The 144,179-nt window shown below is 41.0% G+C and overlaps 3 protein-coding genes across 26 annotated transcripts in view; all 3 read right to left on the bottom strand.

Annotated features, from left to right (window-relative positions):
- CASP8 (caspase 8) overlaps positions 1 to 5,925 on the bottom strand; it is a 50,230-nt gene extending 44,305 nt beyond the window's left edge. The window contains exon 1 of the mRNA XM_036857015.1: positions 5,844 to 5,925. The gene's annotated coding sequence lies outside the window, so the exon portion shown is untranslated. The remainder of the gene's footprint in view (positions 1 to 5,843) is intronic.
- A 22,766-nt stretch (positions 5,926 to 28,691) lies between these two features.
- CASP10 (caspase 10) lies at positions 28,692 to 54,327 on the bottom strand. Of its 5 annotated transcripts, none has more exons than XM_036857597.1 (10): positions 54,177 to 54,327; positions 52,533 to 52,886; positions 51,094 to 51,187; positions 45,684 to 45,819; positions 41,906 to 42,015; positions 35,977 to 36,013; positions 34,106 to 34,182; positions 33,163 to 33,271; positions 31,809 to 32,301; positions 28,692 to 29,577 (listed from the first exon to the last, which is right to left on the bottom strand). In XM_036857597.1, exons 2-10 carry the CDS (start codon positions 52,877 to 52,879, stop codon positions 29,424 to 29,426), a joined length of 1,557 nt encoding a protein of 518 aa, XP_036713492.1. In that variant the 5' UTR covers positions 52,880 to 52,886; positions 54,177 to 54,327; the 3' UTR covers positions 28,692 to 29,423. The 5 variants fall into 5 exon arrangements, with proteins under 5 accessions (XP_036713492.1, XP_036713489.1, XP_036713490.1 ...); XM_036857594.1 differs by lacking the exon at positions 54,177 to 54,327 and adding an exon at positions 42,787 to 42,804 and having other exon boundaries at positions 29,409 to 29,577; positions 35,977 to 36,016; positions 52,533 to 52,882; XM_036857595.1 differs by lacking the exon at positions 54,177 to 54,327 and adding an exon at positions 42,787 to 42,804 and having other exon boundaries at positions 29,409 to 29,577; positions 52,533 to 52,882.
- Positions 54,269 to 116,930, bottom strand: CFLAR (CASP8 and FADD like apoptosis regulator). Of its 20 annotated transcripts, none has more exons than XM_036857579.1 (12): positions 115,971 to 116,218; positions 101,653 to 102,064; positions 99,428 to 99,533; positions 97,723 to 97,858; positions 96,772 to 96,857; positions 93,766 to 93,823; positions 90,722 to 90,771; positions 89,955 to 90,036; positions 74,114 to 74,624; positions 72,011 to 72,091; positions 67,265 to 67,326; positions 65,634 to 66,352 (listed from the first exon to the last, which is right to left on the bottom strand). In XM_036857579.1, exons 2-12 carry the CDS (start codon positions 102,012 to 102,014, stop codon positions 66,333 to 66,335), a joined length of 1,554 nt encoding a protein of 517 aa, XP_036713474.1. In that variant the 5' UTR covers positions 102,015 to 102,064; positions 115,971 to 116,218; the 3' UTR covers positions 65,634 to 66,332. The 20 variants fall into 20 exon arrangements, with proteins under 20 accessions (XP_036713476.1, XP_036713474.1, XP_036713477.1 ...); XM_036857573.1 differs by lacking the exon at positions 65,634 to 66,352 and adding an exon at positions 116,231 to 116,895 and having other exon boundaries at positions 67,168 to 67,326; positions 115,971 to 116,033; XM_036857577.1 differs by lacking the exons at positions 65,634 to 66,352; positions 115,971 to 116,218 and adding exons at positions 107,597 to 107,649; positions 116,231 to 116,895 and having other exon boundaries at positions 67,168 to 67,326.
- Positions 116,931 to 144,179: the final 27,249 nt, after the last annotated feature.

Here is a 144,179-nt window from a genome sequence, read left to right as displayed (position 1 = left end):
GAAAGGAAATAGCCACCCAAGTCCAGGAAGTGCAGAGAGTCCCATACAGGATAAACCCAAGGAGAAACACGCCGAGACACATAGTAATCAAACTGGCAAAAATTAAAGACAAAGAAAAATTATTGAAAGCAACAAGGGAAAAATGACAAATAACATAAAAGGGAACTCCCATAAGGTTAACGGCTGATTCCTCGGCAGAAACTCTACAAGCTAGAAGGGAGTGGCATGACATATTTAAAGTGATGAAAGGGAAGAACTTACAACCAAGATTACTCTATCCAGCAAGGAACTCATTCAGATTCATTGGAGAAATCAAAAGCTTTACAGACAAACAAAAGGTAAGAGAATTCAGCACCACCAAACTAGCTCTACAACAAATGCTAAAGGAACTTCTCTAAGTGGGAAACACAAGAGAAGAAAAGCACCTACAAAATCAAACCCAAAACAATTAAGAAAATGGTAATAGGAACATACATATTGATAATTACCTTAAATGTGAATGGATTAAATGCTCCAACCAAAACACACAGGCTTACTGAATGGATACAAAAACAAGACCCATATATATGCTGTCTACAAGAGACCCACTTCAGACCTAGGGACACATAAACACTGAAAGTGTGGGGATGGAAAAACATATTCCATGCAAATGGAAATCAAAAGGAAGCTGGAGTAGCAGTACTCATATCAGATAAAATTGACTTAAAAATAAAGAATGTTACAAGAGACAAGGAAGGACACTACATAATGATCAATGGATCAATCCAGGAAGAAGATATAACCATTATAAATATATATACACCCAACATAGGAGCACCTCAATACATAAGGCAACTGCTAATAGCTATAAAAGAGGAAATCGACAGTAATACAATAATAGTGGGGGACTTTAACACCTCACTTACAACAATGGACAGGTCATCCAAACAGAAAATTAATAAGGAAACATAAGCTTTAAATGAGACAATAGACCAGATAGATTTAATTGATATTTATAGGACATTCCATCCAGAAACAGCAGATTATACTTTCTTCTCAAGTGCGCATGGAACATTCTCCAGGATAGATCACATCTTCGGTCACAAATCAAGCCTCAGTAAATTTAAGAAAATTGAAATCATATCATGCATCTTTTCTGACCACAACGCTATGAGATTAGAACTCAATTACAGGGAAAAAAACGTAAAAAACACAAACACATGGAGGCTAAACAATACATTACTAAATAACCAAGAGATCACTGAAGAAATCAAAGACGAAATCAAAGACGAAATCAAAAAATACCTAGAGACAAATGACAATGAAAACACGAAGATCCAAAACCTATGGGATGCAGCAAAAGCATTTCTAAGAGGGAAGTTTATAGCAATACAATCATACCTCAAGAAACAACAAACATCTCAAATAAACAATCTAACCTTACACCTAAAGGAACTAGAGAAAGAAGAACAAACAAAACCCAAAGTTAGCAGAAGGAAAGAAATCATAAAGATCAGAGCAGAAATAAATGAAATAGAAACAAAGAAAACAATAGCAAAGATCAATAAAACTAAAAACTGGTTCTTTGAGAAGATAAACAAAATTGATAAACCATTAGCCAGACTCATCAAGAAAAAGAGGGAGAGAACTCACATCAATAAAATTAGAAATGAAAAAGGAGAAGGTAAAACGGACACCGCAGAAATACAAAGCATCATAAGAGACTACTACAAGCAACTCTATGTCAATAAAATGGACAACCTGGAAGAAATGGACAAATTCTTAGAAAGGTATAACCTTCCAACACTGAACCAGGAAGAAATAGAAAATATGAACAGACCAATCACCAGTAATGAAATTGAAACTGTGATTTAAAATCTTCCAACAAACAAAAGTCCAGGACCAGATAGCTTCACAGGTGAATTCTATAAAATATTTAGAGAAGAGCTAACACCCATCCTTCTCAAACTCTTCCAAAAAATTGCAGAGAAAGGAACACTCCCAAACTCATTCTATGAGGCCACATCACCCTGATGCCAAAATCAAAGATACTACAAAAAAACCAAAAAATTACAGACCAATATCACTGATGAATATAAATGCAAAAATCCTCAACAAAATACTAGCAAACAGAATCCAACAACACATTTAAAGGATCATATACCATGATCAAGTGGGATTTATCACAGGGATGCAAGAATTCTTCAATATATGCAAATCAATCAATGTGATACACCATATTAACAAATTGAAGAAGAAAAACCATATGGTCATCTCAATAGATGCAGAAAAAGCTTTTGACAAAATTTAACACCCATTTATGATAAAAACTCTCCAGAAAGTGGGCATAGAGGGAACTTCCCTCAACATAATAAAGGCCATATATGAATAACCCACAGCAAACATCATTCTCAATGATGAAAAACTGAAAGCATTTCCTCTAAGATCAGGAAAAAAACAAGGATGTCCACTCTCACCACTATTATTCAAAATAGTTTTGGGAGTCCTAGCCATGGCAATCAGAGAAGAAAAAGAAATGAAAGGAATACAGATTGGAAAAGAAGAAGTAAAACTGTCACTGCAGATGACATGATACTATACATAGAGAATCCTAAAGATGCCATCAGAGAACTACTAGAGCTAATCAATGAATCTGGTAAAGTTGCAGGATACAAAATTAATGCACAGAAATCTCTTGCATTCCTATACACTAATGATGAAAAATCTGAAAGAGAAATTAAGGAAACACTCCCATTTACCATTGCAACAAAAAGAATAAAATACCTAGGAATAAACCTACCTAGGGAGACAAAAGACCTGTATGCAGAAAACTATAAGACACTGATGAAAGAAATTAAAGATGAGACAAACAGATGGAGAGATATACTATGTTTTTGGATTGGAAGGATCAATACTGTGAAAATGACTATACTACCCAAAGCAATCTACAGATTCAATGCAATCCCTATCAAATTACCAATGGCATTTTTTACAGAACTAGAACAAAAAAATCTTAAAATTTGTATACAGACACAAAAGATCCTGAATAGCCAAAGCGGTCTTAAGGGAAAAAAACGGAGCTGGAGGAATCAGACTCCCTGACTTCAGACTATACTACAAAGCTACAGTAATCAAGACAATATGGTACTGGCACAAAAACAGAAATACAGATCAATGGAACAGGATAGAAAGCCCAGAGATAAACCCACACACCTATGGTCAACTAATCTATAACAAAGGAGGCAAGGATATACAAAGGAGAAAAGAAAGTCTCTTCAATAAGTGGTGCTGGGAAAACTGGACAGCTACATGTAAAAGAATGAAATTAGAACACTCCCTAACACCATACACAAAAATAAACTCAAAATGGATTAGAGACCTAAATGTAAGACCAGACACTATAAAACTCTTACAGGAAAGCATAGGAAGAACAGTCTCTGACATAAATCACAGCAAGATCTTTTTTGATCCACCTCCTAGAGTAATGGAAGTAAAACCAAAAATAAACAAATGGGACCTAATGAAACTTAAAAGCTTTTGCACAGCAAAGGAAACCACAAACCAGACGAAAAGACAACCCTCAGAATGGGAGAAAATATTTGCAAACGAATCAATGGACAAAGGATTAATCTCCAAAATATATAAACAGCTCATGCAGCTCAATATTAAAAAACAAAAACAAAAAAACCCAATCCAAAAATGGGCAGAAGACCTAAACAGACATTTCTCCAGAGAAAACATACAGATGGCCAAGAAGCACCTGAAAAGCTGCTCAACATCACTAATTATTAGAGAAATGCAAATCAAAACTACAATGAGGTATCACCTCACACTAGTTAGAATGGGCATCATCAGAAAATCTACAAACAACAAATGCTGGAGAGGGTGTGGAGAAAAGGGAACCCTCTTGCACTGTTGGTGGGAATGTAAATTGATACAGCCACTATGGAGAACAGTATGGAGGTTCCTTAAAAAAACTAAAAATAGAATTACCATATGATCCAGCAATCTGACTACTGGGCATACACCCAGAGAAAACCATAATTCAAAAAGACACATGCACCCCAATGTTCATTGCAGCACTATTTACAATAGCCAGGACATGGAAGCAACATAAATTCCCATCGATAGACGAATGGATAAAGAAGTTGTGGTACATATATACAATGGAATATTACTCAGCCATAAAAAGGAACGAAATTGGGTCAATTGTAGAGACGTGGATGGATCTAGAGACTGTCATACAGAGTGAAGTAAGTCAGAAAGAGAAAAACAAATATCCTATCTTAACTCATATATATGGCACCTAGAAAAATGGTACAGATGAACCGGTTTGCAGGGCAGAAATTGAGACACAGATGTAGAGAACAAACGTATGGACACCAAGGGGGGGAAGTGGTGGGGGAGGGTGGTGATGGTGGGATGAACTGGGAGATTGGGATTGACATGTATACACTAATATGTATAAAATGGATAACTAATAAGAACCTGCTGTATAAAAAAATAAATAAAATAAAATTCAAAAATTTAAAATGTAATAATAGAGGAAAAGGTGTGGAGAGAGGAAGGATGGTGGGGAGGCATATGGGAACTCTGTACTTTCTGCTCAGTTTTTCCAGTTTTTCTAAAGCTATTCTAAAAAATAAAGTCTATTACTTTAAAAAAAGTCTCACTCATATAAGATCACTGATTAATAGATAAAGATGCCACTGCAATGAAGTGAAGAAAGAATGGTGTTTATATAAATAATGACAGATCAGTTGGATAGCCATATAAAAATGAATCTTTATCTCCTACCTACAGAAAATTCAAATCTAGAGGATCATAAATCTAAATATGAAAAGCAAAGCAACAATGCTTTTATAACAAACCCTAAGAGAATGTCTTCATGATGGACTCTTAAATAGGACACCAAAAGTGCTAACCATAAGGGGAAAAAAAGGGTCAGCTGGACTGTTTCAGAATTAAGAGTTTCTGTTCAGAAGAGGATGCCATTAAGAGAGTAAAAAGGCAAGCAGGGAGCAGGAGAAGAAGTTATGATACGGAGCAATCTCTAAGATGTGCTGGTTAGTAAGAAGGGGTATTGCAGAACAGCATGACTAGAATGATAAACAGATGCACACAGGGCCACCGCTAGACATCATAATGGTGCCTCCTCTGCGTCCCAGCCCCTTCGATACTGTGGACCAACACCTCCAAAATGGAAATCCTTCAAATGATTTTCTGAAGGAAAATTTGCATCTTGTTTTGAAATGAGTATTAACTGAAAGACACACTCAGGCAGAAAACCTAAACTGATGATTTTGCCACTTGGGATCGTCCGTCACGGGCCACTTCTGTCAGCCGCGTCCCCACCAGATCTGGTTGGATATTCATTCAGCAGACAAGCTGGTTACACACCAGAGTCCCTTACGCAGGACCTTCATACAACTCGGCAACTTCCCCATGATTTTCTTGCCCTACATTTCCTATTATATTGTTCTGGATATTTTTCTTTGTCTTGTTAATTATTTAAGCAGTGGAAAAAGAGAGAATTAATCACCATGACTAAGGAAGTAGGGTGTCTGGAACTCAAAAATTGAGGCTGTTATTCATTAACTGGTTGGGCCAAGGAGAATTATAAGAAATCCTGCAACCCCTGGGGCAAAGCAGAGCTGAGGAGAAAGACAGAGTCAGGATAAAGGATCTCCAACCCCAAATGGGCTCTTGGTTGATTTCAGGAGAAAGTTGTAATACATACACATATATATGTATGTATGTATATTCAATTAAAAGAAAGTATCACCTGGGTGTCCCTGGGGCCACCAGCCTAGACCGCTCCAGAAACAAATCCGTTCCTTCCTAAAATGCCAGATAAATCTTACCAGAAGGCCAATACAGGTGCTTCTTTCTGGGATGTGTTCTTGCCAAGAAACGCCTCAAAAATATAATGAAAGTAAAATGAAGAACATATTGCTAGTGTTCCTGTGAACATAACTGCTGGAATTTCCACAGGCAGAACAGACACAGCAAATGAGCGTGAGAGGGTGGGGAGGCGAGCAGGAAATGAGACACGCCCTCTTCCATGTCTTGGCTTCATGACCGGTCATGCAGAGGAGAGGAGAGAGAACATGCCAGGGAAGTGAGGTACACAAACTGGAGTCTGGGCTGGTCAATTTAGGTCTCAGTCCAATTTCTACATTCCAAAAGGAGGGAGTTAGGCTAGATAACCTCTAAGAACACTTTCAGTTCAAACACTTAATGAGTGCATTTAATATGTCCTTTTTTTCATTCAGGGACTCAACTGTTTTTCTTCTAGGACTCTAGTAAGTTAAGACATTCATTCATTTAAATATATATAGAGAGAGAGCATATATATATATATATATGCCTATATGTATGTTTATATGTCTATATACACACACACACACAGAGGCGGGGGGAGAGAGAGAGACCCTATTTTGAGCCAGATACTGTTCTGGCATAAAGCAGTGAAAGAAACAGAAAAAGTTCTAGCCCTCATGATGTGATTCAGTTTGAATTTTTTCTTATATTAAAATGACGGGGGTGATGAGCAATAGGCACATGAAAAGATGCTCAACATTACTAATTATTAGAGAAATGCAAATCAAAACTATAACGAGGTACCACCTCACACCAGTCAGAATGACCATCATCAAAAAATCTACAAACAATAAATGCTGAAGAGGGTGTGGAGAAAAAGGAACCCTCCTACACTGTTGGTGGGAATGTAAATTGGTACAGACACTACGGAGAATAGTATGGCGATTCCTTAAAAAACTAAAAATAGAGCTACCATATGATCCAGCAATCCCACTCCTGGGCATATATCTGGAGAAAAACATGGTTCAAAAGGATACATGCACCCCAGTGTTCATTGCAGCACTATTTACAATAGCCAAGACATGGAAGCAACCTAAATGTCTGTTGACAGAAGAATGAATGAAGATATGGTACATATTTTCAATGGAATATTACTCAGCCATTTAAAAGAATGAAATAATGCCATTTGCAGCAACATGGATGGACCTGGAGATTATCATACTAATTGAGGTAAGTCAGAGAGAGAAAGACAAATAATATCATATGATATCGCTTATATGCGGAATCTTAAAAAAAAATGATACAAATGAACTTATTTACAAAACAGAAACAGACTCACAGACTTAGAAAACAAACATGGTTGGGCTTCCCTGGTGGCACAGTGGTTAAGAATCCGCCTGCCAATGCAGGGGACACAGGTTCAAGCCCTGGTCTGGGAAGATCCCACATGCCTCGGAGCAACTAAGCCTGTGCTCCACAACTACTGAGCCTGCACTCTACAGCCTGCGAGCCACAACTACTGAAACCCATGCACCTAGAGCCCGTGCTCCTCAACAAGAGAAGGCACCACAATGAGAAGCCCATGTACCACAATGAAGAAGAGTAGCCCACACTCGCCACAACTAGAGAAAGCCCATGTGCAGCAATGAAAACCCAACTCAGCCAAAAATAAATAAATAAAATAAATAAATTTATAAAAATTTTTAAAAAAGCAAACATGGTTACCAAAGGGAAAAGTCGGGGGGAGAGATAAATCGGGAGTTTAAGATTGACATATACACACTACTATATTTAAAACAGATAACCAACAAGGACCTACTGTATAGCACAGGGAACTCTGCTCAATATTCTGTAGCAACCTAAATGGGAAAAGAATTTGAAAAAGAATAGATACATGTACATGTATAACTAAATCACTTTGCTGCACACTTGAAACTAACACAACATTGTAAATCAACTATACTCCAATATAAAATAAAAATTAAAAAATAAAAATGAAATTTTTTAAATGAGGGGAGAACTTTTAGTCCTGAGACACAATGTCACAGATTCACTTTTTACCATTCCTCCCCTCTAAGTACAACTAAATACCCTGAAAATAATTCCACAATCACACAAGGGCTCTCAGGGGTGCCAAGAAGAAGCAGACTGGGGAGGGATCTGAAGATTTGAGGAAAGACACCCTGTTTTGTCCCCTTGGCTTTCTTTTCATCTCTCATATATGCCAGACTGAGAACTAGAGAGGTCTACAACTAGAGCTGCCAAAAAACAAAGATTAAAAAGAACAAAATAAAAGAAAACAACAAGAAAAGAAAAGCCTGCTCTCTCTCTCTAGCAGGACTGGGAAGAGAGTGGCCAAGCAGAAAGCTAGCGGGGGAACAGCCCTTGATTCAAGTACAGGGAGGTGTCAGCGATGAATCCCCCACTCAACATTTGGGGCAGCTGCTGCGTCAGCAGGACCAGCCTGGGACTCATGCTTCACTCCAAACCCAGAGCTGTGGCAGGATAGCCTGGTGGTCCCTTGGGTCTATACTGAGGAACTGTGGACAGTTGACGATGAGATTGTTAACCAGACTCAGAATTCTAGGTTTGTTGATGCTTCTCCTGCTAGCTATTAAATGCAAGTAAAGCTCCTCATGAGGTCCAGTTCTTAACTAACAAATCCCCAGGCACAGAAAAAAGTGGCTACCACCAAAGAGCATCACAGAAAGATCAACAGACAGTGTGAGGCAAAAATGGTCTCCTGGACAATCGGACAAGGGCCTTCCCCCAAGAGGTCTCTGAGTCCAGTTACTCAATGAGTAGGTCTCAGAAGAGGAAATTGATGGGCTCCCCACCAAGGAACTCATGCAGGTACCAGGCCATGGGGGGTTTGACCGGCGGCTCGCTGGGTCTGCACAGTGACTGATTTTTGGCTAATGCAGGTGCTATTCTTTTCACCCCTCCTGATGAACTAGAGATAAATCAGAGAGCCCCAGACACTTTTACCCAGACCTCTCAGCTTTCAAAAGTAAACAGGACTGGGGGTTAGGCTGAGGTCTCTCTGTCCCCAGTGGGGACTAGAGGCCAGATGCTGAAGTTAGATTTCAATGGTGGGGGAAGTATTGCACTTCTTGGGCCTTTCTAGATATTGATGCACCAGTGACTGTGGTCTTCCAACCCCTGACACCAAGATGAGCACCGAACAGACAATGTGCTCTGGTTTGGGGGCTGAGGCCACCTCCCTTACCAGGACCTTTGCCCAAACCTGACTATGCATAGATCCCTTCAAGTCCCTGTAAACCTCCCTTATTATGGCCCCCACCACTGAATGTGCTCATGGTATTGATGATTTGTCTATGTGGACCCCCAATCACCTTCACCCTCTACCTCTGATGGGAACTGCTGCAGTTAGGGTCATCTTACTGGGGCACGTGGAAGACCTTGAACCTGCCTGACTACAAGTGCTTAGTGCTATTGTACCCCCAAAACAGTATCAGCTGCCTAGGGAAGAAAAGGAAATAACTGCCCTCGCTGCTGAGACCAAGGAAGCCCAAGTGCTGTGTGAGACTCTATTCAGCAGTCCTGTCTGCCTTGTGCACAAAACTTCGGGTGCCTGGAAACTTACCATTGATTACAGGGGGCTCAACGCTGTGCTGCTGTCCTTGTGCTGGTGGTACCTGACACTGAGACTATCACAGATGCTATTGCCCAAGCTGAGGGAACTTGATATGTGACAGTTCACATTGCAAATGCCTTTTTCAGCATCCTTCTCACTCGATCATCAGGATCGGTTTTCTTCTATGTGGAATGGGTTACAACATACCTTTAACATCCTTCCACAAGGCAACCTAAGTTCCTGAGCTATCTGCCATCAGGTGGATCCTTACTGTGGAAAAGCTCTGCTCCTGGAGGCTGTTAACGCCTCCTCCTGGTGGGCTCAGACCAGGGCACAACCCAGCAAGGACTGGACCCTCTGTTGGCCCACATGCAGCAACACAACTAGGCTATGAACACAGACACATCACAGAGTCCTAATACCTAACTGAAATCCCTGACCATAATCTGGGAAGGGGCGTGGCTTCTCATTTCAGAGGAGACAATTGCCAAGCTTTTGGTCCCCTCTGCCCCCCACAGATAGAAAGAAGGCCCAGTGACTGGTGGGACTATTCAGCTACTCACTCGCTCACATTCCCCCTGTGGGATCTTGACAGCACCCACCTATCAGTTTAACAGAAAGCTCACTACGTGTGAGTGAGACTTCCGACAAACAGGATGTCCTGGAAACCCTCCAATGGCCCACCCAGGCCGTCCTTCCCCTGGGCCACACAGAACCACATCTGCCATTTGAGTTACAAGTCTCAGCAATCTCCCTGTTTGTAAATTGGAGCCTATGGCAGAAGGACAGTGCCACAGGTCATAGGTGCCTGTTGGGCTTTTGGACACATAAGCTCCTGGAGTCAGCTGGAATGTACACACCCTTTGAGGGACAACTGTTGGCCTGTTATTGGGCATTGGTGGATACTAAGTGTATGATCCATGGCCATGAAGTAATCTTGAGACCAGAAATCCCAGTCATGTTGTGGGGCTGAGCAGAGGCCTCAGATTCCAGGGTGGGAGTGACTCAAGATCATCCATAGTAAAATAGAGATACAGGAGTGGGCAGGCAGGAGACATACTGGAATGGACAAACCTTGCCCAGCTGGGCTCTCACAACTCCTTGAAAATGTCTCAAGACTGCCCCTCTGCCTACCAGGCATCTTGCTGAAGGAGCCATCACCTCCACCAGCCCAATGGGGGTCCGGGTATAAAGACCACTTGGACCGCCCAGGGGCTTGGTTCATGATGGCTCCTCCTGGTTAACTTCTACCTGGCTGGCATGTGATGCACCTGCCATCCAAATGTTCACCGAACTCGGGAGGATAACGGATGAACACAGTGAGAACTTCAACAAAGAGATAGGATGTGTAAGAAAGTACTAAATGGAAGTTATAACTGAACTGGAAAATACACTAGAGGGGTTCAACAGCAGGCTGGGTGAGGTAGGAGAATGAATCAGTGAGCTGGAAGACAAAGCAATGGAACTCACTCAGAGCAGCAAAACAAAAAAGGAATTTTATAAAGTAAGGATACCTTTGGAAATTCCCTGGCGGTCCAGTGGTTAGGACTCCGCGCCCTCAATGCCAAGGGCTCGGGCTTGATCCCTGGTTGGGGAACTGAGATCCCACAAGCCACAAAGCGCAGCCAAAAAAAAAAAAAAAAACCTTTTAGGACTGTTGGAACAACATCAAGCAGAATAACATTCATGTTGTATGGGTCCCAGAAGGAGAAGAGAGAAAGAAAAGGCCAGAATCAAAATAAAAATTCTGCACAGCAAAGGAAACCATCATCAAAATGAAAAGGCAACCTGCTGAATAGGAGAAGATATCTGCAAATCTTATGTCTGATAAGGAGGTAATATCAATACTATATAAAGAACTCATACAACTCAACAACAACAGCAAAACAACCCTATTGAAGAATGGGCAGAGGCTCTAGATAGACATTTTTCCGAAGACATACAGATGGCAAACAGACACAAGAAAAGATGTTCAACATCACTAATTATTAGAGAAATGCAAATCAAAACCACAATGAGATAGCTCTTCACAACTGTCAGAATGCCTCTGATCAAAAAGACAAGAAATAACAAATGTTGGAGAGGATGTGGAGAAAAGGGAATCTTTGTACACCATTGGTGGGACTGTAGCTTGGTGCAGCCACTATGGAAAAGAGTATGGAGATGTCTCAAAAGGTTAAGAATAGAACTACCATATGACCCAGCTAATCCACTTCTGGGTATTTATCCAAAGAACAAGAAAACACTAATTTAAAAAGATGTATACACCCATATGTTCATTGTGGCTTTATTTACAATACCCAAGGTATGGAAGCAACCTATCATCAATGGATGAATAAAGAAAATGGAATACTACCCAGCCATATAAAAAAAATGAAATCCTGCCTTTTGCAACAAAATGCATGGACCTTGAAGGTATTATGCTAAGTGAAATAAGTCATACAGAGAAAGACAAATACCATGTGATTTCACTCATAGGTGGAATCTAAAACAAGCAAAAAACCAAAAACAAATAAACAAACAAAATGAAACAAAAACAAACTCATAGATACAGTGAACTGATTAGTGGTTACCAGAAGGGAGGGGGGTCAGGGGGTGGGGGAAATAGATGAAAGGGGTCAACTATAGGGGGATGGATGGCAACTAGACTTGTGGTGGTGGTCACTTTGTAGTGTATACAGTTGTCGAATTATAACGCTGTATGCCTGAAACTTACTTTTTAAAAAAAGTAGTGAAACCCTTGGTTTGGAAAAGTAAAAAGGAAGTAAAAAAAAAACTGTCTAAAAACGAAAATGATCTAAGCTGTACATTTATAATTCTTGTGCATTCCTCAGTATTTGTATAATATTTCAATTAAAAGTTTTCATTAAAAAAAATACGACATTTCTGGTCTCCTGATTTTCTGTTTTTCCTCCTAGACCTTGCTGGATGTTTTCATAAAGATAGAGAAAACGATCCTACCGGAGAAAAGAAACTGAGACACATTGAAAAGACTCCAAATGGTTAGGAATCTGATGAAGAGAGTCAAAGACTATGAAGATTTAAGTGGAGGGTAGAAATAACTGACACTTTTTCAGCTCAATTTATTCTTTCATTGAAAAAATCATGTCACACCATTCTTCTTCTTTGTTTGTTTTGTATTGCTTCTGTATTTTTTCCAAATTCTATTTCATTTATTATAATGTTATTTAAGTATATATAAACATAAAGCTACATATAAATGCTTTACGCTTATAGCTCTTGTACATGGATATAAGCAAAAAAAGTTTATGGATCAGACACAAGTAAAACTATAAAACTACATATAAATTATAAAAATTATATACATTATTTAAATAATTATATAAATAATTACATTAAACAAAGATGGACTAAAATTCTAATTTTAAGAAAAGACTTATGGGACTGGATTTTGTAAAACAAAACAAAACAAAAACAAACAGACAAACAAAAAAACAAAACTGACAATACACTGCTTACAACAGACAGTTCAAGTGTAAAGACACTGAACACTGAAAATATCACGATGGTATTATACTAACATCAAACAAGTAGACACAAAGCAAAAGTGATCAGAACTAAAATGAGAAGTAGACAATCCACAGTCATAGTATGTGATATTTATGCACCTCTCTCAGTTACTGACAAGACAGAGAGGAAAAGCAGTAGAGCTATAGGAGATTCAAATAACACGATGATCTTGACCTATGCACCTCTCCCAGTAACTGACAAGACAGAGAGGAAAAGAAGTAGAGCTATAGGAGTTTCAAATAACACAATGATCTTGACCTATGTGACAAAGTTGATTAATTAAGAGATGGAAGTATAAGCATGCTAGATGTAAATGTAGAATTATACCAGAAGAAACAGCTTTAGATGTCTCAGGTGGTACCATGGGGAAAAGAACCAGCAAAGTGGGGACTTTGGGATCTCCCACTGGTAAACAAATGCCTCCTTGGCTACCAGCCACTTCTTTGCACTCAACTAGATCAGCCAGACTTCCTGTCAGTTGTTGGCAGCCTGTTCTGTTCCCACACTTCACAGCCTCCCAGACTGAAAAAGAACATGTGCAGTGAGACTCAGATACAAAAGAACTCCTTGGGACTTCCCTGGCAGCCCAGTGGTTAAGACTCCGTGCTTCCACTGCAGAGGGCATGGGTTTGACCCTTGGTAGGGTGAACTAAGATTCCCACGTGCTGTGCAGTGCGGCCAAAAAATATAAAATAAGAACTCCTTGATATTAGCCTAAAATCACTGATCTCTAACCAAGGCTCATTCCAGAACTTTCCCCTAAAGATTCTGGGCTTCCACAGCTGAATCATCAGCTGGGCCATTTAGGTGCTTCCTCTCAGAGCAGCCTGGCTTCATCAGGAATGGCAGGCACCAAGTTGCCCACTTCAGTCATTCCTGAATGACTTCAACAATTTTTTTCATATTCCTCATTTACTCGTTCTTTTATTTATCTAATTTTTAACTGGTTCCCTTTCTTTACTTAAATAAAAATTGACAAATAAATGTTATTAAAAAAGGAAATTGGGGGACTTCCCTGGCAGTCCAGTGGTTGAGACTCCACACTCCCAATGCAGGGGGCACGGGTTCGATCCCTGGTCAGGGAAGTAAGATCCCGCATGCCAAGTGGCGTGGCCTAAATAAATAAATCTAAAAAAAAAAAAAAAAGAAAGAAATTTTACGTCACTACCATAAATGGAAAAACATTACATTTGCTACAGAAAATGAGCTGTAAAAATAAATAAAATGAAAATGTAACACTGTTTACTAAGCTCTAGCTAGATACTATTGCCTACTCTCTCCTTGGTCAAAAAGGGAAAGGAGCATATTTTGAGACATAATAGATATATTGGCTGTGACAGTGGATTTTTTTCCTGATGATGTAAGAGAGTTATAAAGAGGATAACTTTTCACTGTGCCATCCACTGGTGTTTAACGCATAATGACTATGCACCACCCAGTATCATTGGTGGTCCCTCTTCTGTTGTTGGGTCCCACGCTGCAGGGGACCTGTTCCTACAAGAACTTGGCTAAACGCCACCCTCCACCATGCATACACAGCAGGCTGGTAACTAGAGTGGACTAATAACCACTCTAGTTACTAGTGGGTGGGTGGATTCCAGTCGGCACCGACTCTAGTCAGTGCCTCCATGTCTGGACTGAGCACAGCAGCGGCGTCCACCACTTCTCATCCCCCATTTCTCATCCCCCACAGTTTCCTCTGGAAATTCCAGGCTCATGTCAACGCTCCCAAAGTTCAAGTGGCCAGCTGCGCGCATTCTGCCCAGGCCCAACCCCACACAGCCTGAACATGGACTTATCAAGATATAATGGGCATGCCCAGGGGCTGCTCCTAGAAGGAAGGAGGGGGGATGGTGCATTGAAAGCCAATGTCAGCACCTCCGGCCTGGCTCTTCCTCTACTGACAACTTGATCTGCAACCCTCAGTCTCTGGGGAAGGATCTAAAGTTGCTATGTCAGCCACCAGGGTCAGCCTTCCAGAAGCAGGCAGTTGGGGAAAGAAGCCTAGTCTTTTACTATGCATATAGAAAGCAGCTGGGTGAGCTTGGACTCTGGAATCAGGCAGAGCTGCCTTCAGCTCTGCCTGTCGCCGAGGATCTGGACACCTTCCTTTGCTCCCCTGAGTCTTGGTCTTTTCACGTGGGAAATAGAGATAAAAAATGACTACCTGATAAGGTTGCCCTGGGGAGTCGTGCTTACGGATGTTCTCTTACAAGAGCTCCATAAATGCTAATTCCCTCAGGCAGCCACAGTCACCTACGCTCTGAAGCTCTTGGGGTCGGGAGGGCAGGCAGGAAGCTCAGCACGGATAACCAGTCACAGATCACACCAGACACAATGGGAACCAGAAACCAGCGCTCACGGTGACTCAACCTCTCCCCATCCTTCGCTCGGGTCACTGCCACCCCCTCCCTCCCACGCTGCCTGCAGTTCTGCTGGTTTACTTGTTTCTTACTGCCTGGCCCCGAGAGTTGTCATTTATCAATTATTTACTTGATAATTGATTTTATCAACTTTACTTTCAAAGTTACTCCTTTGAAAAATACAACATCCCCCCCCCCAGAAAAAGCCCTCCCACAGATACAAAAACAAAATAAAAAGCAGTAGTTTATCACTGTACTTATTTATTTACTTAAAGCACCGATAAAAACGTGAAAACCAGGAATTCCCTGGCGGTCCAGTGGTTAGGACACCGTGCTTTCACTGCAGGGGCCGGGTTCAATCCCTGGTGGGGGAATTGAGATCCCACAAGCCATGCACGTGGCCAAAAAAAAAAGTGAAAACCTCTCCTATGGCCTCTTCGATGCCACCTTGAGAGGTCACCACTGTTAACATCTTGATTCTTTCAGTCTCTTTTCTATGTTTGTAAAGCCATCATGACTCTTTCTCTGCTACTTGCTAGCTGTGTGACCTTGGGCAAATTATTTAACAGCTCGGTGCTTCAGTTTCCTCATTCATAGAGTAGAGATATTAACAACTCCTGCATTTGAGGGTGATTATGAAAATCAAATACTTGCAAAATATTTAGAACAGTTCCTGGCATGCTGAGTAAACACATAATAAGTGTGAACAAACATTATTATAGCATCTATGCACATACCATAGATGCTATACCGTTATATATGCCATATATACCATTTCGTTTACAGAATCAGGGTCAGTATACCATGCCAGAGTCAATCAATGTATCGCCTCTCAGCTCAAATCTACTCTTCTTAGTCTGGCGTGGTGACACTGTAGCTACACCGTGTAAAATATCTCTTTTGCCAGCTGGCACACTCTTAGGCTTTGTAGGCAGAGGGCACTGGAGGACCAGGGTGAGCGAGAGCGGAGGGAGAGGTTTCTCTTCCTGGTAAGGGCTGCTCCTCATGGGGCCCGCTGCTGAGAACTGTATCAGGTCCCAGTGGGCAGCGCCCCGCTCACCAGCCCCACTTGCCGACTGCAGACGAGCTCTGGCCCGTCATCCCCCTCGGGAACTTCTCTATCGTCTGTGGGCTCAGCCACATCTTCAACCAGTTCTTTTTTTTTTTTTTTGCCCCTCAGCTTGCAGGATCTTTGTCCCCCCACCAGGGATCAAACCCATGCCCCCTACAGTGGAAGCATGGAGTCTTAACCACTGGACTGCCAGGGAAGTCCCTTCTTTTACCAGTTCTGATTCCCAACCTTGGGGTCTTGGGGAGAAGTCTTCCAAATTTCTTCCTTCCTTGGGTACTCGCCCTCAGCTCTGGAGATATTTTACCTTGAGCAGTTAACCTTCCTTAACTGGTTAATCATTCTTCCAATTAAATTTTCCCTTTCAAATTAAATTACAGATGTGGTTTCCATCTCTGACTGGACTCTAATATATATATATATATATAATATATATACTATATATATATAATATATATATAATATATATATAGTATATATATTATATATGTATAATATATATATTGTATATATATTCAGTCAGGGGTTATACTACATATTATAGCTTCCTTTCTTTTTACTTATCAAGATATAATGGGCATCATTCCAGGTCTGTACATATAATCCTAATTCATTCTTTTAATTCATGCCTAGTATATCATCATATACTTGTAAAATTTACTTAGCCATTGCTCTGTGTAAGGAATAGTTTTCAGTTTAGGTAGTTTGTGGGTAGTTTCCAATTTGGGCTGTTATACAGGGTGCTGTACTGAACATGTGTTTTTGTGAACATGACTGTTTCTGGGAAAATTCCTGGAAGAGGAATGAATTGCTCTGTCCTAGAATTGTACAATTAAATTTTTGAAAGATATGGTGAAATTGCTTTCCCTAAAAGGCTGCACCAATTTATATTTCCAACACATAAAAGTGCCCATTTCCTTACACCCTTTCCAATCTTTTTTTTTCTTTAACTTTTATTAATCTGAGGGGTAGTATCTCATTGTTTTAGTTCGTTTTGTGCAATTACTAGGAAGATTGAACTTTTCAAAACTTTATTGTTCATTTTTATTTCTTCTATGAAATACTTGTTCATATCCTTTATTCATTTTGCAGTTGAACTTTTTTTTTCATGATAATGATACAGGTGAATTTTTAATAATGAAAAAGAAAATACTGCCAAAATATCTCATTGATAAATCAAATCTGTAGATAGAATTTTAACTTAAACATAAAACTATTACTTTGGCTGTAGCTAATTTAGAACTTGTGATCATGGAGAAAGATGTTAACAAAAGTATACTTCTGCTTGGTAAATCTTTCTTATCACAACCACATATATTGGCAGGATCCCAGCCTTTAATCACATGCGGTTGAACTTTTTGTCACTTTCTTTCTGATTCATAGAAATTCCTCCTCAGTTCATTCCTAAAAGTATGTTTAGTTTTACAAATTTTATTAGAGACCTTCATCCTTAGTTACTTACATAGCAAATATTTTCTCCTCATTTATTGCATGTCTTTTTTTTTATTGTGGTAAAATATATGTAACATAAAATTTACCATTTAAACCATTTTTAAATGTACAGTTCAGTGGCTTTAAGTACATTAACACTTGTGTAACCTTGCACTGTCCATCTCCAAATTTTTTCATCTTCCCAAACTTCATTGCCCATCTTTTTTTTTTTTTTTTTTGGACAAAACTATTTTTTATTGGAGTATAGCTGCTTTACAATGTTGTATTAGTTTCTGCTGTACAAGGAAGTGAATCAGCTGTATGTATACATATATCCCCTCCCTCTTGGAACTCCCTCCCATCCTGCCCATCTAGGTCATCACAGAGCACCAAGCTGAGCTCCCTGTGCTATACAGCAGGTTCCCACTAGCTATCTGTTTTACACATGGTAGTGTATTTATGTCAAATCTAATCTCCCAATTCATCCCACCATCCCCTTTCCCCCGTGTCCACACTTCCGTTCTCTACATCTGCATCCCTATTCCTGCCCCGGAAATAGGTTCGTCTGTACTATTTTTCTAGATTCCACATACATGTGTTAATATACGATATTTATTTTTCCCTTTCTGACTTGCTTCACTTTGTATGACAGACTCTAGATCCATCCATATCTCTACAAATGACCCAATTTCATTCCTTTTTATAGCTGAGTAATATTCCATTGTACATATGTACCACATCTTTATCCATTCATCTGTCAGTGGACATTTGGGTTGCTTCCATGACCTGGCTATTGTAAACAGTGCTGCAATGAACACTGGAGGGGGGATCTTTTATTGACACACCTCCTTTTGGGAGGTCTGAGGTCTTCTGCCAGCGTTCAGTAGGTGTTCTATAGGAGTTGTTCCACATGTAGATGTATTTCTGATGTATTTGTGGGGAGAAAGGTGATCTCCGCGTCTTAATCTTCCGCCATCTTGAAGCTTCTCCCATTGCCCATCTTTTAATGCAATCTTTGTGTCTTTGATTATAAGAAGTTTTGTATTTTTATGAAGTCAAATGTATCAATCTTTTCGTTTATGATTTCTGGCTTTTATGTCTTGCTTAGTGAAACTTTCTCTGATTTTTTATTTCCTATATTTCTTTTAATACCTTTATACTTTTGTTTAACATTTATGTCCTTGGAATTTTTGTGTATGTGTGCATGGTCTGAGGTAGGCATTTAATTTTGTTTCCTTGCAGGAGGAGAGCCAGTTGTCCTAAGACCATTTTTTAAATTTACCCATTCTTTTTTGATTACTTTGTTATTTCACTTTTGCCCCATCCACCCCCAAAAATATGTGTAAATATATATATATATTCCTTTCTTTTCTCCCCAGTCAGATTATAATTTCCTAGAGGGCAGGGACATTTCTTGCATCCATAGATCTTCTAACTGCCTGATACATGGCAGAGCTTAGTACATGTTGGATGGTGGTGTGGCTGATAGGGAAGCTGAATGAGAACTAGCCCATTTTAAGTACGGCAAAGCATCAGGTGTCAGAACTCAGAACTAGGAATAAATAAGAGCTGTTTCCCCAATTTTCATGAATGGATGTGTTTGTGGTTTATGTTAATTCTGGCTTATCCCTTTGTGCAAAGCACTGCCTTAGGTTGGAGAATAGGAAACAAAGGATAAATAAGATCTGATTTCTGCCCTTATGAAATTTGCAATCCCTATAGGGGGCTAATTAAATCATAAACAGGATGGAATAGTCACAGTAAAAAAAAAAAGATACATATACCCCAATGTTCATTGCAGCACTGTTTACAATAGCCAAGACGTGGAAGCAACCTAAATGTCCAGTGTCAGAAGAATGGATAAAGAAGATGTGGTACATATATACAAGAATATTACTCAGCCATTAAAAAGAATGCAATAACGCCATTTGCAGCAACATGGATGGACTTAGAAACTGTCATACTGAGTGAAGTAAGTCAGACAGAGAAAGAGAAATATTGTGTGATATCACTTATATGCGGAATCCAAAAAATGACACAAATAAACCTATTTACAAAACAGAAACAGACTCACAGACTTAGAGAATGAACTTATGGTTACCAGGGGGGAAGGGTGGGGGGGAGGGATAGTCAGGGAGTTTGGGATCAACATGCACACACTGCTGTATTTAAAATGAATAACCAACAAGGACCTACTGTGTAGCACAGGGAACTCTGCTCAACATTCTGTAACAACCTAAATGGGAAAAGAATTTGAAAAAGAATAGATACATGTATATGTATAACTGAATCACTTTGCTGTATACCTGAAACCAACACATTGTCAATCAACTATACTCTAATATAAAATAAAAAGTTTAAAAAAAGTCTTGTTCGCCCTTTCAAAGAAAAAAAAGATCAGAGCGACCTATATGTTCTAATATAGAACAGCCTCTGAGATATGTTCAACTAGAAAACCAAGGTGCAAAGAGTCTGCTAACATTTGGGAAGCAAGGAAATGAAGGAAGGACACAGACACATGCTTCTATAAGACTAAAACGTCTCTGAAAGAATATTCAAAATATTGGAAACAGTAATTACCTCTGTGGAAGGAACTGGGGGCTTGGGGGACAGGGGTCAGTGTGAAGTTTACTTTTTCCTGTGTATCTTTCTGTAGTGTTTAAATTGTTTCCTACTTGTCTGCATCATATTTTCCAAATGAAGAAAATAGGAATTTCTAAAAGATGTTTATGGTGAAAGGAAAGAGATGAGCACATATACACATGTAACAAAAGTAGGAATAATAAGATAGAGTGTAGAGGGGTGATACGTTGAGAATTCTAAACTCTATGGCTCCAAAATAGAACAGTGGGGCTTGCTGCAAGGGGTCAGGCTGTCATCTTGCTTCAGGGCACGGTGGCTCTCAGGTACCGTGGGCTCTGGACGGGACTATTAAATGCTGACCTGCCTGTGCTCAGAGTGTCTGCTGTCAGAGCCAGGGTGGAGCTGGGAGGGGAGGTTGTTGAGATCTGAGAGCCTGTTCAGTGCCCTCACATGTGTTCTCTTCCAGCCGCTGAATTATTTTCAATGTCTTTCCCAGAAACTATAAGTTCCTACTGAACACAAAGAGCAAAAAGGGGGAAATGGATTTATTACCCGCAGGGATCTTGGACCTAAGGAGGCAGTGCCGGAGTCTGAGGAGGAGTTGAATCAGCCTAACTCTTCTACCAGACAGCTGTGCTTCCAATTACTGGCAGAATGAATCATGTTTCTTGTAAGTAATAGAACTGCCCGTTTCATTCTATCTTTAACCTGGGCGAAGTCCATTTCTCACAGGCCTGAAACTGTGGATTATATTGGCTTGTCCTAGACATTTCATGGTGATAACTCCAGTGGAGAGGTCAGACTCCCATCTCCAGGAACTGAGATGGGGTGCAAATTACCCTATGTAGGCTTCTGTCCCTCAGGGAATATTTTCACAAGAGCAGTGTGGTGAAGACAGGAAGGTCAGGATTGTGGACTTGGAGCTCAACTAAATAGAGTTCAAGTCTGGTCCTTCCCACTTTCTAGCAGTGTGACCTTGTTCATTGCTTAGCATCTCTGAGCCTTGATTTTCTTATCTGTAAAATGGGAACAGTAACACCTCTCTGTCACTCTCACCGAGTCGTCATTTTCAGCCTCAGCAAGTGGCTAGACCCAAGGGCTGGAGTTACTAATTTGGCAGCACAAGGAACCTCTAGCCAAAACCAACTCACTGTCTCCTGGCATGGTGGCCAGAGCTGGGGTGTGAGTGGGGAAGGGCATGAGTGGTGAAGGGGTGGGGGTGGTGAAGAGTCTCTCAAGTGGTGAAATAAGCAGCAATGTAGGGTGATCAGATGTAGTACTGAGCTTCCTCCTTTTTTTTTTATTTTTATAAATTTATTTATTTATTTTTGTCTGCATTCTGTCCTCGTTGCTGCACACGGGCTTTCTCTAGTTGTGGTGAGCGGGGGCTACTCCTCGTTGTGGTGCGCAGGCTTCTCATTGCAGTGGCTTCTCTTGTTGCAGAGCACAGGCTCTAGGTGCACGGGCTTCAGTAGTTGTGGCATGCGGGCTCAGTAGTTGTGGCTCACGGGCTCTAGAGCACAGGCTCAGTAGTTGTGATGCACGGGCTTAGCTGCTCCACGGCATGTGGGATCTTCCCCGACCAGGGCTCAAACCCGTGTCCCCTGCATTGGCAGGCGGATTCTTAACCACTGCTCCACCACGGAAGCCCCGTGGGCTTTCTCTAGTTGCAGCAAGTTGGGGGGCTACACTTCGTTGTGGTGCACGGGCTTCTCATTGTGGTGGCTTCTCTTGTTGTGGAGCACGGGCTCTAGGGAGAGCGGCCTACAGTAGTTGTAGCACACGGGCTCAGTAGTTGTGGCTCGCGGGCTCTAGAGTGCAGGCTCAGTAGTTGTGGAGCACGGGCTTAGTTGCTCCGCGGCATGTGGGATCTTCCCAGACCAGGGATCGAACCTATGGCCCCTGCATTGGCAGGTGGATTCTTAACCACTGCGCCACCAGGGAAGTCCCAAGGAGAACAGTTTATTGGCTATTTGTATTCGTGCATATGATTTATAGGCCTCAGATTTTACTGTTTCCCAGGCCATGCAAATATTTGACAGACCTGAGGATGGGAAGACACAATGACGTGGGGTCAAGAAGAACACAGGGGGTGCTGTCAGTGATCCTCACAAATCTCCTCCCACCTTCTGAAATCCCCCTGTGCCCCCCACCCTGCCTCTCCCCACCCCTACCCCCAGCAGCTTGCCAGCTGGGAGGCTCCCCCACCTTGGGCAGCTCTTAGCCAAGGATGGGGGTGCTGAGGGAAGAAGAAAGCCTGGCTCCCTGGCCTCTGGTAGAGGGGCTCCAAGGAAGAATTATTTTTAATTAATTAATTAAATTGTTTGTTTTTATTTTTGTCTGTGTTGGGTCGTCCTTGCTGCGCGTGGGCTTTCTCTAGTTGTGGCGAGCGGGGGCTACTCTTCGTTGCGGTGCGCGGGCTTCTCATTGCAGTGGCTTTCCTCTTGTTGTGGCACGCGGGCTCTAGAGCACAGGCTCAGTAGTTGTGGCGCACGGGCTTAGTTTCTCCGTGGCGTGTGGGATCTTCCCGGACCAGGGCTCGAACCCGTGTCCCCTGCATTGGCAGGCGGATTCTTAACCACTGCACCACCAGGGAAGCCCCTCCATGGATGATTTTGCTGTAGAGCGCTCTGACCGGGCCAGGCTGAGATAGCACTGGCACGGCCTCAGCCTTGACTGTCTCCTGCCTTTCCCTGTCCTGCTTCCAGCTCCCTGCTGGCTTCTCCCCAGAGCACTCCTGAACAAATCACTGGCACAAGGACCTCCTCTCAGAGTTTGCTTCTGAGGATCTGATGGAAGATAGGCTTTGGAGGGTTTCAGTTTTGTTTTGTTTTCTGTTTTGAAGGAAGGAGAAATTACAGCATGTTTTGTATGCTGAGGGGGATGACATGGGAGAGAGGGGAAGGATAGCAGAGCAGAAAGGAGATAGAGGGAGGGCTGTGGAGGTGACACCTTTTTTTTTGGGGGGGGGGGTTAGCCATTAAGTTCAAGCCTGTTTTTTTTATGTATGTCTTTAAATCTCTCTTTTATTTATTTATTTATTTATTTATTTATTTCTGGCTGTGTTCGGTCTTCGTTTCTGTGCGAGGGCTTTCTCTAGTTGTGGCGAGCGGGGGCCACTCTTCATCGCGGTGCGCGGGCCTCTCACTGTCACGGCCTCTCTTGTTGCGGAGCACAAGCTCCCGACGCGCAGGCTCAGTAGTTGTGGCTCACGGGCCCAGTTGCTCCGCGGCATGTGGGATCTTCCCAGACCGGGCTCGAACCCGTGTCCCCTGCATTAGCAGGCAGATTCGCAACCACTGCGCCACCAGGGAAGCCCCAGGTGACACCTTTGAGTAAGCAGGATGGCATGTTTCCTGCACAAGGCACTGACTCTTGGGAGTAACACGGGCAGCTCACCCATCGTTGATGGGAGAGAAACCAGCGAATGAGGGTTAAGGAGCCTGTGGGCGGGGAGACTTGGTGATGGGAGGTGGAAGTCTCTTCTGATCACTTTGCTTAGAGAAATGAGTGAGACAGACCATCAAATGAAAGTGAGGGCCCTGGAGGATAATAGAGGTCTGAGCAGACAAAAGAAGGTTTAAAATAGTCTGAGAAAGCAAAAGGGTGACAGAACTAGGGAAATGTCACACGACTTCCAGGAAACACTGAACACCTATTTGAGGTTTGTGGTCATCGGCTTTAAGTGAGACCAGTCTGCAACACTGTGGTTTTACACCAGCCATAACCAAGAATTCCAGTACAAACGTGGAGTAAGCAGACATATACGATTAACCAGTTTGGATTCTAGGACTGAAGGAAAGGCAAGGGTGTTGAGGGTTGGTGCAAGAGAGTGAGTTTAATGATGACACACGGACTCTAGTTGGGTAAAGAGGGAGTAAGGGAGTGAGGGGTGATGTTGACATTGGAAAGATGGCAGATAGTGTCAGTGGACTGACTAGAGGCCCCCGTGGCTCTGAAGACAGCTAAAGGGAGGGTCCTAGAGGAAGTGAGATGGAATTGTAGGAGGTGGTTGTCAGAGAGGGGCACACTTGAAGTTGAGACTTGGGTGGAAGTACAGATATTGGTAATGACAAAGTGTACTGGATTCGTGACTGAGCGGACATGGAGGTTAGGCTCACTTAAAGGGGGTGGGGAAGATCAGGGACAAATGCAGAGTGAAATAATGGGAAAGTGTATGCCAAATTAGAATTATAAGTGAATGAACTCTTCTTCTTTGTGTGTTCTTGTATTTCCCCAATATTCCACAATGAACATATATCACTATATAAGCAGAAAAAAATCATTAAGTAAAACCAAAGACACTACTCAGAGGTAAAAAGGAAAAAAATGTCTTTATTTATTGGTAAGGCAATTACTACTATTTACAAGTACTCAGTCCACAAAACTCATAAAGTTATTCCCATTCTAGAATTGTACCAGTATTTCCAGGCATCTTACAGCATCATTTTAAATAAGACCAAATGAGAGATGTGAGTTTCACAGTGTATAATATATACTTTGTTTCAAGAAATTCTTATTTTAAAATGCACATATATTTTTCTTTGTTGTATTTGCATTTGCACTAAGAAACCCTGAAATTATCTATGGGATGAGGAGGACAGAGGACCGGGCAGGCAATGCACAGAAATGGGGGCAAGACTTTTCTTGAACACCCTTTCATATTTTCTTATCTTTGAACAATGTAAAGATAGCACCTATTCAAAAATAAATTTAAACAGTAAAATTTAATATAATCTAAAAATTTTAATAGAAAAACCCTCTTTTAAATTTTCATACATGCAAAAGTTATGTCAAATACAATGTCTGTATTGCCAAATGGGTCTTTCTTTAAACAGGAAATTCCCTTATTGCTTTTTTAAAAGGGTTCTACTTTCAGAAATTTAGTTTCTGTTTAAAGATACAAATATGTCACTATATTCTTACCACATCTTTAAGAGCAAACTGCAGACTTTTGACAAGACTCAGACCCTACCAGAAAAAAGTTAAAAAAAAACTTGTCACATACAATATATACCTCACCAGACCATAGTTACCCTTGCTTGGTATGTCTCCAGAGTTTAGAATGAGAACCCATGGTTCTAAGTACGTTCTAAGGGGGTAGGTTCAAGTCCAACAGAGAAAAAGATAATTAAAGCTGTCTGCAGGTGAAACCAGATGGCAGGATTGCAAAGCAAGAGATACACAGGATTGCAAATCCTCCACTAACAGCTGTGAGACTTTGGTAAGTTTAACACTCTGAAAGCTGGACCACAGGGTCTCTCAAATCCATGACTCTGTGTGTGGTGTGAGTTCCCTCTGCTGGAAGAGTTAAGGGGAGGGATGGTGAAGTAGAGTCTATAGGGTTGAGAGGATGGATTGGAGCAGGTTTCAAACAGATTAATCACTGACACTTGACAATAAACCTGAGAATCCCCAGCCACGGACCCTAATCTATGCTACATTTAAAAGTGCAATGTAAAGTTCATCACTTTCTGTGGGCACCCGGATGTGAGCACAGAAGTTATGTGGTGGTACTCAAATACGAGGTGGTCATACGGAAGAGAAGGGCACTTGTATTAATTTTTAAAGATTATCCCCAAAAGGAATGACAACATTTAAAAATGACAACATTTAAAAATGAAGGGCACTTGTATTAATTTTTAAAGATTACCCCCAAAAGGAATGACAACATTTAAAAATGACAACATTTAAAAATGAAGGGCACTTGTATTAATTTTTAAAGATTACCCCCAAAAGGAATGACAACATTTAAAAATGACAACATTTAAAAATGAAGGGCACTTGTATTAATTTTTAAAGATTACCCCCAAAAGGAATGACAACATTTAAAAATGACAACATTTAAAAATGAAGGGCACTTGTATTAATTTTTAAAGATTACCCCCAAAAGGAATGACAACATTTAAAAAATGACAACATTTAAAAATGAAGGGCACTTGTATTAATTTTTAAAGATTACCCCCAAAAGGAATGACAACATTTAAAAATGAAGGTGGAGGACTCTCAGACCCTGAAGATAAATCCACAAAAACCTAAGGGCCCAAGAATTTCAGGTTGAGAACTTGACTAGGTCACTCAGAAAGTATCCGACCTGGAAAATTCTGTTAATCAGATATGGCACACAAGTCGTCTATAAAATGAGGTAAATGTCTAATTTGGTTCACCTCAGCAGAGACTTGATCACTGATCTTTGGCTGCTATTCAGCCTCATTCACTGTTGTGTTAAACTGATCAGTGTCTGGTCTGATTGGTCAGTAACCACAATGTACTAGTTGCGTATATGTTTAAATTACCTGAGTATTGGGGGAATAATTATATTGCTAAGGGAAATGCCACGATATCAAACCTGCCCACCACCATGGTGAGTCCCTGAAGCAGACGCCAGTAGGATGCTGTAGTGACTAATAGTCCTAATAATGCTAAACATCGGTAGTATCATTATTAAATAACTAACATTTGCATAATACTCTATCAAAAGTTTTCATGTCTTTCATTTTGTTTGGTAGAAGCCAAACTTTTGAGCGATAAAAGAGAAAAGAAAAGAAAAAATTAACTACAGCTCTTGTAGGTTGAGCAAAACTAGGCAAAATATACAGAAACCTTATTCCATCTGCCATTTTTATCATAAATGTCTGGAAAGACAACGGCTGTAGGCACTGCCAAATGGTTGTGATCAATCACTTCCTTTTGTCTCTGGACTCTAAATTCACACACACACACACACACACACACACACACACACACATGCAGACAAGTGTGTATATGCTCCATTTAGGAAAAATGAGCCAAGAACGATTGCACTCCTGTTGTCTGTATAGACCCATGACTCACAGGCATAAATGTCTAGTGATTCCTCACGTGCTTGCTGGAGGCCTCTGTAAAGAAAGTTCATGGAAAGTTTCCTGATTCTAGAGTTTAACCCTGCACATGCACTAAGTTCCAGTGAAACAGAAATATAAAATAGGCCACAGGCCCAGGACTTCAACATCAAGCCCCACATATTTCTGATGCGGGAGAATTCATCACCTGTGTTGCCCAGCTGGACTCAGAGCCAAGAGCTGGCCTCGTTGTTCCTCAGTCAGAGAATATCAGCAGGTGTTGCTACTGTTAAGTTGAAGATAAAAGTCAGCAGGAATTAGATGCAAAGGAACTCAAACCCTGCTACTTCCATTAAGGTTACTACCAGAATACTGCTACCATGGGCCTTATATGCACCATGCCACAATTAGATTTAAACCTTAATCCTCCCAACAGATAATACTTCTCTGCTATATAGATAAGGCTCAAAAAACTAGCTTGATTTAGTGTCTCAGAGCAAGGGAATCACAGCATACAACAGAAACCCAAGGCTTCTCTCTCCAGACCCTTTGCTCTTTCCTTTGTACCAAATCATGCTTCAACTAGCAAGGGACAGTTAAAGGGCCAAAAGCCGCGTATATCCAATTGGACAAAGACTGTACCCACCAGCTGTTAGCTTTGACTTGTATGAACAATGATTTTGGAAGATCATCCTGACATATATATGAGATTTGTTTCCTTGGTCAACCTACATTCAAACCCATGTAATTACTAGCTACATTATAACAAGGTTCTTATGAATATTTCTCATTGCAAATTTGCCAGACATTAATTTGACTTTCATAAAAATAATTATAAAATCAAGCATCACTGAGTTATCTTTTCTTCATTCCCTGACATCTTTCATGAGCACCTACATATCCAAGAAATGTTCATAAAGTCCTGTTATGACCCATGACATTCCAGTTCAGTTAAGTGGGAAATAAAATCCTGTAAACAATAGCTGGCTGGACGTTGTAGCAAATCACTCTGTCTCCTTGGGCTTCAGTTTCTTCATCTATAAATGAAGTCATTAACCACAGGACTTTCAATCTCCCTCCTTCCAGGAACTAACATTTAATTCCTTCCAAGAATTAAAAATTCCTCTTGAAATTTACCAAAAAAAAGTTCAGTACATAGGAGTGTTCACAACCTTAATTTTTAAAGTATCAAGGCTTCCATACAGAGCCACCCCCTCCAGAAGTCATAGCCAGACACTGCCTGGCTAGAGAGAGAAACAAGCCCTGTGAACACCTTCAGTCCCTGAGGCCGCCTCTCTCCTCATCACTTTGGGTCAGAGGAGCAGAGCGTGTTAGAGCAAAGGCAGGGCCTGTTGACTACAGTCAGCTGCCAACCCTGAGGACTCTGACCGAGACAGATGCTGTGTGCAGATTGAGTCCTGATTCAAGCCTCACCTGAAGCCAGTCTCCGCGTTCACGTGTTTTCAGGTGAAAGAAGCAACCCATTTTCTTTTTTGCTTTAGTTGGTGTGAGGTGGGTGCTCTGTCAGCGACGTCTGAAAGGTCCTGACCAACATGGAATTTAATACAAGGTTGTAAAGTCTGTGCTCCCAGAGCAGCTGAATGTGTCTGTCTTCACGCTGAGCTGTCATCTTCCGAGAGCCAACCCTGTTCCCGGCCCAGGAGAAACATTGCCTGCTTCTAGAAACACCTTCCTTACACTAAAGCAGGAAATGGGTGTGGCATAGATCAAATTTTAGGGGAGAACAGGGAGAGGGTCATTGAACCATGATCTCATCATCATCCAGTGTCCAAAACAAGACCATGCAGAGGGGATACAGAATTATAACAAGGGGTGAGCATATATAGAAGGGAAATCTAAGCTCAGTCAAGGCCACGAACAGTGGTTCTGAGCTAAAAGGAACCTTAAAATATACCCGGTCCCACCTTTTACTTCACAGATGCACAAACCGAGGCTAATCACTTTTTTCTCTGGGTGCCCAACTAAATTCAAGGCTACAGTCCAAGGCTCCAATAAAGAAAGTTTTCTACCATTTAGACTTATCCAAAAAAAACTACAACAAAAAAACACAGATTTTGTTGTGTCAGAAAATAGGGTATGTTCTTCTACTAGAATGACAGATTGAAGACAGCTCACGACCTGTCACTGATTTCTATGACGGGTGGGAGGTTGGAAGCGATGCCCAAAGGGTCCTTTCAAGTTTAAGCGTCGATCAAAACTTTCTACTATAGTAAAAGTTCTTCCTGTGGCACAGGGAATACTACTTTTTTACGTAGTGTGAAAGCAGGCTGCGGCATCTGTTTTTTTTTTCCGCGTTTGTCCGCTTGTCGACTCACATCATCGTTGACAGCGGTGAGAATGGATAAGATATCTTCCTGTCTGCAGGCAGAAAAGAAAATATATTTTCAACCAGGAGATAGAAATCACATACCAGGTCTTAGAAAACAGATTCTAAAATATGTGGCTTCTTCCCAGTCTAGCATGCCAAGATTCTAACTGGAAGTTTGCCAAATATAAAGAAACATTTTTTCTGAAATTAAAAAAGAAATGCTAAATTATATAAAATTTTTCAATTCTACAGTCAGTATTTAAGAACATCATAATAATCACACCTTGCATTTTAATGCACTTAGTCCACAAAGACATTTTGCATATAATTATTTTTCTGTGTTCTTCCTTCAAGCTGGTAGGTAGGTAGGTAGATAGATAGGTAGATAGATAGATAGATAGAATAGGAGGTGATAGATATATATAGAGAGAGAGCCTACTATTAATAATACCCTCTCTATTCTAGGTTTTGGGAGGGATAAAGGGCAAATATGACACAATTCCTGAACTTAAACACTTAGAATACAGACATGAAACATGTACCAAGGATAGCACAGAGACAAACTCCATAATACAAGGCAGAATGTGATCAACACCGCATGAAAAGTAGGTCAAAGTTCCCCTGCAAATTCTGAGGAGAAGACAGTGCCTCTGGCTGGGAGAAGAAGAGAAGACTCCATAGAGGAGGCAGCATTTGATCCAGGGCTTATGTACATTTACCAGAATGTTCTGGGGGTGGGCAATACATATCACTGGAAGCAAAGCATAGGCTCTGGAGACAGAACTCAAGTTTGAATCATGCCTTCATGACTGGTTCTCAGCACCTGCATCCTGCATCACACTAGCTGTTCTCTCTTTCCCCAGATCTCCCTGTGGCTGACTCATCATTCAGTCTTGAAATATCGCCTCTACCAGGAAGCCTTCTCAAGTAGCTCCCTGCTCCACACTCTATATCATTATCCTGTTTTGCTTTTCATAGCAGGTATTACTTCCCAAAATTATCTCACTAATTCAAATATTCATTTACTTACATTTTTATTATCTGTCTTCCTGTCACTGAGCGGTAAGTCCCATGGAGAAGAGATTTTGTCTCTCTTGTTCACAACGATACCCCGAGCCCCCAGCTCAGTACCCAGTACAGTAGGCACGTAGCAGGCCCTTGATAAATAGTGCATTTTCCCTGATGCCATAGGAATTGGTCTTTGATGGAGAGGTTGGTAAAGAAGGAAAAGCTAAGGTGACTCAAGGCTCCCATCCTGGTTCCCAATCCTGAATTCCCAGAATTGGAACCATTCCTAGAAATGGGGATTCAGGAGTAGGAGCCCCTGGAGAGGGCTAAGAAGATGAATTCAGGACTGTGCATATTGAATGTGAGGTCCAAAGGCAACAGAGAGGTGGGATGTCTGGCAGGCTGTGAGAAATTCATAGGACTGACCCAAAGAATGAAGTTGACTCAACCTGGCATTCACTGGTCCAGCAAATACTTATCAACCTCAACAATGTATCAGGTACTGTGTCGGATGCTGAGGATATAAGGTTAAATGAAACATCTCTGCCTTTCAGAAACTCAGAGATGGCAATTTGGGAGATGTTTTCATGGAGTTGCCAGTGGCCTCCAGGTATAGCTAAAGCTGCCAAAAGGGGCTATAGAGAGAGAGCAAAGAAGAGGGGCTGGGGCAGAACCTTGGTGAAGGCCCATTTCCATTGTACCAGGTAAACAGCATGTGACAGAGACAGAAGGAAAGTTGTCAGAGCAGTGGCAGGAAACCAAGGGTATTATAATGCCAAAGGCAGCACATGGGCATTCAGTAAATATAAGTGATTGATAATAAATAAATGAAGGAACAAATAAAAGCCTCCCTGCCTATACTGATGCTGTTCCCTCTCCCCAGAATGTCTTTCCCCCTGATTATTCACCTAACATCTATTTGGCATCTCTAGAAGCTTCCCCTGATCCTCCAAATCTGGGTGAGGTACTAGTTCTATATGTTCCCATAATGCTTTACAATGTATATTTACCATAGGGAATGATCTTCCCCATATACTTGTCTGTCTTTCCAGATTGTGAGCAACTTGAGGACAGGGACTGTGTCTTTTTTTCAATTCTGTATCTTCCTTTCCAGTTACGTGCCAGTGCTCAATACAGGTGTGTTGGATGGGTGGATGGATGGATGAATGGACGCATGGATGGATGCATGGGTGGGTGGATCGATGGATGAACAGGTAGGTGGATAGATGAATGAATGAACAGGTAGGTGAATGGAACAACTCAAAACTCTCACCTTGGGACCAAGTCCTTCAGATGATTATACAGAGATTGGATATACCAGCTACCTTCCTCCATGTGCCGAAAGGACACGTAGCCGGGGACAGTGGCCAGGCCAAGAAGGAAATCCGCCTCAACGGGAACACTGTCCTGAAGGGAAGGGGGCACGTGCTCGGGATTTACTGCATCTGCTTCAATGGATACGGAAGGTTGTATTTCTTCACCTTGACAGGCCTGGATGAAAAAGAGTTTGGGTTTGTGAGCCAGAGCAGGACACTGCTGAGCTGTGAAGTGAGACATGATCTGCCGGATGGGAATGAGCTCCCCATCAGAAGAGTAGACAGCTCCAAATTTCCCATGGGTCAGAACACAGAACACAAAGCAGTCTCCATCAGCATGGCCTGGATGAGTCTGAAATTGCTGCAGAACCTCCTCTAGGTGGCCTTTAGTCACATTGACATAAATATGCACGCTGAACCCAAGCCACTGAAACACACGCTTCAGGCACTCTGTGAAAAAGGAGAGAAAGGGGAAATAGGGAAATGGAGGGAAACAAAACGAAAACGAAGGGGTGAAACAATGCTAGTAGTTATAAAAATCTGCATAGCAAATAGGCTGAAGCTTTGGACGTTTTTTCTACTTTCATAACAATAAAATTTTACAATTAACCTGCCTTTTTATAGTAGCCACAGTGCTATCACAATGACCCTGTGAGTCAGCAGAGGCCAGAATTTTATCCTATTTCACAGAGGAGGAAGCTGAGGCCCCGTGAATCTCCCACACGATCACAAACCTGGTTAGTGGTGGAGGCACAACTCTAACCAGGTTGTCTCATCTGACCCAGGTGCTCTCTCCCAACCAGAGTCGTAAATGGTCAGGGACTCTGGTCACTCCTTAAGCAGGTTGGTGACCCCAGGAGCTATGGTCTGAAAGTCTGTGTTCCCTCTCAACCCCCAAGGTGAGGGTATTAGGAAGCGGAGCCTTTGGGAGGTGCTTAGGTCATGAGGGTGGAGCCCATTAAGAAGACCCCAAAGGGCAATCTTGCCCTGGCCGCTGAGTAAGGTCACAGAGAGAAGACGGCCATCTGGGAAGTGGGCTCTCACCAGATACCGAAATGCCAGAGCCTTGATCTTGGACTTCCCAGTCTCCAGAACTGTGAGAAATAAATGTTTGCTGTTTAAAAGGCATCTAATGGTATTAGACGCCATCGGATGGACTAAGACCCCAGGAATGTACAGGAAGCTTAGAAACATTTCTGATATCATCCTTATATTTACATGGAAGATAAAAACTACAGAAAGAAAATGTGAAAATAAAAAGTGATTTTAAGATTTCTAACTTGCATTTCATGCGCTTCCAGACTCTCTTACCAGCATCTTTATTGGTCCCTGGTCTTTCTGACAGTGAGGTAAAACTGTGGTTATTGACAACAACACAAAGCCCTCTGTGCTTCCGATCCATCCTGTACACAGCTGTCTCCTTGAAAGAAGAAGAGACAGGAACCACTTATTAGGGAATCCTCATTTTAAAGGTTTAATGTTTCTAACCAGCCACTGCATTTATCAGTACCAAAGGCAGAGAGTTCTCAAGACCCTGGTCCTGATCTGGAATTAACGATTAATTCCAAGGTAGAATGCCAGGAATTCCTCATTAAAATTCAAACTCCACCTGTCTTGACTGCAGAATGTGAATTCGCAGTGTTAAATAATAAAATATGTATTTTTAACTTTGGCAAACCCAGGGTTTATGCAAAAGCATCTTTCTTGTTGGATTAGCAAAGTGAAGAAGGCATAGGTAAGGATCTAACAAGACAACAAAAATATAAAATGGTAATTTGTTTTTTAAAATGGTAGGATTCTGGAGTGATCTGATTCCTCCAAAAACAGAGAAATCTCTTTTGTAGAGATTACAGTGTGAATTTTAAAACATGTGCAATTGTTTTTGAAGATTATTGTAAATAGCATTTGATTACAAATTAGCTGAGTTGGCTTCAGCAGGGCCTCTCTGTGGCTAAAATGATCTCCTGAAAACATGGTACAGCTTTGACCCAAGCAGAAAAGAAGCGGCTTCAGTCGATGAAAAAGAAATTCCCCCTCTGCATATTTCAAAGGATATGCATGACTGAAAGGGCGATAACATCACCTCCATAGCCAAAGGTCAACACACTTCTGATTATTACAGAAAAAGGTGGAAAGAACAGAGACAATCACACAGAGACAGGAAGAAGAACCAAGATAGAAACAAAAATCTGAGCCCACAGGGTCATTAAGGGCTGGACCCTAGTTGGAGAAGACCTGAGGAAACAGTGCAAACCTTTGTGCTGGTTTCAGAAGTTAGAGTGTCAACAGATGCTCCCAACATCTCCACGGAGACCGGGGTTGCTCTGTCACCTAGAAAGACAAGTACTCAGACTCTTCAAATATCTTCCCCCAAACACTTAGATTTCCTTACAGAGGATGGGTTGGAATCAGCTCAAGTGTTTCTGGTTAAAAGTTTGCTTGGGTTGAGTCAACATTTATCTGTCACTGGATAGAGAGAGGCTGGGCAGACACCAAAAAGAAAGAGGGGGCAGGGGGGGGGGGGTGGAAAAGGCCCAGCGACCCAATTTGGGCAGAGCAAAAATCACCACAGCCCTGGGATCAATTTAGTCATGGCTTTGGCATTGGCTGCGGACTGCACTGCTTTGAAGTGCACCTGCAAACTCCCTGGTTCCTCCGGATAAGAATCCTTCGTAGAGAGAGGAAGCCAAAGATGAGTTGTCAGATGACAGTAAAGGGAAAATGTGACTTGAAGCTTTTCTTCTCCCACACACGCCTGGCAAGTTTTCAGTAGAATCCGGAAGCTCTGCCCTCGTCTGTGAGGCCTGAGTTAGCTATTAACCATGGTTAAGGGTCAGTCCTGGGCACTCAGCTCAGGCTGAGCAAGTCCAGGATCCTCCAGACCAGAGAACCTACCAAATGGGACCCCCGCTGCAGTCCTCCTGCGCACCTGTAAATTCCCCCTCAACGTGGGAGAAGGTAACTCTCCAGCAAAGACAGGTCTCAACTTTGAAACGGCAGAACTGCAGCACGGAAGGAAACGTGCTTGTTTTTCAGAGAAGTGAAACCATTGCCTGAGCTCTTGTAGCTGCAAGGGGTTAGAACCAGGTCCTCAGAGGGTGTGCTCTGGAATCAGACCGTCAGTTTCAAATCCCAGCTGCACCCCATTCTAGCTGCGTGACGTTCAGCAAAGCACCAGACCTCTTGGGTCTCAGTTTCCTCATCATTAAGTGGGAATAACAGTGGTACCTACCTCCAGGTGACTGGATTATTAAAGGAGATAAGTCCTAGAAAGCTCTTAGAACAGTGGCTGGCACATGACAAGAGCTCAGTAACAATAATTCTCATCCACATCATATCATGCAGCCTCCCAGATAGGCAGAAAGACAAAAGTCCCTAGGAAAGTGGGATGTACTGGACTCTGAAGTTTACATTTCCAGGAAAAAAAGAAATGAGGCATGGACACATCACAGAGAGAACACCAGAACCCTGATTGTTTGTAAGCAGTTTAGCCCAGTGGTTTTTCAAGGTCATGGTTTCTGGGCAAGGATTCAGAGCATTAAACACACTGTTGCCAAGTCCCTCCCTCTGACCGCCTCTTTCCCTCTGAAAAATACAAGCAGCATCTGGAGCCAATACTATTCTACAGAGTCAACGTTCTGTTCCTGATGATGCTGCTGGCAGAGGACTTCTGCCCACCAAGGGCTCCGTCCCTCCCCACAGAGGGTGACCTCATTCTGAAGGGTGGAGGGAGACCACCACTGCATTCCCCAGATGCTGGTAGGCTAGGCTTTCCAAGCAGAAACCACCCAGCCCTCGCCATCCGCCCCCATGGAAAAGCCTGGTATAATCCACGCATTCAGTGGCTTGCCCTGAATTAGAATAAAAACTGAATCCTCCACTCATTTGTAAGCCTTCTCCCAAGTCACCCCAAATTGCTTGGTATGTATCAAATATATCTATTACTGCCGTACTGATCCAAGTTATAAAAAGTGTATTAGAGGGAATTCCCTGGCCGTCCAGTGGTTAGGACTCGGCACTTTCACTGCGGGGGAACCCAGATTCAATCCCTGGTCAGGGAACTAAGATCCTGCAAGCCACGCAGCGCGGCAAAAAAAAAAAAAAAAGTGTATTAGAAACACCTACCATTTCTCTGTGCATGCTCATCTTGCCAGGACACCTCCTGCCGAGGCAAGAGGAAATTCATGAATTGCAGGAAATTCACACACTTAGGGTAAGGGCTGAAAATCTAGGCTTGATTCAGAGAAGAAAAAATACCTGATCCCCAGCCATAGAAAAAGTCACTAGCAGGTAACAAGAAAAGAGCAGAGCAAACAGGAAGGTTCACAAAGACACAGCCGCAAAAGTATATGACACATACCCAAAGATACTTATTCACTGCAGCATTATTTGGAATAACTGAAGACTGGAAATAACCCTAATGTTGACCAACAGGGAGTGGTCGAAAGAACGACCGGTTCGTCACACAGTGTGTTAGAAGGCGGAAGACCATCTCCCCAGGAGATACTGTGACATGAAAGAAGTAATGTGGAGATTGGTATTTAGTGGGCTTCCTCTTGTATAATAAAGGAGAGATACGAGTGGGTTTTTTTTCAATGGGATAAATCAAAAAACTAATAAAAATGGTAATCTATGGGGGGAGGAAAAGCAGGGCAGCGATGCAATGCAGACTTCTCTGAGTGTACTCAATAGTTTTTCCTTTTAGTTTTATAAAATTAAATACAAAATTGAAGCACAGTTTAGGGCCTTTGTGTTTTCTGCATCCACTCCACTCCCACCACCCCCAGCCCTTAGCCTGCAGCTGAAAGCCCCAGAGGGGACGTGGCCACGATGTTTTGGGGAAGGACTGACTCTGCCACTGGCTGTGTGGTGGGAAGTACCAGGACATCTGTTTGGCGTGACAGGCAAGTCACCCCCAAGTCACCGGGGGCGCCTCCCTCGTGGAGCCCACCAGGCTTCTGGCTGCAGGAGGGTGATTTCTCTTCGAGCCAGACCGGAGCTGCACTGCCTCACTCCCTAGCTGCCTGTGAGAAATGCGAGTCGTTTCTAAGGGGTGTGGCTCAGCCGTAATCTCTGAAGTGCGGCTGTTCCCGGCTCTGAGGGAACAAAGGCAAAGAAGTTTAGTTTCACTTTCCAGAAGACTTCCTGCCTTTCTTTTTGCGAGAACATTTCCCTTTCTTCTGCACCAGAGTCCTCCTCAACAGCATCCAAGGGCCAGGCAGGCTGTTTTCTGGGTTTGCACAGTTGGTTTTGAAAGCAGCTGAGTGAATTTTCTGGAATTAAGGGCATCACAGATACAGCAGTGGGCTCAGCCCAGGCATCTCCAGGCCCCAGGTTTCTTTGGTTTGTCTCTTCCCTTGTGCTGTTAAAATCAGCCAGAGAAAGGACTAGGAATAAGCTTTAGGGTCTGTCTGGCTCTCTTTGTCTGAGAATGTTGCATCCCCTGTTGATACCTCCCAAGTAGCTGTGTCAGAGAGGAATGAATGAATGACCCATTGCCTGGCCACACTTGGTATTCTTTCCAGTGTTTTCCAGATGCGTCCAGTAAGGCCTTAAAAAGCAGCTGTTGTTATGTCTCCTCGTTAGAGGGCATGCATGTCTTTAAGAAAAGGCTAGGACACACTAAGAAATATTGATTTGGTTTTTAAACAAATTAGGGGATGCTGCTTGAAATACAGTTTTGTTTTGTTTTGTTTTGTTTTACAACCTAACTGTCCATCGACAGATGAATGGACAAAAAAATGGAGTATATATTTGTACAAAGGAATATCATTCAGCCCCAAGAAAGACGGAAATCCTGCCATTTGCAAAAACGTGGATGAACCTGGCGGATGTTAGGCCAAGTGAAATAATCCAGACACAGAAAGAAAAAAATGTATCATCTCACTTACATGTGGAATCTAAACTAGTTGAACTCACAGGGTAGAATGGGGTTGTCAGAGGTTTGGTGGGGTGGAGCGGTGCAGGTGAAAAAGTGGAGAGATATTGGTCAAAGTGTACAAAGCTTAGCTATACGGGATGAATAAGTTCTGGAGATCTAATGTACAACATGGTGACTGTAGTTAACAGTGTATTGTACACTTGACACTTGTTAAGAGGGTGGATCTTTTTTTTTTTTAACATCTTTATTGGAGTGAAATACAGTTTTGATAAAAGAAATTTTCACATATTGAGGAACAGGGAAGTCATCCTGGCTTATACATGAGTTAACTTGAATTTTATGCTAACTAAAACAGCCTGTTTGTGGCCTATCAAGCATACACTGTACATCTGCTTTAATTATTAAAGAAAAGGGTGCACTGACCAGAAGTAAAAAATGTCCATAGTTAAAAAGATTAAACGCCTCCCTTCCTGGGGCACCAACGCTGGTCCTCCTTTGATGATAAGACCGTACCGACTTAGGTGCCAAGGCCATACCGACTCGCTGTGTACGTGCTGATCTGTTTTTGGTTTTCTTTTTGAAATCTTCAAGGAACGTTTCCCTGACTTTTTTGATGTTCTTTGCTCTGACAAGACATAAAACTGCTGAAAACCATGCTTCTCTGGAACAGTTCCTCAGAGTTATCTGAGAAACTGTCTTCCAGGCTATAGTCCTCAGTTTGGATCAAATAAAACCCTTTTCTATTCCTGTTATAGACTGTTTATTGATTTTTTTTTAATAGTTTCTTCTCATTAAATGCAATTGTTGGCAGTACTCTTTTATATAAGAAAACCTTTCAGGTACATATGAAACATGAGATAATTTACCAAGTTTTAGTTTATCTGTCACTTCACGGAGAGAGACTGGTGGCCTAGATAACTTTTAAGACACCTTCCAACCCTGAGAGTCTATGTGCATGGGTGTAATGTGAGGTGCTGCCCTCCAAAGCCTCCTGCACTCGCAGCACCACCACGGCTATTCTCCATCTTCATCTGGCCATGACCAGAATCACCCAACAGCAACAAAACAGCAGCACTTCAGAGGTTAAGGCTGAGCCACACGCCTTAGAAACTACTCAGGTTCTAGGAGGCAAAGGGGAAAGTCCTGTGTGCGTGTGTGCGTGCGCGTGTGTGTGCGCCCACGTGTGTTTTCCACTTGCAAATCAGTCTCTGAGCACAAAACCAGGTAAAAATGTGGGTGAGGGACGGAATTAAGCTGAGTAGGCAAAACAACTTTTGAGGGAGAAAAGAAGGCTCCTGCTTATAGTAAAATGCTGAGGAGTAACACAAATGTGGAGAGAATACTGGAGTTTGAAAATCATTGCTTTTCAATCATGCAAGAATCATCAATGGATGCTCAATCTAAGGTGACATTTTAATTCATTTCAAGGGAAAAAATAGTAACTACATAAAATTAACTATATAGTGAAGAAATCAGACAACATCTGGACCAAATAATCAAAATTTAAATCATGAATAGGGAGCCAATGAACACCACATGCCTGCAGATGGGATGCCCTGAGAAAGATATGGTATCATTGATGTAATATTCTGGCCAGAATAGATAGCTTGAATCTAATCATGAGGTAACACCACACACACACACACACACACACACACACACACACGCACGCATGCACACACACAAAGAGGAAAATTCTATTTTTTTAATAAAAGGTGGTGGTGGTGGTGACTATATTCTTCAAAAGTGTCCATGTCATAAAAGAGGAAGAAAGTTGTGGAAATGAAAAGATTTAAGGAGACTAAAGAGACATGACAACTAAATACAATATATGATCCTAGACTGAATTATGTACTGGAGGGAAAAAAGCTATAAAACCTGTAAAAGATATTATTGGGTTAATAGATAAAATTGAAATATGGACAACTGACTTGGTGAAACTACTGTATAATTTAATTTAACTGTACTATAATCTGTAAAACAATATCCTTATTATTATGAAATATACACTGAAGTATTTAGGGGTAAAGAGCCATGATGTATGCAAGTTACTCTTAAAAAGTTCAGAAAAAATTATGTGTGTGCGTATACAAATAGATAAAGAGAGAGCACACAAATGACAAAGCAAATGGGACAAAAGTCACGACAGGTAGGTGAATCTGGGTAAACAAATTTTGTATTATTCACATTTTTTTCAACTTTTCTATAAGATTAAACATACTTCCAAATTTTTAAATAATAATTATAACTGTAAAAATATGACAGCATGAAAACAGTAAAGAAGCTATGAAAGAATTTTTTAAGAATTAAAAAATGAAACTTCCAGGGTGGGAGGGAGATGCAAGAGGGAGGGTATATGGAGATATATGTATACATATAGCTGATTCACTTTGTTGTACAGCAGAAACTAGCACAACATTGTAAAGCAATTATACTCCAATAAAGATGTTTAAAAAAATAAAAATAAATAAAAATAAAAAACTTCCAAAACAACCCAATTAAAAAATGGGCAAAGGACTTGAATAAACATTTCTTCAAAGAAGATATACAAATAGCCAACAAGCACATGAAAAGATCAACATCACTAATCATTAGGGAAATGCAAGTCAAAACTACAATGAAATACCACCTCACACCCATTAGGTTGGCTACTATCAAAAACCAAGAAAATAACAAGTGTTAGCAAGGGTGTGGAGAACCCTTGTGCCTTGTTTGTGAAAATGCAAAATGATGCAGCTGCTATGGAAAACAGTATGGTGGTTTCTCAAAAAATGAAATATAGGGAATTCCCTGGCAGTCCAGTGGTTAGGACTTAGCACTTTCACTGCCCAGGCCCAGGTTCAAACCCTGGTCGGGGAACTAAGATCCCTCAAGCTCCGAGGCACTGCCAAAAAAAAAAAAAGAAAAAAGAAAAGAAATATAGAATGATACATGATCCAGCAATTCCACTTCTGGGTATACCCCAAAAGAATTGAAAGCAGAGTCTCAAAGAGATATTTGTACACCCATGTTCATAAGCAGTATTATTCACAATAGCCAAAAGATAGAAGTCATTCAAATGTCCATCCATGGATGAATGGATAAACAAGATGTGGTATATACACACAATGGAATATTACTGAGCCTTAAAAATGAAGAAAATTCTGACATGGATGAACCTTGAGGACATTATGCTAAGTGAAATAAGCCAGTCACAAAAAGACAAATACTGTATGATTCCACTTATATGAGGCACCCAGAAGAGTCAAATTCATAGAGACAGGAAGTAAAATGGTGTCTGCCAGGGGCTGGTGGGAGGGGGAATGGGGAGTTAGTGTTTAACGGATATAGTTTCAGTTTTCAAGATGAAATGAGCTCTGGAAATTGTTTATACAACAATGTGACTGTACTTAACAATATTAAACTGTACACTTAAAAATGGCAAACATGGTACATTTTATGTTATTTGTATTTTACAACAACTTAAAAAAAATTTTTTGTATGGTTAAGATGGTAAATTTTATGTTATGTGTATTTTACCACAATTACAAAACAAAACCAAAAACAAAAAATTCCAGGGACAACGTAACTTCATCGATGCTGACAGATGTCAGCAAAATAGAACTGCCAAGCAAGATGGGAATAAACATAAATCCCAGGGAAGAATGTCATGTGTCTTCCAAGGACCATGATGATGTTGTGAAGAATGGATTGCAAATTCTCCCAATGTTTCCCCCTCTACCTACCCTACCTTTGCTGGGTACTACAGGAACCCAGTTCTTGCCCTCTGGGACCCAGTGCAAAGTAAAACTGTGAGGCCCCTTGTTCACACATTATCAAGAATTTCAAAATAATGACAGCTGAGCGTTCAAAAAGTATGGGCCCTGTGCAATTGTACAGGCTGTATGCCCATGAAGCCAGCCGTGATCGAATCCCACAGATAAGAACAAAACCATTTCAAAGCAACCCAGTGGTGTACTGGAGTCAGCTCTAACCAGCTAGTGAGAGCCAATCATTAGATTTTCAGAAATTCTGCAATACAGTTAATATCAAGTTGGTAACTTGAAATCAGCCATGGTAGGAATATTTACACCAAATGCTACAAATCATTCTCTCTCTCTCTCTCTCTCTCTCTCTCTCTCATTTGCAGTGAAGCTGGTGGTTACACATTTACCAACACACCAATGAACCTACCGGCAAGGCTCCAAGCAATTGGTTAATGTCCGAGTGGGAAAATAGTTCTTTCTCTCCTTGATGCAATGACTCAGTTTCCTTGGTTACAGGAGGTGCCCCTGCCTGGGAGGCTGGGAAGAGAATCAGATAGAAAAACAAAAAAATCACCTCTGACTAGTGGCAATCCGAAATAACCCATCATCATAAGAAATTATGTTATAGGGACCTGTAGATTTGTAGTGGCATTTGCTTAAAGAGGCCTACATGTATATACCCAGAAAAAATGTGAATTTATAAATTATTTTTATCATTATATTTTCATTCCTTGTATTATGATATTTGGTTCCTTACTATTTCTATTACTTTTGTAATTTAATTAGTTCCTTAAAATTACTATATACTTTACTAAATACCATTTCAGAACTTATGGTGCTCAATGTGTCAGGTAACTGCCAAATAAAGATTACAAAAGCACTACCTCAAGAAATAAAACCAGAACTCAGACTGTACTAGCAAATAAAGATTACAAAGGCATTACCTCAAGAAATAAAACCAGAACTCAGACTGTAATAGCAAAAAGAAAACGAAAGAAAGAAGCAAAAGAAGGTAGGAAGGGAAGGAAAGGAAAAGAAAAACCATTTAAAAGTGTTGATTAAATACATATGTTATATACAAAAAATATGTCTCTATGGAACCATTAAAAAAAATAAGCTATATCTGTGTTATATACATGGGAAAATGCCAGATATATTAGGTGGGAAAAAGCAAGTTACGGAATATGATTAGCATGATCTTAGCTAAATATGAATTATAGGTATCTATCTATCCATACATGCATACACACATGCACTTATCTCTATATAGAAGAAAAGCTACAAAAATATACTCCAAACCGGGGTTACCTCTGGGGAATGGACTAGCTGTGGAAGAAAAAGAAGAGAGAGACTTTACCTCCTACACTCTGTATTGTTGTCATTATTTGAATTTCTATTTAATTTTATTATAATTATTATACATTATTTTTAATAATGAATTTAAAATATTAAAACAAACACCAAGGCTCAGGAAAACTCAGAAAGATATCCAGGTGGTCCTTAAACAGAGCTTGTGTCCTAATCAGATACAGTGGGCTTAGTCTTTCCACTCACCTCACTTACAGAAGCCTAAAATCTGCATACCTACTATCTTTTCAGTCCTTTAGTCCTTCATCCTAAATGGCAGAATTAAGCCCAAACTCTCAGAGGACTGTAGAAAGTCAATATTAAAATACTGAGACCTATGATATAATAATAAATATCCATGTGGTCTCTGCCCCTTTTCCTGGCACACAGTTCCTAAAACCCTACACTCTCTTAAGTGATTAAGTGTCTTTTTGTATGCTAATGACATGACTGGTGGTTGGGGACATCCTGATAGCCTCAGGATGGGGGCTGGTTGCCAGGGGACCCAATCAAATGATCAGAGGGTTGGAACTTTCAGCTTTACTCCCAGAACTCTGGAAAGGGGACAGGGGCTAGAGGTTGAATTAATTACAATGGCCAATGATTTAATCAATCATGCCTACGTAACAAAGCCTCCATTAAAAACCCTAACTGAGGGACTTCCCTGGAGGTCCAGTGGTTAAGACTCTGCACTTCCACTGCAGGGGGGGCGTGGGTTCCATCCCTGGTCAGGGAATTGGGATCCCGCTGCCGTGCAGTGTGGCCAAAAAAAAAAAAAAACACCCTAACTGAGGGGGTTCAGAGAGCTTCTGGGTTGGAGAACAAGTGGAGGTGTTGGGAGAGTGATCCACCTGGAGGGGGCATGGAACTTCCATGCTCCTTCCCCCACGCCTTGCCCTATGCATCTCTTCCACTTGGCTGTTCCTGAGTTGTATACTTTTGTAATAAATCAGTAACCTAGTAAGTAAACTATTTTCCTAAGTTCTGTGAACAGTTCTAGCAAATTATCAAACCTGAGGAAGGGGTCATGGGAACCCCTGGTTTGCAACCAAGTTGAACAGAAGCTGTGGGTAATCTGGGGACCCACGACCTGAGATTGGTGACTGAAGTGGTGGGGGGAGTCTTGGGGGACTGAACCTTTAACCTGTGGGATATGCGAAAACTGATGAGTGTCAGAACTGAATTAAAACACAGGACACCCAGTTGGTGTCTGCAGAGTTGGAGAATCGCTTGGTGTGGAAAAACTCACACCCCTGGGGTCAGAAGTGTTCCAGAATGTTGTTGTGAGTATTAGTAAAGGAAAACAAGTTTTTTCTTTCAACATCCGAAAAATGATCATACAGCATGTAGATTATAGAAAAGAAAAATCAAAATTAGAATTCTTTTGACAGGGAACTATATTCAATATCTTGTAATAACCTATAATTGAAAAGAATCTGAAAAGAATGTGCGTGTGTGTGTAACTGAATCACTTTGTTGTACACCTGAAACTAATACAATATTGTAAATCAAAAAAAAAAGAATTCTTCTGATAATAAAGCTCAGTCCTCAAGACTCACTGAGGCAAATGTAAACATTTACTGCATAGAAACTAGAGAGCCTTCTCCAGAGTCCAAATAGTCAAATAATCTGGCCACCTGCCCTATGTTTACTCTGTGTGGAGTACTGCATTACAGGAAAACGATGATGTGATCAGAAAAAAAAAAAAAATCTCAGCATTCAGAGTTCAAGTGAGGATTTCAAATATACTTTCAATATCAACTCCCTGTTTTTATTTCTCACTTGATGACTTGACGGTTAGAAGAGCTGTTTTTATTCTTCATAATTTTTACTTAAAGTATACATTAAATTATCCATTGATTTGGTTGTTGTTTGAGATTTTATCAAATTAACAACAGTACGTTTTGTTCCTTGACTCATTTTGTGTTAATACAATTCTTAGAGAGAAGTTTCCTTTTGGCTAGTTTTGTTTTCAACCAGATAAATTTGCACACTATCTTGAGTCTCTGAACTAAAATATGGGTGTGGCATACAAGCTTCATGAATACAATACTTTTAGCTTTTGTTTAATAGTGGAGAAATGGACTCAATAAACCACAAATATTCAGCATATTGACACATGGTAAGGCAGCCAAATTTGATTTCTGCCCTATGCAGCTACTTCTATGTAATACCACGGCAATACTACCATTACAAGCCTGATTAAAAACAAAAGAGAAAGAAAGAATATTCTTCTCTGATAGTACTTTATGAGAATATGAAAGTTTTCATGACTTTCCCCTCTAACAAAAGTATTCATAGGAATGTGTATTGAATGCTTACTCTATACCAGACATGCATTTTATAGGAATTACCTCATTCAATCCTCAAAAAAATTATGAAGTAGGTACTACAATTAGCCCCACTTTAAAGATGGGAAAAGTGAGACATAGAACAGCTGAGGAAAGGGCCACTGCACCATTAATAAGTGGAGTGCTGGCAATCTGACTCCATGGATCCCACTCTTAATTCCTGTGCCATCCTGCCTCCTTCTTTTTGATGTTATTTCATTCAAAACAATTTCTTTTACAATCACTTCCATGTAAGAATCAGACGAAGACATTTGTCTAAAACCACTTTCCCTCACTAGAATATAAGCTCCAAGAAGGTAGAAGCTTTGCCCTATACCTTGCTGTAGCTCCAACTTCTAAAACTGTGCCTAGTACAAAGTATGCATTCAATAAACATGTGTTGAATGAACAAATGGGGAGATTTCAAAAGAATATTATCAGAGTGATAAGTAAACATCATACATTGCCAATTGGTTTAAGAATTCCCATGGTCTGATTCGAGCAAGCAAGCAAGCATAAGCTAGTTACCTTTCTCTCTTTTATATTTGTCTATCTTTCTCATAAGATTAGGTACAATTTTTTTGCAGAGATCCTCCAGTAATGTCAGATTATCTTCATCTATTTTATCTTGTTTCTCCAGATATGCCAGGAAACTTAGAGAGGTCTGCAAGAGAATCAATGGAGTCACATTTACTTGCCTACTGATTACCCATTGCAGTAATAAATTAGGTGGAGAGTCCATGCAGGAAGACTTCAATAGTAGGGGGGAAGAGGCATTATAGATATTGAAAATCTCTATACAATCTATATTAATACCAGATACCAAACACACATCACTCACTAACTACTCAAAAACAATCCGATGAGCAGATGCTATTATATCCCCATTTTAAAGATGAAATAACTGAGGCACAGAGAGGTTCAGTAAGTCGTCCAAGGTCACAGAGCCAATAAGTGGCAGAGCTGGTATTTGAGTCCTGGCAGCCTGATGCCAAAGTCTGTCTCATTAACCATTGAGCAATACTGCCTCTAACTCTCAGCTGTAAATGATATAAAAGATTAGGGCAGCAGCAAAACAGGGGTACCAAAGAAAAGAGAAGAAAATGTTTTGGAAGAATTTTATATTTGGTATTTTAAAAGAAAAAAATATCTTAAGCACTCCTGGGAAAAATTGCAAATTGGTTAGTATTATTTTAATATTGAATTACATATGAGGTGGAAGGCACCATAATCTTTTCAGTGATAAGGACTTCTCAACCAATGTATTAATCTGGTTATGAAAATATATATATGAATAAAATTGTGTTAGAGCCCACAGAAAAGAATAACTAATCAGAGGGACTTCCCTGGAGGTCCAGTGGTTAAGACCCCCATGCTTCCACTGCAGGGGGCACGGGTTCGATCCCTGTTCGAGGAACTAAGATCCCACATGCTGCGCAGAGCGGCCAAAAAATAAATAAATAAAATAACTAATCAGAAAGTGAACAGCTAAACACTCGCTAACTGCATACATAAGCATCAGCAGGATGGGAACAGGGGGCCGGGGAGTCTCCAGACATGCTGGCCAGTTGAAAAGTCAGGAATGTTGAGGAGGAGGCCTGAGTACAAACTCCGAGTGAAAGCTAGGCCACAGCTGGAACAGCAGGCTGGTATCAGGCCATGAAGGAACACCGAGGGGTTTGGGCAAGTATCCCATGGATGAAGGGGTTCCAGCAGGAATTTTTAAGGAGAACAGTGACATGAACAGGTTTGTTTTTAAATAGAAGTCTTGGGGATAGGTTGGAGGAGGAAGTGGGCTAGAGAGAAAATATCAGCAGGAAGATTAAATGCTCCGGTGAAGAGATCAACACTGCCTGGTCTAAAGCTAGTGGTGGAAACGCAGAGGAGGCTCTGGATTTGAGTGACTTTTCTGAGGTATCATTTGGTGAGCTGGGAGGTCAATTGGAGTGGGTGAAGAAAGGAAGGAAGAGTCGAAGACGACTTCAAATGGTGATGCCCCTCGTTTCTGCACGACTCACCTGCTCCACAGAGCAGGCGCCACACAAGCTGCACGTGGGAGGTGATAACGTGAATCGCATCTCGAAGGATCACCACGCCTTCACATCCGACATGCCAAAGGGCCTTCCAAGCAAAGAAAATCAGGTAGGGAAAATGAGAAACTAAAAATCTGGTTGTGCAGGCTCGTGGTAGTTTCGGCAAGAATAGTTTCGTGGGAGGGAAGGAGGCTGAAGCCATCTTGGAATGCGTTGGAGTGTGACTGAGAGTCGTGTCAGTGGAGAGAGAGCGTGTGTGGACTATTCTTTCAAGAAGTCTGGCGGTAGGACTTCCCTGGTGGCGCAGTGGTTAAGAATCCGCCTGCCAACGCAGGGGACACGGGTTCGAGCCCTGGTCCGGGAAGATCCCACATGCCGCGGAGCAGCTAAGCCCGTGCATCACAACTACTGAGCCTGCGCTCTAGAGCCTGCGAGCCACAACTACTGAGCCCACATGCCATAACTACTGAAGCCCACGCGCCTAGAGCCCGTGCTCCGCAACAAAAGAAGCCACCGCAATGAGAAGCCCACGCACTGCAACGAAGACTAGCCCCCGCTCACCACAACCAGAGAAAGCCTGCGCAGCAACGAGGGTCCAACGCAGCCATAAATTAATTAATTAATTAATTAATTAATTTAATTAAATAAATAAAATAAAGACAAGTAAATAAAATTTAAAAAAAAAAGTCTGGCAGTAAAGGGAAAGAAGATAGAGCAGTAACAGAAGGATGAAAAAGGGTTAATGGAAGAGTGTGTGTGTGTGTGTGAGTGTGTGTATGTGCACGAAATGTGTGTTTTCAAACAAGGTACTCAAAATGCCAACAGCCAAGGGAAAGGCCAGAGTTACAAAGTCTTAACTGAGTTCTGTCCTAATCTGATCAAAAAAGAGATTATAAATTTTCAAGACATTCCAGAGACACATAGGAGAACCAAAAAGGCAAAGAAATGTGTGTGTCCTCATCTGCAGCGCCAGCACACCAACAACCTGCCCAGGAAATAAAGTAGGAGGGAGGAGGGGGTAAAGGAAGATTCATCCAGAGCTGATCAGCTGGGCAAAGGGGTCAGAGGGAATCCCCGAACAAGGTTCTACAGTCGGTTTATGTGCAAATGAGCTCCCGCTGAAGCTCAAAACAGAAACTCCTATCTTGACTTCATCCTACCAGGAGGAAGAAAAGGGGATAAAACATGCTTCCAGAAGCAATGATGGAAATCCATTATACTTTGTACAAAGTGTATTAGATGTTGAGTAAATGACACCCTCCATACACACACACACACACACACACACACACACAACACACACACACGAACACCCACAATATAAATGGAGTCTGCACATTAGTTTAAGAACACCACCCTGGCAAATATTAGCAGAAATTCTGAAACTCTCTTGCTCGGCATCTTTGTTAAAAAGATAGGTTTGGGTGTGGTTTCCTTTACATCTAACGTTCTATGTTGATTGCTACATTGAGAACGGATATCCTGACAGTTGTTTGGGTCACTCAGGATGTGTGAAGGCAGCTAAGTTTGCTCTAAGTTTGTGTGAAAGCTGTCAAAGAGGAAACCTAGAACACCCTGCAAAGGTCGTTTCTGTTCATCCAGAGAGACCACGTGAATTCACAATTCTTCCTTTTTTTGGCTGAGAGGTATTCAGGCCCTCCTCCACTGGCTGGTAAAGAATTTATTTCTGTGATAAAGTCTTTTGCAATTGCAATTGCAGATAATGCAGTCCCATTAAGCCCTGGTATGGAAACACATCTGGGTTGCTTAGAGTTTGTCCTTTACGCACTTGAGAAGGCTGGCCTTATCACAAAGCCCAATAGAGATCAACCTGGATTATCAGGTGTGTAACTCAGCCTCAATTCTGGCGTGAATAGTTAGATCTCCTTCAGAATACAGTGAGATCATTTGGAATCCAAGAAGGAAGTGCAGTTTTCATGAACTTGTCCAGGAAATTCCACAGTTTTATGCCACAGCTAAACACAGTAACTTCTAATTTACCGTTGTACGGAGAAAAGCATAAAATCATTTGGCTACTTGGGCACGGGCCTTTGATGACTTAAAAGCTAACTTAGCAGGAGGGAGAAATGTTTGGAATGATCCTGAACAATGAAAATGTTTCTGAAGCCACAGATGCCTTTAAGCAGAGGTCTAGGACCTGTGGAAAGGCCCAGAGGAAGAAATACATTCCCCAGCTTTTCTTAGTGGGAAATCATTGCTCAGTGTTGAGCATATCAAATGCCCTTCTCATCCTCCACCTCATTGTGGGGAGTAAGGACTTCTGTGCATGACAATAGGTGTAACAATAGAAAGTGGTCTCTTTTTATTTATAAACCCAGAGACTGGAAAAATTATGAGAGGATGCCCAAAGCTGGGAGATAATTTTATCCGAATATCCTGGAGGGTTTTTCAAACTACAAGAATCTCTTCTGATGTTGAGAAATTCTACATTTAAAGCAAAATGTTGTCATTTGAGTACGTACCCACTTTGCACCAACATAAACTCGAGATTGCATCATCCCATTCATTCATGCTTTCACTCAGAGCACCATTTTGTAATTCTGCATTGTTTTGGGGCTATAATGATAAGTAAGACTCAGTCCCCATTCCCAAGGGTCCCACAGCCAATCCTTATGATAAAGGAGCCTGGAGAGAGAACCAATGGAAAGACGCAAGAGGCTAAAATCCCTGAGGGCTCTGAAAAGGAGAAAAAAAGGACTCAAAGATTGCAACCAAAACAGAAAATTAACCTGCAGGTTAATTAACCTACAGGTCTGACACCAGGAAACATGTTTAATGAATTATTAAACATGGTCCTCATAAGACCTACCACATGTAAAACAGCTTCCTACTCCCCAGTGATTTTTCTTTCAAAAAGAATTTATTTGTCAATAATATCAGTTAGTCTGGGGAGAATGTGATATGGGAGGGCTACACATGTAGGCTCTTTGCATTGGTGATGTGCTCATCTGTAAGTTGGACAGGGGATCCATGGCTGTTCACTTAGTTCTACATTTATAACTTCCATACATGTTACATGCCTTCTTTGGTGTTATCAAACATTATATAACTTAAAACCTAATAAAGATAGCAGTCGAATAACAAAATTAATGTTATAGGGTAAAATTTGAAAATTGGCCCCTTCCCAAATTAACTAACTTGCTTGTCACAAGCTGTTATGAGAATCAAAAGAAAAAATATAAAGTTTTGAGGCCTGGAAGAGAGATGTGCAGCTACTTTCCTGCCCTTAATTGTGACCAATCTAGCAAGAATATCAGCCGACAGCATTATGTTAATATTAAAAACATTACTGTTAGTTCCAAGCACTTGTATAGCCCTTTAGAAAGCACATCCTCAAACATCTGTCTCATTTGATTTTCACAAAACCCTACATGGGAGACACTGCAACGTCCACTGAAAAGGACACGGCTCCCTCAAAAACCTCAGCTAATGGAGGTGAGGAACAACTAATTCCCACTCTGCCATTAGCTACCACCTCCTCATTTCTTTGTGGCGCCCTGCACATTTCTATATCATAAAACACAGTGGATGCCAATAGCAATCATTTACTGCATGGTTAGTATGTGCAAAATACAGGCCCCAGCTAATAGTTTATGTACATTATTTCATCTAATCCTCTTAACAGTCCTGGAAGGAAGTAGTATAATTGTCTATAATATGACACATTAGAAAATAGAGGCTCAGAAACATTCAATCACTTGCCCCACATCCAGGAGTTAGTCTAGGACTAGACTCCAGGCCCATCAAAAGGCAATGTTACTAACCCTTGTCTGATACTGTCTCCTGCAAAAAAAATGAGCCCTCCTGAAATCCCTTTCTAGCGTCTTCCCAAACACTGACTACGGCAATGTTCACAAAGACCCCATCCTATAGGGCCCACTCACCATCTGGACTTTTGGAATCGACTCCCTCAGAAGGAAGATCATGCTCTTTAAGTTCTCTGAGCTGATGTCTTCTGACAGTTCGTAGAGCAGGTTTCTAAGACACACACCCAAGAGACAAATTAAAGCCTCGCACTTGCAGAGGATGGGCAGGAAATTGAGTGCTTTTATCGTATGTTATCTCTCATTTGAACGACCACAACCCTGTGAGTAAACAATTATTAATCCCATTTTATAGATTTAAAAACAGAAACTTTGAGCTTCAAAGTGACCTATTAAACGACAGCAACACAGTACGCAGTAGGAGCAGGCCTTCTGATTCCAAGTCCAGTGCTGTTTCAAATTCCACTAAGAAGGCGTAAAACACCATTTTGGCATGCCTGCCCTCCTCCGGACTCCATTCTAGAAATCAGGCTTACTTTATAGGCCCTCATCAGGGAGGACCGAATGCCAGTGAGTATAAAGTTCACTGTTGAAAAAGAAAGGAAACTATCCCGACTTCTGGAGAGTCATACAGTCGACAATTAGAAGAACTGAATATGGGGACTTCCCTGGCGGTCCAGTGGTTGGGCGCGGGTTCGATCCCTGGTTGGGGAACTAAGATCCCACATGCCGTGTGGCACAGCCAAAAAAAAAGAGAGAAGAAAAACTGAATACTTCATTCACAGCCCTGCATGCCTGAGACCATTCCTCAGCTGTCTAACCAGCAGAGTGGAAAAAATTATCTCCAGAATTCCCTCACTGACCCAAGGGCAGCTCAGGTTGTAGGAACCAGTTCAAGTGTTAAGGCCTGAAGGATTCTAACCGTCCAGGCCGTAAAATAGTATTACGAAGGCTCCACTTCGTGAGGCTGTTCGATGTAGATACTACGTTAGTGGATCGTTTAAAACAGCGTTGCTTAAGGTCTGTTGCCTTTATTCTACCTCTTTGGGCAAAATGCCTATATTTTACCTGTCTGCGTTTCACCCCAAAACTGGACAAACTGGACGTGGCATAAATGATGTCCCTCCCTACCCCAAAGACACATCTCCTTTTTTATTTTGCTCATTTGGGTCCAAGTATTCATTTCTCTCTTCTCAAATGGCTAGGTATATGCTGACACACCAGGGACTCACAGGAGGCAGGAGGCTGAGAGCATGGAGGCTGGCAAAGAGGAAGGCGCTGGCCCTGCTGCACACGGAGCAGGGCCTCCTTCCTCAGCGAGAAGCAAAACAAAGGGAAGCCACCACCAGGCACGGGGCTGGGTTTTGAAACTTTGCTGACCTCCCAGCCTCCCTTCTCATTAGCACCCGAAGTTAAGAAATCTCCTGCTTTAGAATCACCATACCATCCAAGGAGGTAGATGGGGGGGGGGGGGGTAAAAAAAAAAACAATCTTAAAAATTAATTCATCATTAATCCCAGCCTCTTTTCAAAGCCCAGTGGCCCTGCCGTGTCGATCACCTGAACAGAGAGACCTTCCGGCGGCCAGGCAGCCAGTGCTCCACCTGTTCCTTGGTGTAGCGCAGGTGCCGAAGCAGGACCCTCTGCTTGATGATGTAGAGGAGCTCCGCGAGGAAGGAGGGGTCTTCCTCACTCAGCCGCTCCTCTGCCATCAGGTAATCAAAGATATCCAAGGCTGAGCCGCATTTCTCCAGGTTCTTGGAGGCGATGGAGTCTCGGCAGAGAAACTTCAGGCGCTCCACATCTTGATCCCCCAGGTACGAATCAATAGTCAGAAGCGTCCCTCGGAAGTTCACTTGACAGTTATCATCTAAAGTGGAATTCAAACTTTGGCCCTGCGATGTCATGGCCAGCCTGAAAGAGATAAGGATTTGGGGGCCGCAGCTTAGAGAGTGAGGACAACACGGCACCCCAACTTCCCAGGCCCTCCCCCAGTTCCAGCCTCCTGTGTTCCAGGCCTTAGACTTTTCTAGAAATGCTGAAAAATGAAATTCACTGCGAGGTCACTTCAAAAACCTATAGCCCAGAAAACGTGACCCCAACACTGGCATGTTAATCTTTTAGGAGGTCTGGAGAGAGCTTCTATTGAAACTCAATTGACCCCGAGTTCCCCCAAATCAAAATGTCCCCATTGGGAGCTAGTCACGAGGGAGGACGACACAGCACAATTTCTCCCATCTGGAGCTCTTAAGTCATTCCCACCAAATGGCAGAAGTAACACTTTTACATTTTAGAAATAAAGTGATGGTGGAGGGGTACATTTCTGAAGTATCTACCAACCCAAGGACAACAAGGTAACATTGCTAACTATACCAGGGCAGGCCTTTCTTTATCTTACAGAAAGAAAAGTCATAATCCCAGACCCCAGAAAGAGTGGTTTCAGACAACATTTGCTCAAATCAATGTAGGAAGTGACAAATTACCGAAGTCAGTATTTCCACACTAAATGTATTTCCACACTAAATTTCATTCTAATCAGAGGAGCAATGAATCGATAAAATTTTTTCAATGTAATTATTCATTCTTTAAGGACTTGAGGTATATATTCACTATGCAACACTTAACTATTTAGAAACAAGAAACTACTTTCTAAGGGAAGGCAAACATACCAACAACAAAAAAATAACAAAGAGTGGTTATATATAAGTGGTATAATTACAGATACTATAAATTTTATTCTGGGCTCCTGTCTGAGTTTCTCAAATTTTATGCAATGAACATATATTACTCTTATAGTTAGAAAAAGAAAAAAAAAATGTCATTGTTAATGTGAGCATCCATGGGGTCTTCCCTTCTAGTAGCTCTGTGATACTAGAAACAGTATGACTGGATTCCTGGAGACATCTTATTCTAACACCGTACATTTGTCTTGCAGTTTCCTGAAAATTCTGATCTCTAGCTCTGGCAAGTCTGCCAGACTTTGTCTCCATTTATGGGCTAGCATATTTCTACCAGGAAAGGGCTGTGTTGGAGCCTTCCTGGGGCTTTCTAAGCTTTCTTTTTCCCTGGTACGGCTAGTAAATCCAGGCAGAAACAGTGCCACTGCTGACAATGTGAGATTTTGCAAGTTTCCAGGAAGTAAAGCAAGGGGAAAAAAAGGCTGGCGCCTGAGACCCCAGAAGAGAAAAGGTCTTAATTACATACCTTCAGATCAAATTCCACTGATCCTCTGGAGGTAAAAAGTTCTCAGAAAAATTTCCTGAAAACAGAGCTTTAAAGAAATTAGAATCCTCTTCGTGCTCCAAATCCAAGTTCCAAGGAAGCTCCCGTTTGCGCGGTTAAAAGAACTCAATTTGCCTGGCCGAACAAGTGAAAAGTCGGTCAGCGGATTTGGGAAACTTATGCTAATTGCTGATGTCATCATTGACTCACTCGCCTTGCCTCCTCCCCTTTCCTGGGGTTAGGACAGTGCTGACAAACAGCGTCTCCTAAAGGCAGATGCACAACCTTCCCGCTGTAGAGCTCGGGACTTTCCCAGGTAAAGCCGAGGGCCCCTAACAGAGGAATTCCTGGCAGGCACTAAGTGCTCTAGTGTTTCCCTGGGGTCACTCCCCTCGGAAGTTAAAAAGGGAAGTGTCGATTATTTCCTGACCATCTCCTTCCCCAAACACACTAACCTTTAAAATAAAACTCAAAATGTTCATGAAATAGTAGTCAGCCATCTTAACCCTTTCTCAAGTAAGTACATGTGCAAATAAACAACAAAAAAATTTAAGGCAAAAAAAAATAAAGGAGGGGGCTGGACTCTAAGCCCATTTGGAAGTATTTGCAAGGAACTGAGTTAACAGTAGGCAAAACTGGTGAAGTCTCTGCCCTTCCAGCACATTCAGTCCAGCAGGAAAAAGACTTCGAAGACATTATTTCACGTAATAAAAACAATACCTAACACTTGTATCCCAAGTACCATGTGCCAGGTACTATTTACTCATTCAATCATCCCAACAACTCTCTAAAAAAATACTATTACTATGACCCCTCTTTTAAGCCGTGCAAATTAAAACACAAAAGGTTAAGTAATTTGCCCAAGATCACACAGGGAGCTGGTGGGAGAGCCAAGATTTAAACCAATAAGTTTGGCTTTAAGTCACTACACTATAATTCAGCTAATTCAAATGCACAGCGCTGAAAGAAGTACAGACTCTTAGAAAGATATTTTATCTCTGAAAAAAAAAGATTTATGGGGGACTTCCCTGGTGACTCACGCTCCCAATGCAGGGGGCCCAGGTTAGATCCCTGGTCAGGGAACTAGATCCCACATGCATGCTGCGACTAAGAGTTGCTAAGGAGCCTGGCTGTCGCAGCTAAGACCCGGCGCAACCAAATACATACATACATACATACATACATACATACATACATAAATTTGGTCATGGAAAAAGTTATTTCTAAAAAAAAAAAAAAGATTTATGATGCCTTATTAACAAATGTATTACAGTGCCATTTCCATATCCTAGGCATGAAATTCTGTGTTTAAGAAAGACAAGCCCGAGTGGTGATGGTTGCACAACAATGTGACTATATTAACGCCACTGAATTGTACACTTGAAAATGGTTAAGACAGTAAATTTTATGTTATGTATATTTTACCAGAAATTTTTTTAAAAAAGATAACGATAAGACAGACAAGCTCTAAGTGTTGGTCTTCTATTCATTTCTTCAATTATACATATTTCACTCCCTGGACCATCTGGGAAGCCAATTTGATGAAACTATCGCTTCTCACCTTGTTCATAAAATACATTAACTTTTTCAACTTTTGTTCAATAATATTAAATATTTAGCAAGCTCTTCCTATGTGTAAAGCATGAACCCTCTAAGGTCAGTGTTATTATCCATATTCAATAGATGAGGAAATCAAAGTTCAGAGAGGAAAAGTATTTTGCCATCATCCCAACCCTGGGAAGAGTTGGGAATTCAGGACTGACACCTAGGTCTCTCTAATTCCAAATCCTATGCTCTTGATCCCAAAGCTACTACTGCCACTAACTCCATATGAGGTAATGTAATTTCTGTAACTACTGGGCAGGGTGATGCTGCAGTGGGGCTCACCTAAGTGCCACAGGAGCCCCACAGAGCAAGGCAGGAATCCAGATGGTGTTGCCTTGGAGGTATTTGAGCTAAGCCTGAAAGGCAGAAGTAGAATAGAGACACCTGAAGTAAAACTTAAACCTTTATCCTAGGACTCCCAGTACTCAAGGGAAACACTTGAATCAAGTTAAAGGGGGGAGATTGTGTGCTATGTTATTTGCATTTGGCATTTCATACTTCCCATTCAGAACACAATTACTGAGGGCATGCTGATGGTGAGTTGGTAGTAGTGGAAAGAATAAACATTTCTTACAGCCTCTTTCCTGATTGGTTGCAGTCGACTTGGTCCATATGAAGAGCCAATCAAAACCTACCACGGCCCTGGTGACAAAGGGGAAATACCAGATGGTTCCTATTTAGTTCTGCCTTGGGAGGGGGGCGGTGGTGTCAGTAATTGGCTTTCCTTTACATCCAGGGTCTGGTCCAAGTCCCCCCCACCCCCGCCAAAGTAAAGACTCGTGAACTAAAGAATGGACACAAGTGATGGGGAAGATAGACATAGTAGCTAAGGAAAAAACCTTGGTGCCCTGAAACTTTCATTCCAACTCCTGGTCCTAAGGTAGCAGGTTCTTTTGATTAGCTATCCCATCCCCAACTTCTAGGACTTCCTCCCTTCCTCACCCCATACTTTTATTCACACACTTCAGACCTTCTCAGAACTAGTATTACTCTGGGTATATGGGAGCATGATGAAGCTAAGTTCTAAAGGAGAATGCTTTTTGCGGTAAGGATCCCAGCAGAGGTCTCCAAATGGTGCACTGGCAGGAGAGTATAGCTAGATGAGTAAAATGTGACCCATTTTGTATTCATTATACTACAGACTGATCTATTTTAAGACATTTTTTGGCCTTGCTGCACGGCATGTGGGATTTAGTTCCCTGACCAGGGATCAAACCCATGCCTCCTGAAGTGGAAGCGTGGAGTCTCAACCACTGGACCACCAGCGAAGTCCCCAGACTGATCTATTTTAACATGTCTCTTTTCTTAATAAAAAAGCAGTAAAAAAAAAAGAGGTGAAAAATTTCCAATATTTAATGTAGAAAGGCTGGAAAATAGGGAAACACACAGAGTCATTTATAATCTATAACTACTGTTAAATTTTTATCAAATCAATATGTTGTACACCTTAAACTTACACAATGTTGTATATATGTCAATTATATCTCAATTTTAAAAATTTTAGTGTACATCCTTTCACTTTTCTCTGTGTAATTATTTTTCAAAAATTGAAATAAGCTGTACAGTTTGCTTTTTTCACTTAACAACACATATACCTTTTTTTTCATATCATTAAATAGTCTTTGACAACATGATGCTTAGTGGTTAGATGATATTCTCTTCCCTGGATATACCATATTTATTTAACTAATTTATAGTTATTGGACATTTAATTCATTTCCAATTTTTTACTACTGTGAGCAGTGCTGCATTGAAGATTCTTACAAATAAATCTCTGAACGTATTTATGATTTCCTTAGGATGAAACCCAATGTAGAATTAGCAAGCTAATCTTTAAATTCACCCTTCCCCACGCTGTGAACCCCAGAGGCCTTCCATCCCACTTTCTTATCCAGTTGGGTTTGAAGCAAGAAGCCAGGGAATTCGGGGGTGATAAAACCTCAAAGTTCCACAAGGTGGTGATATTTCCTAAAAAAGTCCAACAAACTAGCATTAGATTGGCTAGGGAACTAGGCAGATGTGGCTAAAGGGGTAAAATAGTTTTAGTGCTGCAAAAAAGAAAAAAGAAAGAATCAAGAGGCCGAAAGGTCTTCCATTTAGAGGAGAGTTTGTCGTTTGAAAGAAGAAAAATAGAGAGAAAGCTGCTTTGGCCTTTGATTCAATAATTTTTCAAAAAGGCAGCATACGACAGCCATGTTTATAAAAATTTACAAGGAGGCAAGTGACATAAAATGTCCTTGATATCAATGTGTGCAAAAAGAGTCCAGTTAAGATGGCAGTATTCCCCAAATTGATCTTCATATTCAGTGCAATCACTATCAAAGTCCTTACTGCCCTTTTTTTTAAAAAAATATTTATTTATTTATTTTTCTGTCTGTGCCCTGCGGCATGTGGGATCTTAGTTCCCTGACCACTGATTGAACCCTCGTCCACTGCAGTGGAAGCACAGAGTCTTAACCACTGGACCACCAGGGAAGTCCCCTCACTGCCCTTGTTACAGAAATTGACAAGCTGATCCTAAAAGTCATGGACATGTAAGGGACTTGGGAGAGCCAAAATAATCTTGAGAAAGAACAGCAAAGTTGGAACATTCACACTCCCCAATTTTAAAACTTACTACAAAGTACAATAATCAAGACAATATGGTACTGCCATAAGGATAGATCCGTGGAATAGAATTGAGAGTCCAGAAATAAACCCTCACATTCACGGTCAGTTGATTTTCAACAAGGATGACAAACAATTCAATGGGGGAAAAATAGTCTTTTCAACAAATGGTGCTGGATATCCACTAGCAAAAGAATGAGGTTGAACCCATAGTTCATACCATATACAAAAAATTACTCAAAATTGATCAAAGACTGAAATGTAAGAGTTAAAATCATAAAATCTTATAAGAAAATATAGGTGTAACTCTTCATAACCTTGGATTAGGCAATGGTTTCTTACATATGATGCCAAAAGCATAAGCAACAAAGAAGAAAACAGATCAATTGGACTTTAACAAAATATGAAGTTTTGTGCTGGAAAGGATACTATCCAAAAAATGAAGACAACCCACAGAATAGGTGACAAATTTTGCAGATCTTTATCCGATAAGAGACTAGTATCCAGGATATATAAACATAAAATTCAACAATAGAAAGACAATTTTTAAGGTTTTTTTTTTTTTGATGTGGACAGTTCTTAAAGTCTTTATTGAATTTGTTACAATATTGCTTCTGTTTAATGTTTTGTTTTATTTTTTTGGCTATGAGGCATGTGGGATCTTATCTGCCCGACCAGGGATTAAACCCGCACCCCCTGCATTGGAAGGCGAAGTCTTAACCACTGCACTGCCAGGGAAGTCCCAAAAGACAATTTTAAATGGGAAAGTACTGAATAGATGTTTCTTCAAAAACAATGTAAAAATGGCCAATACACACATGAAAAGTTGCTCAATATCATTAGTCAGTAGGAAAATACAAATCATAACAACAATGAGATACTAATTCATGCCCACTAGGATGTTTATAATAAAAAAGACAAACAATAACAAGTATTGGAGAGGATGTAGAGAAATTGGAACCCTCATACCCTGCTGGTGGGAATGTAAAGTGGTATAGCCACTGTGAAAAACAGTTTGGCAGTCCTCAAAAAGGTAAACATAGAGTTACCAGCAATTCAACTCTGACTTTATGACCCAACAACTCCACTTTTACATCTATACCCAAGAGAATTGAAAACATATATCCACACAAAAACTTATACATGAATACTCATAGCAGCATCATTCATAATAGACAAAAAGTGGAAACCATCTAAATGTCCATCAATTGATGGATACACAAAATGTGGTATATCCATACAACGAAATATTATTCAGGCATAAAACAAAATGAAGTACTTACATATTCTACAACATAGATGAACCTTGAAAACATTATGCTAAATGGAAGAAGTCAGAAGGCCATGTATTGAATGATCTGTTTATATGAAATATCCAGAATAGGAAAATGTGTAGAAACAGGGAGTGGTAATCCAGGGGCTAGGAGGCAGGGAGGAATAAGGAACGATGGCTAATAGGTATGGGATTTCTTTTTTTATTATTATTTATTTATTTAGGCTGCACTAGGTCTTAGTTGCGGCACATGGGATCTTCGTTGCGGCATGTGGGCTCATAGTTGCGGCATGCCGGCTTCTAAGTTGCGGCATGTGATCTCTTAGTCACAGCACGCATGCAGGATCTTGTTCCCCGACCAGGGTTCGAACCCGGGCTCCCTGCATTGGGAGCGTGGAGTCTTACCCATGGACCACCAGGGAAGTCCTAGAATTTCTTTTGTAGGTAGATGAAAATGTTCTGAAATTAGGTCATGGTGATGACTGCACAACCGTGCATACATTAAAAACCAAAGAATTGTACACTTTAAAAGGATGAAGTTTTATGAAATGTAAATTATAGCTCAATAGGGAAAAAAAAAAGAAGGAAGATGTAGGATATGTCACAAACAACTTTCTGATGGTTAGTTTCATGTGTCAACTTGATTAGGCTAAAGGATGACCAGAGATCAAGTGAACCTTATTTTGGGGTGCATCTGTAAGGATGTTTTTTAGAAGAGATTAGCATTTGAATCAGTAGACTAAGTAAAGAAGATCTGCCCTCACCAAAGTGGGTGGGCATCATCCAAGCCATTAGGGTCTGAATAGAACAAAAAAGGAGGAGAAAGGGTGAATTTTCTCTCTCTCTCTTCTTGAGATGGGACATCCTCTTCTGCTCTCAGACTTTGGAGTTCCTGGTTCTCTGGGCCTTTGGACTCCAGGACTTCCACCAGCAACACCCCACTCCCCCATCCTGTCCCTCATCCCAACCTCCAGCCACAATCTTATTGTGTATGCATTGGAGAATCTTGAAGGTTTCTAAGGAGGAAAATGATAAAGGTATGTTGAGAAAGATTCTTTGGGTTGCTGTGTATGACATGATCATAGGATTGAGAGGCTGGGGGCAATATCAGTGAGAAAGCTGTTGTCATAGTTCAGTGGAGGAGTAATGAACGCAGAGGAAGTGTAATGATGGGGATAGATGGAAAAGACATTGTAGATGCAGAACCAACCTGATTTAGATTTACCCAGATGTAGAAACACAGGAGAGGGGAGATCAGGATGAAAGTGATGTTGGGGGTGATGCTGTTACCTAAAACTGGAGACGCAGGTAAAAGAGCAGATTGGGAATGGAGGTTTTTTTTATGTTTGCGGTATACTGAGTTTGAGGTACCAGAGGGAAAATCAAGTGGAAAAGTATACCAGGAGGTTGCAGGGTGAGATTTGAACTTGAAGAGTCTGTGCTTGAATATCCCTCTTGTTATTGGCATAGAAGTAGTAATTGAAGCTACAAGTTGTCAGAAGAAAAGTATATAAAGAGAGAAAACAATAGAGTGATCCTTGGGGATATCCATATTTAAGGATCAGGAGGAGAAAGATACCAAGAAGACTTGGCCAGGAAGTCCTTGATAGAACTTCTATAGTGGAACACCCTGGAGAAGTAATAAAACAATGACGCCAGGGTCCAAGGACCACTGGTTCGGTAACTATGGTTAATGTGACCCGTGGATCTTGTAGATTTGGTAAAATGATTAAGGTGAAATCCAGATGGCAGGGAAGTATGGAGTAAATGGGAAAGGTGAAATGGAGAGGGTGTAGACTAGCCTAAAATTCACATAAGACAGTGGCTTGAAAGAGAGGGACTTTATTTGAAGGGGGAAGCAGAGCTTGTTTTCAGACTGAGGGATCAAAGAGAGAGGAAGAGATTAAAGATACAAGAGACTTGAAATAATGCTCAGTCTTGGAAGAGGACTGACCTATGCCAACAGAGGGACTAAGAATCCGAGGTGAGGGACTAAGAATCGGAGGTCTGGGGCAGGAAGTCCTTACCAAATAAGGAAGAAAAGATGTTTCTTGTATCATCATTCAAATAGTGAAAAACTGGGAATGACTTAACTATCATACAGAGACATATAGGTATAGGCAAGGCCACATAAATGAAAAGAGAGAGAACAGTGTTAAAATATTATGCCATTTATGTTTAAAATGAATATATTGTGTTTATATATATTAAAAGAGAATGAACATTTTTAACAATAAGTAAGTTTTATTTTATGTTTTAAAGTTACAATAATATGTGCTCTGTATAAAATGAAACAAAGAATACAGATGTGTTTATTCAAAATCACTGACTTTCCATATGGCTAAGTTGCTTTGCTGTGCACCTGAAACTATCACAGCATTGTTAATCAGCTATACTCCAATATAAAATAAAAAGTTAAAAACAAAAATCCCTGACTTTCCACCAACATTGGGCACATCAAGACTTAATATAGAGCTACAGTAGTCATATTAGTGAAACAATAGACAAATAGATCAATGGAACACAATAGACAGCCCAGAAGCAGACCCATACAAATATAATCAACCAATCTTTGACAAAGGAACAAAGGTAACTCAATGGAGAAAAGTGTTTTCAACAAATGGTACTGGAACAACTGGACATGCAAAAAAATTAATATACAGGTCTTACACCTTTCACAAAAATTAACTCAAATTGGATCATAGACTTAAATGTAGAATGCAGAACTCTACAACTTCTAGAAGGTAACATAGGAGAAAACCGAGGTGACCTTAGGTTTGGTGATTTCTTATATACAACACCAAAAGCACAATCAATGAAAGAATATTTGGTAAGCTGGATTTCAGTAAAATTTAAAACTTCTCTCTGTGAAAGACACTATTAAGAAAATGAAGACAAACCACAGACTGGGAGAAAATATTTGTAAAACATACATCTGATAAAAGACTTGTATCCAAAAGATACAAAGAACTCTTAAAACGCAACAGTAAGAAAACGACTCGATTTAAAAATGAGCAACAGGGCTTCCCTGGTGGCGCAGTGGTTGAGAATCTGCCTGCCAATGCAGGGGACACGGGTTCGAGCCCTGGTCTGGGAAGATCCCACATGCCGCGGAGCAGCTGGGCCCGTGAGCCACAATTACTGAGCTTGCGCGTCTGGAGCCTGTGCTCCGCAACAAGAGAGGCCGTGATAGTGAGAGGCCCGCGCACCGCGATGAAGAGTGGCCCCCGCTTGCCACCACTAGAGAAAGCCCTCGCACAGAAACGAAGACCCAACACAGCCATAAATAAATAAATAAATAATTTTTTAAAAAAGAAAATGAGCAACAGATTTGAACATATATCTCAACAAAGAAGATATACGGGGAATTCCCTGGTGGTCCAGTGGTTAGGACTCCGTGCTTTCACTGCCAAGGGCCCGGGTTCAGTCCCTGGTCGGAAGAAGACGTATGGATGGCAAATAAAGATATAAAAGTTGCTCATCATCATGTCATTAAATAATTGCAAATTAAAACAACAATATGAACACAACATTGTAAATCAACTATACTTCAATTTAAAAAATATATGATATCACTACATAGCTACTAAAATAGCTGAAATACAAACCACTAACACCACCAAATGTTGGCAAGGATGTGGAGCAAAGGAACTCCACAAAATGGTACAGCCACTTAGGAATACAGTCTTTTAGTTTTTTCCAAAGTTAAACATAGGCTTACTATACAATATAGAAATTGCTCTCCTAGGTATTCACTCAAATGAGTTGAACACAAAAATCAGCACACAAATGTATTTATAACAGCTTTATTCATAATGCCAAAACTTGGAAACCACCAAGATGTCCTTCAGTAGGTGAATGAACAATCTCTGGTATATCTATATAATGAAGTATTATTCAGCAATAAAAAGAAATGAGTTATCAAGCTATGAAAAGACATGGAGGAATTTTTTAAAAATTAATTTATTTTATTTATTTATTTTTGGCTGTATTGGGTCTCCATTGCTGCCCACAGACTTCCTCTAGTTGCGGTGAGAGGGGGCTACTCTTCGTTGCAGTGGCTTCTCTTGCTGCAGAGCACAGGCTCTAGGTGCGCGGGCTTCAGTAGTTGTGGCTCACGGGCTCTAGAGTGCAGGCTCAGTAGTTGTGGCGCACGGGCTTGGTTGCTCCACGGCATGTGAGATCTTTCCGGACCAGTGTCCCTTTTCGAACCCGTGTCCCCTGCATTGGCAGGCGGATTCTTAACCACTGTGCCACCAGGGAAACCCGACATGGAGGAATTTTAAACACATATCACTAAATGAAAGAAGTCAGTCTGAAAAGGCTATATACTGTATGGCATTCTGGAAAAGGCAAAACTATAGAGAAAATAAAAAGATCTGCAGTTGCTAGGGGCTTAGGGAGAGAGAAGGATGAATATGAGGAGCACAAAGCATTTTTAGGGCAGTGAAACTATTCTGTATGATACAGTAACGGGGCATACATGACATTATGCAGTTGTCAAAACCAGGAACTATACAACACAGAATGAACCCTAATGTAAACCCTAGTAGACTTTCGTTTAATACTAATGTATCAATATTGTTCATCAATTGTAAAAATGTACCACACTAATGCAAGGTGTTAATAGGAGGAGAATTGTGGGGCATGGGGGGAGTATATGGAAACTGTACTTTCTGCACAAATTTTCTGCAAACCTAAAGTTACTCTTAAAAATAATGTTTATTAAAAAGAAAAAAGATTGGGGAGAAATGTTTGTGGAACAATTAATAAATGATCTTAATCTTCTCTTTTTTCCCTTTTTTTAAAAAAACTGAGGTGAAATCCACATAAAATGTACTATTTTAAAGTGTACAATTCAGTGGCTTTTAGTACATTTACAATGTTGTGCAACCATTACCTCTATCTAGTTCCAAAACATTTCAAGAACCTCAAAGGAGACCTTGTCCCCCTTAAGCAGTCTCTCCCCAATCCCCTCTCACCCCAGTCCCTGGCAACCACCAATCTGCTATTTGTCTCTATGGATTTACCTATTCTGGATATTTCATATAAATACCATCATACAATATGTGACCTTTTGTGTCTGACTTCTTTCACTTAGCATAGTGTTTTCAAGGTTCATCTGCATTGTAGCCTATATCAGTACTTAATTCCTTCTTATAGATAAATCACTTTCCATTGTACAGATATACCACATTTGGTTTATCCATTCATCTGCTGATGGACATTTGAGTTGTTTCCACTTTTTGTCTGCTGTGCCTACGGCTATGAGCATGTATATACGAGTACTTGTTCACCTGTAATCTACCTTTTAGGTGACCCTCGTGGGGAGTTGGATTAATCTGTGGTACTTAGTGTATACCAGCCGATATTGCAGAGGGATTTATTGAAAAGAATTTGTATTTCTTGAATGTTTGCTTATTAAGTGTGTGATAGAGCCAAAGTGGAAAAGCCTGGACCCATGGGTCTTGCAGCTTTGGTATGGCACAAGAAGGAGAAGCAGAGGAAGTGTTTCTTGGAATAGAGAGGGCAGGTTCTTGAAAAATCAGTCATTATGTTTAATGGCTTTGACTGAGTCCTACATTTCCATCTCTGGGGCTACTGTAGGCAAGGAAGGGTCTGGCTGGGAAACAAGAAATTGTGGATTTACAAGTAGTGAGTCCTTTGGAGTCATTATCTGTGGCGATCCTAAACACATGTGCAGAGTTACTGTTTCTTCTTTTTTTGTTGTTGTTGGTTTTTAAAAATATTTATTTATTTATTTAGTTTTGGCTGTGTTGGGTCTTCGTTGCTGTGCGCGGGCTTTCTCTAGTTGCAGCGCATGGGCTTCTCATTGTGGTGGCTTCTCCTGTTGTGGAGCACAGTCTCTAGGTGCACAGGCTTCAGTAGTTGTGGCTCGCAAGCTCTAGAGCGCAGGCTCAGTAGTTGTGGCTCACAGGTTCAGTTGCTCCGTGGCATGTGGGATCTTCCCGGACCAGAGATCAAACCCATGTCCCCTGCATTGGCAGGTGGATTCTTAACCACTGCGCCACCAGGGAAGTCCTACTGTTTCTTCTTTACATTCAGTTTTGTGTATGGATCTTTCAAGCTCTTATTCACTGTAAACCAGGTCCAAAAGCTGGTCTATACTGATGATTCAGTCAGAATTTTTCCTTGTGGATTATATCTCTTATGAGGACAGTGTCCAAATCCTACTAATGTCTTAATAAAGCATCTCCATCTCTCCAACAGAAACCACAAAAATATAAAAGGAAATAAATGAGAGCATCATACATATTAAAAACTTAGGTCAGCTCAGGTGTTAACATTACATTTTTTAACAATACATACATACATTTTTAAACAATAATTAAAAAATTAAAATGATTGCCTAGGCAAATATTTATTTTAAACTTATAACATGCATAAACATAAAAAAAACACTTTAATCAAATAACAATGTACCAGTCAGACTAGGTTAGGTTAAAAGAAATATAAACCCCACATTTTTTTCTCTCACATAAATGTCCAGAGGTAGGTAATCTAGGTCTGGTATGGTGACTCTGCTCCTTAATGTCTTCACCCAACAAGGCTCCTTTCTGTTCACCACTCGGTCATCCCTACAGTGTGGCTCTTGTCCTCACAATTCAAGATGGCAGCTAGAGCTCCAGCCATCACATATGCAGTCTAGTCACTAAGACAGAGAAAGGGACAAAGGGGCGAAAGGCAAAAAACAGCTGGCTTTTAAGAAAAATTCTCAGCAACTGCCAAACAATACCACTGCTTACATATTATTTTCCAGGACTAGACACATGACCACATCTTGCTACAAGTTGAGGCTTGGACAACTAGACCTGTATTCTGTGAGGCTTTGTGCCCAGTTTCAAATTAAGACTTCTATTACTAGGGAAAAAGAGAATGGATATTTGGGACAGTGAGCAGGGTCTGCCACACAGACAAATTGACAAGGCTGACCTCAAACTGTGACCTCTTGGTGGCATAAGTAACATGCTTAATCCTGAAAACTTGATCCTAGAATATGGGAGAAGAGATTCCCATTTCAAACACTGCAGACAGAAGAAGCTGTCAAGTGACCCCTACCATGGCCTATTCATGGAAGAGGATGGAAGGTGTTGGGGACTGGAATGGAACTGGGGTTGACGAGACAGTCCTCCTAACCAGTGGCCCAAAAAAGCAGCCCTGAGACCAGGGGTCCTGCTACTGAAAAGAAGGGCTAGAGGTGAGACAGAGAAGTGAAGGCAGAGCTATAGGGAAGAGTAGTCTCTTTAGCATCAAAGAACCAGCTACTCAAAAGTTGACAGAGGGACTTCCCTGGTGGTCCCGTGGTTAAGACTCTGCACTCCCAATGCAGGGGACCTGGGTTTGATCCCTGGTCAGGGAACTAGATCCTGCATGCATGCCACAACTAAAAATCCCTCATTGCTGCAACTAAGACCTGGCACAGCCAAATACATAAATAAATAAATAAATAAATAAACGTTTTTTAAAAAAGTTGGAGGAATTACCTAGACTTTACTTTAGAAACCAATATGCTTAAATATACAGAGATAGAAAAGAGGATTTGGAAAACAGAAAGAAAAGATACCAGCCATCGTTCTGTCATCCATACACCACTTTTGGAATATTTCTTGCCGGCCTTTTGTTTTCCTGTGAGAGATATTTTTTGTTAGTTTTTGCTTTTTTTTTTTGGCCACACCACACAGCATGTGGGATCTTCGCCAACCAGGGATCGAACCCATGTCCCCTGCATTGTAAGCGCACAGCCTTAACCAATGGAGCTCCAGGGAAGTCCTGTTTTGCTTTAAACGTACTTAGCTATAAAAATAAAGGCTCTGTTTATGGCTTGAGTTTATATCCTAGGCTGGGGTGACCAAGGACAAGCTACTTAGCATCCCTTTGCTCACTTTCCTCACCTATAAAATGGGAAGAAATAATAATGAGGACAATAATACCTACCTCAAAGAGCTGTTTTGAGGATTAAATGAGATAATTCATGTAATGAGCTAAGAACAGCTTTTGTAAGCCTTTATTATTTGTATATATAAGTTTAGCGGTTACATAAAATTCCAACCAGTGGACATTTTATCATAACCATGCTCCTGTTACTAAACACTTGACGAATTTTCAGTTGGGGGCTATTATAAAGTTTTAAATATTTTAATACATTTATCTCTTTTATATTTAGGGCTATTACTTAAAGCAATATCTTCAGAGTCTTCATATAGATTTTAGAACATTTCATTTAAGCTGGGTTGTGGGTATGTATTCATTATATTGTTCCCTAATATAATTCTCCTTTAGCATGCCTTAAATATTTCATTTAAAAACTATACTCAATGAAAAAGAATAAGGCATTTAGTAATCAAATTGCTCATATACACAAAAGTGTCAAAGAAGTAGTTGTAGACCCCACTATTAAAGTGAGAAAAATAAGTCACAAAATAACTTACATGAGAGCTGACTAAAAGACAGAGATGGGGGTTTTTACAGCTCTTCACATGCCAAACAACAGGCACCTCCTGGCTTACCACTCACCATTGCTCACATTCTCTCTGCTCCAGCTAAAAGTTACACTCATGGTTTTTGAAACATGCCTTACGTTTCCCTTATCTGACCCTTCGTTTGCTTTGTTTCTTCTCCTGCAATGTATTCTCTTCTCCACCTCAACCTGCCAAAATCCTACCAATTTTCAAGGTTTGATTCAACCTTTTCAAAATAACTCCTCCACAGTGTGCTGTAATAATAACAGCTATGTTCGCGTGGCATCACCAATGCAGTCATAAAAACTCTGTCATTGGGTATGATCATAAAGGCTCTCTCATTTCATCCTCAGAACAATTCTGCGAAGTAGGCAAGGGAAGGCAAGGCTTTATTCCTCCCATCTTGTTGGCCTGCTCCTGGAATCAAAGTCCCTCTTTACTCCACCCCATACCCCTTGCCAGTGAGCAAAACACACAAGCAAACCCTTAGCACTCTTTTTCCTTGGCACCTGCGGGTTGACTGATGAATGGTATTAATAAAAATAATGTAATCTAAAGACAGAAAAGTGACAAAAGTAAACAGACAGCACAATATAATTTAATAAATATATATTTTTTGTTTTTGTCTGGTTTTTTTTTTTTTTTTTGGCCGCATGTGGGATCTTAGTTCTCTGACCAGGGACCAGAGATTGAACCTGAACCCCCTGTGGTGGAAGCACGGAGTCTTAACTACTGGACCGCCAGGGAAGTCCCAATAAATAATTGCTTTTTAAAAGGGAAGGAAAGAATAGATGGTGATTTAACAGGCTCTGTATTTTCACCGTGTCCATCAGATGGGATACGGAAAGCTATGTGGCCATACTGCCTCTCTGCGGGGGAAAAGGGTGGGGCTGGGAAGGTAGGGTAATGACTCTCACAAACAGCTAAGAGAGGAGTATGACGCCTTCCCTGGAATGCATGCTACACATCTTCCAAAGTTTGTTCTAATTTCTGAAGGACACCAGATCGTAAGGCTGGTCATTAACATTCTAGATCCGGCACTACCAATGATTTTCTCTGAGATTTGGGAACAGCTCACTTAAAAGTTGTGTGCCTCAGTTTCTTCAATCATAAAATGGATGTTCTCATTCTTTTTGGCATACATTATGGTTATCTACTCCCCAGGGAAGCTCCATGCCCCATTTTCCCCTAAAAGAACCCCAGCTTTTGGAGACCATGTGCCCAAGGGAGCTGAAGCCACTGAACCCCAGTCCCAGGGGACTGAGTCTGGGCTGGTATAAACCAACCATGGTAATCCCATTCCCTCTGCCAATGGTTGGTTTAAGGAAGAACATATCATGTGATTCTAGCCAATGAGAAGTGAGGGAAGGGAACTCTTGGGGAGGAGAGCTTCTGGGAAAATTTTCCTTTGATCTTAAGAAGCCACACAAGGAAGAGATGTTTTCTCTTCTGTGTTTGGGTATGATACTTGGACCTGTGGCCCTCTTGTGGCTTTTAGATGACAAATTTGAAAATAAAAGCCCAAACCCTGAGATTACAGAGAGGAAATGTGGAAAGCATCAAACCCTTGAGGAGATTGTTGAGCCAATGAATTAGCCAAGCTAGCAACTACCCCCCTACCTCTGAACCTGTTGCTTAATAAGAGTAAACAAATTTTTTAAAAACTTTTTAAGTTAGGTCTTCTGTTACTTGCATCTAAAACATTTTGAATGATATAATTGTGTTTTTCAAATCTTTTTTTCCCCATTTTACTGAGAAATAATTAATATACATCACTGCATGAGTTTAAGGTATACAAGGTGATGATTACATATATTGTGAAATGATTACCACAATAGGGTCAGCTAACATTCACTGTCTCATATGTATATGCTAAAAAGAAAAGAAAAAAGGAAAAAAATTTTTCTCCTTGTAATGAGAACGCTTAGGACTTACTCTCTTAACAAATTCCCTATGTATCACACGGCAGTGTTACCTCTAGTCATGATGTTGTACGTTATACCCCTAGTACTTATTTATCTTACAACTGGAAGTTTGTCCCCTTTTCTTTTTGTAAATTTTTAATTTATTTTTAATTATTGGAATGAACATCATTGATGTGAATTTTCGAGAGATTATAGCTGTCAGGTGTCATTATATTATTTATTGAAAACCTAATGTCACAATATGCTATACCCTAAAATTTAATTCTTCACTGTCAATCACACTTATACACTAAACCTGCTTGCATTCCATCCATCACACCCGTCTTGTAGGTCTTATTATTGTATATCACATAGCTGACTGTCTTTTGTTCTCTCTCATTCCATTTCTAAAACCTTTCTTCCATCTCTGGTTTACCTCTACCATATTCTCTATCAATCTCATAAGTTATAGCTCATGGGATTACAGACTGTAGCTGCTCCTAAACCCTCTCTAACTAAAAATCTCATATTCATCATGTTCAGTTTTTGTGAAACATAGCTTAGGTGTGGGAGAAATCAGGGCCTACATCAAGAATCTGATATTTCAGCCTAACATTGGACAATGCACTGCAGGTGCTTACCCGTGCTTAGAGCAGTCTTTTTTTTTTTTCTTTTTTTTGGAAGTTTGTGCCTTTTGACCACCTTCCTCCAATTACTCCCTTCCCCCACCTCCGGTAACCACTGCCTGATCTCTTTTTCTATGAGTTTGGCTTGTTTTGTTTATGTTTTTGTTTTGTAGATTCCACATATAAATGAGAGCATATAATGCTTGGTATTTGTCTTTTATTTCACTTAGCATAATGACTTCAAGGCCCCTCTTATTTTTATATTTAATGCAAATATAAGTTATCTTAATAATATATAAAAATATATAAAACTAAAAAGTAAGATAAATAAATACTATGCTTGTGGTTGTATGAATATGGAAAATGCTTGTCCATATTCATATGGACAAGAATATGGAAAATGCTTGTCACCCAGTCAGGATGGGACAGAGGAGGATGCAAAAGCTGCCAGGTCATTAAGATCCCTCTCAGTTTCCCTCTGTAATAATTAACACAGGGTTCTGGTTCATGAGTCCAAGGACATACATTGTTCCTGCTGGTGCCCCGAGCAATGTGAAATTCAAAGACACCCTCAGGAGTCCCACATTCATTAATACAAGGATAGAAAATTACCTTTAAAGTAGAAATAAGTGTATGAAGTGTCTGAAAACTGTTCCTTTCATTCTTTTCAGCCTTTGTTGAGTGATCATGTCAAAACACATATAAACATACCCACACAGAAACATACCACTTAAAACCAACTTAAAAATATATAAATAAGTTTTTTCTTAACTTCAAGTGATTTTTTTTGGCCGTGCCTCAGCATGTGGGATCTTTGTTCCCCAATCAGGGATTGAACTCATTCCCCCTGCAGTGGAAGCACGGAGTCTTAACCACTGGTCCACCAGGGAAGTCCCTTTAAATAATATTTTAAACAATAATATTCTTTTAGGTCATGCTTTCAAATCCAAGGAGGAAAGGTATACTGATTACTGTAGAATGCCATGTGAGTCCTAGATTAGGTCATGACAGGGCAGCCCTTATGAATAAGATCAGTGCCCTTATAAGAAGAGACACAAGACAGCCTGCTTTCTCTCTGTTCTCTTTGCCATGTGAAGATACAACAAGAGGGTCATCTGCCAACCTGGAGGCGGGTTCTCACCAGACACCTGATCTACAAGCACCTTGATCTTGGACTTCCCAGTCTCTAGAACTGTGAGAAATAAATGTTTGTCTTTCTGGCTAGCGATGGAGACTGCAAAGCTAAGAGGAGCCTTTGGCTTTTCATTTGCAAGAGAGGATGAGTTTCTTTCTCAGAGTGTGCTGCAACCAGACACAGTACCTCTCCTTAGCAGACACTCTGCTGTTCCAGTCATACACCTTGCTGTTGAGTTCAATGTGGAGTTCCAGGAGTGAGTGTTTTCTGGAGGGAATGAGAAAGGCAAAAATTAATCCCATGCAAATATCAACGAGGAGACAGATTAGCATTAGGGTGAAATCAGCCAACAGATATGAAAGTGCTTTAAAATTGTTCCTTTCTAAATATTCTACAAGCTGCTTAGCAAGTGATCCAAACAGGTTTGCAGCACTCTGACCCAATGACCACAGTCCCCACCCACAGGGGCAACTGAGTTTTAGTCTGGGTACACACCAACCAGATGATAACCCATCTGGATCATCTATGCAAATGCAGGATGGATGTAAAAGGCCAATAATACCGTTGGCCCGTGGCGTATCTACCTTGGAAGGCTGAGTTGCCCCTGCTCTAGCCCTCCCTTTACTGCTGTGCCATCCCTGAGGAGGCTAGGGGTCCCAGGCCCTGAGATTTATTCCTGGGGTCCCCCAAGCTACAACAGATGCCTTTCACAGGTGACTCAGAGAAATTCTAAATTGTGATTAGGGGGCAACAGAAAAGGGACTGCTAATCTTACATTTGAGGTACAGTGAGGCTTCCCTCATCCTAAATGGACACCAGGTCACCAACGTTTCCCTTAGAAAAGTATCCTTGCCAATAAACATCAAAAATGTCTAAGTTACAAAGACTTGCAGACCTGTATAGCCAGGTACCATTTTTCAGCTATCAACCTGTCAAGACTTGGGGAAATAAACGAGCACACGGTATCAGTGAGAATTCAGGGATGCAGACTCTCTCATAAAAGCTGATCTATGGGAATTCCCTGGGGTCCAGTGGTTAGGACTCGGCGCTCTCACTCCCAGGGGCCCAGGCTCAATCCTTGGTCCGGGAACTAAAGTCCTGCAAGCTGCATGGTGTGGTCAAAAAACAAAAAGCTGGTCTAACTGTCCTAGAGGACAATCTGACGAGATGCATCAGAGGCTTTAAAAATGCTTGTCATTCAACAGCGTAATTCCACTTCTGGGAATTTTCACTTCAAGAAAACAATTAAGAATAAGCACAAATACTGAGCTACAAAGATGTTGAACACTTTCTTTTTTGTGAAAGCAAAACATTGCCCAACAACTAAAGACTTGCCAAGTAAATTATGCTATAGCCATATTAGGGACTGCTCTGCAGACATTAAAATGATACTATAGGGACTTCCCTGGTGGCGCAGTGGTTAAGAATCTGCCTGCCAATGCAGGGCACATGGGTTCAAGCCCTGGTCCGGGACGATCCCACATGCCATGGAGCAACAAAGCCCGTGCATCACAACTACTGCGCCTGCGCTCTAGAGCCCGCGAGCCACAGCTACTGAGCCCGCGTGCCACAACTACTGAAGCCTGCATGCCTAGAGTCGGTACTCCACAACAAGAGAAACCTGCACAATGAGTAGCCCCTGCTCGCTGCAATAGAGAAAAAGCCTGCACGCGGCAACGAAGACCCAACTCAGCCAAAAATAAATAAATAATCAAATAAATTTTTAAACAAATAAATAAAATAAAATGATGCCATAAAAATGTGATTCCTGACATGTAAAAATATACTGTTGCACAAACTAAAAGCAGGTTATAAAGTAACAGTAGATTATGATTTCATTTTGACTTAAAAAACATCTTTATATATGATTGTATCGGTATCCAAAAAAGATCTGGAAGGCAACACACCAAGATTTGGTTAACAGATTAGTTCTAATAAGTAGGATTATAACTGCTTGTTATGTTCTGCTTTCAGCATCTATATCTCATGGTTTATGTTCAGTAAGGAGTATGTATTGCGTTTGTAATAAGAAAAAACAAAACCAAAACATTCCTTAATTTTGAAGAAAAATATCCAAACCACAAGCTGACTACTATATGACCTTCTGAAGTACAAAGCATTCATAAGCTGTGCAGAGTCTATATCATACTCCCAAGGCAACCCCAACAAGGAATGAAAAATCCCTCCCCCTGAAGAAAAGGGCATCAAATATGGCACAGTGGCACTTCCATCCTGGTAGCAGAAAATAAACAACTGGGTCCAGGATCCGCCACAGCTTGGGTGGCTCACCTTTCTTTCCCCAGTTTCTGGGAGAGGCACTTCAGGTACAATGACGGTGAAGGGGAGGACCGCTCCAGCAGGGACACGTCCGCTTTGCATAGGCTCCAGAAGAAGTCAGCTTCTCGGTGAATCATGCAGGCCCCGGGCTGCCTGACCTTGAATTCTGCACTTTTCACTGATGGCCTATCCACCTCCAGGAAGCTGCTGTCCTCTAGCTGGCCCTCTGACGTCACATAGTTCTGGATAAAAAAGACCTTTGGCTTCCCTGAGAGAGAGGGGCATGCATCTGCCATGAACATCCTTCTGATATGATCCAAAGGGACCCCTGAGTGAGTCTGATCCACGCCAAACACGCTCTGGGAGCCCCCTCGGCTCACCAGGATACACACGAAGCTGTCGTAGTCTTGGTGTTGGGGCATGTGTGCAACTTGGCCAAGAATGTGCATTATATTTTCCACAGTGAGATGTAAGAAACGCTTGACTTCATAGCCCAGGGAAGTGAAGGTTTCCTGAAGAATGTCTGGAAAAAACAAACAAACATGAAAAACAACACAGGAGTAAGAAAAGCTCAAGAGACACTGGGTAGCAATCCTAAACATGGTCTAATCTCCATTACTTGTCTGTTTCTGCTTTTGTGTCATAGTTTGAGGATTTAAAGGACCTAAGAACGGGACAGGAGGGATAGAATCAGCCTAAAACATGAAATATGTGACTTTCATGTCCCAGGCTCCCAGTTATGGTCTGTCCCCTGTTATACCACTTCCCCTGCCTGAGGTCACCACTGCATCTGGCCACGGGCACAGACTGAGCCCACCTCTAGTCTAAACGAACCAAGAGAGGAAAAATACTTTTTCCTTTCAACCAAAACAAAGTTGGGGATTGTTCAAAGGGCTCTTTCTTACAATAGCTCACAAGTTCATAGGAATGGGTGCATTTGCAGCATGCAGATCCAAACCTAGATCCAATGGCCGCAGAAAGGGTGACCCAGGTCATGAGTTCCCTCACCTCCACCTGCTGTGAGCTGATCCGGAGGTCCCTGGATCTAAGCTGGGACCATTCCCAGACTCCCCAGCTCCTCTCATGACCTACTTCCCAGTGTAGCCTTTGATTGAGCAAGGGGGGGGGCCCTTGGCCAAGACGCCCTACAGCAGCGGTCCCCAAACTTTTTGGCACCAGGGAACGGTTTTGTGGAAGACAGTTTATCCACAGACTGGGGGTGGGGTGGCGTGAAGTTTTGGGACGATTCAAGCGCTTTACATTTATTGTGCACTTTATTTCTATTATTATTACATTGTAACATATAATGAAATAATTCTACAACTCACCATAATGCGGAATCAGTGGGAGCCCTGAGCTTGTTTTCCTGCAACTAGATGGTCCCATCTGGGGGTGATGGGAGACAGTGACACCCAAAGTGTGTTGCTTATGTCCAGTCTACTCCGTAATCTCATTTTGGTTGCTGTCACTGCAGAAAACCCTGCTTCACAAAGACAGGATGTTGGAAATGAAAGCAGGCTTTTCCGTGCTTTTGTGGCAATCTCAGGATATTCTGCCTTGACTTTAATCCAGAAGGTATGGAGATTTGAAGTTGTCTCAAACATAATTTTAAGGCAACCATCATTTGCGATCTCAAGCAATTGATCCTCTTCTAGCACGGACAAAGTCGATTCACCCAGCTTATTCACAAATGGGTTGCAGATCGATTCCTTCCCAGTTTGGGGGTCTTTTGTGGTTGGGAAGTAATGCTCAAACTCTTTTGAAAGCTGAGATAGGTGATCATGCATCAGCTGGGAGAAAGAAGGCCCTAGTTCAGTCTCTTTCAAAATCTCTGCTAATGTTTGAAACATGTCAAAAATCCCAATGTTCACTCGTCACCCCCATAATTCCAGTTTGGCTTTGAATGCAGTCACTTTATCTGCCAACTTGAACACAGCTGTTGTTCTCCCCTGAAGTGACAGACTGAGTTCGGTGAGCAGGTTGAATATGTCACACGAGTAAGCAAGTTTTGCGACCCATTCTGTGTCACCGAAATGTGCTGCCAGTGGTGACTGTCTTTCTACAAGAAATCTCTGGCGTGGCTCTCATAACTCAAAAACTCTGGCCAGTGATCTACCTTTAGAAAGCCATTTCACTTCTGTGTATAAGAGAAGACGTGTGCTCTGTGTCCATCTCCTCACAGAGGGGCACGAACAGATGTGAGTTAAGGGCATGTACTTTAATGTCGTTGATAATTTTAACCATGTCCTGCAAAACATTGTTAAGTTCAGGCGCCATTTTTCGGCTAGCCAGCATTTTGCTAGGGATGACACAGTGCGTAGACTCACATTCAGAAGCGACCTCTTTGACCCGTAGTGAAACCAGAAAGCCGTCCAGTCATGGCAGCCTCTCCGTCTGTGCATATACCAACACAAAATGACCAATTCAGTTTTCCTGATATGTAATCATTCAAAGACTTGAATAGTTCTGCAGCTGTGGTGTTGGTTGGCAACAAAAGTGCACATAACATATACTCATGCACATCCTCCTGAAAAATATATTGCACAAAAACAAGCATTGTTGCCTTGTCAACATCGGTAGACTCGTCAACCTGGATTGAGTACCACAGTGACTCATTAATCCTCTCTAACAACTGTGCCTCAATATTCTCTGCTATTTCATCAATTTGTCTAGTTATGGTGCTAGCCGAAAGAGGAACACGTGCCACTTTTTGAACTGCAGCCTCTCCTAAAAGTTCATGACACATGTCCTTAGCAGCAGGCAGGATCAACTCTTCACCAATAGTAAAGGACTTCTTAGCTTTAGCAATGCAGTAAGCCACTAAGAATGATGCTCTCAGTGCAGACACATTTGATGAAGTGGTAGCCTTCAATGATTGTTTCTGTTCTTCGTGTTCGTGATTTTTTCTTTTGAAAAACTCCAAAGGCTTGTTGTTCTTTTTTTTAATAAATTTATTTATTTATTTATTTTTGGCTGCGTTGGGTCTTCGTTGCTGCACACGGGCTTTCTCTAGTCGCAGCGAGAGGCGGCTACTCTTCATTTTGGTGTGCGGGCTTCTCTTGTTACAGAGCAGGGGCTCTAGGCACGCGGGCTCAGTAGTTGTGGCACACGGGCTTAGTTGCTCCACGGCATGTGGGATCTTCCCAGGCCAGGGCTCGAACCCGTGTCCCCTGCATTGGCAGGCGGATTCTTAGCCACTGCACCACCAGGGTAGTCCCCAAAGGATTGTCTTTTAATGCAGGGTGCTTGGTCTCCATGTAGCGAAGCAGTTTTGAAGGTTTCATGGCTCCGTTGGATAGCCGGTCGCCACAAATTATACAAAGCAGGCTTGGAGAATGTGAATCACCTGTTGCAATGAACCCATAATTTAAGTAGGACTCTTGATATTTCCTTTAAAATGAAGCTTTCTTTTTGTTGGCAGTCTTAGAGTCTTCTGCTGTCTCATCATTGGGTCTTTCCCTCTTTTCAAAGAAGCTCTCCAGCACTGTTTGTTTTTTACCTATCTTGGCTAGGGTTAGCTTGCGGGCTTACCAAAACTGTGACTGAGACAAGTGCGCAGTGCGGGAAAGAGGTGTGGACGGAAATGGTAAATAAAATAATGGGTGGGCCACGCATGGACTAAAGTAAGTGTTGGATTCTGACTTAAAGCCTGCCACCAGATGCAGCTGCTGTACAACTGAAGTACATCAACTCATTTGCCACTATAAAGCCTGCCACCAGATGCAGCTTAACTGTCACTTTCCCCTCACTGATAGGGTTTTGATATGAGTCTGCAAGCAATTGATTTACTATGGTCTCTGTGCAGTCAAACCTCTCTGCTAATGATAATCTGTATTTGCAGCCTCTTCCCAGCTCTAGCATCACTACCTCAGCTCCACCTCAGATCATCAGGCATTAGATTCTCATAAGGAGCACACAACCTAGATCCCTCACATGCAGAGTTCACAGTAGAGTTCGTGCTCCTATGAAAATCTAATGCTGCCACTGATCTGACAGGAGGCGGAGCTCAGGCAGTAATGTGAGCGATGGGGAGCAGCTGTAAATACAGATGAAGCTTCACTCGCTCGCCCGCCACTCACCTCCTGCTGTGAGGCCCCAGACCCGTACCAGTCAGTGGTTGGAGGGTTGGGGACCTCTGCCCTACAGGACCCCCAGAGATTCTTCTCCTAATTTCCAGGAATCCTGGGTTGACTTTGCCTCGAGAAGCAGTGTAAGGCAGTGGAAAAAGCAGACAAGCCTGCCTTCTAACACTGACCTCACCACACCTATGGGCTGCATTGCTTTAAGGAAGTGGGTCTCCCTAGCTTTAAGTGGAAGTGGATACCCACCCTATGAGGATGCTGTGAAGATTAAATGAGATAATACAAATAAAGCTCCTGGTGCTCAATAAAAATATTCCCTGTTCTCTTTTTAAAAATCTTTTTGTTCATCTTCCAGAAGTTTCTATGGCCTTGGAACCCTAGAAATCCTACCCATCTACTTTGTTCCCATCTGCTCAGTTGCCTTCATTGGAGAAGTAGGTACCGAATTGTTTCATCTTTCTAATAGCAAAGAGAGACATCTTTCTCTTCCTCATTCAAAAAGTCCACATCCTTTTGAGCTACCCTTTAAGTTTCTATTCCTTGTCTGAGGGATGCCTTCAGTTCTTAGTCCATTTTCAGAGCAGAAGAACCATTCTGTCCTAAGCCCAGAGGCTAAACAAGAATCTCCTAATTCAGGTTGTCATCCAAACTATTAGCCACTTCTCTGGATTTGCTTCCCTGTCTCATGACTATGTACCCACTTCTCTTCCTCCCCTGGGGTATGACCTTCCAGAATTCTATTGGGTGAATTCTATTCACCCCAAACCAAACAACATGGTAGTAATCAGAGTACCTATAACTTCCACCAAGGAACAGAGGGGTCCTATCTCATAACAGTTTAGGCATCACCCAAAGGGGTCAAGGGGAGATAAATAACTGAAGGTACATATAACAGTTTACTACAAATTCTCAATTCTCGACACTAAATGGGAACAATATGAAGTATGGACAGACAAATAATTCAGAGACTCACCGCTTCAACCAATAGTTTCAACTGTCTTGTCTTGCCAACTTTACCAACCACTAATAAACTATAAAAGTAAAAGTAAGCAATCACAATTTCTCTTCTGGCTTCTCAACAGGAAACAGGAAAAAGATTAAAAGTTGGAAAAGAAACACAGCCTTGGGTTAACAAAAATCTGGAATCTAAGCAGCCACTGGACAAATAAGAGCTGGCTTGTGTGCTCTTAATTTAATTCACCCAGCCTATGAGCAGTATCTGGACACAATCACATAGAGCCTTGTAGAACATTCCACTCAGGAGACCCACATCCTGCCAGATATGGCGGTTTTAAATAAGTCCATGATTCTTTGACACTCCTCCCTTAAAAAGATAGAGTATAATTCCCCTCCCCTTGAATGTGGACCAACTTGGTAACTCGTTTCTAATGAATGGAATGTGGCCGAAGAGATACAACGTTTCTTCCAAAACCAGGTCACTGTGGAACAACTCACTCTGGGGGAAGCCAGTTGCCATGTCTTGAGAACAGTCAATACAGGTCCCCCATGCCACGTGGAGAGGCCTCCATGGAGAAGAACTTAGGCCTCGCACCAACCAGCCACGTGACTGAGTACCCGAGAAGCCCCTCCAAAGCCAATCAAGCCTTCAGATGACCCCAGCTGACATCTGACCACAACCTCCCAAGAGACTCAGGGCCAGAACAACCTGGCTAAGCCACTCCTAAATTCCAGACCCACAGAAACTGTGAGAGATATAAATAAATTCATATTGTTGTTTTAAGCTACTAAATTTTGGAGTGATTTGTACACATTATCAGATAAATAATTCACCAGGTAAGTCAACAAAAGAGAATGATAATAACCATTCCCTAAGAATGTAGTTAGGCTACTTACTTTTCTCCTTCTGCCTGGGCCATAGGTAAGGGTGAAAAAAATGAATTTGTGTATATATATATATATATATATATGTCACGTCATAATGAAGAGATATAAAAAAGGTGCCGGGGTTTCCCTGGTGGCGCAGGGGTTGAGAATCTGCCTGCTAATGCAGGGGACACGGGTTCGAGCCCTGGTCTGGGAAGATCCCACATGCCGCAGAGCGGCTAGGCCCGTGAGCCACAATTACTGAGCCTGCGCGTCTGGAGCCTGTGCCCCGCAACAAGAGAGGCCGCGATAGTGAGAGGCCCGCGCACCGCGATGAAGAGTGGCCCCCGCTTGCCGCAACTAGAGAAAGCCCTCGCACAGAAACGAAGACCAAACACAGCCATAAATAAACAAACAAATAAATAAATAAATAAAATTAAAAAAAAAAAAAAAAAAAAAAAGGTGCCAACCTCCTTAAACCCCTGTGATAAGTAAGTATTATCAGGAAATGACAGTTGTGGAAAACCTATTAAATACCTCACTTGTCCACATAGGATCTCAGAGTGGTAGAAAAGGCGTAGCAGCACCGCCCACTAGGCATGGCCTCTGAGGGTGTAGGCAAGGCTTCAGTACCCAGTTCTGCGCTCAGGATGAAACAAAGTGCTGCACCATGTGAGAGAACCTGGACTAGGACCCCAGTGCCATCCCCACTGCTTTAGTCCAAACTCTCCCTTTCAGGAGTCACAGTCTCCAGTCATGGGGCATTCTCTCCTCTAGGGGGCAGAAGCAAACAGAGAAGCACCAGGCGCAAAGCTCTTTTGTTTACTTGTTATCTCAGGCTGGCTTGCTCCCCTCAAAAGCCTCTTTTCACTGATAGATTTACTCCCCTATCAAAGTCCTTGAAAGAAAGCCACAGTCTCCCTTTCCATCCTGATATGCAGAGGTCTGGACAGAACACATGCTGTCCTGTGCCTTAATCTCTTTTCTTTATCTGGGCTCCCCGCAGGTTCTGGCTGGAGCAGCTGGGCTGTCGCAAGGCAGTCAGCAGGCAGCTGCGTGATCCGGGTGAAAGAGGAACAGTCTTGGAATCACAAGATCTGAGTTTCAGTCCTGGCTCTTCCACCCACTTACTGGTCTGAACCTTGCCTGGTCCTGAAAAAAAACTAACTGGTCCTGAAATAAAACTAACTTACACTAGCAGAAGAGCTAAGAAGGAGATGGGAATCTGAGGTCTAGGGCAGGAAGTCCTTACCTAATAGAACAGAAGGAAAAGGGCTAAGAGCTGGAGGTGAACCCAAAAGCCATACAGGTCCCCAAGGCCAAGTATAAGGCCAATCAGAACACCAGATCTGGATGGGCCTCAGACCAAGACGGAACATCCCTTAAACATCCCTGTGGCAACAGTCACTCAATGGACACAGCCTGAAGTCATCACAGCTGGCATTTCCCATTAACAGCACACCTTTCCTCTATCAGTTGGTGAGGACTGGTGCCAGCTGTTGTTCTTTCTTGGGCCAGCAAGAACACAGATATAGTCCAGTCTAATTTACAGGATCAGGGGGGTTGTGACAGTGTGACTTTGAACAGGTTACATCTGTAGTTTATTCATATATAAAATGGATCAATACCAATGCCTATACCGTGTCCTCCAGAAGGTGGCTGAGAGGACCCATTGAGATTTCTGTCAAGATGCTTTGCAAACTGTTGAGTGCTTATTCAAATATATTAGTTTTAAAGAATATAAAGGCAGCCACTGCACCACAAATCATGCAGCCTGCCTGCGATACCTCTCTTGCATGGCATATACCTCCTTAGAACCCAGAGGGAGGTCTCTACACTCTAAACTAAAATGGACTCAGGGCAGCCAGATTCTGTGTCCCATGTATCAACAGTAACTTCCTTGTCCTTACTTGCAAATAGGGGAAGAAAAACGTGGGTGTTGAGTTTGGAAAATAAAGCTTCAACCAACCGCATTAGTCCCACTTCTCCTTCTACCCACCTGGGAAACCCCACTCCTGACCCAGCCCTATCTCTGAAAAAATTCACCTGCTCCTTTATTAACTTCCTGAAATGATAAGGGATTTCTTCTGGCCTTGAAGTTAGTACAGGGCTGTTCGTGCAGGGCTAGGATCAGCATTACCCACCCGTTTGGGGACTACTGAGATGAAATCCAAAGAATGAAATAAAATGTCATGACCTCGTTCATTTAGAATGTGTTTTGACCAAAAATGAGCTCACATTTATCTTGACACTATCTAAAAAAAGGGATTCATTACATAAATGTATAGAATAAATAAGAAAGAGGGGATGCTTCATCAGTCTATTCACGATCACTTATTGAGTACCTTTAATAAGCCCAGCTCAAATTACTATAAAGCACATGAATGGAACACAAGTGGGCAGGATATTCTTAGTGGAAAGGGGAGTTTTGAGGTCAAATGTGAATGAGAAATGCAAGGTTGACAAGACTTAACCAGGTTTCGTTACAGGAACACTGCTCGGAAACTTTAAGGCCAACATTCACTGCAAATCTCCTAAAGAGGAACAAATTATTTCTTAAACTCACTTGACCCCAAAACTCATGTTTTACAAAGTTCCTCTTCCTGTGTTACAGAAACACTGTGATGAGGGGATACAGATGAAGTATACAATGTAGTTCCTGTTCTTCAAGGAGCCCATAATCTTGCTAGAGAAGCAAAGTGTATAAATGTGCACAAAACAATGACTGACATGTCACATAGAACAGTAGGATTTTAGGTAAAATAGGAGATCAGAGTAGGAAAGATCAGTGTGGTCTGAGACACCTGGAGAGGAGATTACGGGAAAGGTGTAATTCAGCTGCGGCTCCAAAAAAAACAGGGCAAAGGAAAGGCCCCCAAGTGGAAGGATGATGGTGAATAAAGACAGAAGAAAGAGTGAGGGAGGAAGCAGGGTTGGGGGGAGTGGGGCTTGTATAAATCTGACTTTCCATTTGTTCAGGGACATCAACAATCGGGGGTGTTACTGGACGATCCATATACACTCGAAATTATAAACTACTTTATAAATGCCTTTTTTTTTTTTTAAGCACAAATGATCACTAGTAATTCCTTCTGGACTAGCTTTTCTTAGGAGAAAACAATATCAATAATAAACATGTCAAGAGAGACTTCTGTGGTCCCTCAGGTGGCCTAAAAGTCCTCTGCTTTTCCACATACCCACCACTCCTTATCCACAATTCCAAGACCCTAAAAGCTCTGAAAAACTTAGGTTCTTTTCCCTGACTCATTTTGTGGCAAAACCTTTCCTGAACTGATGAGAAGCTATTTATAGTCTTTATTCCACTTAGTGTAAATATCCATTCCTTTTGTTGTAGAAATAGTCACATATTTGATTATGGGGTACTGCCCTAGACCCCACTGGAATGTTCTATAAATTACAGTATATGGACCATGTCATCTTTCTAAACTCTTAAAACTTTAAAATTTTGAAATGCAAGGGTCCCCAGTAAGGGATCGTGGACCTATAATTCTTTATACCCTAGCTTTATGCTGTCTGTGAAAAAAGGGTTTGCTATGTAGCACTGATTTAAAGGGAAATTTCATTAGTGATGCTAGTTTTCCAACTGAATGGCTGCTTGATCTCAGAGGATAAGAATGCCCAGAAAAAAAAGCATACCACCACAGACTTCCTGGTCTTTTGCCCCCAGGGAAGCTATCGTTAATAGTCTGCTATTCCCACAGGAGTTAAGAGGGGAGACTCCACTTCCTTGGCACTCAAGCTGGCAGGCAGCAGTAGCCGCTCCATGGGAACAAAGCCTCCATCTACCATCTCATGTGTCACTTACCACGTGTCTTCAAAGCTCAGGAGCAGAGGCCACAGTGGCTGCTCCGACTCCCCTTGCTGAGATTTGTTTACATCTATCAGTGCAGGAAAATGCTACTGATTTGGGTTGTTGCCCATTCCATTAAGGGAAAATGAGGAAAGGAGGCTGGGTAACCCCAAGGAGCAGCCAAGCTCCAATCAACACCACTGCAAAGCTCTTTCCAATCAACTTCGGGCTTTCAGGACTACTGCTGCTCTGTTAGAAGAGGAAGTTTACTTACGCAAGATTTCCCAGGGAAATGTGCAGCATCTGCTAGAAGAATCTAAGCCTTAGCCTGGTTAAAAGTACAGAAAAATCTTCAAGCTTTTCAGAAAGAGCAGGGAGAAAAGAGAGGAATAAACATGTCCTCTTAAAATCTGCAAACACCAGCTTTCATTGAGCAGCCTAAAAACCAGCCAGAGCCCTAGGTCAAGGTCCAGAGTCCAAGTGTCTGTGATGTGAGGCTTTCGCTTCTCGGCTCCAAACACAAGAGCAAAAGTCCAGTGCTATGTCAGGGCACCTCGAAGCAGGGCCCCGCACAGGTCTAGCTTTGCTAGGTCTCTGACACAGGTGACGCAACACCGAGGACACCAAGCACAAAGCCACTGAACTAATTAGCCTCAAAACCTTACGTCTCCATGTCTGCTTCAAGAAGAGGTTACTGACTTCTCCAAGGATTCTTCTCAAGAATGAGCCACCAAACAATAACCTTATAACCTTATCTTTGTTCACAATGTGGCTCTGAGGCCAGACTCTAATTCATGGCCTCCATACCTGCTTCACAAAGGGCCAAGCAAGGTGGGGTTTTTTGGTTTTGTTTTTAATTTGAATAACTAATGTGTCCAAACTTTAATATGAACTTATTTCTTTTTGCTTCGGTACTCTACCAAACTTATCTTTTACTGCAGTAACATGATTTGGTGTATCAACCATACCATTCACTGCTGTTTATATTTAAGTTATTTTTTTTAACCTCTTTATTGGAGTATAATTGCTTTACATTTTTGTGTTAGTTTCTGCTGTATAACAAAGTGAATCAGCTCTACGTATACATATATCCCTTATCCCCTCCCTCTTGCGTCTCCCTCCTACCCTCCCTATCCCACCCCTCTAGGTGGTCTCAAAGCACCAAGCTGATCTCCCTGTGCTATGCAGCTGCTTCCCACTAGCTATCTGTTTTACATTTGGTAGTGTATATATGTCAATGCTACTCTCTCACTTAGTCCCAGCTTACCCTTCCCCCTCCCTATGTCCTCAAGTCCATTCTCTATATCTGCGTCTTTATTCCTGTCCTGCCCCTAGGTTCTTCAGAACCTTTTTTTTTTTTTTAGATTCCATATATATGTGTTAGCATACAGTATTTGTTTTTCTTAGTTCCCCGACCAGGGATCAAACCCACATCCCCTGCATTGGAAGGCAGATTCTTTACCACTGGGCAACCAGGGAAGTCCCAAGCATGGTGTTCTGCAATAGTAGGGGTGCAATAAACATTTATGGGATAAAGGAAGAATAAATCTGTAAAGGTTTGGGGAAATTACATACTCTTTGGATAAAAGTCTGATTTTTTTTTTGAGGACAGGAGAAGATAGGTATAAGAGAGTCTTCTAAATTCTACAGGTACAAAGGAATGGTTTTAGAAACACACCAAGACCAGTAGAGCTTACTCCTTCATTCATTCACCCAACAAATATTTACTGAGCTCCCACGTACCAGGCACGGTTCCAGGTTCTGGATACACATAGGGAAAGCTCCCCACCTGCATGGAACTTACAGCAAAGTAGCTAAAAGCAGAGGCTTTGCAGTCAAGCTTTCAAATCCCAGCTCTATTACTTAACTAGAGAAGTTAGAAAGGAAGTTTATTGTGCTCTGCTTGCTCACCTTGAAAATGGGGATAATAGTACCTATCTTGCAGTAATATTTATGAAAATTAAGTGAGAATCCCTGTAAAGGAATTAGCAAAGCACCTGACACATAGTATATTTTTAATAAATTTTACACCCTGGGACTTCCCTGGGTTCATTGGTTAAGAATCTGCCTGCCAATACAAGGGACATGGGTTCGATCCCTGGTCCGGGAAGATCCCACATGCTGGGGAGCAACTAAACCCGTGCGCCACAACTACTGAGGCTGTGCTCTAGAGCCCGAGACCTACAACTACTGAGCCCGAGCACCACAACTACTGAAGACAGCGTGCCCTAGAGCCTGTGCTCCGCAACAAGAGAAGCCACCTCAATGAGAAGCCCACACGCCGCAACAAAGAGTAGCCCCCACTCACCACAACTAGAGAAAGCCCGCACGCAACGAAGACCCAACACAGCAAAAAAAAAAAAAAAAAAAAAAAATTTACACCCTGATCACTACCACCCTCAAGTTAGTCTTATCATATTATTGTTAGTTTCTTTTCTTTTTTTTTTTTTTTTTTATGGGTTTGACAGAGTTATATCCTTAGGAAGAGAGAACAATTAGTGGGCTGCTGAAATGGCCCTGAGCCAGAAGCTATGAAGAGGAAGAGAATTTGAGACAGTTTTAAAAAAAGGTGGTGAGGGGGGCGGTATTTACCAGCAATCCCACTCAGGAGAATTGAAAATATATGTCCACGCAAAAACTTGTATTAGGGTTCTCCAGAGAAAAGAACCAATAAGATAATACAGTGATATGTATAAGAGATTTATTACAGGAAGTGAGAGCCCTCGTTTCTAGTAATAATGTTTTTTGGGTTTTTTTTTTTTAAGAAGAAAGCAGTTTCTTTTTTTTTTAATTAATTTATTTATTTTTGGCTGTGTTGGGTCTCTGTTTCTGTGCGAGGGCTTTCTCTAGTTGCGGCAAGCGGGGGCCACTCTTCATCGCGGTGCGCGGGCCTCTCATTGTCGCGGCCTCTCTTGTTGCGGAGCACAGGCTCCAGATACTCAGGCTCAGTAGTTGTGGCTCACGGGCCTAGTTGCTCCGCAGCATGTGGGATCTTCCCGGACCAGGGCTCGAACCCATGTCCCCTGCATTAGCAGGCAGATTCTCAACCACTGCGCCACCAGGGAAGCCCTGTAATAATGTTTATTGCCAGACTCCTGCACTCCTCCCAAAAGTTCAGCGTTAACCAAGTGAGAAAGTTAACTAGGGAAGAGACAAAGGAAACCCCACAGAATCATCTAGACGAACTGGGCTGTTAGGAAATGAAGAAATGAAAAGTGTTGCACATAATTAAGACTACTGTCAATCCAAGCAGGATTCCCAGCCCGGAGTCCTCAGAGAAAAATCGCTGGGAGGGGAATTGGAAAATGAAGTGCTGGAGGCCTAGAGCGGGAGTGTGAGAAGAAACTGTGTCTTCCATTTCACGTTAATTAATACTCTCCTGCCGTTCTGAGTCTCAGCTGGGTGTATAAATGGATTCAGGACCCGTCAGCTGATGAAAGCCACAGCACAACAGAAGTAAGAGCGTGCTATCTGGTTTCTTTACCTGTCACTTAGCCACCTGAGCCCAAGGGCGTTGTAGATGTGGCCTCAAGCCCAGTTATTTGTATTGTTCCCAGAGGCAGGGAGAGCTTGAGTCAAGGAAGCAGACGTACAAATGCACCTCAGGCCAACACCTGTTCTTACCTCATCAAAGATGCCCCTGCTCCAGCTCCTAGAGATTCTGATTCTACGCTCCTTTCCATTTTTCTCTCCCATCAGGCCTTGCCACTCTCTGCCCTCCCTCCCCCTGGCATTTGTGTTCAGATTCTCTTTCTCTGTCAGGCCCGCTCATACCATGACTAGTAGGAATAGTCTCCCCAGCTATCCATCTGCGTATGTCCCCAGAAGTTACCCCCTCTTGGGGTTACCCCTTCTATTCCAGTTAGCCCCAGGCTATGGGGACCTGCCCCACTCCCCTATAAGCCCAGAACAGCCTCAGGACCCCAGTTCTCTGGTCTCTCACTTGTCTGAGTCAGGCTCCACGTACCAAGCACAAAGCCATGGCAAGTTCTAGCTCAGTGGTTTGCAACTAAAATTAAACAAACAAAATGTACAAATAACATTAACTGGCATTTAGTACGTGCTTACAGTGTGTGTGTCAGGCACTGCCCTAAGTTCTTTACAGGTAGGACTCACTCACTCCTCCCAACCTCCCTATGAGGTGGGTCCTGTTATTAACTCATTTTACAGAAGAAAAACTGAGCTACAGAGAGGCTAGAAAAACTGCCACAGGTAACAAGCTAGGCCATGGCAGAGCCATGATTCAAACCCACACAGTCGTATTCCAGGGCTCAACTCTGATCACAATCTTATAACACAGAAAAATACAAATATACACTCAGTCCCTGCCTAAAAGAGGCCTCTAACTCAGCAAGGGAAGCAGACAGTGGATTATAGCCACAAATTCACAAGTCATGGCTTTATCTTTGTGATTCCCCTCATACAACAGATACACATCCTGCACCAAGTCCAGTTGGGAACTTCCTGCTAACACATGAAGCAGAACTGATTACAACCAAAAGAGGAGGACAATTACACAATCTCTTTTAAAGCAGGAAGTTACTCACTGAGAAAATATTTTCTCATTCTTATGTGAATACTAATGGCTAAAACAGAAAGAACACATCTTGTACATCAACCACACCTCAATTTAAGAAAAATAAAATTAAATAAATAAATAAAGGACACATCTATAGCTCAGGAGATAGCATTTCTCACATCCAACCAAATATAGGCCATGAGAAAGTGAGATCATACCTGAAATCCTGGGAAATTCAGCCTAATATTTCCTAATTTGATCTTCTCTTGGATTCTCTTCCCATAAAACTCACCATGGTAACATTCTAAGTGAGCCTAGAAGACAGTTCTGACTCATTCTAAGAGAATGTTGAGAAGCTGGACAACTGTGGAAATAGAACGAGCAATCCTTTCAAGAAAGAGATAGGGATTTCCCTTGTGGCGCCTCGGTTGAGAATCCGCCTGCCAGTGCCGGGGGGCATGGGTTCAAGCCCTGGTCCGGGAGGATCCCACATGCCGCAAAGCAATTGGGCCCGTGCGCCACAGCTACTGAGCCTGCGCTCTAGAGCCCGCGAGCCACAACTACTGAAGCCTGTGCTCCTAGAGCCCGTGCTCCGCAACAAGAGAAGCCACCGCAATGAGAAGCCCACGCACCGCAACAAAGAGTAGCCCCCACTCGCTGCAACTAGAGAAAGCCTGCGTGCAGCAACGAAGACCCAACGCAGCCAAAAATAAACAAATAAATTTATTTAAAATAAATAAATTAATTTTTTTTAAAAAAGAAAGATAAATAATTAAACCAAATGTTACTGTACTTATCTAGGCTCTTATTGTTCTCTTTTGATGCACCATCAGTGACTAATTCAGTTCGAGTCAGACATCCAACAACTGAGCAAAAGAATCGATTCAGATCCAAAGAAAGGTGACACACAGGTAGTACACACTCAGGCCAATAACCAAAGTCCAGGGTGACAGAACTAAGGGACACGTTGCCTCTAAGGGAACACAAATTTATCCTATTTTTAATGTTCCCCAGAAAAGCTTTCAGAGTCTATCTAGGTGAAATGATGGGGTATCTGATAATACTGAAGCCCAGAACACTCTCCATTTTAAACCCCCCTTTGGATCCCAGGACTCTTCCCTGCCACAGCAGCCAGCATGGAAAGACAAGACTGAAGCTCACCAACTTTCACAAAGTTTGCCTTTGTGCCAGAGACAACGCTATGTGTTCCCCCAACCTCCTTTCATTTTCCTCCTGACACACAACTTGTCTACTGTGGTTGGATGGGGCACATGAGTTCTAACCAAAGGAATGAGGGTGGAAATGATGCATGTCACTTTCAGGCCTGTCCCTAAAGTCTCTTGTGAGACCTTCCACTCGCTTCCTTCATCCACCAGCCAGATATAGAGGATCCTGAGGAAAACTCCAAGCCCTCCGATGATGAGCACATGCAACAAAGCACTACAGTACCACCCACACCAGACTGCAACATGAGTGAGAAACTACCCTTCATGTGTGAAACCACATTTTGGCATCGGTTTGTTACAGCAGCTAGTGTGGATCACTCGCTGAATACAGCTTGTGTGTGCCATGATCTCACTGTGGGAGCATCAGTTCATCTGGAAAATTCACACCTACCTGTGTCATTGCCAATGCAATCAATTATCAGGCAGATGCCCAGGGGCTTGCTCTGCATCTTATATCTCTCTTCCAGTATGTGCTGGAAAGGAAAGCAGGGATTGTTAAAGACCCTAAACATTGTTCTTTTCCTCAAGGTTCCACCCATATGATCTTTTCTTTTGGATTTCCTTAAATTTCCTTTTGGCAGGTGAGTCACTCAATAGACACAGGCTGAAGTCATCACAGCTGACATTTCCCTTCAATATCAACAAGCTACTTCAGTTTCTATTTAATTTTAATAAAAATTGCAGTCTCTTTACGCATGTCGTAGCTTTGTGGGATAAAGATAATTTAAAACACAGAGAAAAGATGGGTCATATGTTTCCACAGTAACCTGAGATTGTACAAGTGATATCTTTCCAAACCAATACAAAAGGAGGCCTTTCTATTATGGAGAAGAGGTATCAGCATAGAAAAAGTCAGACCAAGTCAAGGTTCAGTGTCACTGCTTACTTATATATTCAGCAATCACTCAGCTGAGAAGAGAAATGCCACTTTGGAATTTTCCTGCATTCCAAAGTTCACTAATGCAATCCACTTGAACATCTTTCTCTTTGCTACATCCAAGGTTCCCCTTTAGAACAGAAGAGTTCTCAGAATAGCACACCCTCAGCATCCTATTGTTACAAAGAATTCTTAATGGACAGATATTTTTAAAGCCATCAGTGTTCTCCACAGATACTGTGCTTGCAATACAATACCAAATCAGATCATTTATTCTGTACCTGAGGTAAAAATGCTTCTGATTCCTGAATGGATGTCTTCACTGGTTCTCCTGGGGGATGAGAGAGAAATCATTTACAAAGCTGAAGGAGAACTAGCCCTAATCCTAGTTCCTGCAGGCTGCGTTTCTTTATGTCACACCATTTTTCTTTCCCTATTTTCTTCCTCCTACTGTCTTTTCTTTCCCCAGCTATACTCAGCCCCAAGCTTCTAACCTCACACTGAAAAACCTGATAAGAAAACACAAGTCCCCATGCTAAACAGGGGTTATGTAGAAAAACTGCTTAAATAGAAGTATAAGAAGGCTCTCCCTTGCCCTTCTCCAGGTAAGGACCCAGTGACTGGTGAGGTTTTAACCTGATAGGGAGAATTTAATAAATTAACCACCCAACAATATCAATAGCTTTACTGCATGTGCTGAAATTGTGAACAGTGTCTCAAGGGAACAACCTTAGAGACACAGAGAAGGGAAAGCTTTTGTGGGTTTGCCACTTATAGAACAGATGGCCATGTTTTCTTAGTCCAGTGATATTGGGAGATCATAAAATAAAATGTCAATGGTAAGATAGGGGACAGTGGGCTTAGCAAATATAGATGAACCTAGAGCAACCTCTGTAGATAAAAAATGACTTTACTAGTCCCAGGGAGGTGGAAAAAACACCAGTTTTGAAGCCATAAAGGGCTGGCTGAAACCCTAGCACCATCACTAACAAGTCCTGTGATCCTGGGCATGTTTCTGAAGTCTCAGGGTGTGTTGGGTTTTGTTTTGTCTTGTTTTGTTTTTTAATCTCAGAGATGAGCATCTAATTTATGACTGCTGCAAAAATGAGAAATAATGTCTAAAGACAGGCAAAGAAAATGCCAATATTTGGTAAGGTTTGGGGGAAATGAGCACTTTCAAATGGTAATGCTGTATAAGTTGAAACAGTCTTTTTAAAGGACAATTAGCAATACCCTTTAAACCAACATTCTGCTTCTAGAAGTTTATCCTAAGGAAATAATAGAGCGCGTGTGCAAAAACGTCAAGGAGATGTACTGAAGGACTGTTTGTAATGGCCCTAAGCTAGAAAGAAACTAAAAGCCTACCAACACGAAACTGGTTAAATAAATTATGATACCTACGATGGAATACTACACAATGTTAAAAAGGATACGAGAAATCTTTATGTATTTGACATGAAAAGATATGCAGGATGTATTAAGTGAAAAATAGATTACTGAATAATATTATAATAAGGAGCCAACGTACTTAAAAATTTTACATGTGTTTGTGTGCGTATACCTACATATACTTACTAGAGGTACACAGATCAAACATTAATAGTGGTTATGTCTGATACTCAGAATTAAGAGGAAATTTCACTTTATCTTTTTGTATTTCAGCAATCATGGCTTAACAGAATTTAAAAAACACACAAAATAATATAGTAATATGTCCATCTCAGTTCAGGGCACTTAGCACTTACTAAGAGTGCTTAATAAATTGTAGTTATTATCATCATCATCCAATTGAAATCTATTTGGAAGTCCAAAATAATATGAATACTTGGTTTGATTATTTTAAACTTCTATTAGATTAAGGTCAAGTTATCAGGATGCTTTTCTCTTTTACTAGCAAATGAACCACATCCAGGCAAAAGCAGGCAACTAGCTCTCCTAAGGATCTGCAGGGCTGTTGGGAGCCTCACTTACCTCATCTGTTTAATTACCATCAAGGATAAACCTGCCATCAGGGAGCCCAATGGAAAAAACACTGATTATTATTATTTTTTATTATTATTATTTTTGGCTGTGTTGGGTCTCCGTTTCTGTGCGAGGGCTTTCTCTAGTTGCGGCGAGCGGGGGCCACTCTTCATCGCGGTGCGCGGGCCTGTCACTGTCGCGGCCTCTCTTGTTGCGGAGCACAGGCTCCAGACGCGCAGGCTCAGTAATTGTGGCTCACGGGCCTAGCCGCTCCACGGCATGTGGGACCCTCCCAGACCAGGGCTCGAACCCGTGTCCCCTGCATTGGCAGGCAGACTCTCAACCACTGCGCCACCGGGGAAGCCCAACACTGATTATTTTAAATTCCTATCCAAATCTACCGGGTCTCCCATTTTAAACAGCTAATTCTCACCACCTCACCAGTGTTTTAAGAAACATACTGTCACCTCAGAAATTAATTTGCTCCTCAACAGCTTTTGCTGGAGAGCTGACTTTTACATAGGGAATGCTGGGCATGAGCTGCTCCATCTGGCTGAGCTGGGCAGAAGGCTTGCAGGTGCACATAGACAGCATGTCGGCTGAGTCATGAGGTGTTGCCATATAGAGGAGGTCTCCATCAGGCCACTGCCCTGCTCTCTACATTCAGGATCGCCCCTGCACACAAATTCCAAGCTCCTCAGGGAAGACTGAGTCCTCCTTACCTGTCTATGCAGCCCCACCTCCGGGAGTTCTTAAGTACTACACTAAGAGACTGAGTCTCAGCCCTCACTTCAAGGAGGACTCAAGACAAGCAAAAAATACACTTCTTGAAAATGTTGGGATCAAGTGCTGATGTTTTAAGAGCGATGAGAGGGATCTTAAATCCCTTAAATCTTATGGTTGAAATGACTAGGTGTTTTTTTTTTCTTCCTTTCTTTGTAGGGGTGGGGAATGTCATCTGTACAGTATCTAGATTTATTAAATGGGCTATAAAACAAGATCTTAGTAACCTTTCTTCTTCCTGCTGCTAGATATTTGGTTTAACATGGCTCATTACCATGGCTAGATTAATGTTTAACATGACCTGGTTATAGTTCTATTTCAGGTATAAATGTTATATCTCTTAAAAAATATAGTCAAGATGATGAAGCTGATGAAGTAAGAGGTGTTTAAACTCAAATAAGCTAATTTGATGGATAACTAGAAATGCCAATGAATATATTTTAAGAGTTTAACTGTTTTTTATTTTGAGAACTTAATTAAAATATGTAGATAAAAGAAAGGCAACTCTAAAAATGCAACATTCTGTACTTGAATTATCAATCATTTATAAAGAGTGAATATAAAGAAAAGCTGGTCTTACTCTGAATGTCAGGTTGTCCCATCATGAGTCTGTGTTCTTTACTCCTCCCATTCTGGAGCTTCAAATATAAAAAATAAGGTCACACTCCCTGTTCATTTTTCAGAGACATTATATTACACCTCTTTAAATATCTCGATAGGATTCTTACCCAAGAAAAAATAAAAATATCACATTCACTGTTAAATTATCTAAAGAAGGCTAGCAAGAGCCATTAACTCCATAAATCCATATTCTATGGCCAAAGTAGCAATTCAAAGTGAAAATACAATGAATGTGTAAATATGCTCAACTAGCATTTAGAATATGGTATAGGAGAGTTGCTACAATAGCTCCAAGTTAGAACAAGCTGTTGGAACATGCAATTGACATTCAACCTGATCTTTAACACAGAGGCAAGGTACAGTATGGTTAAGAGTGGGAGAGGGATTCTGCCACTTACTAGCTATGTAACTTTGAGCAAGTTCTTTAACTATATGTGTGTTTCTTTATCTTCAAAATGAGGATAATAATAGTACTTACCTTATAATTTTTTTGAAGATTAAATGTACACAAAGCACTCAGCACAGTGCCTTTTAAGCACACGGAAGTGCTTAATAAATGTCCAGTTATTATTTTTCTATAATGCCTAGCTACACACAAGCCACATGTGGGAGTGGTTCTTGAAAGTTAGCTACCCTTTCTGAGGGCCAGAATGGGATGAATCAGAGAATGAAAGATTGAACAGACCCTTTCTCTTCTCAGATGACAGGTCCTGTGTAAGGTACACATAGCACACACTGTCAACCATCTGATACGCTCAGCTTTCAAATGACAGTTCTCCTCTGAAGCTATCCTAGCCAAAAGAGAGAAGTACACTATTTATTAAGCTGTGTCTGTAGCTAAGTCTGTGCATCTAAATGAAAGAAAAACATATAAGTTGCTTTTATCACTAATAACCAATGACTTAGCCAGAGGATAATGATATTAGAGAGAATTTGGAACCCCACATAGGTGTGCATTCTCTTTTACATACTATTAAAGAGATATAACATCAAATCAAAGCTAGATTTATTGCAGATAAATATAAAAAGCATTATATTACAGAGTCACAACTTTTTTTTTTGGCTGCACAGCACGGCTTGAGGGATCTTAGTTCCCCAACCAGGGATCAAGCCCGTGCCCTCTGCAGTGGAAGCATGGAGTCCTAACCACTGGACCGCCAAGGAATTCCCACAACTTCTTTATTCTATAGTATGTTGGTATCATGTGTTATTTTGCAGCCTTGTATGAGTTAACATCCAGGTATTCAGTTCCCAAATCTTGTGAGGAATTCACTGAATCCATATGCCACAGTGCCTGCTAACTAAATGAACGAATGATCAGGGTCACAGATTAATATAGCAAATTTAAAGAAAAATTTACACACAGAGCATGTGGGTTCCTAATAGGCTATATGGACAGTGAATACAATTACTTGCATTAACAAAATAGAAAGAATAACAAAAATATGGCAGGCTTTTAACTAAGAATGACAGTATAATTTATGTTAGATAGACAATAGCAGAGAAAGCCCAGAAAATCTGGATCTGAATCCTAAATCAGTTTTCTCTCATGATTTGGTATCATAGAGATTCAGAAGGACAAGAAAAGCATATTTAATTCTTGACAAAAATGACAGATATATCTAAGCTATGACACGATACCATGTAGTTTATTAAACACACCATGGTGTACAGAAAGGAGTATGGACTGGCCCAGGTCTGGCGGTAGGTAGAGGTGGGCAGTCACTTAATATTCCTTAGGCCTAAATGTCCTTATTTATTTAATGAGGGTGTTGGACAGTATAATGCTTACCATCCATCTGAGCTCTGAAATTCTATTGCTTAGTGGTATCTCTTACAGATTATATTCTCCACAAAACTATTTTTATTACAGGTATAGTCAATATGTTCATCACATACTTTTATGAAAGTGCTTATGATTTAATCACAGATTATAAACTGTGGTCTAAGTCCTGACTACAAATTCCACATATCCTTATATGGAATGAGGATGAGGATGAGATTACACTAAGGTTAACTTCTCAAGATAAAAGATTAACCAAAGCACAGTTCTCATGATAACCTTGCACCACTGACTAACACAACAACCAGAAGTGACTACATATTATTTACGGTCACAAATCAATCACTCAGTAACATCACTCAATAACAAAAACACTTCTGTTGAAATCATTAAAATAAGCTCAATGAAAAGCAAAGGCACAGAGAGGTAAATACAAGGATATTTATTTTGAAGTATTGTTTTATAACAAAAGATTGGGAATAATCTAAAAGTCCACATATACAAGAAAAGGCTAAACATATTGATACATCTAGAAAGTGAAACTATGTTCAATCATTAAAAACAATGATTAAATAAAGGCAGTCCCGTATGATTCATGTGAAACAATTTCTAAGAATTCTCAGATCAGGAAGTGGGCATAGTGTGCTACCATTTGTACAGAAGAAAAAAATACAAATTAAATATGATATTTGCAAAGACTATCTCTGGATAGAAGAAAATGGTTACCAATAGCTGCCTCTGGGGAAAGGAACTGGGGTAAGAGGAAATATACTTTAAAAATTCTTTTAGCACATTTTGAATTCTTTGTCCATGGGCATGTCCTACCTATTTTTACTTAAGAAGCTAAATTTTCAAAGGAACAAGTGAACAATGAAAAAAATGTTTGTATATGTAGATACACACACAGGAAAACAAAAAGACTAGAAGGGAATAACTGTTAACATGGAGGTGATTTATTTCCTTCCCTTTATATATATTTCTCTGTATTTTCCAAATTATTTCAATGAACACATGTTAGCTTTGAAATTATAAGAATTTATACATATTTTAAAACAAATGCACATTTCTATCACAATTTTTTTCAGATATTAAACAAAGTACATGCTGGGAGAATATGTACATTTTTATCAAAGTTCTGAAACTGTTTCATGCTGGGATTCCACACATTTGCTCCAGACTCACCCTTAGGTTATATGAAGGATCCTTAATACTCAAGTTTGGCAGAGATGCCTGGAGAGCATTTACGTAATTTGTTTCCACTCCTTGAGCTGCAAGCAGAAGACAGGCTCTGAGTTAAGATTTACAAATTATCATCAAATGAATCTTCAACAGTGGCTCAGTTCAGGGTCAATCATGATCTTTCAAAATACCCTAAACTTTCCAGCCACCTTACTGAATTCAAAATATCAGATCAGATGACTCTTCTATCAATGTCATTAAGAACAGACTAAAAATGCTACTCCTGTTCTTGATCTTGAATCAGCCATTGTGGGGGGGGGGGCAGGGGGCAGGGCTGTGTGTAGATCACTGAGTATCAGCCATGCCCTGTGGTGGTAGTAGACTGCTAGCAGAGCCCACGCTGACTGTGAGTCTAAAAGACAACAGGTAGGGGTGCCATGAGAGAGAAGGCCAGGGTGAGCTGGTCCCCTTTATGGGAGGAGGGGTTCTCAGCAGAAAAGATGCCCTTTTGCATGAGGAGGTTTTGTGCAACTGGAGACATATGCAGGGCAGTTATGGGACCCCAGTGATAGGATATCATCCCAAGTCAGGCCAAACTCTAGAGCAAGGCAGCAGGGCTCAGCATAGACTCAAAAGCCCTGAGTGCCCACAGCGCCACCAGCCAGTACAGAAAATGGGGGTGCAGACTCTTTCCTGAAGACCAGAATGTTAAGAGCTGCTTGGCGGCATTTTGCAGAGGGCCAAGACTCTGTGGTCAGGGGTGCTGGGTGATGAAGTTAGCAGATACGGGGTATGGAGGATATAAAGGGTTCTGATCTCTAGCCACAGGCTGGTGGGAGCTGTGGACCTTCGGGTTCTGTTCCATCCACCCATCCAACACACGGATCTCTACCAATGAAACCCACTATGCACAGATACTTCCTTAGGCCACAGAGATGCCAAAATGCTGCTCACCAGACTGCTTGTATTTCTGGATTTTTGTCTTCAGGTCTATTCTGTGGATGTTCCTTAGGCATTTTTCTAATAAATCCAAGTGATCTGGAGCAACCAGGTTTAGCTTCTCCAGTTCAATCACAAGATCCAAGAAACTCTAAGAGAACCACCAACAAGAAACAAATGTCAGTAGGGCTGACTATTAGGCCTCATATGCAAACCTCAGGCTGTGTAATTTATTAGAGCAAGAAAATGTGACCAGAGGAGCCCTTTCAGTGAACTTCAGTGATCCTAAACGAGACCTCTCTGTTTTATAGTCCCTCCAAAGCCATGAGCAAATTACACTCCTGGAATTTACTCAGAAAAGAGGTAAGTCTTTGGGGGGCCAACCTGTACCTAGGTTGGGGATAGATACATGGGCCATTTGTGTCATGAAGGATTGAGAGAGCAGGCCTGAAAATGAAATCCTCCCAAGTTCATTCTCTTCCCAAAAGCCAGGCTGGTGTTATACTGAAAAACTCTGAGGGCTTTACTGAAAAAAGGAAGTGAGAAGGTAGCTGGGGAAACATTTTTACTAGAAAAATTCTAATGATACAGTTTTGAAGTCCCTAAAATATTTTAATCAATGCTGGAAATTCCAACTCATTCTGACACAGCAGACATGAGGTGGCAAAATTACACGGTTAGGGTATTTTGCTACTCATTCACCCTGGACCACAGGGATTGTGAAAGAACTATATTTCAGAAATAGGCACTGCTTTTGGTGTTATTTCCTTTCTGTTTAACATTTGGTTACTAATGTGCTATCTTTATTTTTAAATTAATAACGATAATTAAATCTACATAAATGATTGGGAAATAAGTTGATTAGGGGACACCAAAAAAGGAGTTGTATTTTTTCATTTTCCTTCCCACTTTGCATTTGATGGTGGGGGCATACAGTCACCCTATATTCCCAAATTTCAGAAATGAAACAACAATCATTAAGGAACATGAGGAAATTCTTAAGCAGTGATTTACCAGAGTCCTCAGAAGCAGGTCCTTGGTGGACATACTGTCACATACTAGAGACCCGAGCTTTTCCTGGCCTGTCCATAGGTCAGAAGTACCATATAAGGCCAGCTGGAATTTATATACTTTTCCAGCAATCACAGCATCCCTGAGATCTTCACCCCTACCTCATTTTCAACCCCAAATCTGTACTTTTGACATTCTCTGGATACATCAGTCTCAAGGACCTTCCCCTGCCCAGCTCCCCTGCAGCCTAATGACTCCACACTGATCCTGAGCTGGCTGAGGAGAAATAGATGACAGTCAGAGAGCAAGATGGGAGTGGACCGGCATTTCCTCCTGTTTCTACTCAGCATGAGCAGAAGGGACTCCCTAACCCTCCCAGATGATCTGTCAAACCAGGGAGAGAAGCTGATGTATAAGCCAGGCCTATTAATTTTACACAAATAAAGGATAAAATACAAAGATGAAAGAAACACCCAGGGCCACACCAGCCGATATCACTCTACTGCCTCTCAATTTATGAACCAATTTTCTTCCCATCAATGTTACTATGAAAAAAAAAACCCATACTCTTCTCCCTTCCCACCTTCACCCCCGACTTGGTCCTCCCTGCTTAAGTGCCTGTTTCCCTCCCTTCACACCATAGAGAGCACCCCTCCAACTTCCGATAGGCTCTTGGAAACATGAACCAAGAAAAAGAAAGAAAACTCACCTTATCCTTGGCTATCTTGCCTCGGCCCATATAATCTCTCATGAGGAATATTAATGAGGACACATCAGATTTATCCAAACCCTCACCGATCTCCATCAACAGCACCCTGTAAACCAGACAAGTTTCTTTAGTAAATTCAGAGACCAGTCCTAGTGAGAACACCAAGAGCCTAGGCCTCCTCTATGCCAATAATTGGTTAAAAGACTAATTCTTGCCCCCATTTGAATGCGCCCCCAAGAAAACAGAAAGCTTAGATCATCCCAGGAGGAGATCTTAAGGGAAGTCAAAAAGCAAATTTATCCTTTCCCCAGTTTTCAATAGGAGATGGTACCTCTTTTTACAACTGCTATGAAAAGAACAAGAGAATAAAAACTTCCCCAAAGAATCCCCTAGCTCCCCCAGAAGTTATAATGAAATAAATGAAGAACCTAAATGACTAAGACGAAAGACGTAAATAGAATTCAAAGTGATCTTGTCTTCTCTGTTTAACAAACCCCCAGTGATGCTGACGCTGCTAATCCAGGGACAATACTTTGAGTCACAAGATTGTGAAGCAAAGTAACACCTGGGCTATCCTGGCCTGCACCCGAACTCAAAGGTTAAAAGGCATCTAGATCCCGGGGATTGTGACTGTAAATATCTCTGTCTAGAAAGCCCCTCCTGACTTAGCCACCTCTGTTCCAGCTGGAGTTACCATCATGCTTTATCAGGGTTCCCAAGGACACCTCATGATTGTCATTACTACCTTAACATTGTCATCATTACTTAGAAGCCTGTTTTCCCAATTAGACTCCAATATTCTTGAGGATGGAAGATTCTTCATTCGTTTTGCTTTAGTGCTTACCAAACACCTGGCATAAGTCAACCCACAATAAAGCCCACTCAACAGAAGAATAAATGAATCTAGCACTCCCGGGCCTCTCTACTCAGAGGCCCAAAGGAACCACCTCCATTCACCACAGCAAGGAAACAAGAGAGGGAGAGACTCCCCTGACTTATTCACAAAAACCCAGTCAGTGCCTCCCGAAAAGTTTTAAGACGATTATGACATCGTGATGGTTGGAGAGGTGGAAGATTATCAAGAATAACAGCAACAATAATAATAAACCCTTATATTTGTAGAGTGCTGCCCAGTTTTAAAAAGTACTTCACATAATTTAAAATAATAATAATAATTTTTAAAAAGTACTTCACATACTAAATTATCACAATCGATCCTTACAAACACACTTGTGAAATCAGATATTATTATTTTTAGCTTCACAAGTAGAAAAACGAAGGCCCAACTGATGTCAGTGGCTGGCTCAGCCTACGTGGCTTGTAACTGACAGTTCTGAGGCTTCAAACAGGCCTTTAGACCTCAAATCTCATATACGTTCCAAGGGCCACACTGCTTGCAACTCTCTTTAATATAGTTTTTAATCACGTACATCACCTCCAAATATATATTATCGATATAACTAAAGGCTGGTGGTCTGGAGAAAAAGGAATCACTGATTTAAGGTTACAAATTATCTTTCTTTCCCCAGAAACGCAGCCTTTCCGCTGGTTTCTGTGCTCCTCTGAACCTCCAAGAGAATATTATGTGAACAGGAGGAAGGAACAACTCAAAGGCTGTCTGAACCAGAGGGGACTCCAGTGGCCGTTCCTCTCTGAACCGAAGGGGGTCTAGAGACGGTTAATTGAAGAAACGTCCAATCTGGGCTCCCCAGAGCCTTCGGGAGCAGGGACCTCACAGAAAGCAAGCCCACCCCACTAATTTCCTCAGCAGGGGAAAGATCGGAGGGGGTTCAGGAAGGATCACAGAGCTCTACAAAGGTCAGGAAGATTGCTGTCAGGCTTGTTATTTCCTTTCTCAGTAACCGGAAATTACCAGGCTCTGACATCACAGGCTAGCAAAGAACACAGCAGGTCTCACAATCAGAGAGGCCTGCAAGAGTACTAGCTCTTAGTCACTCGTCTCTCTCTCATTCTACCCATCAGGCAAACACATACCATCCATCCCTTCCACTTTCATTCTGATCTTCTACCCAATTACTTTACGCAGACATGTCCTAAGAATTCAGAGTTCAGAGGAATGAAGTAACATCGATATGGCAAGAGGATCAGTGGGTAGAGAAAGTAATGAGGCTGCTTTTCTTACTGTCCTCATTTCTGTGATTCTGAAGTCTAGACCTCCTCCCTCCCTCCCACCAGTCCAGCCTCAGGAGGGGCTGATGAATTACCTATAGTCCGAAATAAGATGTGGGTGCCTGTGCAGGAGGGCCTCCGCTGTCGGTCTGTCCATCTTCAAGACCCTCTTGAGCAAGTCAAACCGCCTTACTCTGTAGAGCAGCTCAGCCAAGCTCACAGAAGACAGCTTTCCTCTCTCTCTTAAAACATCCAGAAGGTCCCTGACATTAAGTGGAACCACATCTGCAGCAACGTCTCGGCACAGAAAAAGAAGCATCTCCTTCTCATCTTCATCAAGTGCTTCTTCCACCTGATGGATGACCTCAGCAGACATCCTGTACAGTGTCATTCCAAGGAGCAGCAGTAAGAAAAGTCTAGTCCAGTCAACAGAAGGCCATGAAGCTACCGATTGCATTTCTGATGGTTTTCTTCATTTCTTTCAGAATCCTTTCCAATGGAGGAGTTCTGTGGTTAAAAGGGAATTTTTTAAAATCCTCCTATCAAAGCAACTTATGCCTAAAATTCTAGGTATAGGCTCTTCCTTTCTTGCTGGTCTCTCTAATCTAGCAGATTAAATTCATATTGTTAAGTCTACAGAAAGCGATCCTCTCAGTAGACAAAGAGACTGACCCAAAATTCAAGACGGACAAAGAAGATAATCTACATTTTAAAGGAAATGAGACCAGAGACAAATTATTTCCAAAAAATCCCATGTGCTTTATCAGAACTTATCAGAATGTAAAGTGTGGTAATGGGGAAATCAGTGCTAGGGATTTAATGACGAAGTGGCAAATGATTGACCTTGGTTGGGGGCAGAGGAAAAGCCCAATGACTAAGCTGCTTTCTGGATAAGAGAAACTGAGGTCACAGGGGTTAACTCCTTTTCGGTGACCTCCCGGTAGGCTTGAACAAATACAAATCTTAGCAAAGGGGACCCTCTGCAAAGTGTCAAAAATGATGGGAGAAAACAGGTTTCTGTCCCTTTTTTCCCATCCCTTTTTTCCAGCTGTTCTCCTACTTTGAAACCCTTCATTCACACCTGCTGCCGTCCTCCCAAAACCCAGGCCCCTTACACAGCATCATCATGAATGCTCATAGGACCTGCCACCATGGCTGAACTTAGGCCTTGTCAAGTTTTGATCACCTCTTTGGACCTTGAGCCCCTTGGAAGAGTCAGAAGTCTGCACTCACAACACACTGCTGGACAGCAATTATCACTAGAATTCCTGATGGTATCAGTGGAAGGAAGGAGGTTGAGCAGATCTGCAGAAAGATCCGGGAATTGGGTGGGAACAGTGGGGAATTCATGCCATGGGTGTATTCTTAACTTCTTGCATTGGAATTCAACCTATTTTCCTTCAAAATTTAAGTTGCAAATGGGGGTCACTGTCTACTCTAAAGTTTCATAGCTATATTTATGTTAAATAAGCTCTTATGTTCTAGGAGAGTACCCTATCTGTTTCTATCAGACAGCATTCAGTTTAAAAGCTAATCTTAGCAAAAGATAACTGGAAAACAACCTAACTGTAAGTTGCTAACTGTTGCTACATATTTGTGTACAAGCATATTTATGTATTTATCTAGCAGGATTTACTCAAAGGAACACTGAATCTATTTTATTTATTTATATACAATCTCAGTTCACAAAAGATGAGGCATCTTACAATAAAAACATGTAAGTAGAAAAAAATTTATATGAGAACAAGGGGGAAAAAAATTAGGTTAGAAAGTCAAAATGAGGTGGAGGGATAAAGAATACAATGCAAATATGCAGGCCAGAAAGACCTAAACAGATTTTAGTAGACCTTGAATTTGTCCCGAGCTTCCTGCCAGTCAAAGCAGAAAGGGATATAGGGGATGTTAAACAGCTCTTGCTGTCAAAAATAAGAAAAATTGGGCTTCCCTGGTGGTGCAGTGGTTAAGAATCCGCCTGCCAATACAGGGGACACGGGTTCAATCCCTGGTCCGGGAAGATCCCACATGCTGCAGAGCAACTGAGCCCATGCGCCACAACAACTGAGACTGCACTCTAGAGCCTGTGAGCCACAACTACTGAGCCCGTGTGCCACAACTACTGAAGCCCATGCACCTAGAGCCCATGCTCCCAACAAGAGAAATCACCGCAATGAGAAGCCCGTGCACCCCAACAAAGAGTAGCCCCCGCTTGCCGCAGCTAGAGAAAGCCCACGCGCAGCAACAAAGACCCAATGCAGCCAAAAAAATAAACTAAAAAAAAAAAAATTTCAGGACTTCCCTGGTGGCGCAGTGGTTAAGAATCCGCCCGCCAATGCCGGGGACATGGGTTCGAACCCTGGTCTGGGAAGATTCCACATGCCGTGGAACAACTAGGCCCGTGCGCCACAACTACTAAGCCTGTGCTCTAGAGCCCGCAAAGGGGAGCCCCGTGCCACAATTACTGAAGACTACACGCCTAGAGCCTGTGCTCCACAACAAGAGAAGCCACCACAATGAGAAGCCCGCACACCACAACAAAAAGTAGCCCCCCTCGATGCAACTAGAGAAAAGCCCACACGCAGCAACGAAGACCCAATGCAGCCAAAAATAAATAAATTTATTAAAAAAAAGAAAAAAAGAAATTTCAAGAAGATAAGGGCAATTTCTGAAATGTGACAGGCCAAATCAATGGTTCTTAATCAGGGGCAATTTTGCCCCTCAGGGGACATTTGACAATTTTTGGTTAAATTTGAGATATTTTTGGTCATCATAACCAGGTGGTGCTACTGGCATCTAGAGAACAGAAGCTAGGTATGCTGCTGAACATTACACAATGCATATTCCCCTCAACAAAGAATTATCCAACCCTAAATGGCAATAGTGCAAAAATTGAGAAACCCTGCGCTAGACAATCTGAAAAAGAAAAATGGCTATAATACACACTGAAATGCTAAATAAAACATAAAAAACATTTGCTCAAATATATAGTTGAGCATTTAAGAAAGTAAGTAAGGAGGGCAAAAAGAAAAAACAGCTCAAAACCACAGTGTTGGTTCTCTAAGATTTGCCATATACAATAGCATTAAAACAGAAAACATGTAGGAATGATTCTAACAAAGATATGCAAGACATTAACAGGAAAAAAAACTATAAAATATTATTGGAAAGACATTAATAAAGATCTAGATAAATGGAGAGCTTTACCTTGCTCATGAATAGGGAGATTCAATATGATAAAGACATGAGTTCTCTAAAAACAATGCTCTATGGATTAAAAGCAAGGGACTTATGAGGCAGCAATTTATAAATAGTTCAATAGTAATTATGAGAAAAAGAGAAAAGTCCACTGCAAATATTATACTTAATGGTGACATGTTAGAAGCATTCCTTTAAAACTGAGGCTCAAGACAAGTATATGTATGATCATCCCTTCTATTCAACATTGTACTAGAGGACAGAGCTTAGCACTAAAATAAGATAAAAAGGTTAGTTAGAGTATAAGCATCGGAACCAAAGAAACAACTATCATTCTTCACATGCAATAAGATTTTCTACTTGGATAGGAAATCCAAGTACACTAACAGACAAAATGTTAGAATTCATAAGAGGTTAAGGTTTTGAGATATATGATTAATAAATAAAAGTCAATTACATCTCTGTACATTAGCAAAAAACAGGAAGAAAATGTGTATTTCAAAGAAAAAAAGATACTATTTACAACAGCAACAAAACCTGTAAGGTATACAGAATAAACCTAACAAAAGATACACGAGACATTAAAGAATAAATTATAAAACTTTACTGAAGACTTCAGTTAAGACAGATAATTGAAGAAATGTACAATAATCATGTACAGAAGACTCAGTATCATCAAGATATCAATTCTCAAATGAATTTATAAATTTAAGCCCAATCAAAAATCCAAATCCAAAAACTTTTGCCAAGGACTGTGGCAAGCTAATTTTAAACTGATATGAAGGAGAAAGGCCAAGAATAACCAGTATAAGCTTTAAGAACAACCAGTTGGAGGAAGTTGCCTTAGCAGATATCAAGATTTAATACAAATGTATAGTAATATGACAAGGAATAGATAATAAAACAACCAATACACAGATGAGAGACCAGAAATTAATCCACACACAGATGTCTAGGGTGGTCCTGTAAATCAACAGGGAAAGGACACTAATGTCCAGAAATAGTGCTGAGACAACTGGTTATCCATACATATAGAGAGGATAAACTGGGATCATTTCCTCACACCATTTACAAGTCAGTTCCACATGTACTAATGTCCTGGACATAAAATTTCTAGAAGAGATTCTCCAAGAATATTATTATAACCTACAATTACAAAAATGATTTTGTAAGACATAAAAAGCATACATCCTTTTAAAAATGAAAAAAAGATAAAGAGCAGACTCAGAAGACAAATGAATCATACTTAATTAACAAAGAAATAGTATCTACAATGTAGAAAGCATTTCTGCAGATCAATAAGCGTAAGACAAGCAACTCAAGGGAAGAATAGGCAATAGGTAGTTCCCAGAAAAAAAGAAAACTCCAAACAGCCATAAACCGTATGAAAAGATATTCAAACCAAAACAGTATTCAGAGAAATGCAAATTTAAACTACAGTGAGATATTATTTCACATTGGCCAAATGCTAGTATCTGTTACCAAATGTCAGAGAAAATACAGTGAAATATGAAACCTTTTACATTGCTGGAGGAATTATAAACTGATATAGCCACTTTGAAGAACAATTCGGCAATACCTGGTAAAGATGAAAGCACTCATTACTCCATGACATGAAAATTTCATTCCTAAGTGAATATCCTTTTAAAACTCTTAGACAGATATACCAAGACATGTACATAATGTTCCAAGCAGCAGTGAATGGTATAGCAAAATAATGGAAACCACTTAAAAGTCTACCAAGAAGAGACTGAATAAAATATCACAGTCCTTTGATGAAATACTATACAGCCCTGAAAATGAAAAACCATGAATGAATCTCACAAACAAACAAAAAACAAAACAACAAAACAAATATTTTTGCTAAGGCAAAAAGTTGCTAAAGCATGCATACCATATAATTAATTTACATTAAGGTCCTAAATGTTAATAATAACACCATATATTGTTTAGGGATGTGTGTGTGTGTGTGTGTGTGTGTGTGTACTGAAAATATTAAAAGGGATTAACAGAATGTGACTAGATAAAAATACAGAGGGGAAATGACTGAATTTGTAACATTTTACTTCATAAACTTGGCAACAGGTATATAGATAGTAAAATAAATATACCTCTGACCACATTTTCTGACCACAGTACAATAAAATTAGAAAACGATAATTAGCCAAAAGGAAACCCTGTAAGTTTTTGAACTGAAAAAGGCATTTCTCTCTCTCTCTTCTGCACTCAGCATTTACAGTCCAGTTAACAAGTACTACATAAAAAAAACAACCGGAGTATGCCATATAGAAACTATCTCACAGCATTCAAAATGCTTTTAGAGTTTTTTGATGTATATATAGACGACCCTTAGAACAAGAAAGCCTAGAGGCATCCCAAAGTTATCGTCAAAAAGAACAAGTCAGATTTTATTTAACATGGTTCAAAAGATAGGGTAGAAGGAGTGGGGAGGGGGATGGCAGGTAGAATAAGTTCTTTAGATTCTGGTGAAAGCATAGTGCCCACCACTTACCAGCCCCATTCTGCCTGAACTTCCTAGTTCAGCACCACACACCTCTGAAGTCAACGGCTTCACCTCACTCAGGGACAAAGGAGCTGTCCAAGCCCAATTCTTTCTCTTTCCTGCTTTCAAACACCCAGTCCTCCAGATCGACCACTATTTCTGTTAGTGTCCTTTCACTCCCACTGTCTTCCCTAAGTGGGGGTAACTGGCAGTTATGTGTGTTTAGAATGTTTAAGGAATTCCCCTGTTCTTGTACCCCCTCACTGGCAAATTGTAATTTAATGACTGTCTCTCCTTTTCCACACCCACGCAGAATTTCCACAATGGTACAAACTGTCCCCCACCTTCAGAGCCAGAGCAGTTCCAGTTTCATTTCTCTAGTAGTTGCCAGTGATCACTGAAAACACCAAACAAAGCAGATGTAAGTCACCAGGGTTCATTTCCACTGAATAATGGAAAGGGTGTCAGGTGCTAGAAGCAGAAACCACTTGTTATTTTGAGTAGAAATACATTGAAGTAGGTGCTTACAAAACTGCTGTAAGGGCTGGAGAAATGGGCCCTTGAGTGAGCGTCTGAGAAAGACTCCCAGGGCTCCCAGAAAGACCTTGTCTCAGCCAAGGCAGCAAGGAAGCAGGAGGCCATCACCGGTAGCACAGAGCTCAAGAACACCTCGGGCAGTGACCCCGAGATCAGAGGGCCAACTGCCACCCCATCTGCCTCCACTCCTCCAAAGCTGGTGACTGGACTTCATAATGCTGCTGCCCAAATCCCCACGTCACCACCACCACGCTTGCCAGCAGAGAAATAAACAAAAGCAGCCAGCTATTGGCCTCTACCCCACTTGTTTACAAATCTTGCCCAAATGCACCTTAATTCACATCCTGGTTGTAAAGGAGTCTGGGAAAGGCAGTTTGTAGTTTTCTACCCTCTAGATGGAGGTGGGAGTGAGTCCTGGGCACCAACTGACCTTAGCCACCAGAGAAGGATATTCCATGAGAATATTTTTATCTTCTTTGTGGTTAGATCCTCTGCACAGACCCCAGTGCCTGACTCCTAGTAAGCACTCAATGAGTATCTGAATGAACGAATAAATGGAGTTTTGTTAAGTCGCTACCAGGTAACGGCCTCACTTCCTTTGCTCCCCAGATGGGACCTAGAGCATGTGCTATAAACCCTCTTCTGGCCAGCACCTCAATTCTTTTTTGCCCTTTTGCCGCCTGACTGCCAGCTCTGCAACACCTTGGTGTGCCAGAACTTTCCAGTTTGAGCACTGAAAGTCCCATGTTCCAGCAAACTCCTCAGTCCCGGGCAAACTGGGATGATCACCTCAACATCCCATCCTCAGATGGTGAGCCTCCACCACTCACACATCTAGAGGAGAAGTCGTGCTGAACGGAGGGAAAAGATCGCCCCACACGTTTGTAGCCTTCAACCTCAGCTGGTCCCTTCCTGCTGCTCGCCATGCTATTCCAGGACTGCGGTCAGCTCCTTTCAACACCCTCTCACAGCTTTCTTCCATCCTAACACCACGCACTGGGGCCACTTTTCGTCGATGAGCTTGCCACTAATCAAGAGTGAGCTCCGGCAGTCCGCTACCTTCCCCTGCTGTCCCTCGTCCTCCAGCGCCATCCACTTCCCCTGTGCCCTCCTGTCTCCATAAGCCCCTGCGCTTACCCTTCCGTCAACCTCTCTCCACCTTCAGGGACTCCTCCCCTCAGCTTGTAAACATGTTCAGTCTCTTCCATCTTAAAAATAAAGAAAACAAAAAACCCCTTCAGCCTGAGAACCCCTAGACCAACCAGCCTTTCACTCTCTTTCATGTGAAGCTAGGATTTCAGAAAGGCAGACTGTAATGTGTACTTCAGCTCCTTCAGCTTCTCCGTTCGCTCCTCAATATGGCTCCACCTGCATCCTCCCTGCCCCACATCCTCTACACAGTGACACTCAGTGCCATATTGGAACATGAGGCAAAGGAAGAATCAGTAATGCGGATACTGTCTTTATTTAAAATTTTGATATTTTGTTCATCATGGGTCTTTCGCATTCATGTCAATTTTTTCAAAATCTTGCATTAAAATATTATTTATCTTGATTTTCGCACCCCCTTAAATATTGTGCCTGAGGTGAGTGCCTCACTCTCCTCACCCTAGTGTCCTCACCTGACAGTGTTCTTCTAGAGGCCTTGGTGACCTCCTAGTGGCTACATCCAAGGTCACATGGAAGTCTTCTTTTACCCAAGCATTCCGACCTGTTCCTTGAAACTCTTCTCCCTTAGCTGATCTCACACCACTATATTCTACACAGTCCCCCTCTAACCTTCCCTGACTCCTCAGCACCCTTTCTGCACCTGCTTCTTCTTAAATAAATTTATTTATTTATTTATTTTTGGCTGCGTTTGGTCTTTGTTGCTGTGCGCGGGCTTTCTCTAGTTGCGGCGAGCGGGGGCTACTCTTTGTTGCAGTGTGCGGGCTTCTCATTGCTGTGGCTTCTCTTGTTGCAAAGCACAGGCTGTAGGCGCGCAGGCTTCAGTAGTTGTGGCACACGGGCTCAGTAGTTGTGGCTCGCGGGCTCTAGAGCGCAGGCTCAGTAGTTGTGGCTCACAGGCTTAGTTGCTCCGTGGCATGTGGGATCTTCCCGGACCAGGGCTCAAACCCATGTCCCCTGTATTGGCAGGTAGATTCTTAACCACTGCGCCACCAGGGAAGCCCCTGCACCTGCTTCTTAAATGAGGGTGTGCCCTAGCATCCGTCTCTCACCCTGGCCTTTCTGTTCCCTCTGCCTATGGCCTCACCCTCTCCAAACAGATCTTATCAGAATGAACTTCCTGAAGTTCTTGCTTGAACCAAATCACTTTCCTAAATTCAGACCTTTCAGTGATTCCTCATCTCCCATTGCAGGTTCCGATTTTCTTTGTATTCAAGGCCCCTCCTGGTCTAGCATCTGCATTCATCTCTCATTAACACACACCTTGCACTTTCGGATTCAAACAAACCTCAACAAGGAGTTCTTTCCTGCGCCTCTGCACATTTGCCTGGATTACTCGCTTCCACTTACCTACCTGGCAAAACCCTACTCGGTTTGCAGGGCCAGCTGAAGTGTCTCCTAAGTGTAAAGCTTTCCTGGGAAGAACTCATCTAGACTTGGTTAGTAGCTCCTTTGTTCCACCACCATATTGTGTACCTAGCTCCGTGGCACCCAGCATAGCTCCAATAGGTGACAGTAAAATGTGGTTAAATCAGGCTTTTCAGCCTTTCTCACAGAATGTCAACTTTGCCTCCAACCATCTGGTATTGAAAGCACATAACGTTCCCAGTAGATAGCTGCCAGCATGACTGGTTCCCATCATACTTAAACCTATCCAAGGACAGACATACTTAATATTCCATTCTTTGTACTGCTCTGGTCGTGGCATACCTGAAAGCAAGGTCATGTTCACTGAGCCACAGCCTGCAAGCAAATGTAATTTCCCAGCAACATTACAAAACTGAGCCGCAGTGGGGAGAAGCCTGCCTTGCCAGCTGCAGGAAGCAGCATGCAAACCTGGAACGTTCAGGTGTCCGGAAAGCCCCACTGAGATATGAAGTTGAAGGCCCTGAGGGAGTCACCCAGAAGTTTCTAAAAAGATAAAGGAGAAGGGGTTACATGATCCTGGGCAAAAAGAATGTGACCACCTCATCGGAGTTCAGTGCATCCCTGAACATAACAGGACCCACCTTCCTCCTCGTCCATCTGCGTACGGAACCTGTGGGTGTGGGCTCTGTGTGTAGCAATTCGAGCAGCTAATATAATGAACCCATCTTTACTACATCTGTAGGCATTTTAACCCTAAGATAGTGCACAAAGTGCCTCTTTGTGCCCTTTTCCCCCAATATTTAAAATGAGGTATTTAGTAATAGATCATCACGTGGGTTCTGATTTCTGCAACGCTGCAGAAACAGTCTAGAAAACCATGGACTGAGGCTGAAGCATAAACACATTCCAATTTGAGATTATTTAATGTGTAGTTTTAAATTTAATATTTTTCTGTTTTTTAAATTTAATATTTAATAATTTTAATGCACACTTTTAGCTACTGATACATAATGTATCAACAGCTAAAAGTGTGCATTAAAAAATTATTTGGCTTCCCAAGCACTGCATTTCAATTATAGCAAATTGCCCACAAACTATAGATGATCCCAATTATAAAATGGCATAAAATTAGAAGGTATATTTTATAAAGTTCTTTGATGAGGCTCAGCTCCATGACTCTCAGGGAAACTCCCACAAATTTCAACATAACATTACCTCAAATAACTTCCCTGGTTCGTAACAGCTGCATACGGGCTGCAGAAAATGAAGGAAGAACCCCAGAAGGGGAAAAGATCAAGATTGAAAGGAGATCATTAATCATCTAGTTGGATACAGAAGCATGAGCAGAGTCACTAGAGAAATCCATTTCATGCAGTGGTCCACTCCTCCTGAATCAAAGTTGTTTTCACTAGGGCAAACTTCTCATACAGAGCCCAAGTACCTCAGAGTACCACCCCTCCTCTGCCCAACCCGTAATCTAATTCAAGACATTTATCTCAGTGTTCCCTGGACAGTGCTTTTCTGTCCCAACATCTTTGCTCAAGCACTTGCCTCCAGTTGGAAAGCCCCTTCCCTCTTTTCAGTCTCTGCCTATTGAAATTCTATCCCATCTTTCAAGGCATCTCTTCCTAAAGTTGTCTTGATTCCTAAATCAGGTCATCTCCTCCTGCTTCATAGCACTGTTTTTACTTTCTTCTTGAGTACTATCATATATGATAAGCTCTCACTCATCTGCATTAGGCTGTGGTGGGTGCTGACCACAATCACCAAGCTCACCCTCCTAGGCCTTGAACAGACTGGTCATCATTACAGAGCTCCAGCAGGCCTGTACTAATGCCTACTCATCCTTTCATAATCTACAATGAATATGGAGCTGGTGGTGGAGTAAGAACCATACTTGGAAACTGGTTTTTAGATCCAGGAGACAGAGCTCATGAAAGGAAGTTTTTGCAATTCTATGGGGGTAACAATGGTGTTGTTTAAGAGCTGGGTGACGCACCATGCGTCACCATGCTCCTGGGAGCAGACAGGACCTCGTCGTGAACAGACAGAATACAATGTCTCCAGCCAAGCTCACCAGACATCCCCTGGCCTTTTAGCAAAAGGGACATCTCCCCAGTACATTTGGCTAAAAATTTATCCCTTGCACTTATCACAAGTTCTAAAACTCTAAGATTTATGGGTGAGAGTTTTCATTTTGCCAAACCTCCAGACCAGTCCTCTGTGTGTAGTATGGACTCAAAAGTGCCTAAAATTTAAACTAGTTTTTCCTCAAGTAGGACAGTCCTCTGACATCCCCATGATTACTGATAGCATCATACAAAATAAGAAAAATAAAAGAGAGCAAACTACATATTTAAAAAAAAATACTTAGACTGTATTTAAGTGCATAAATGTCTGGAAAAGACAATAAACTGCAACTTTTGGTTATCTTAGGGAATGGACCCCTGCAGACTTTCTCTATTTACTTTGCATGTATTTTAACCCAGATAATTATAATACAACTTGACTGAAAATTTTTTGAGAAAAAATATTACAACACAGAGTGTTAAATGCAATCCTATGGTAAGTGCAAAGATAGTCCCTGAGTATAGGAAAGTACAGAGGAAGGGAATCCTTACTTCCTCTATGGATGGTTGTGAAGTCTTTCTCGAGGAGGTGGCAGTAACCGAATATAAAGGAGAAATAGGTCATTTCAATCATAGTGTTTCTTACATAACTGATTTACTCTGTAACCTGTTATCACTTCCCCAACCTGGCCCAACCGGCCTCCTCCCATTCTAGACTGTTGATTCTAGACCCTTTTCTAGGCTGCCTTGAATCCAAGTTAACTTTGCAGGTAATTTTGCTGGGTCTCCCCAACCACTCCATGATTTTTTTCTCTGTGGGGAAAAGAAAACAAGTTCAGATCCATCTCTATGTTCCCAGCACCCAGAACTCTGCCTGGTCTTGAAGAGTACAATATATATTTATACTGAATTATACTGAATTAAAGGAAAGGAGGCATTTCAGTCCATAAACACGAGTTTAATTAGCCTTTGGGGTCCTGTAAGGAAGAAATAACCAAAAAGAATTCATTCCTGAGATTGTAAAAAGCGAAAGACACTCCTGGCGACTTGGAGTGCTGTGGGTGAGTCCCAAGGAGGCTCAAGGAAGGGCTGAAAGCGGGAGACTCAAGTTTTTTTTGCCGGGATCAGGGGACAGTGGCCCGACGCCCCCAGAGCTGAGGGCGACGCCAGCAGGGGGCGCAGGTCGGGAGAAAGGGTTCTCCGTCTATTCACCCCCCGGGCAGCCGCCTGCTCTTCCCGATGACTTCAGCCGGGAACCTCGCCCACCCTTGCCGGACACGACAGACCTGACGCTCCGGAAAACCAGAGTTGGAAATATTTCCAGTAAGTCCCCTACATACGAACCTTCAAGTTGCAAACTTTCAAAAGTGCGAACGTGCGTTGGCGTGTCCAATCACGTAAGTTAGTTCAGGTGTCTGGTATACATGCGTGCACTTCGATAAGTGGTTATACTTTTGTATACTTTATGGTACAGTGCTGTATAGAGTACAGTAGTACAGTATCTTTATTTCAAGCCCAGGAAGTTCACTCGATGCAAGCCCCTGTGCCAGCTGTTGTACTGTACTACTGAACTTTTCGAGGTACTGTACTGTAAGATTAAAAATGTTTTATTTTTTGTGTTTGTTTTGTATGTATTATTTATGTGAAAAGTATTATAAACCTATTACAGTACAGTACTATATAGCCAATTGTGTTAGTTGGGTACCTAGGCTAACGCTGGACTTACCAACGTGCTCCGGTTTGTATGTAGGGGACTTAGTTGTACTCCAGACAGGACCAGGAACTGGAGGAGAGCATCGCAGGCGCCAAGAGGTGGCTTCCAAGTCAGGCATAAAGCCTCTGTGCGCTTCCTCCCAGCAGCCCGCCCGGAACGCACAGCCCAAACGAAACTTCCTGCTCCAGAACCCTCCGCCCCTACACCTTAAAAACTCCACAGGAACACACGGGTGTCCCTCTAGAAAGTAAACTCTCCCTTGTGTGGGCAAAGAGCCCACCTGGCATTGCGGGGAATTACTTGCGTCAGGTCAAGAACCAGTGGGCGTGGCCGCTGAGCTCCACCACCCCACTGAGAGCCGGGCTGGGACCCGCCTGCCCCCAGGGATCAAACCTGCTTCCGCTTCAGCTGTCAATCGGCCCTCGGCCACCGCTCAAAAAAAACTGCCGCCGACTACCCTCCCGACACTCCAGTCGCGCAAGATTCCCAGCGGGCAGGGGGCGAGGGGCACCCAGGCCCTGCGGGCCTGCAGGTGGATTCACCTTCGAGAGCGGGTGCCAGATAGTAATACTGTTAAATGAAGTGTAAATGTCAGTTACAAACAAATGTAAAACAAGAAGTCGTTAGGAAAAGCCATTTTAATCAGGACGTCCAACTCAGAAGCTGTAAGTAAAATATTAATATTAAAAATGCAACTTCTGTATGGCAGACACATTCAAAAGTCCCTTCCAAACCCGAGCCTCTCTCTCTCTTTTTTTTTTTTTTTTTTTAAATTTTGGAGTTGGCCCAAATTTTTAGCCTCTCCCCATGAAACTTTTTAAAGATTATTTAGGGGAACCACCGGAGGGAAATTACCAAAAATTCAGTTTCTCTTATCTGAAATCTCTCATCTGAAGCAGGTCAAGCCTGCCAGAGACCGGTCTGGTGTTAGTTTTTAGATTCCCTATTGGCACTACCTCTCGTTTCGTAAATAAATTTCAAATGTCAACAAATGAAAATATTCGAGAGCTTTAGCGTCCTTGAACTTACTTCCTGTTACTTGAACCAAAAATTTGTTCTGAATTTCAATGGTCTTTGTTCTATTGCATTCCACTGTTAATATTTAAAAAGAATATGCCCTGACCAGACATTCCCCAGACCCTTAAGAGAAAAAGGGGGGCGGGGAGGAGGACAAGTTTATTTCAAGGTTTTACAAAAAAATCTTTTATCAGTCAGTCATTCCGAACCTTCCCAAGGCAAGCTATTCCTCCAGTTTGCCAAAATACGCATCTCACTGGTATGAGAAATAGCAACCCTGACCTACTTCACCAGAGAGAGTAAGTATTCTCGTCTCTCCTGTTGCTTCCGCCAAGACACACACTACTGCACAAAAAGTCCTAGTTCTCATCAACTTTGCCAAAGGAAGACTGCCAGATCTTTTGAGCAGGTCACCCCCAGAATTGAGCAACCCTCAGGATGTTCTTAGGCAGGTCCCCGGTGTCCTTAGGCAGGACACCGGGGACCTGCCACAAAGCTCACGGCCCGTTTTCTGGTGCTTCAGTTTGGGGCGAGAGTCACTGGGTCTGGGCGATCCGCCGCTCCGACCGCACCAGAATCCCGGAAGCCTCAAGCGCCCCTCCAGAGAATCGGGGGCGGGGGCGCTCCGGCCCGCCTAGTGCCCGCGGGGCAAATCGGAGATAAGAGATCGGCGGGACTGAGTCACCTGCCAGAAGGACCACCCCTCCCCTGGCCCCTGCCAGGCACCCCCGGCCCAGGCCGAGTGCGAGGAAGCGCGAGTCCGGGAACGCGAGAAGATGCGGGGCCTGGCGTCCGGCGGGGAGCTGGGGAGGGTGGGGAGCTGCGGGGTTCCGCGCGGGCACGTACCGTCCTGCCCGCGGCTAGGCTGTCCTTTGGCTGCGACCCGCCAAGACTTCACTCCTCTGATACCTGAAAATCGCAGGCAAGATGGAGGCAAAGAAACCGAAAGCCTGAAAGCGGATGTGGCTTTCCTGCCCCGTCCCGCATGCGCTCGCCTTGCTCACCCTGGACTTCTCTCGCATCGTACAAAAGCTTTAACCCTCTAAAAGGTTGATGGTCTGACATTCACTGTGTTAGACCCAGAGAACCCCCCCCCCCCCACTCACCAGCCCTTTGAGTTGAAACACTGCCGTGCTGTTCAACAACCCGCCTGCCTGCTGTTTCCTGTTTACACCCGCTCTGACTGGGCTTGCTGTGAACTCTGGGTGGTTGCCTAAGTACGCTGACTACTTGTCACTATGGACAGAACAAACTGTGAACACAAGCTCTTGTGTCCAAGAGCACAGTGAGGCCAAACAAACGGAAACCTTAAGAGTTTGGAGCAGAGAAAGGTTTTTTGCAAGGCCATGCAAGAAGAGGAGGTGGCCCGTGCCCTAAAAAGCCTGGAGCTCCCCAAAGGGTTTCGGCACTTTTAAAAGCCAAGTAGGGGGTGGAGGTGTCGCAGGATAAGTGATCAGCTCGTACACAATTCTCTGATTGGCTGATGGTGAGGTGGGGGGTGGTGTCACAGGGGTGAACATGATCAGTCCTTAGGCTTCAGGAGGCCTGGGGCTCTGTGCTCATGGTCGTCCAATAGTTAACATCTTACGTTTGTTGAAGAGGGGGGGGTTTTACATCTGCAAAACAACTCAGGAAATGTGCGTCAAATACTATTATCGAGGTACTTCAGAGAGGAGCTAAAGCAGAGGAAATGGGGAGGGAGGCCTGCTCCACGGGGAGGGAGGCCTGTTCCACGGGAAGGCCCCCATGGGGTCCTGCTCCTTAACAGCACTTCTAGTGTTTGTTACTAATGTCTTGGAAAGATAATAAAGAGCATATGTAAAAGCGCTTTATGCTTTATTCCTCGTAACTACTTTCTTGTGATTTTTTTAAAGTTTCTAAACTTTTCTTAAATATATTTAAACTTACAGGAAAGTTGCAAAAATAATACCAAGAAAAATTCACCATCTCATGACAGCATGAGGAGCTCTGCTGACCCACTCCCTAATGAAACTGATGAAAATTGTTTTAAGACAAGCAAAAACAACCATTTAAAACCTTGGAAATATTCCTAAAAGAGCAAATAAATATCTATTCAAGAAAATCTAGGAAAAATTGGTAAGAAAGGCGAGAATCTGTGGTATTTTAACCAAGCCCTCTTCCTCTCTTTGCCCTCCCAACTGCAAGGCAGAGTCCCCACTCTGTCTTTAAACCGGGAGCACTGGGCCTCCTCTTCCCAGGCTCCCAGTGGGAGGGGCAGATGTCAACAATTCTCACCCTGCCTGCCCCTGGCTACCTGATACTGAGCCTAAATCCTGTATAAATGTGGTTGAGAGATGGAGGATTCTTTCTTCCATCCAGCCCCACTCATGCAACAGAGGCTCTACCTTGGGCTGGAGCGCTGAGAATACTGGGGTCCTAATCACCCTTACCTCAGCTGCTGTAGTAGTGGTTCAAGCCAGAAGAAAAAAGCCAAGAGAACCTCGGGCTGCTACTGCATCCTCACCTAGAATTCAGCCTCTAGAACAGGGATGTGAATCTGAGAGAGGCTTGCCATTGTTCCACCTCCTGCTCCAAAGCCCAGACTTAGTGATTGTGCCCCCCGATGTTTTATGGATGGGTCCATAAAACAGATAGCTCTTAATCTCTTCCCATAGAAACGGACTTCATTTGCAACAGAATGTGGAGAAATACAAGCCAAGGGGTGCTCTCAAAAACCTGGAGGTTGTGGTGATAGGCAATTGGGAGGAGATTCAAGATATGAGCTAAATTGTAAACTGGCTAGTTTGCAGGAAAGAATCAAAGATAAAGACAGCTGAGAGAAGCCCTCCTGAGGTAAGACACATATTAAACACTGACCTCATAAACTTTTGTTTCAAAGGGGCCAGATTTTGATTGGATTTATTTGTAGAACAATATATGTACAAGCAAATAACAATAAGGAGGTTGGGGAGGGTGGGGAGGGTGGAGAGGGTGGGGAGTGGGGAGGAAACAAGTACCCAGAGTTGCTACAATACATTATCTAAAATGTCCAGTTTCCAACAAAAAATTATGAGGCATGCAAGCAAACAGGAAAGTATGACCCATACATTGGAAAAATAGCAGGCAACAGAAACTGCTTTAAGAGCAACAGGATGTTGGATTTATCAGAAAAAAAAAATTCGAAGTATTATAGCTATTATAAACATGTTCACAGAACTAAAGAAAAACGTGGTTAGAGTATGATGACAACGTCATACCAAATAGAAAATATCAATAGATATTCACCCCTAGAACAGGGATGTGACTCAGAAATCATAAAAATGAACTAAATAGAAACTCTGGAGTTGAAAAGTACAATAACTGAAATAACTTCATTAGGGGCTTAACAGGAGTCTTGAACTGGCAGAAGAAAGAATAAGCTGTCTTGAAGGTAGATGGATAGGGATTATGCAAGCCAAAGAACAGAGAAAAATGTAAAAAGCCTCAGAGAAATGTGGGACATCAGTAAGCACACGAACATGTGCATAATAGGAGCGCTAGAAGGAGAGGAAAGTGAAGAAGGAGCAGAAAAAAATCCAAAGAAATAATGGCTAAAAACTTTCCAAATTTATTGAAAAACTATAACTTACATATCCAGGAAGTTCAACAAATTCCAAATATTCCAAATAGGATTCCAAGAGATCTACAGACAAAATAGACCAAAAATGCTGAAAGTCAAAGACAAGGAAGAAATCTTGAAAGCAGCAAAAGAAAAATAACTCATTACTTACAAATAAATTCCAGTAAGATTAATAACTGACTTCTCAGGAAAAACAAGAGAAACCAGAAGGCAATGAGATAACATATTCAAAGTGCTCCATCCAAGAAACAATCTTATGAAAATAAGTTGGTGAAATAAGGTGAAATTTTCCCAAATAAACAAAAACTGAGTGAATTTGTGCTAGCAGACCTGCCTTACAAGAAATACTAAAGGAAGTTCCTCAGGTTGAAAGCAAATAACTCCAGACAGTAATTCAAATTCATACCAAAAAAAAAAAAAACAAACCATCAGAAAAGGCAGTTATAGACTGGGATTGACACATATACATTATTGGTACTATATATAAAATAGACAACTGATGGGAACATACTGTATAGCACAGGGAACTGTACCTAAAGCACTATGGTAACTTAAATGGGAGCGAAGTCCAAAAGGGAGGGGATATCTGTGTGTGTATGGCTGATTCATTTTGTTGTGCAGTGGAGGCTAACACAACATTGTAAAGCAACCATACTCCAATAAAGATTAATAAAAAAAAAAGAAAAGGCAATTATATAATTATGAGACAGTATAAATGAACATTTTTCCTACTCTTAACTGATTTTAGAAGCAATTGTATAAAATAATATAATGGATTGTTGTGCCTATAACATATAGAAATTAATATATGTGTACTGGTAAAAGGAGAACAAACTAAACCTAAAGCAGCCAGAAGGAAGAAAATAATAAAGATTAAAGTGGCAGGGGCTTCCCTGGTGGCGCAGTAGTTAAGAATCCGCCTGCCAATGCAGGGGACATGGGTTCGAGCCCTGGTCCGGGAAGATCAGCCTGTGCACCACAACTTGAGCCTGCACTCTAGAGCCCGCGAGCCACAAATACTGAGCCCCCGCACCTGGAGCCCGTGCTCTGCAACAAGAGAAGCCACCAGGATGAGAAGCCGGCACACCGCACGAAGAGTAGCCCCCACTCACTGCTACTAGAGAAAGCCCGCTCACAGCAACCGAAGACCCAATGCAGCCAAAAATAAATAAATTTTTTAAAAAGGATTAAAGTGGAAATTAATAAAATATAGAATAGAAAAACAATAGAGAAAATCAATTAAACCAAAAGCTGGTTTTTTGAAAAGGTGAACAAAATTGCAAACCTTTTGCTACATTGACCAAGAGAAAAAGAAGACTCAAAATTACTAGAATAAGAAATGAAAGAGAAAGAATGAATGAATTGGGAGATTGGGACTGACATATATACACTAATATGTATAAAATAGATAACTAATAAGAACTTACTGTATAAAAAAATAAATAAATAAAATATAATTCAAAAAACAAAAAATAAATTATATTTTTCAAAAAAGAAGAAAAAGAAAGCGGGTACATTACTACTGACCCTACAGAAATAAAAAGGACTATAAAGGAACACTATGAATAATTGTACTACAACAAATTAGATAACCTAGATGGACAAATCCCTAGAAAGACACAAACTATCAAAACTGACTCAAGAAGAAATAGACAATTTGAGTAGACCTATACAAAGTGAAGAAATTTATAAATCTACCCACAAAGAAAAGCCCAGGCCCAGACAGCTTCATTTGTAAATTCTACCAAACTTTTAAGGAAGAATATTCTTCACAAACTATCAAAAAACAGAAGAGGGGTGTGTTAGTTTGCTTGGGTTGCCATAACAAAATACCACAGACTAGGGGACTTAAACAACAGAAATTTATTTCTCACCGTTCTGGAGGCTAGAAGTTTGAAGTCAAGACATCAGTAAGTTTGGTTTCTTCTGAGGCCTCTACCCTGGACTTTAGATAGCAGTCTTCTTGCTGTGTCCTCACATGGTCTTTCCTCTGTATGCACACATCCTTAGTGTCCTTCTATGTGTTCTCTTCTTATAAGGACACCAGTCATATTGGATTAGGGCCGACCCTAATAGCCTCATTTTAACTTTGCCTCTTTAAAGACCTTATCTATGACTACAGTAACATTGTGAGGTACTAGGAGTTAGGAGTTTAACATATGAACTGGGGGTAGGGGTAGAGGGGTAGGACACAATTCAGCCCATAACAAGAAAGGAACACTCCCCAACTCATGAGGCCATTATTACTATGATACCAAAACCAGACAAAGACCTCGCAGGCAAAGGAAAGTACAGACCAATATCTTGTGCATGTGGATGCAAAAGCCCTCAACAAAATACTAGCAAACTGAATCCAGCAACATGTAAAAATAATTATCCACCATAACCAAGTGGGATTTATCCCAGGACTGCAAGATTGGTTTAATGTCTGAAAATCAATTAATGTAATACATTATATCAATAGAATAAAAAATAGAATTCACATGACCATTGCAATAGACACAGAAAAAGCATCTGGCAAATTCCAGCATGGTTTCATGATAAAAACACTCAACAAACTAGAGATAGAAGGGGACTCCACAACTTTAGAAAGGGCATCTAAACTTAGGAATAATTTTAACATAAGAAGTATAAAGTAGTGTGGTACCGGCACAAGGATAGATATATAGATCAATGAAACAGAAGTAAGAGCCCAGAAATAAACCCATATATGTATGGTCAACTGATTTTAGACAAGAGTACTGAGATTATCCAATGGGGATAATAGTCTTTTCAACAAATGGTGCTGGGACAAATGGATTTCCACATGCCAAAGGATAAAGTTGGACCACTACTTCATACCATATATAAAAATCAATTTGAGATGAATCAAAGACCTAAATGTAAGAGCTAAAACTATAACATTCTTAGAAGAAAATATAGTAGTAAAACTTAATGACATTGGATTTGGCAAAGGATTCTTAGATATGACCCCCCAAAGCCTCAGCAACAAGGGAAAAAATAGATAAATTTGACTTCCTCAAAATCAAAACCTTTTGTGCTTCAAATGACACAATCAAGAAAATGAAAATACAACCTACAGAATGGGAGAAAATATTTGCAAACTCTGTATCAATGAGGGACTTATATTCAGAATATATAAAGAACTCTTACAACTCAAGAATAAAGAGAGAAATAAGAGAATTTTTATTTTTATTTTTTTTATTTTTTTTATTTTTTCAATTGGTGATTTTTTTTTAATATTTGTTTATTTATTTATTTATGGCTGTGTTGGGTCTTCGTTTCTGTGCGAGGGCTTTCTCTAGTTGTGTCAAGCGGGGGCCACTCCTCATCGCGGTGTGCGGGCCGCTCACTATCGCGGCCTCTCTTGTTGCGGAGCACAGGCTCCAGACGCGCAGGCTCAGTAATTGTGGCTCACGGGCCCAGTTGCTCCGCGGGATGTGGGATCTTCCCAGACCAGGGCTCGAACCCGTGTCCCCTGCACTGGCAGGCAGATTCTCAACCACTGCGCCACCAAGGAAGCCCAAGAATTTTTAAATGGGCAAAGGATCTGAATAGATATTTCTCCAAGGAAAATATACAAATAGCCAATAAGCACATGAAAAGATGTTCAACATCATTAGTCATCAAGGAAATGCAAGTCAAACCCACAATGAGATACCATTTAATACTCACTAGGATGGCTAGAATCAAAAAGTCAGATAATAACAAGTGTTGGTAAGGATGTGGAGAAATTGGAACCCTCATATACTGCTAGTGGGGATGTGAAATGGAGCAATCACTTTGGAAAACAGCCAGGCAGTTCCACAAATGATTAAACATTACTATATGTTACTATATGTATCAGCAATTCTACTTCTAGGTATAAACTCAAAAGAAATAAACATATGTCCATGCAAATACTTATACACAAATGCTTATAGTAGTATTATAGCCAAGAACAACCCAAATGTCCATGAACTAATGAATATTTAAACAAAACGTGTTATATTCATACAATGGAATATTATTCAGTCATGAAAAATAATAAAGTACTGATACATGGCATAATATGGATGAACCTTGAAAAATCCTGCTAATTGTGTGTGTGTGTGTGTGTGTGTGTGTGTGTGTGTGTGTATAGTTTATATAAACTCTTACAATTAAAAAGAGAAATGCTTATTATGGAGGCTGTGGAAAAGATATATAAATAGACAATTCCCAGAAGAGGAAGTATAAATGGCTAAAATACATTTGAGATAACCACCCCTGCCTCCCCTCTATCCCCCCATAGATACCCCCACAGCTTGTTTGGGCTCTAATACTGCACACCAGACAGCCACTCTGCTTGGATGACTATTCTTCTCTGCCCCACATAGTGGGGCTTTAAGGCTGGATTATCAGGAAGGAAGAGGGGAAGGAAAGAAGGAACAGAATTTATTTTTTTAACCATGAATGAATGCTGAATTTAATAAAGTGCTTTTCCTGCATCTAGTTAGCCCTTCTCCAGAGGCAACCTTTCACTTCTTTTAGATGATTATTTTATTTGTGTTTCTAAATAACATGCTTACATTGTTACTTCTCGATTTTTTTAGGTTTGGGTATTTCCTATTGACTTCGTATTATACAAGATGAGAGTATAGCTCTCTTTTTCCATAAACTCCACTCGATGTTCCCTCCAACCTTTCTAATATCACCATGTTCCTAAGATAGTTATATTCTGATTTTGATTAGATCAATTTTAGTACTTACGCTATTATAATCATACAAATGATAGTCACAGCAAAGTCATGTGAGAACCTATGATTACTTTTCCTTCCCTGCATTACTTTTAGTTTTCCCTGGAGTTAATAATTGTCTTGTTTTTTTTGGTTTTCTAAGTAATTCAAACCTAGACTCTTTGTCACTTATCCAAAGCTTGCTTCAATTTATTGACACATAAGGTATATAATTAATGTCAGGTTCCTGGAGAAGTGACTTCCAAAGCTGTTGGACATGCTCCAGTCTGTGCTGGTTTTCCTCTACAAAGAGTACCCAGCTGTCATCCTGGGATCTCCCTTAACCATCAGCCTGGAAATTCCTTTTATCTCCTTTTTATGCGTGTCTTCTGTATCATGGACTCCATGTCTTTCTCTTTCTTGGTTTGTTCCCTCATTATGCTTCAGCAGCATCCCACCGTAGTTTCCTGAAAATGGGTGAGAATTTACAGTCTGTAAATGTCTTTATTATCTTCATTCTGGGCATAGACATTCTAGATTGGGAATAAGTTTTTTTCAGAATGAGAAAAGCATTTCTCCCATTGTCTTCTATCAGTTTTGCTATTGAATCATCCAAAGACATTTTCATTCCTATTTTTATATGTGAACTTTTCCCCCACTCCCCTCTCTGGAAGTGTGATCCTTAATTTGTGTGTCAATTTCACTGGGCTAAGGGAAGCCCAGATAGCTGGCAAAACATTATTTCTGGGTGTGTCTGTGAGAATGTTTCTGAAAGAGATAAGCATTTGAATTGGTAGATTCAGGAAAGAAGAGTGGTGGGCACCATCCAATCTTTTGAGGACCTGAATAGAAAAAAAAGGTAGAGGAAGCATGAATTCTATCTCTTCCTTAGCTGGGATGTCCATCTTCTCCTGCCCTCAAACATTGGTGTTCCCAGTTCTTGGACTTTCAGACTTGGACTGGGACTTACACCACCGGCTTTCCTGGGCCTCTAGCTTGCAGATCGTGGGATGAAGATTCCATAACCAATGAGCCAATCCCTCATAATAAACCTCTTTCTTTAAATTTCTTTATACCCTATTGGTTCTATTTCTCTGGAGAACCCTGACTAATATAAGAAGTGTGTAGCATCTTCTCACTGTTCTTAGTATTCTGAAATTTCACAGTATATGCTGTACATCCACAATTTGCTTTCACTGTGCTGGGCACTCAGAGTCTTCAATCTGGAAATACATCCTTCAGTTCTAGAAGACTTTAAGCATTTAGCTGGTGATTTGTCCTACCCATTTTTCTCTGTTTCTTTTCCCGTTCCCTCTTCCTTCTCTGTTTCTTTTCTCTTTCTTTCTTTCTTTCTTTCTTTCTTTCTTTCTTTCTTTCTTTCTTTCTTTCTTTCTTTCTTTCCTTCTTTCCTTCTTTCCTTCTTTCTTTCTTTCTTTCTTTCTTTGTCCCTCCTTAACTTGCTCTGTATTTTTTGTTCTATTTTCTCCTTTTTTCTTTGTCTTTTACCTCTACTTTTTGGGACACTTCTATTTTCTAACACTTCTGTTGAGGTTTTCTTTTCTTTTTTTAATCCCAGAGTTAAGAATTATAATGAAGTTAGGGCTCCTTGAATTTTTAAAAACTGTGAAATGTAAAAGAATTCAAAAAAGTGTATGAAACATAAATACACACATTAATAAAGAATTATAAATCAAACATCCATGTAACCACCACCCAAGGCACAAAACAGAAACATCTCAGAGGTCCCCTGTGTGTCCCTCCCTGATCATAACCCACTTCCTCCCCCTAGAGGTAACCACTATCCCAACTTTGGAGATAATGATTTTCTTGACTTTGTAAGTTTTACCATTTACATATGCATCTCTAAACAGTATAGCTTAGTTTTGGCTATTTTTGCACTCTATATGAATGAAAATAAACTGTATTCTTTTGTGCCTTCCTTTTTATGCTCAATATTATGTTCATTGAGATTTATTGTGTTGTATGTCTGTATAGTTAATTGATTTTCATTGCTGTATACTACAAAATTCTTAGAAGAACATCTTTGAAATTTTGGGGTAGGCAGAGGTTTGTTAGACAAGACATAAAAAAGCACAAATCATAAAAGAAAACATTTACAAATTGGTATCCATCAAAAATCTGTTCTTCAAAAGACCCTCATTAAAAAGATAAAAATTGGACTTCCCTGGTGGTCCAGTGTTTACGACTCTGCGCTTCCACTGCAGAGGTTGTGGGTTCCATCCCTTGTTGGGAAGCTAAGATCCCACATGCTGCTCAGTGCAGCCAAAAAATAAAAAGAAATAAAAATTTAAAAATAAAAAATAAAATTCCTGTCCATAAAAAAAAAGACTCTCATTAAGAAAATGAAAAGGCAAACCATAGACTAGGGGAATATATTTTCAATATATATCTCTCCAAGGACATAAAGCTTGAATATATGAAGGATTCTTACTCTGAAAAATAAAACAAATGACCCATTTTTAAAATGGGCAAAAGAGGGGACTTCTCTGGTGGTCCAGTGGGTAAGACTCCACGCTCCCAATGCAGGGGGCCCAGGTTCGATCCCTGGTCGGGGAACTAGACCCCACATGCATGCCGCAACTAAGAAGCCCACATGCCACAACTAAACGTGCTGAACGAAGACCCTGCGTGCTGCAACTAAGACCTGGCGCAGCCAATAAATAAATAAATAAATATTTAAAAATAATAAAATAAAATAAATGGGCAAAAGATTTGAACAGACACCTCACAAAATAGGATACACAATGGCCAATAAGTATATGAAAAGCTATTCAATATCATCAGTTATCAGGGAAATAAAAATTAAAAGCCTACAGGAATGGCTAAAATCAAAACAGCTGACAATACAAAGAATCAGTGAGAATGTGAAATAACAACTCTAATACATTGCTGGCAGAAATGTAACATAATACAACTTGGAAACCAGTTTGGCTATTTGCTATAAAGTACACTTAGCATATAACCAAGCAAAAGCACTTTTAAGTCCTTACTCAAGAGAAATAAAAGCATATATCTATACAAAGACTTGCATATGAATGTTTATAGCAGCTTTGCTAATAATAACCCCAAACTGGGAATAACTTAAATATTCATCAACAGGCAAATGGATAAGGACTTCCCTGGTGGCGCAGTGATTAAGACTCCTCACTCCTGATGCAGGGGGCCTGGGTTCAATCCCTGGTCAGGGTACCAGATCCCACGTGCATGCTGCAACTAAGAGTTTGCATGCCACAACTAAGGAGCCTGCCTGTACAACTAAGACCGGGCGCAACCAAATAAATAAATAAATATTTTAAAAAAACAACAGGCAAATGGATAAACCATGTTAAATATATTCATATAATGGAATAGTAGTCAGCAGTAAAAAGGAAGAAACAACTGATCCATGCAACAACATGGATAATTATGCCCAACATACATGCTAAAGTATTTAAGGGAATTGTGCTGATGTCTTTAAAATACATCAAAAATAAGATGGATTGACAGACAAATGGAAAAATGGATGTGTTAAAGCAAGTGTTGTAGAATGTAATGGTATAATCTAGTGGTAGATATATGTAACTGTAGACATATGTCACTGTAAAATTCTCGCAGCTTTGCTTTGTGATTGACCAATTTATAACAAAAAGCTTGTGAAGAAAACACTGTGTGAGTGAAAGAATCCAGGTACACAAAAAGTACACACTGTATGGTTTATTTATAAAAAAAATTTTAGAACAGACAAAACAAATCTATAGTGACAGAAAGTTCATCAGTGGTTGCCTGGGAGAAGTGTTGATTGTACAAAGTCATGAGGAAATTTTGGAGTAATGGAAATATTCTGTAGACTGATTGTATGATAGTTACATGGAAAATATATATTTGTCAAAAAACTGTACACTTAAAACGTATTTATTTATATAAATTACACATTGATAAATTTGATTTTTTTTTTTTTTTTTTTTTGCCGCATGGTGCAGCTTGCGGGGATCTTAGTTCCCCGAGCAGGGATCAAACCTGGACCCTCAGCAGGGAAAGCACAGAGTCCTAACCACTGGACCACCAGGGAATCCTGATAAAGTTGATTTTAAAACAAAAGACAAGGACTTCCCTGGTGGTCCAGTGGTAAAAAATCTGCCTTAGAATGCCGGGGATGCGGGTTTGATCCCTGGTCAGGGAACTAAGATCCCACATGCCGTGGGGCAACTAAGCCCACCCGCCTCAACTAGAGAGCCTGCATGCCCAGACTACAGAGCCTATGCACCCTGGAGCCTGCACGCCACAACTAGAGAAGAGAAAACCCATAAGCCACAGCTAGAGAGAAGCCCATACACCACAACTAAGACCCGACAGAGCCAAAAATAAATAAATAATAAATAAATCTTTTAAAAAAGACAAATGTTGTTAATAAATAAATAAAACAGACAAAAGTGAATTGGAAGCACTGAGCTCCTAAGTGGGTCTAATCCATTCTGAGCATCTCAGTGGATGATATGGCTGAGCTATGTCCTTGGGGAACCCCCATTGTCAGTATTTTCAAAGTTTTCCTTTTCAGTTGGTCAGATTTAGCAGAGATGACTCTTCTAATCTCCTGCCTGCAGAGGTAAGGCCTGGTTGCAAGAGCTTCTAGAGTGGAGTGAGAGAAGATTGATGAGGTAATCCAATAGGCATACTTCATCTTAGTTGGATACTCTTGACATGTCCCTCTTATTGAAACCCTTACTTCCTTTGCTTCTAGGATCCAACTCTCTCCAGATTTATCTCCCACTTCTCTGATCTTTCCTTCTCAGTCTCTTTACAGACTTCCTTTCCTTTGTTTGCCCCTTAAATATTGGTTCTGTCTTTGACTCACTTCTTTTTGTCAACCAGAATTTAATTATCTTTTGTTTTAATGATCATGCATCCCTCTACTGTGTTTTTCTAGTTTCCATGTACATCTGATTTCCTCCATGGTCTGTTGGAGTTTCTATCTGTCATCTGCCTTTGTGAAGCACTAAAGAAATGTGTTGAGTACAGAATGTGACAGAGAGAGACAATCAAGGTCAGAGGAGAGAAAAATCATCAGAGCCCAAAGGCCACCAGCTGGTTCAGCAATGTCCCAGGCTTGGAGGAAGATGCTAACACAGATGGAGGCCAAGCCTCGGTACAGATGTATCATTTCTGTGTCATCCTGCTGCTGTTCCTTACTTGTGATGAGCTATTTCCATGCTGTTGCTCCACAGCAAGGAGCCCTTTTCCAACACAAAATAAATGCTCGGGCACCCTGGTTTTCCCTTCCTGATGACTGGACATTTTATAATAAAATGTTAAAACATTGGGCTAAGTGCAAGAAGTCAGACACCAAAGAATACATACTGTTTCAATAAGTAAACTGAAGTGTAGCTCAGGGCACAGACTCCAGGGGAGAATCTGTCACACACATATGCCCTCCTGGGGCCTGCAAGGAGACATTGACAAGGAGAGCCATCGTTTGAAAGTAGGCATGCAGGGGCTTCCCTGGTAGAGCAATGGTTAAGAATCCGCCTGCCAATGCAGGCGACGCGGGTTCGAGCCTTGGCCCGGGAGGATCCCACATGCCTAGCAGCAACTAAGCCCGGGCGCCACAGCTACTGAAGCTTGTACACCTAGAGCCCTGATCCGCAACAATAGAAGCCACCGCAATGAGAAGCCCGCACACCGCAACGAAGAGTAGCACCTGCTCGCCGCAACTAGAGAAAGCCCGCGCACAGCAACAAAGACCCAGTGCAGCCAAAAATAAAAACAAATAAATAAATTTATTTTTAAAAAAAAGAAAGTAGGCATGCAGTAAGTGGTAGCTATTATTTTATCCTAGACCTATTAACATGCTTTTTATGTACATCAACTCATATAATTCCCTGGTAGGGACCATTGTGTCCACTTTACTAATGGGGAAACTTAGGCTTAGAGAGGCTAAATAATTAGGTAACCAGAGTTTAAAGTCATACAGGTAATAATTGGCAGAGCTAGGGTTCACAAGCAGGGAGTGTAACTCTCGAGCCCAGGCTGTAGGAGAGGTCTATTGCCTGCTCTTAACCAAAGAGATGGCCATGTTGGGAATGCAGGTACCACCTACTCCCACCTCATACAGAGATACCACTACCACTGATCTTTTTATTGTCTCCATTGTCTTTTCTAGGATGTCACACAGTTAGAATCATATAGTATGTAGCCTTTTCAGATTGGCTTCTTTCACTTAGTAATTTACATCTAAGGTTCTTCCATGTCTTTTCATGACTTAATAGAACATTTCTTTATAGCACTGAATAATATTCCATTATCTGGTTGTACCACAGTTTATCCATTCACTTACTGAAGGACATCTTGGCTGCTTCCAAGTTTTGGCAATTATGAAAGCTGCTATAAACATCTATATGCAGATTTTTGCATGGACATAGTTTTCAACTTCTTTGGGTAACTACCAAGGAGCACAATTGCTGGATGGTATGGCAAGAGTATGTTGAATTTTTTAAGAAACCCCTAAACTGTCTTTCAAAGTATCAGTACCATTTTGCATTTTCACCAGCAATGTATGAGAATTCCTGTTGCTCCACATCCTTACCAGCATTTGGTGTTGTCAATGTCCCAGATTTTGGCCATTCTAATAGGTGTGTAGTGGTATCGTATTATTGTTTCAATTTGCATTTTCCCCAACATATGATGTGGAGCAGGTTTTCTTTTTTTCCTTTTTTAAAAAGTCTTTTCCATTATGGTTTATCACAGGATATTGAATATAGTTCCCTGTGCTATATAGTAGGACCTTGTTGTTTATCTATTTTATTTTTTTATAAATTTATCTATTTATTTATTTTATTTTTGGCTGCGTTGGGTCTTCGTTGCTGCACGTGGGCTTTCTCTAGTGCAGCGAGCAGGGGATATTCTTTGTTGAGGTGTGTGGGCTTCTCATTGCGGTGGCTTCTCTTGTTGCAGAGCACTGGCTCTAGGCACTCGGGCTTCCGTATTTGTGACACGTGGGCTCAGTAGTTGTGGCTCGCGGGCTCTGGAGCACAGGCTCAGTAGTTGTGGTGCCCAGACTTAGTTGCTCCTCGGCATGTGGGATCCTCCTGGACCAGGGATGGAACCCGTGTCCCCTGCATTGGCAGGCGGATTCTTAACAACTGCGCCACCAAGGAAGTCCCTGCTTATCTATTTTATATATAGTAGTTTGTATCTGCTAATCCCAAACTCCTAATTTATCCTCCCCCACACCTTTATCCTCTTGGTAAACATAAGTTTGTTTTCTGTGTCGGTGAATCTGTTTTTGTTTTGTAAATAAGTTCATTTGTATCACATTTTAGATTCCACATATTAGTGATATCATATGATATTTGTCATTCTCTTTCTGACTTACTTCACTTAGTATGATAATCTCTAGGTCCATCCATGTTGCTGCAAATAGAATTATCTCATTCTTTTTTATTATTCCATTGTATATATTGGAGCATCTTTTCATATGCTTATTTGCCATCTGTTTGTCTTCTTTGGTGAGATGTCTGCTAAGATCTTTGGCCCTTTTTATGGGAATTCTCTGGCGGTCCAGCGGTTAGGACTTGGCGCTTTCATGTTTTCACCGCTGTGGCCCGAGCTCAATCCCTGGCTGGGAAATTAATATCTTGCAAACCGCATGGCCAAAATAAATTAAGTATTTTTTTTAAAAAGATCTTTGGCCCTTTTTAAAATCAGATTGTTTCCTTGTTGTTAGGTTTTAAGATTTCTTTTTATATTTTGAATAATAGTTCTTTATCATATGTGTCTTTTGCAAATATTTTCTCCCAGTCTGTGACTTCTCTTCTTATTCTCTTAATATTGTCTTTTATAGAGCAGAAGTCTTTAAATGTTAATGAAGTCCAGCTTATCAATTATTTCTTTCATAGATGTGCCTTTAGTGTTGTATGTAAAAAGTGACTGCCAAATCCAAGGTCACTTAGGTTTTGTCTGATGTTATCTTCCAGGAGTTTTATGGTTTTACATTTTATATTTAAGTCTGTGATCCTTTGAGTTAATTTTTGTGAAAGGTGTAACGTCTGTGTCTCTATTAATTTTTGGCATGTGTATGTCCAATTCTTCCAGCAGCACCTGCTAAAGGGACTATTTTTTGCTCCATTGTATTATCTTTGTCCCTTTGTCAAAGATTAGTTGACTATATTTATGGGGGTCTATTTCTGGGATCTCTATTCCGTCCCATTGATCTATTTGTCTACTCTTTTGCCAATACCACACTGTCTTCATTACTGGAGCTTTACAGTAAGTCTTGAAGTCAGGTAGCATCAGTCCCCCAGCTTTGTTCTTCTGCAATATTATGTTGAGTATTCTGGGTCTTTTGCCTCTCCACATGAAATTTAGAATCAGTTTGCTGATATTCATAAAATAATTTTCTGGTATTTTGATTGGGAATCCACTGAATCTATAGATCAAGTTGGGATTGGTTTAGTTCTGGAGAGGACCTATACCTATTGGGGAGTAGGAGTTATAGGAGTAGGAGACAAAAGGATAATAAGTTCATTAAAATCAGCTACAGGCAAAGGGAGATTTTAGCATAGACTGTGTTAGATAATACCGTGTATTTATTTTAAATTTCTTGGGTGTAATAGTGGTAATTTTATTATGTAGGAGAATGTCCTTGTTCACAGGAGATAAATACTGAAATATTTAGAAGTAAAGTATCACAGTGCCTGCAAGTTACTTTCAAATGGTTTAGCAAAGTTTGTGTGTGTGTGTGTCTCAAGAAAAATGAAACAAAGTGGCTAAATGTTATCAATTGGTGACTCTAGGTGAAAGATATATGTGTATTCTTTAAACCTTTCTGATTTACATATTTGAAATGCTTGAAAATAAAAAATTGGAAAAATATCTATTTGTGATTCTGATATCCTACCAATTGTATTCAAAATGCAATACAAGATTTTTCACACACATCATTTTGTTTTAAAATGTTGTATTGACTTTGGGGAGGATACAAGTATAAACATTTCCTATACAAATGTTAGTCAAAAACACTGTATAAAGGAAAATATATTCTTTGAAGTTTGGGTATTAAAAGCAAGATGTATTCTACTAGGAAGACATGAACTAGGGAGGTGCTTTGCAGGGTGTGACTATATATATGTTTCTTTCCTTGTTTATCTTTCTTGACTAACCTTTAAGATCCATGAGCTAGGGATCATTACATTTTTGTTTCTCATTGAACATCCAGCATTTAACACACTGCTTGGTGTACAGTAGGTCCCTGTATTAGTCGGATAACACTCACTGCTTCAACAAAGTAACCCCAAAATAGCAGTAGCTTAACACAATGGAAGTTTGTTTCATCATCACCTAGCTGATCAATACAGGTGTTTCCGGCAGGCAGCTTCCTTCCATGCAGTGATTTCAGGGACTGAGACTCCTTTCATGTTTTGGCCTCACCATTCCAAGGGTACTTGTTATCCTCAGCATTCAGTCAGCAGAAGGGGAAAGAGTGTGAAGAAACATATCTGCTTCTTAAAATCCTTGCCCTAAAAATGACACACCTCATTTCCACTCACATTTCATTGGTGAAAACTGGACATATGGCCACTGAGAAAGCAAGGTGTGTGTGTGGTGGGGGAGGGTGTCTGGAAAACCATAGTCCCTGGCCTGGCAGCCACTTCCCAAAGACAATTCTGTAATATAGAAAGGGGGCAGACTGTAGTGGACAGCTAGCCATCTCTATCAGTGTTTAAATATTTGCTGAATGAATGGATAAAGTTTCTAGGTCTGCTGTATTCTTTGCAAATGTAATGCCATGTAAATCTCAGGATGTGGAGGAGCTCAGATGCAGTCCACGCAACCACTGGTGGTTCTGTTGACTTTATAAGTTCTCTGGCAAAATGTAGTAACAAGGCCTGGAGTATCCTCCTGCCTGAGACAACTAAAAAACCAGATGGACAAAATGTAAAAAACAATAATTTTCAGACATTGGACATCAAGCAGTGCAGGACAGTGATCCTCCAGAGAGGTGAGCCCTATGATTACCCTAGCATGCTGCCTAGAAGGAGTTTCCAGGTCATGACACAGGGAGAGAGAACTCAAGCAGAGCCTGGTAGTCTCTTTAAATTGACGAGGCAGAGTCCAGGGAGCCACAGTGGCTAGAGTTCACAGGGCGAAGTCTCAGAGGTGAGAGACCTGCACAGAGAGACTGCTCTAGGGAATTTCAGATAGTCTCCCTCAAGTTTTCAGCTGAATACTAATCAGTGCATACAAGGAAGGAAACCATCCAAGTCTGGGGAAGAACGACCTGAAAGGAGCAAAGGAAACAATTCTCAAAGCTCATACAAGGACAAGAATAGTTCAAGTTCATACCAGACAGAATGGAAAATCTTATAATTCATGGTTCTGAGTAGTGGAGAAAAATTAGCCCTAGACTAAAGGCAACTCTAGTCCCACATAACAAAGCTGAAGAGCAAGCCTCAAAAAGATTTAACTGTTTATAAATAATTTAACTGTATTTCTAGAACAAAGCTCAAAAATATTTATAGGAATACAAAAATACCCAGCCCCAACAAGGTAAAGTTCACAATGTCTGGCACTTAATCAGAAAATTACAAAAATGCAAGGAACCAGGAAAATACAATCTATAATGAAGACAACAATCAATTACTAGAATTAGACTCAGAAATGCCACAGATCATAGAAGTAGTAGACAGGGATATTAAAACAGATACTATTCCATATGTTCAAGAAGACAGAGGAAAAATTGAGCATGTTAAGTCAATATATGAAAGATTAAAAGACCCATATTAAAGTCCTAGATGCAAACTACAATGTCTGAGGTGAAAAATATATTGCATGAAGTTAGCAGCAGATGAAATACTCAAGAAGAAAAGATTAGTGAATCTGAAGGCATAACAACAGAAACTATCCAAAACGAAACACACAGATAAAAAAAAAAAGTGTCAGGGAAGCTGTAATATAACTTTAAGCAACCTAACATACATGTAACTGGAGTCTCTGAAAAAAAGGTGTGGGAGACAGAAAAAAATACTTGAAGAAAAAATGACTGAAAACTTCAAATTAGATAAAAACTATAACCCATAGATCAAAGAAACTCAATGAAACCCAAGTACAAGAAAGATGGATAAAATGATACCAAATAACATGATAAATTGCTTTAAACCAGTGATATGAAATGACTGAGCGATCAATCTGTCCCATAACTCTCCTTTGGACTGGAAATAACCGAACTACAGACACAGTATTGCTGGAACTTCGCCAGAATATGAAGTTTAGTGTCTGCTCCATCCCAGGCTCTTTAAATGAATCAGATCAGCCCTAAAATGTGAGATCCAGCCTCAGGCAATACCAGCTGTCACCAGCTTTCATTCAGATGGCCTGTCATTTACTGTCCAGAATTGTCCCATTTATTTTCTTTGCCTGCCTGGTTGACAATCCCCTTGAATTTTAATTTATGCACACATTCTTTGTAATTGCACAATCCATTCGGACAGAATTTTCTGCCTCTGGCTTTCAGCACTCTCTTCAGACCTGACTTGGTAAATGCCCTCTACCCCAGTCCTCAGGAGCTATACCAGATAGGCCACACACCATTCCTACCAGTTTTCCTGTGAAAAATTTCCAGGAAATTTTAAGGGAATAGGTCTTAAAAGTTCTCATCGCAAGGAAAAAAAAGTGTAACTATGTGAGATGATGGATGTTAACTAAACTTATTCTGGTAATCATTTTGTAATATATACATATACCAAATCATTACGTTGTACACCTAAAACAAATACAATGTTACATGTCAATTATATCTCAATAAAACGATTTACATAATTAATTTAAACTTTCTAACCGTGTGACCAAACTCTAAGCAGGCAATGTTGGGATCCACCCGGTTGCTGTGAAAGTTTCATCAAGCTGAAAGTTGAGAATTTCAGTAGAATTTGCCATATAAATTTGGAACCTGAATTGAAATATATCCTCACATCAAATATGCCTTATGAGAAATAACTGTATTCTTGCTGCCTCAGTCACAATTGAGCAATAACTGCTAATGCTATTGGCACAAATGCTAACTCTACAGCAGGGCACTTTTGTATAAATAAAGTTGAAGAAAGTATTTTTGGACATCTTTTATACTACTGAAAAAATTAATTTTTGGAATTGCTGACTTCTATAGTTGTCATTAAAAAATTAGCCTTCTACACACATGGATTTCTAATCATGTTGCTCTTCATTAAAAACACTTGGACAGCATAGCACAGGGAAATCAGCTCGGTGCTTTGTGACCACCTAGAGGGGTGGGATGGGGAGGGTGGGAGGGAGGGAGATGCAAGAGGGAAGAGAAATGGGAACATATTGTATATGTATAACTGATTCACTTTGTTATAAAGCAGAAGCTAACACACCATTGTAAGGCAATTATACTTCAATAAATATGTTTTTTTAAAAAATAAGTAAAATAATATACAAAAAAAAAAAAACACTTGGACAAGAAATCACACCTCAGCAAACATCAGAGGACTCACACAGAGAAGAAATCATGTATGGAAGAGACTGGCTATATGTACACCCAAACTCACTTTCTTTTTCTTTGGGGCACACAGTTAGCCTGCATTTCTCAGCCTTCCTTTACTGTGGGTGGGACCATATAACTGACCTGTGGCCAGGAGAATTTGAACACAAGCAATAAACATTAATTCCAGGCCAGGCCACAAGAAAAAAAAAAAAAAACCTTCCATGCATTCCTGATGACTTTTTATGCCCTGTGGTTCTGAAGTGCAAATCTGCTCCCCACATCCCCACCCCAGTTTGCCTTGGGAGTCATTGGGTGGAGATGGCAACCATGACTTAAGACAGAAAAAATTGATTATGATTATGGAGAGCAGAAATTTTCCCAGCTCTACCAAAAAAAAAGTCCATCTGTGCTTTACCTGAGTGAGAAATAAATATTCACTGTTGGGAAACAAACAAACAAACAAAAAACACTTGGACACCCTTCTGCTGAATAAACAATGCTTACATGTCTATGTAGTCATATGTGGCTTATGTGCTCAACCCTAAAATAAACCAGAATGGGTGGTGCAGCTCTAGTGGTACCAAAGGAGGCTAAAACCAAAGAAGTTCTAGAACACAACTTTATTTTTATTTTGGTGAACATCTGGACCATCTGGACCTACAATGGGATGACAGGAGAGTAGTGAGACGATAAAGATGAAAATACCTAGTCTTAGTCTCAAGGAGTTAACAATCTAGAGGCAAGATAAGAGTCATGCAAAGTAGAATGAGATAAATTGTAAATTGAGTATAAGCATTGTGCTGAGGGCTTGAAGAAATGGGACTTATTACATTTGTGGCAGGAATTAGGTTCCAGTAAGTAAGACAGGGAGTGAAAAGGAATGTGGGACATCAGAGAAAACAGCCTGCGGCTTCAAACAGTTGCTAGATGTTGAGCTTTGGAATGCTTGTGGCACTGCAGCTAAATCTATGTGACTCATGGCTTAGCAAACAGATGTCTCACTGTCTCCTGTGGCCTATGGTGACCATAGGACCTTGAGCACAGACAAGAGTGCTTCCTATTAATCTACATGACCAGGTCAGCCCCACTCTATGATTGACATACTCAGGCCACCTCTCACGTAGCCCAGACTGCCACACAAACCCACTACATATCTGCAAATGTAGGCCACTTCATTATTTTAGCTTTTGTAACTCTTCAGAATTATACATTTTATTATGGTCTTTATTACCTTTATCAAGAATAATCAATTGACTTTGAAAGATAATGGAAAGGGGGAAGAAATGATGTAATATATGAAACAAGTATGGTAAATGCTTAAGTAGATTTTAAAAATAGAGAGGAGATCAATGTATAAATTGGGTGAAATTCTCTAGTTTGATCAAGATGAAGATTTCTGACATATTATAAAACTTTCAAAATCTGATGGTTAAAAGCTTTTGATAAAATTCAACACCCATTTATGATAAAAACTCTCCATAAATTAGGCATAGAGGCAACCTACCTCAACATAATAAAGGCCATATATGACAAACCCACAGCAAACATCATTCTCAATGGTGAAAAACTGAAAGCATTTCCTCTAAGATCAGGAACAAGACAAGGATGTCCACTCTCACCACTATTATTCAATGTAGTTTTGGAAGTCGTAGCCACAGCAATCAGAGAAGAAAAAGAAATAAAAGGAATACAAATTGGAAAAGAAGAAGTAAAACTGTCACTGTTGGGACTTCCCGGGTGGCACAGTGGTTAAGAATCTGCCTGCCAATGCAGAGCCATGGGTTCGATCCCTGGTCTGGGAAGATCCCACATGCCGCGGAGCAACTAAACCCGTGCTCCACAACTACTGAGCCTGAGCTCTAGAGCCTGCGAGCCACAACTACTGAGCCTGTGTGCCACAACTACTGAAGCCCAAGTGCCTAGAGCCTATGCTCTGCAACAAGAGAAGCCACGACAATGAGAAGCCTGTGCAACACAACGAAGAGTAGCCCCCGCTCGCTGCAACTAGAACAAGCCCGCACGCAGCAATGAAGACCCAACACAGCCAAAAAAACCCAAAAAACAAAAACAAAAACTTACTTTCCTAAACTTTAAAAAAAACCCAAAATCGTCACTGTTTGCAGATGACATGATACTATACATAGAAAATCCTAAAAATGCCACCAGAAAACTACTAGAGCTAATCAATGAATTTGGTAAAATTGCAGGATACAAAATTAATGTGCAGAAATCTTTTGCATTCCTATACACTAACAACAAAAGATCAGAAAGAGAAATTAAGGAAACAATCCCATTTACCATCACAACAAAAAAATAAAATACCTAGGAATAAACCTACCTAAGGAGGCAAAAGACCTGTACTCAGAAAACTATAAAGCACTGATGAAAGAAATCAAAGATGACACAAACAGATGGAGAGATATACCATGTTCTTGGACTGGAAGAATCAATATTGTGAAAATGACTTTACTACCCAAAGCAATCTACAGATTCAATGCAATCCCTATCAAATTACCAATGGCATTTTTCACAAAGTTAGAACACAAAATTTTACAATTTATATGGAAACACAAAAGACCCTAAATACCTAAAGCAATCTTGAGAAAGAAAAACAGAGCTGGAGTAATCAGGCTCCCTGACTTCAGACTATACTACAAAGCTACAGTAATCAAGACAATATGGTACCAGCACAAAAACAGAAATATAGATCAATGGAACAGGATAGAAAGCCCAGAGATAAACCTATGCACCTATGGTCACCTAATCTATGACAAAGGAGGCAAGGATATACAATGGAGAAAAGACAGTCTCTTCAATAAGTGGTGCTGGGAAAATTGGACAGCTACATGTAAAAGAATGAAATTAGAACACTCCCTAACACCATACACAAAAATAAACTCAAAATGGATTAAAGACCTAAATGTAAGACCGGACACTATAAAACTCTTAGAGGAAAACATAGGAAAAACACACTTTGACATAAATCACAGCAAGATCTTTTTTGACCCATCTCCTAGAGTAATGAAAATAAAAACAAAAATAAACAAATAGGACCTAATTAAACTTAAAAGCTTTTGCACAGCAAAGAAAACTGTAAATAAGACAAAAAGACAACACTCAGAATGGGAGAAAATATTTGCAAATGAAGAAACTGACAAAGGATTAATCTCCAAAATACACAAACAGCTCATGCAGCTCAATATCAAAAAAAAAAAAATAACCCAATCAAAAAATGGGCAGAAGACCTAAATAGACATTTCTCCAAAGAAGATGTACAGATGGTCAAGAGGCACATGAAAAGATGCTCAACATCACTAATTATTAGAGAAATGCAAATCAAAACTACAATGAGGTATCACCACACACCAGTCGGAATGGCCATCTTCAAAAAAATCTACAAACAACAAATGCTGGAGAGGGTGTGGAGAAAAGGGAACCCTCTTGCACTGTTGGTGGGAATGTAAATTGATACAGCCACTATGGAGAACAGTATGGAGGTTCCTTAAAAACTAAAAATAGAACTATCATATGACCCAGCAATCCCACTACTGGGCATATACCCTGAGAAAACCATAATTCAAAAAGAGTCATGTACCACAATGCTCATTGCAGTTCTATTTACAATAGCTAGAACATGGAAGCAACTTAAGTGTCCATCGACAGATGAATGGATAAAGAAGATGTTGCACATATATACAATGGAATATTACTCAGCCATAAAAAGGAATGAAATCGGGTCATTTGTAGAGACGTGGATGGACGTAGAGTCTGTCATACAGAGTGAAGTAAGTCAGAAAGAGAAAAACAAATATATATTGATGCATATATGTGGAATCTAGAAAAATGGTACAGATGAACCTATTTGCAGGGCAGGAATAGAGATGCAGATGTAGAGAATGGATATGTGGACACAGGGGGGGAGGGGGGAAGGGGAATTGGGATGAATTGGGAGATTGGGATTAACATATATACACTACCATGTGTAAAACAGATAGCTAGTGGGAACCTGCTGTATAGCCCAGGGAGCTCAGCTCAGTGCTCTGTGGTGACCTAGGCGGGTGGCAGGGAGGTCCAAGAAGGAGGGGATATATGCATACATATAGCTGATTCACTTTGTTGTACAGGAGAAACTAACACAACATTATAAAGCAACCATACCCCAATTAAAAAAAATCTGATGGTTATGTTTTTATTTCCTCAGTTACTCTTTTATTTCTTTCCTTTTTAAAGGATTGATTTTAGGTGGTTAGGCAAAAGAGGAATTTATAGTCCTCATAAGAACTGATTTTAAAAAATTTTAAGTAAGTAAAATTACTTTAAGCATGTTCAATTCTGTTCGGCAAATATTTATTGAGGGTTTCCTTTTCACAAAGCACTGTGAAAGAAAAGTAGTCTAATTGTGTATAAATAGCGTAAATGAGAATTATACTCATTGTAAGAATTGTGATAAAGTCTTTGTTAAAAAACAGAAGTAATGAATAGACGTTTTTTCAAAGAAGTCATACAGATGGCCCACAGGTTCATGAAAAGATACTCAACATCACTAATCATCAGGGGAACGAAAATCAGACAATGAGATATCACCTCACACTTGTTAGAATGGCTATTATCGAAAACAAACAAACAAACAAACAAAAAAACCAAGAAATAACAAGTGTTGTCAAGGATGGAGAGAAAAGGGAACCCTCGTACACAGATGGTGGGAATGTAAATTGGTGCAGCCACTATGGAAAACAGTGTGGAGGTTTCTCAAAAATTTTTAAATAGAAATACTGTTTCATCTAGCAAGTCTACTTCTGGGTATTTATCCAAAGAAAACAAAAACACTAACTTGAAAAGATATCTGCACCCCCATGTTCATTGCAGCATTATTTGCAGGAGCCAAGATATAGAAACAATATGTGTCCATTGACAGATGAATAAATAAAGAAAATGTGGTATGTATATGTACAATGGAACATTATTCAGTCATAAAAAAGAACAAAATCTTGCCATTTGTGACAATAGAAATGGATCTTGAGGGTTTTATGCTAAGTGAAATAAGTCAGACAGAGAAAGACAAATACCATGTGATCTCACTTATATGTGCAATCCAAAAAGGAAAAAAAAAGAAAAACAAACCAGCCAAGCTCATAGGTACAGAGAAGAGATTGGTGGTTGCCAGAGGCAAAGGGTGAGGGGATGGGGAAAAATGGGTGAAGGGAGTCAAAAATACAAACTTCCAGTTATCAAATAAATAAGTCATGGGGATGTGGTGTACAGCATGGTGACTATAGTTAGTAATACTGTATTGTATATCTGAAAGCTGCTAAGAGAGTAAATCTTTTTTTTTAATATTTAATTAATTAATTAATTAATTAATTTAGTTGCACTGGGTCTTAGTTGCGGCAGGCAGGCTCCTTAATTGCAGCTCGCCAGCCCCTTAATTGTGGCATGCGAATTTTTAGTTGCAGCATGCATGTAGAATCTAGTTCCCTGACCAGGGATCAAACCCAGGCTCCTGCATTGGGAACACAGAGTCTTAACCACTGCGCCACCAGGGAAGTCCGCAAGAGAGTAAATCTTAAACGTTCTCATCATAAGAAAAAAAATTCTGTGTCTATGTATGATGATGGATATGAACTAGACATTGTGGTGATCACTTCACAATATATACAAATATCAAATCATTGTGTTGTACACCTGAAACTAATGTAATGTTGTATGTTAACTATGCCTCCATTTTAAAAACCAGAATTAAGTCCAAATTAAACATTTGTTGAACATTTATCATGTGTAAGGCACTGTGTAGCAAATAAAAGAATAAATAAGGTAAGATTTTCAAGAATTTAAAACCTGCTAGAGAATAAAGCAAGTATAAAAGTAACTGAGTTACAAGGTAAGGCAAGATATATTTTACTAGGAGGGTACAAAGTTCTGAGCAATTTATAGGAGGGAAAGATCATTATCAAGAATCAAGACTCACTGACAAACTGCAATATCAGATTTATAGTATTAGGGGAAAAAAAAGTTTGGTTGACAAAATATACTGCATGTGGACAAAATGTCTCTCGTGCCTGCCAGGTAGAGAATAGACCCACTATTAGTAATGATAATCCTGCACCCGTATGTAAGTACCAAGAGGAGAGAAATTCGTCTGTTTTGTTCATTGATGTATACTTTGTGCCATAAAGATCCCTGGTACCTAGGAGGTGTTCACTAAATATTTAAGTGAATGAATAAAATTCGAAGAAAAGGAGCTGAGATGTCTCTTTTCTAGTTGTAACTCCCTGAAGCTTCTTGACTTGGACTTTGGAGGAAGGTTGGCCAAGCATGCCTTATTTGCATGCAGGGGTTATGTTCCTTGTAATCTTGAGAAAACAAAACAAAAAATGACCAATGTATTGAATGAGACATATTTATTGCATGCAGCCATAGGGTAATTGTTTGGTTGCATTTAGCAGAAATTAGTCTTGACCTCTGATGGTTAGTATTTTTATTACCAACTCATCAGCAAGTAGGGGAAGGTTACATAGCATGTGTCAGAAAGCTTAGGCATAGCTCAGTTCTAACATCCTTGCCAAGGGATTGGGGAAATGCCTCCCAGTCCTGGAATATGTGCCCAGGTTACCGTCACAGGCCTTTTGTAAATGATCTCAGTTTTCTTGTAGGCAATTGGAACCAATGAAGCCTCTTAGACATTGGAAAATATGTGACCCTCTCCAATCCTTCATTCCCACTAACCCTTTATTGATTCATAGATGAGGTGTTAATCTGTGACTAATCATCTCTATTACCTCACTTGTATATTTAGATCTCTAATTTTGTTTTTTTAATATGAGCTTTTTTTAATACATTTATTTATTTTATTTATTTATTTTTGGCTGCGTTGGGTCTTCGTTGCTTTCTCTAGTTGCAGCGAGTGGGGCCTACTCTTTGTTGCAGTGCGCGGGCTTCTCATTGCGGTGGCTTCTCTTGTTGCGGAGCACAGGCTCTAGGCACGTGGGCTTCAGTAGTTATGGCACGCAGTCTCAGTAGCTGTGGCCCATGGGCTCTAGAGCACAGGCTCAGTAGCTGTGGCGCACAGGCTTAGTTGCTTCCCGGCATGTGGTATCTTCCTGGACCAGGGCTGGAACCCGTGTCCCCTGAATTGGCAGGCGGATTCTTAACCACTGTGCCACCAGGGAAGCCCTAGATCTCTAATTTTGAATTCATTCATTCAACAGACACTGCCTAAATACCCATCACAAAGGTACAGTCCCTGTCTTCAAGGAGGCCATGATTTAATGAGGGAGTCAGACACTGAGTGAATAATTAAGACGCATTATGATTCGTGCTATAATAGAAATATGTTTAGGGTTTAAGGCTGTAAAAAATTTCTTTCATTTACTTATAAATGTAGAAATTGACTTATTAGAATTATAATTGCTGATAAACCCAGGCCAAATATAAGGGAGCATTTATAAGCCATGAATGAAGGAATTAATACCTTGAGTTTAATCTCTGTATTGTTTTTTTTAAATATTTATTTATTTATTTATTATATTTATTTTGGTTGTGCCGGGTCTTAGTTGCAGCACACGGGATCTTCGTTGCTGCATGTTTAATTGTGGCATGCGAGATCTTTAGTTGCGGCATGCATGTGGGATCTAGTTCCCCGACCAGGGATTGAATCCGGGCCCCCTGCATTGGGAGTGCGGAGTCTTACCCACTGGACCACCAGGGAAGTCTCCTTGTATTGTTAAATACATGAATTGTGACATGTTTCCTTATTGGAACTTATTTAGCATCTACAGATACGGTTTTAATTTTTAATTATGTTTCACTAGAAATCCTGGTCTAAATATAAGATCTAATTTTAAACTTTTCTATCTGTACTAAACCCTCATGTTACTATCACATGGGATTCCCAGGTCCAGGTGATACCACTGCCTGTGAACCTGATTCTTTCTCAGTAAGATGATTCCATCTGTGCTGATACAGGGACTCTATTTTTAGGACAGCTATTGCCATGGTTACTGTGAACCACAGAGTGGGCCTTCAGTACTATGTCCCTGAACAGTATTTCCCACGAAATTTTGTAGCAAGAGAATAAATGAAATAAAATATATCATACATATAACACAAGAAGAGCTATAATCACAAAACATTCACTTAACTGTGTCATTCATTTAAATGTGTAATGCAAAGATTTTTTAAAAATCCCTTTGCTCTTCTACAATAAGGTAAAAAAGTCTGACCAATGTATTTAAAATAAGTACATTTAGAAAGATGTTTGATTAATTATCAAGTCAGCAGGAAAA

The sequence above is a fragment of the Balaenoptera musculus genome, chromosome 7 (genome assembly GCF_009873245.2).
Source record: "Balaenoptera musculus isolate JJ_BM4_2016_0621 chromosome 7, mBalMus1.pri.v3, whole genome shotgun sequence".
Lineage (NCBI taxonomy): Eukaryota > Metazoa > Chordata > Mammalia > Artiodactyla > Balaenopteridae > Balaenoptera > Balaenoptera musculus.
The sequence above is the reverse complement of the archived record's forward strand: the minus strand, read 5'-3'. Positions and strand labels throughout refer to the sequence as shown.

What these genes read in the sequence shown, in the direction of transcription:
- CASP10 (XM_036857594.1), bottom strand. Translation starts at nt 52,879, where the DNA reads ATGACATCGCAGGGCCAAAGTTTGAATTCCACTTTAGATGATAACTGT. An exon ending in CGATTCCAAAAGTCCAGATG is followed by an intron (nt 45,820 to 51,093) that starts GTGAGTGGGCCC and finishes ATTCTCTTGCAG; the next exon opens with ACCTCTCTAAGTTTCCTGGC. An exon ending in AGGGACCAATAAAGATGCTG is followed by an intron (nt 32,302 to 33,162) that starts GTAAGAGAGTCT and finishes CCTTTTTCACAG; the next exon opens with AGTGCCTGAAGCGTGTGTTT.
- CFLAR (XM_036857573.1), bottom strand. Translation starts at nt 102,014, where the DNA reads ATGCAATCGGTAGCTTCATGGCCTTCTGTTGACTGGACTAGACTTTTC. An exon ending in CCAGAAATACAAGCAGTCTG is followed by an intron (nt 96,858 to 97,722) that starts GTGAGCAGCATT and finishes TTCTGCTTGCAG; the next exon opens with CTCAAGGAGTGGAAACAAAT. An exon ending in ATCCTTCATATAACCTAAGG is followed by an intron (nt 93,824 to 96,771) that starts GTGAGTCTGGAG and finishes TTATATTTGAAG; the next exon opens with CTCCAGAATGGGAGGAGTAA.